At 42.8% G+C, this 144179-nt stretch overlaps 1 protein-coding gene and 2 long non-coding RNA genes across 3 annotated transcripts in view; 2 read left to right on the forward strand and 1 right to left on the reverse strand.

The window, feature by feature from the left end:
- The first annotated feature begins 30749 nt into the window (after nucleotides 1-30749).
- Nucleotides 30750-120968, forward strand: LOC137547014 (uncharacterized). Its single transcript, XR_011026437.1, has 3 exons — nucleotides 30750-30834; nucleotides 117329-117449; nucleotides 120891-120968. It is a non-coding gene; the product is annotated as an uncharacterized lncRNA (long non-coding RNA).
- On the reverse strand, nucleotides 88152-94385 carry LOC137544812 (uncharacterized). Its single transcript, XR_011025927.1, has 4 exons — nucleotides 94303-94385; nucleotides 94039-94135; nucleotides 92746-92886; nucleotides 88152-88235 (listed from the first exon to the last, which is right to left on the reverse strand). It is a non-coding gene; the product is annotated as an uncharacterized lncRNA (long non-coding RNA).
- A 15938-nt stretch (nucleotides 120969-136906) lies between the features above and the next one.
- SEZ6 (seizure related 6 homolog) overlaps nucleotides 136907-144179 on the forward strand; it is a 759189-nt gene continuing 751916 nt past the window's right edge. The window contains exon 1 of the mRNA XM_068270134.1: nucleotides 136907-137343. Coding sequence (XP_068126235.1) covers nucleotides 137292-137343 — 52 coding nt within the window. The 5' untranslated portion in view covers nucleotides 136907-137291. The remainder of the gene's footprint in view (nucleotides 137344-144179) is intronic.

Raw genomic sequence — 144179 nt, forward strand, 5'->3', positions numbered from 1 at the left:
ACTAATTACCCATCAATCACCCATCAATCACCCCCTATCACCACCTGTCACTGTTACCTATCAGATCAGACCCTAATCTGCCCCTTGCGGGCACCCAATCACCCGCCCACACGCTCAGATTGCCCTCAGACCCCCCCCCCCCCTTATCAATTCGCCAGTGCATTAATTACATCTGTCCTTCCCTGTAATAACCCACTGATCACCTGTCAATCACCTGCCAATCACCTATCACCCATCAATCACCCCCTGTCACTGCCACCCAACAATCAGCCCCTAACCTGCCCCTTGCGGGCAATCTGATCACCCACCCACACCAATAGATCGCCCGCAGATCCGACATCAGATCACCACCCAAGCGCAGCGTTTACATCTATTCTCTCCTCTAAACACCCACTAATTACCCATCAATCACCCCCTATCACCACCTATCACCACCTGTCACTGTTACCCATCAGATCAGACCCTAATCTGCCCCTTGCGGGCACCCAATTGCCCGCCTACACGCTCAGATTGCCCTCAGACCCCCCCTTATCAATTCGCCAGTGCAATATTTACATCTGTTCTCCCCTGCAATAACCCACTGATTACCTGTCAATCACCTATCAATCACCCATCAATCACCCCCTGTCACTGCCACCCATCAATCACCCCCTGTCACTGCCACCCATCAATCACCCGCTGTCACTGCCACCCATCAATCAGCCCCTAACCTGCCCCTTGCGGGCAAACTGATCACCCACCCACACCAATAGATCGCCCGCAGATCCGACATCAGATCACCACCCAAGCGCAGTGTTTCCATCTATTCTCTACCCTAAACACCCACTAATTACCCAGCAATCACCCCCTGTCACTGCTACCTATCAGATTAGACCCCTATCTGCCCCTAGGGCACTCAATCACCCGCCCACACCCTCAGAATGCCCTCAGACCCCAGCCCTGATCACCTCGCCAGTGCATTGCTTGCATCTATTCCCCCCTCTAATCACACCTTGAGACACCCATCAATCACCTCCTGTCACCCCCTAGCACACCTACCCATCAGATCAGGCCCTAATTTGCCCCGTGTGGGCTCCTGATCACTCGGCCAAACCCTCAGACCCCCTTCCGATCACCTCCCCAGTGCATTGATTGCATCTATTTTCCCCTCTAACCACCCCCTGAGACACCCATCAATCACCTCCTGTCACCCCCCTAGCACTCCTATCCATCAGATCAGGCCCAATACAACCTGTCATCTAAAAGGCCACCCTGCTTATGACCGGTTCCACAAAATTCGCCCCCTCATAGACCACCTGTCATCAAAATTTGCAGATGCTTATACCCCTGAACAGTCATTTTGAGACATTTGGTTTCCAGACTACTCACGGTTTTGGGCCTGTAAAATGCCAGGGCGGTATAGGAACCCCACAAGTGACCCCATTTTAGAAAAAAAGACACCCCAAGGTATTCTGTTAGGTGTATGACGAGTTCATAGAAGATTTTATTTTTTGTCAAAAGTTAGCGGAAATTAATTTTTATTGTTTTTTTTTCACAAAGTGTCATTTTTCACTAACTTGTGACAAAAAATAAAATCTTCTATGAACTCGCCATACACCTAACGGAATACCTTGGGGTGTCTTCTTTCTAAAATGGGGTCACTTGTGGGGTTCCTATACTGCCCTGGCATTTTAGGGGCCCTAAACCGCGAGGAGTAGTCTAGAAAACAAATGCTTCAAAATGACCTGTGAATAGGACGTTGGGCCCCTTAGCGCACCTAGGCTGCAAAAAATTGTCACACATGTGGTACCGCCGTACTCAGGAAAAGTAGTATAATGTGTTTTGGGGTGTATTTTTACACATACCCATGCTGGATGGGAGAAATTTCTATGTAAATGGACAATTGTGTGTAAAAAAATCAAACAATTGTCATTTACAGAGATATTTCTCCCACTTAGCATGGGTATGTGTAAAAATACACCCCAAAACGCATTATACTACTTCTCCTGAGTACGGTGGTACCACATGTGTGGCACTTTTTTACACCCTAAGTACGCTAAGGGGCCCAAAGTCCAATGAGTACCTTTAGGATTTCACAGGTCATTTTGCGACATTTGGTTTCAAGACTACTCCTCACGGTTTAGGGCCCCTAAAATGCCAGGGCAGTATAGGAACCCCACAAATGACCCCATTCTAGAAAGAAGACACCCAAAGGTATTCCGTACGGAGTATGGTGAGTTCATAGAAGATTTTATTTTTTGTCACAAGTTAGCGGAAAATGACACTTTGTGAAAAAAAACTATTAAAATCAATTTCAGCTAACTTGTGACAAAAAAATAAAAACTTCTATGAACTCACCATACTCCTAACGGAATACCTTGGGGTGTCTTCTTTCTAAAATGGGGTCATTAGTGGGGTTCCTATACTGCCCTGGCATTTTAGGGGCCCTAAACCGTGAGGAGTAGTCTTGAAACAAAAATGACCTGTGAAATCCTAAAGGTACTCATTGGACTTTGGGCCCCTTAGTGCAGTTAGGGTGCAAAAAAGTGCCACACATGTGGTATCGCCGTACTCGAGAGAAGTAGTATAATGTGTTTTGGGGTGTATTTTTACACATACCCATGCTGGGTGGGAGAAATACCTCTGTAAATGACAATCTTTTGATTTTTTTACACACAATTGTCCATTTACAGAGGTATTTCTCCCACCCAGCATGGGTATGTGTAAAAATACACCCCAAAACACATTGTACTACTTCTCCCGAGTATGGCGATACCACATGTGTGGCACTTTTTTGCACCTTAACTGCGCTAAAGGGCCCAAAGTCCAATGAGTACCTTTAGAATTTCACAGGTCATTTTGAGAAATTTCGTTTCAAGACTACTCCTCACGGTTTAGGGCCCCTAAAATGCCAGGGCAGTATAGGAACCCCACAAATGACCCCATTTTAGAAAGAAGACACCCCAAGGTATTCCGTTAGGAGTATGGTGAGTTCATAGAAGATTTTATTTTTTGTCACAAGCACTGAGAGGGCAGCCGGTTTTAATCAATCATTGCCGGTTTGCCTGTAGTGAAGTTTGATTTTGATATTGATCACCTAGCTATTGATTACCTGCAGAGCTTCACCTTCATTAACCAGGACAGTATAAATGGTGAGAGAAACATGCAACACTGGGGATCCCTGCTGTTCTGTTTCTGCACCAGCCTCCCATGGTGTGAAGTGTGTAGCAATATGACAGCTGACCTGTGTCTCCGTTGTGGCTACAATGAAGAAGGGTGGAGAGAGAAGCATGCTGTGCAGCACTGGGGTCCCCATTGTGCCCTGTGTTTGTGCCCACCCCACCCCCTTTCGCGCAACATGATGTGGTGCATACAGCAATAGGACAAGTGACCTCTGTCCCGGTTGAGGCAGGATCAGAGTGGAGATATAAGCACGCTGTGTAGCACTGGGGATCCCTGTTGTGTTTGGTGTCTGTGCTCGCCCACCCCCATAATGATGTGAAGTGTGCGGCAATAGGATGACTGACCTGTGTCCCATTGTGATGGCTGCAGTGGAGTGGAGCGAGCAATAGCGTCTCATGCAGTGTCGGGGATCCTTCTTTAGCGTCTCCGTGTGTCTCTGTTTCTGTGCCTCAAGACGCCACTAGATGGCGTCATAGATATGAGCTACAGCCAGAACATCAGAGAAGCATCTGAATCCCTGGCGATGCACGTGATGCTGTCGCTCTCTGCTCCACTCCTGCCACAATGGGACACAGGTCACTGGTCTTATTGCCGCATGCCCAACACCATGTTATGGGATGGGCAGACACCGAACACAGCGGTGATCTCCACTGCTACATGCAAGCTTCTATCTCCGCTCCTTTCGCAACATGGACACTGGTTATCTATCCTATTGCCACATGCAGGGGCGCTTCTAGCCATTTTGTCCCTCCAGGCGAGAAAACCTGTGGTGCAAAGGTGACATATGGAGGCACAGGGGACAGAAGGAGGCACAGAAGGAGGCAGAGGTGGCACAGGGGGACTGAAGGAGGCACATGGAGACAGGAGGCACAAAGGGAGATAGGAAAAACAGGGGGTCAGACATGGCACAAGAGACTGAAGATACAAGGAGACAGAGGGAGGCACAAAAGGGACAGAAGGAGGCACAAAGGGGGAAAGAAGGATGCATAAGGCACAGAGGTGGCAGCTGCCTGCAACTTACACTAAGTACATGTAGCAGAAGCAAGTAATAGAACACACACAGGGCAGGGCTTTATCAGGGGTGGAGCTTAATTTGGGGGGTGGGACTTAATCCAGCAACATGGCGCCCCCCAGGACCAATGGCACTCTAGGCAATGGCCTGTACTGCCTATGCCTAGAGGCTCCCCTGGCCACATGCCCTACACCGTGTTACGGAGGGGTGAGCAGGCACATGCACTGAACACAGTGGTGATCCCCAGTGCTACACACAAGCCTCTATCTCCACTCGCTTTACAATAGCAACAACGGGACCGCAAGTCAGATGTCCTATTACCGCACACACCGTCTGCAGGCATGGAAACAGCTGGGAGGTGGAAGCTCAGTAAATGGCTCGCATATAAGCCGAGGGGGTAACTTTTCAGCACATTTTTTGTGCAGAAAAAATTGGCTTATATGTAAGTATATATGGTACTGTTTAAGACAAAGCTTGTTGTTTTTGTTAATACCTGAATGCGCTAATAGCTGTAGTTGCATTATCTCCTGAAGTCTTATCAGCCTTTCCAGGCTCTTCTCTGTATCGGGGCAAGAAAGAAAGAGAGAAGAGAGGCAAGAGATGGAAAGCTGTACAGTAGCTGAGGATCAGTCCAAAAATAACAGAGTTGTACTTACAGTTTGAACTGGATATTACATTATTGTGTCAGGAGACATAGTACTAGCTAAATTTCTTTTTTTTTTTTTTAATCCCCAGTGATCTTTAATGCCAGGAAGTAGTTCTGCTCTGAGGTAGTTCTTTAAATTTTTTGTTTATAAGAAGCATCCCATCTCCCCAAAAAGGACTACTTTGTAACCCTGAAGCTAGAAACTTGATCATGGAAATGTCTTCTCAAATAAATATGCCCTCAGGATCCTACAAACATATATATTTCATTGCAATGTGCAGGCCAACATACCTACAGATAGAAATGCTACAGATGTCAGAACCAGCAGCAGATAGCCATGTTTTATGGATCATAGTTTGATGATGCCTGAAATGACTTGGAAAGAAGATGCTGTGCATACTTACAGCTAATATACTAGAGAATCTAGAGTTATCGTTCAAGATATCATACATTTTTCATCACCAAATAAGATGGAAATTCCTTGACTATATTCATCATTTTAGTATACGCTCAAATGTAAACAATTACATAAGATGGGAATATTTTTATCCGAAGACTGCCTTTTAGTAACTAATAGATAATGTGAATGCACAATATTGTTTTGCATGTGCCAGAGATGATCCACGAGCAAGCATCACTTCCTGTTTGGATCCTGGCCAGAAGGGGATTACCATACACTAATGCAGTAATCTCCCAGGGCCGCAATGCAACGCTGACGCCAATACACAGTCTGAAGCCGGTCTAAAGGTTATGGTGTAGCAATTTTGCTGTGGGGACCAACTAGTTGTAGTTGCACTCCTAAAGAAAACCTGAACTGAAAATTAAAACTCAAAATAAGCATACACAAGTCATACTTACCTTCCATGTAGTCTACTCCTCATTGTCTTTCTCCTGTCCAGCATCCTGTTTGTTCACTGTGATCAAGGGAATTTTCCGTCCTCCATTTTGAAAATGGCCATTACCCATAACAGCTTTCTGGTCAGCACACAGTTAAACTGTAACATCGCCCACTTGAGCCATAGGGAAACATGGACGTTACCTGGTACATCAGTTTTCCTCTCAGCCATAACTGACAGCAACTGATATTTTAATGACAGCAACTGATATATTTCAGATCTGACAAAATGTTGTCAGAACTGGAAGGGATTATTGTCAGAAGAAAATGGTGAGCTTCTGAGAAGAACTGATGGCAAGGTAACTATGTAATGTTCATTTGAAGTTACCTCATGTGTTTATTTTAAATATTTTTACTCAGTACAGGTTCTCTTAAAGAACTATTTTGAGCAATGGAAATCTAGCGTCTGTATCTAGCATAGGATGAGCAGAGAAGGGTATTTGAAGAAAAAATATAACTTGGTGTCGGTTGGCTGTAAGAACATAAAAACAATGGAATTGTTTGTTACGGAACTATTGCATGTAGTCAGGCACCGTTATTTTCAGATCTCATATTCCTAAACGGGCAATGTAAAATTCACTCCCAGTGGCAATCCCACAGTACAAGTCAACAGCCCCGTATGGCCATCCCTCTTTCCCAATCTCACTTCTCAAATACTCAAAAAGCCTAACTAATTCAATGTGGAGGCTCTCATGGTTTGTAGGTCCAAGGGCATATACACATGACAATTTGAAATCAGGTACTCTATCTAGATGACACCCAAATTAACATGGGCAGGTGTTCACTAGGTTTTTACCTCAAAAGGCCATCACCTTGAAGATACAAGCTCATGTTTTCTACGGGTTGTTAATCAATTGTTTTAAGATGGCAATGACTGGTGCCTTCTCAGTTGCTCGGGAGCTAGAGACTCTTCAAAGAGATCTCAACCCTGGCAGCCAACTGTAGGTCAATTTTTCAAACCCGGCAGCCAGGACAGAAAAAATAGCTTGCAATTGCTAGAATTCTGCAACACCCTCTTGGGCCAGCTCTATTCTTCAGTTGCTGTGGTCCAGCAACTGAATAATGTGGTCCAGCAACTGATTAGAAATCCAGTTGCTGGACCACAGCAACTGCATAGAAATCCAGCCAATCAGTGTGGATATCTGTCACAAACTGGGAACTGCAGCCAAATAAAAACTAAGGACAATAATAATAATGACTAGAGATTCTTTCTATATGCAGACGTAAGACTGATAAGGGAATGGCCTACCCTATATTGTTTTTTGTTGTTCTGCTACAGCAGTATATGTTCAGTATATGTTCAACGCAAGATGGGATTTGGCCTTAACCTCCCTGGCGGTAAGCCCGAGCTGAGCTCGGGCTATGCTGTGCAGGAGGATTTCTCCGCATCTATTGGGGCGATTCGCCCCATTCAAAGTGCTGTGCGCGCAGCCAGCACTTTGCTAGCCGCGCGCACAGCTTGATCGCCGCCGCTCTGCGGCGATCGGCCGCACGCAGCGGCGAAAGAGGCCCCTCCCCCGCCAGAGCCCTGCGCTGCCCGGACCAATGAGTTCCGGGCAGCGCTATGGGCCGGATCGGATGCGCCTGACGTCAGGACGTCGGCTGACGTCCATGACGTCATCCCGATCGTCGCCATGGCGACAGGAGAAGCCAAACAGGAGAACGTGTTATATACGCGCTCCCCTGTTTGCTATTAGTGCCGGCGACGATCGCACTAGAGGGACACATGCGCCCTCTAGTGGTGTTTCATGTAGCTACCACTCTGGTAGCTTTACATGAAACAAAAAAAACATTAAAAAAAAAGGATTTTCGCCCATGTGGCAAAAAAAAATTAACCGCCAGGGAGGTTAAATAGTTACTGGAAGACACATATTGGCCTCTTTGTTAGTGAGCCTTTTTTATATATTTGTTTGTTCATTTATATTTGCCACTATTTCTTCTCTTTTTTTTTCTCTTTGTTTTGTGCTCTCTGGCTACACACATCCAGTGTTACATCTTTTGGACGTTTTTAATTGCACTATAGATTTTTACCTATTCATTTACATATTTTTGCATCGTTGCGTAATATGTTGGTGCTTTATATATACAATAAATAAATATTTGTTTGTACAGTATTGGCTGCATGCGAGGTCCAAAGTCTGGGACTGCTTGCAATTGTCTTGATCCATCCCCCTCCCTCTTTGTGGGTTGTTTGATGGGTGGTGCCCAGAACTCTGGTCCTATATATGGGGTTATAGTGCCATTTGAAACTGGCTATGATTAAAGAGAACCTGAGGCATGCGGCAGGGGAGCAGATGGGACACAGAGGAATGTGCAATGCCTCATGACATGCCTCTGTGTCCCCCCACTGCCGCTCTCTGCCCCCCACCTCCGCGCTATAGCCCCCCGAAATTACCCACAATATTTGTTGCTATCTCGGAGGGTAATGGGAGGAGAGGGATTCCCTGCTCAAAACACCCACAGACTTTCCAGAGCTGCCATTGGGCAGCTCTCTCTCCCTGGCCACACCCCCTGCCACTCCCCCACCTCCCTGCGCTCTGTGAGAGAGAGAGAGATCTCTCTCCTTCCAGCTTTGTGACCCAGGGATCATGAAGTGAAAGTGGGGCAATGCGGGGGCCTCAGGAGCGGCGGAGAGCGGTGGGGATGGTGGCTTCCTGATCTGCCCAGCCCCCTGGATCAATTAGTCTAGATTTTTTTCAATTATATGAGTCCACCTCGGGCTCTCTTTAAGGGCTAGTCCGAAACATGTCAGCTGTGTTATCTATGTGGAATTTGAATTTTGGATACGTTCAGCAATAAAGAAGTTTGATGGACAAGTGAGGACCATTCCTCTTTTTTTGTTGCTGAATGGATCTTGCTAACCAACTCAATTTTTATTATTTTTTTACAGTGCCGCATAAGATAAAGGCAATCCTAACCAATCATTAAAACATAAATAGCAAATGCGGTTGTTTTTTTTCCAACCCAACTTATTTTTTCAATTCTGATGGAAAACTCTTCCACATTTTCAAAGCACTTACAATAGAGAACCCCTTTCACAGTTTCAGTCTGAACAACTTTTCCTCCAATCTCAAAAGATGCCCTTAAGACTTTTGCAGTGACCTTAAGATAAGAAATTTCACTGAATTTTTATTTGCAAGGTTCGTCTTGTGAATGCAACAAAAAAGACAAGTATCTCAGACTGTATAGTAAGGATTAAAAACTATTTATCTAAATGATGTTTAAGTTATGAGATCATTCCAGCTTGACATCAACTCACCAAGGAGATTTTATAATCTAAAAGAAATCTAATTAGATTTCTTAACTTTTTTTATAGCATTACGTACAACAGCAGATGTACTATATTTATGAACCTTGGGAGTTATTTCAGACATTTAAAAAATGAGATATTGAATTTTATCAACAACAGTAGAAATTCACCTCAAACTTTTCTACTTCAGGAGCTGTGTTTAAAGAAAACAAGTTCTTCTGAATCTTTGAGAAAAGGTTTGTGAGAAATGTTGTATTTTATGATGTAAAGCAAAAAGGTACAACAGCTGCTGTAGCACAATCTTCACCAATTGAAACAATCCTACAAGCAGTTACTACAATTAAAGGGAATCTGAAGTAAAAATAAACTTATGCTATGATGATTTGTATGTGTAGTACAGCTAAGAAATAAACAATTAGGAACAGAGACATGAGTCTTATATTGTTTCCAGTAAATGAAAAGTTAAGAAACTCCAGTTGTTATCGATGCAAAAGAGCCAGACTTTCAAAGAGACCTTCAAAGTCTGTCTTCTGATGCTTGCTATCTCAACTGTCAGTCATTGTATTTTTTTCTCTGCAGAGGACAGTTCAAAAGTTCACTGCTCTGTAAAATCATTTAGAATGCTGAGTAGTGTGTAAACTGCAAATATTAGAGAATGATGCAATGTTATAAAAAAACACTATATAACAGAAAATAAAAATATGAGAATATTTTATTTGCTACTAATGTTCTAGTAATTATCCGTACTACACAACCAATTCATTATATCATAATTTTTTCCGCTTCAGTGTCCCTTTAAATAACAATTACATACAGATTAGGTATGATCTTACAGTTTATGGAAGTTCCACCACATCCCCTGCCCTTATTACTGTATGTACACCAGTGTGAGTGCCAGGTGTCTTTGAGAATAATTAACCACAATATGGCTTTAATGGGGGATGCTGGTTAGATTATGTTGTTTTGGGGACATGCTTCTAAATGATGTTGTTTGGGGGTATAGTTATACAAAGAAATATCTTCTATATATGATGTTCAAAATATGAAATAGACAGTCGTCATCTGAAAGCATTAAATGGATATGAAATTGTGCAAGTGAACATGTTTGATGTAAACAGACTAACAGATGTTTTTGAGTGAATGTATATGTAAAAGTTATGCAAGTCTAGATTAGTACAGATGGTATTGATAGTAACATAAATAAAGAGGAGAAATTTGATAAATATTAATACGTGCAATATAGAAATATTTGATGTTATCAAACATTTCAATTGATTTGTACAGATCGTGTTTGAAAAGGAGGTCAGAGAAATTGTCTAATGCAGTGTATAGTGAATAGTTGGTGTATGTGTCTTAAAAAGATAAGCGATAGCAAAAGTGCACAACAGCTTCAACAATGGAAACTGATAACAGTAAGCTGTGCATTGTTGGAATGGAATAGCAAGTAGGTGTAGAGTGCTGTATTTATATACAGTTGGAGCCTAGATATCTGGAAGTAGAGATAAGTAGAATACAATATGTGAGAGGTTGAAAAAGTGTAATTGAAGTATTGCTGAGAAATTAATGATTATTTAATATTGTACTGTTAAAAGAAAACAATTATGTGATGACTTGTAGTGTCATAAAGGTAAACAGAAATGTTTATTTAGAAAGATAAGCTAGTGTAAACAGCAGCGATGATGTTAAATTATTGCTAGATTAAGTATAAAAGTGATGTTGACGTAGATAGACTGAACAGATTTTAACATGGACTACGAAATTGTATTAAAGAGTAACTGTCAGGCTGCAGAAGCTAATTTAAACCTCTATTCTCCTGTGTTTAACAGTTTAGAAGGAAGCCCAAAAGCAATTAGTGAAGATAAAAATCTCAGTTACCTTTGATGTGTGCTTATCAGCAAGTCTGTTATTCTTAAGAAGACGCAAGCCGCATACCATACTGCAAAGCATTCTGGGGCTCTCCCCTCGGCTGCTAATGAGACCTTACAGCAGCTTGTAATCGCGTAGCACTGATAAATCTCGGGCAGAGTACACTGCAGGAGTCAGCTATTGTTCCTAGCCACATGGCTCATTAATATTCACTGCACACTGTGTTATTACGTACCAGCTTATCTGTGATCAGGAAGCAGGCAGGACATGACGACACATTTGACAGAAAAACATGGAGCCTGCCATGAGCTGTCAGGAGCATCTATCTCTGCATATACTATATACAAATTCTGTGAAATCCAAACGTGGACAGTGAAATGCATATGTAATGTAAGTACAGCCAATCTTTAGCTACTGATATATGTGTTTATTTTCTCTGAGACCTTATACCTAACAGCTCCTCTTTAATAAAATAGACATAAAAATGGTCTGACAGAATGCAACACCAGTATATGAATACACTATAAGTATGATTCCTGTTGCAAAAAAGCACTTTTTTGTAAACATTGATGTACTGTTAAGTTATGGATAACAAAATGTATGCGATACAGAGTAAACTTAAAGGACTACTGTAGGGGGGTAGGGGAAAAAAGAGTTGAACTTACCTGGGGCTTCTAATGGTCCTCCGCAGACATCCTGTGCCACTCACCCATGCTCCCGTACCCGCCGCCGGTTCACTTCTGGAATTTCCGACTTTAAAGTAAAAAAAACCACTGCGCGCTCCCGCTGATGTCACCAGGAATGTTTTGCGCAGGCCCAGTACGGTACACTCCTGGTGACATCAGCGAGAGTGAGGACATGGCCGAGCAGGCGCAGCGGTTTCCTGACAGTGAGTGGCTGCGCAGGCACAGGATGTCTGTGGGGGACCACTAGAAGCCCCGGGTAAGTTCAACTCTTTTTCCCCCACCGCTCTACAGTAGTCCTTTAAAGGGAACCTGAAGCATGTAAAATGATTTAAAATAAACACATGAATGTTAGGTGAGGTGTATTTTTACACGTACCCATCCTGGGTGGGAGAAATATCTCTGTAAATGACAATTTTTTGGTTTTGTTTCACACAATTGTCGATTTACAAAGAGATTTCTCCCACCCAGCATGGGTATGTGTAAAAATACACCCCAAAACACATTATACTACTTATCCTGAGTACGGCGATACAACATGTGTAACACTTTTTTTGCAGCCTAGATGCGCTAAGGGGCCCAAAGTCCTATGAGTACCTTTAGGATTTCACAGGTCATTTTGAGGCATTTGATTTCCAGACTACTCCTCACGGTTTAGGGCCCCTAAAATGCCAGGGCAGTATAGGAACCCCACAAGTGACCCCATTTTAGAAAGAAGACACCCCAAGGTATTCCGTTAGGAGTATGGTGAGTTCATAGAAGATTTTATTTTTTGTCACAAGTTAGCGGAAATTGATTTTTATTGTTTTTTTTTTCACAAAGTGTCATTTTCCGCTAACTTGCGACAAAAAATAAAATCTTCTATGAACTCATCATAACGGAATACCTTGGGGTGTCTTCTTCCTAAAATGGCATCACTTGTTTGGTTCCTATACTGCCCTGGCATTTTAGGGGCCCTAAACCATGAGGAGTAGTCTGGAAACCAAATGCCTCAAAATGACTGTTCAGGGGTATAAGCATCTGCAAATTTTGATGAAAGGTGGTATATGAGGGGCCGAATTTTGTGGAACCGGTCATAAGCAGGGTGGCCTCTTAGATGACTGGTTGTATTGGCACTGAAGTGCAGGAAGCGCAGGATGTTCTCAGCAGAGAACATGGGCATGTGATGTATTGGGTGCGTAGACCAATAAGACCGCAATACATTCTTTTTGACTAGACCCATGTTAAGGAGAAGGTCCAAAAAATGTTAAGTTTGGAAACTTGGAGTGGTTTCCACTGAAAAGGCTGGGCATGGTAGCTTCTCGGATTGGTGGTTGCGTATTGTGTAGCATAACGGTTGGTCTCAGCCACAATTAAGTTGTAGAGATCCACGGTGCAGAACAGATGAAAAAGTCTGGGGTCAATCCTAGATTATCTGTCTCCACCTGGACTCCAGACTGGGTGGTGAAAGGGGGCAGTATGGGTGCGGCGGAACCAGAGGATTGCCAATTGGGATTTGCCAGCACATCTGGGAGACTATGGGTAGTACGGGCCCATTTTGCTGGTGGCTGCGACTCGGGTCTTAATACACGTGCCACCGAACCAGTTTCTACTACCATGCTGGTGCTCGCCACTTCACCAGGGTCTACGGTAGTACTGGTGCTAGGTCCAGGAGATGCTACGGTGCTGGTGCATGCCTCAGCAAGAAAACTGAGATCAGCGCTAGCACCACTCTGCTGCCCTTGAGCCTGATCCTGTGGTCCAGTGACATGGGGTGTGGTACGCCTGGCTCTAGCCGGGACCTCAACCTCGTCATTGCTATTGGTCAGTCAGAGAGCCACTGCTGTTTACCGGTTCGTATTCTGACCCGGATGATTCATCGGATGAGGCTTCCCAATCGCACTCACCCCTCTGGGCCAGAATCTCGTCGGCCTCTTCAGTGGAATACCCCTTTTTTGTCATGGTGGACTGCTAAATTTAGGGAGTATTCCTCTGAGACTACCCAGGAAAAAGAGCACCTACCTAGCAAAAGGGAGTACTTGTGAAGTAGAAAGCTGTGGTCACTGAGTTTTGATCAAAGTGAATGGGAACCGCATTTAAAAAAAATTAGACAGATACTTACCCAAGGAGAGGGAAGGCTCTGGGTCCTATAGAGCCTTTCCGGCTCCTCTCCTGGTCCCCTCAATCCAGTGCTGGCTCGCCCGGTAGCAGTATTTGACTAATTTAGTCAAATACTGCTTTACCCAGCCAAAGGAGGCTTCAGAAGTCTCCAGGGAGCCTGAGTGCTCCTGAAGAAGGGTGGCCCTGTACTGCACTTGCGCAAACACGCTCTCTTGCACGCTCACGCCTGTGCAGTATGGAGCCGCACGCCTTCGGGAAGACCCGTCTCCCAAAGACTTCAAAATACCCTTTCAGTGGGGGATTGAAACGGCGGGAAGCCAGCACAGGATAGAGAGCACCGAGAGAGGAGACGGAAGGCTCTAGATGACCCAGAGCCTTCCCTCTCCTTAGGTAAGTATTTGCTTCATTTTTTTTTAAAGCGGTTCTCATTCACTTTAAAAAAAAAATAAAAAAATAAAAACTGATGTTTACAGCGCCACAGTAATTGTACAGTGTTTTTTGCAGTGATCAGAAAAAAAAAATTCTGTCACTGCGGTGGGGCGGGTGAGGGTTTGGCTGGGTGATCAGAAGCCCGCAGGGGGAAGATTAGGGCCTGATCTGATGGGTACGAATGCTAGGGGGTGACAGGAGGTGATTGATGGGTGTCTCAGGGGGTGATTAGAGGGGAGAATAGATGCAATCAATGCACTGGGGAGGTGATCGGAAGGGGGTCTAAAGGGGGATCTGAGGGTTTGGCCGAGTGATCAGGAGCCCACACGGGGCAAATTAGGGCCTGATCTGATGGGTAGGTGTGCTAGGGGGTGACAGGTGGTGACAGGAGGTTATTGATGGGTGTCTCAGGGTGTGATTAGAGGGTGGAATAGATGCAATCAATGCACTGGGGAGGTGATTGGGGGGGGGGGGGGGGGTTTCTGAGGGCGATCTGAGGGTGTGGGCGGGTGACTGGGTGCCCGCAAGGGGCAGATGAGGGTCTGATATGATGGGTATGATGGGTAGCAGTGACAGGTGGTGACAGGGGGTGACTGGGTGATTGATAGGTGATCAGAGTGTGATTAGAGGGCAGAATAGATGCAAGCAATGCACTGGCGAGGTGATCGGGGGGGGGGGGGTGAAGTCTGAGGGCGATCTGAGGGTGTGGGTGGGTGATTGGGTGCCCGCAAGGGGCAGATGAGGGTCTAATCTTTTTTTTTTTTTTAACTTCAAATTTTTATTAATTTTTCTGAAGCATATAAAATGTTACATTCCAAGACAGTGTAGATTAGTACATAGAAAGGCAGTTAACATCACACGTATGTAAACATGAAATGAGATCATCATTTAAAAGTCGTTACATTCTATAGCATTCTATAACAGTAACAGTAACAGTAAAAATGTTGTCCTTTACATCAAAACTTCAAGAAATGGCTAATTGTAATACTAAGGCCAAGTACGTTTATTTGGGCAATAGATATGTTGTATGAGTTTGACCTCGTAGTCTGTGCTCCATATCAAGATTAAGGTTAAAGGTGCGCATAATTGAATCTATTGTGGGTGGGGAATGCTCTTTCCAATTTGCGCTAATGGTTTGTCTAGTTGCACAGAGGATGTGTGTCGCATTTAGGCGAGATTCCTTTGGAATATCCGTGAGGCCTATATGTAGTAGTGCTAGCAGAGGATTTGGGGGTATTGTTATATTTGTGAATTGGGAGATCTGTTCAAAAACGTATACCCATACTGGTTGAATTTGTGGACAAAACCAAAGTATGTGAGCTAATGTGCCTGTCTCTCCACAATCTCTCCAGCATTTGCTTGTGCAGCTTTTATCATATTTGGACGATTTTAATGGGGTAATGTAAGATGAGGGTCTAATCTGATGGGTATGATGGGTAGCAGTGACACGTGGAGACAGGGGGTGATTGATGGGTGATCAGTGGGTGATTAGAGGGGAGAACAGACGTAAGTAATGCACTGGGGAGGTGATTGGGGGGGGGGTCTGAGGGTGATCTGAAGGTGTGGGCGGGTGTTTGGGTGCCCGCAATGGGCAGATGAGGGTCTGATCTGATGGCTATGATGGGTACCAGTGACAGGAGGTGATTGATGGGTGATTGATGGGTGATCAGTGGGTGACTAGCGGGGAGAACAGTTGTAAATAATGCACTGGGGAGGTGATAAGGGGGGGGGGGGGGTCTGAGGGTGTAGGTGGGTGTTTGGGTGGGTCTGATCTGATGGGTAGCAGTGACAGGTGGTGACAGGGGGTGACAGGGTGATTGATAGGTGATCAGGGTGTGATTAGAGGGGAGAATAGATGCAAGCAATGCACTGGCGAGGTGATCGGGGGGGTCTGAGGGTGATCTAAGGGTGTGGGTGGGTGATTGGGTGCCCACAAGGGGCAGATGAGGGTCTAATCTTTTTTTTTTAAACTTCAAATTTTTATAAATTTTACTGAAGCATATAAAATGTTACATACCAAGGCAGTGTAGATTAGTACATAAAAAGGTAGTTAACATCACACATATGTAAACATGAAATGAGATCATCATTTATAAGCCGTAACATTCTATAGCATTCTATAAGGGCCGATTGCTGAATCGCAATTACCCGCGATTCCCCGACGTTTGCGGCTGCGATTTTGCTATGCTATGCACTGCATAGCAAAATCGCGGCAAATATCGCTCCGCCGCGCGTTCGTGTTCCCGTAAAAAATGAATCGCGGTAGTGGAAATGACCTACCGCAATTCCTATGTTAAAAAGCAAACCGTAGCGATTGTAAAATCGCTAGCGGTTTGCGTCTTTGCGATTCAGCCAGCGCTGGTGGAAAAGGGCCCTAACAGTAACAGTAACAGTAAAAACTTTGTTCTTTACATCAAAACTTCAAGAAATGGCTAATTGTAATACTAAGGCCAAGTACGGTTATTTGGGCAATAGATATGTTGTATGAGTTTGACCTCGTAGTCTGTGCTCCATATCAAGATTAAGGTTAAAGGTGCGCATAATTGAATCTATTGTGGGTGGGGAATGCTCTTTCCAATTTGCGCTAATGGCTTGTCTAGTTGCACAGAGGATGTGTGTCACATTTAGGCGAGATTCCTTTGGAAAATTCGTGAGGCCTATATGTAGTAGTGCTAGTAGAGGATTTGGGGGTATTGTTATATTTGTGAATTGGGAGATCTGTTCAAAAATGTATACCCATACTGGTTGAATTTTTGGACAAAATCAAAGTATGTGAGCTAATGTGCCTGTCTCTCCACAGTCTCTCCAGCATTTGCTTGTGCAGCTTTTATCATATTTAGACAATTTTAATGAGGTAATGTAAGATGAGGGTCTAATCTGATGGGTGTGATGGGTAGCAGTGACAGGGGGTGATTGATGGGTGATCAGTGGGTGATTAGAGGGGAGAACAGATGCAAGTAATGCACTGGGGAGGTGATCGGGGGTGTGGGGGGGGGTGTGAGGGCGATTTGAGGGTGTGGGCGGGTGTTTGGGTGCCCGCAAGGGGCAGATTAGGGTTTGATCTGATGGGTAGCAGAGACAGGAGGTGACGGTGTGATTGATAGGTGATCAGGGTGTGATTAGAGGGGAGGATAGATGCAAGCAATGCACTGGCGAGGTGATCAGGGGGGGGGGTGGTCTGAGGGCAATCTGAGGGTGTGGGCGGGTGATTGGGTGCCTGCAATGGGCAGATGAGGGTCTGATCTGATGGGTGTGATGTGTAACAGTGACAGGAGGTGATTGATGGGTGATTGATGGGTGGTCAGTGGGTGACTAGAGGGGAGAACAGATGTAAATAATGCACTGGGGAGGTGATAAGGGGGGTCTGAGGGCAATCTGAGGGTGTAGGCGGGTGTTTGGGTGCCCGCAAGGGGCAGATTAGGGTCTGATCTGATGGGTAGCAGTGACAGGTGGTGACAGAGGGTGACTGGGTGATTGATAGGTGATCAGGGTGTGATTAGAGGGGAGAATAGATGCAAGCAATGCACTGGTGAGGTGATCAGGGGAGTCTGAGGGCAATATGAGGGTGTGTGCGAGTAATTGGGTGCCCGCAAGGGGCAGATTAGGGTCTGATCTGATGGGTAGCAGTGACAGGTGGTAACAGGGGGTGATTGATGGGTGATTGATGGGTGATCAGTGGGTGATTAGAGGGGAGAACAGATGTAAACAATGCACTTTGGAGGTGATCTGAGGACGATCTGAGGGTGTGGGCGGGTGATCAGGTGCCCGCAAGGGGCAGGTTAGAGTCTGATATGATGGGTGGCAGTGACAGTGGGTGATTACAAGAGAGAATAGATGTATACAGTACACAGGGTGGGTCTGGGGAGGATCTGAGGGTGCGGGGGGTGATCAGGAGACCCCACGGGGCAGTTTAGGACCTAATCTAAAATATAGCATTGACAGTTAGTGACAGAGAGTGATTGATTTGTGATTAGGGGGGTGATTGGGTGCAAACAGTGGTCTGAGGGGGTGATCAGGGGGCGTCTGAGGGGTGCTGTGGGCGATCAGGGGCAGGGGGGCAGGATCAGTGTGCTTCTGTGTTTACATGCACAGCTGCCTCCTCCCCCTGATGGTCCCTCGATCACTAGGACCACCAGGGGAGGAGGCAGCCTGTAAAATATACTTTGTATACATTACAAAGTGTATTATACACTTTGTATGCGGCAGATCCGGGTTAACAACCCGCCGGGGGCGGAGCCTAATGCCGGCGGATGCGCGCGCATGTATGCGCACGATCCCCGGCTAATTAGTCCCCCCGGTGCTGCCGCTGATGGGCGTTGCGTGGTCCTGGGGGTGCCACTTTGCCAACACCTATTCGTAGTGGGCGGTCGGCAAGTGGTTAAAAAGGAGAGTTAGTGTAGGCCTCCTTCCAATGAAGACACAAAATATGTTTGAATATTTATTCAATAAAGCACTTCAGTGAATACATCTTTGAACATATTTTGTGTCCTTATTGGAGATAGGCCAAGACTTACTTCCTTTTTTAAACTATTTTGTATTATTATATGCTTTTTCCCTGTTTGCCCCTCCTGTTTCTCAGTTAACCACCTCTGTTGGGAGGGTTTTATGTTTGGTTTTTAACATATTTGTTTTTTGTAGTGCGACCATTCAAGATCCACAGGACCTAAAAGGTTGATCTGGAATGGATTTTTCCCATATGCAAGATTGGTGTTTTCTCATTCTAGCAACCTAGGTTTGTATTGCATTAATTGAATATCTGTGCTACTCAGTACATCATACTGATCTTGATATACTTTTTTGGGCTCCTGTAGTCCCTGTGGTTTTTTTTTTCTATGACCCATTTTTTGTTTCCTTTATCTTTTGGCAGAGATACTCATTTGGCACCACTGGCATGTGCGTGAAGCCTTATACTGGACTTTGAACAAGAACTATACTGAAAATACAGTAATAAGGAACTGTACTAAAAATAATGTAATTAATAAATTGCTTCGTTTTTTTACAAAATTACTTTTTAAATTATTTAGTCAGGGTTTGACCAAAATCTTTCCTCGCCTTTTCTTCAACCTGATTTACATTCTGAGTTTTATCAAAGATGGCGACATATTGGTGACATATTTATTAATAGGAGGTACATCTTTGAGGATTGTTTATTTACTGAGAATTCTAAAGTCAGTAGAAATAGTACTTGGTCCCCCAGAATGCTCTGGGAGGAGAATTCTGCATAGCTAACCAGCCTAAGGTGTGACATCACTGGGAGGGCTGGGCTACATACCAATACACAGCAATATATGAATATAGGAAGTGTTTCTGATGCTGAACCCAGGATAATTAACATAAACGTGGATATCCCAAATAATTTACTACATTCTACTATATGTCGCTGCGGTGCCACTTTAACTATTTATGTACCTAGAGTTCACCTTTAACTGACTTGTAGAAAAGATGTACCATACCCAGAACGCAGATATGCTGAAAATGCAAACACTAAAGAGTAATATTAGAATATGAGATTGTTATTAAGCCATACTTTATAAGTACTTAGTAAAATATTTAAGGAAACTCCCCTGGCAGTGAGCATTAGTTACAATAATGAAAACTTGTAAGCAGTAGTTTTCCATAATCAGTAATTAGTAGTCACAACACATCTAACTGGCCTCTGGGGTGTGCTGAGGAGTTAATCAAGTCCCCACAATAGCATCCCTAGCAGTAAAAGCTATGTCTCCCCAGTGCAACTTCTGTGATGTATGAAGGTTAACAAAGAGGACCAGCCTCAAATATGTATTTGTAGTCTGGATTATGAAACTGTTCTAAATGTGAAGGTTTTTTTTTCCTACTCCTCTCAAACTGATATTTTTCTTGTTAGAGTAATTTTTCTTCCAATCTTCACTAACTGACAGACTAGAAGCACCTCAGTAAGGCTATTTGCTCCATTCTAAAGGTCTGTTCTTTATCCATGGCGTGATTTTCACGACAATTTTTTTTGCATCGTACGATCATTTCCACTATATCCTGTAACATTGTTGAAAAAAAATTAAGTAAATGAATCTGATGTTTAAAGACGTGCGACCTCTTGCGACGATTCTTCGTACGGAATGGCCGTCATGTAGGATCACTGAACGAGTGATCATTCAGATCACCATAGACTCTTGATGCTGTTTTCGAATTCCCAAAAACATTCATTTACACAATGCAATGCTTGCAGACTAGGCCCGTTGGATCGGCTAATGATCATTCTTCGGCAGAGATCCCAGATGCATCTGGCCGTGGGTACTTAGCTACTCAGAACAGCTAAATAAATATTCCCCATTGATTACCTTCTACTAATTAAGAAGGCCAATGCTGTGTTTTGTGTGTAAAACTGACAAGCACATGTGAAATATTTTATAGGTGTAAAAATCTCTGGAAGCTGGCAGGGGCATGGACTTCTGTAGGGGGGAAAGGGGTAAAAAGAGTTGAACTTACCCGGGGCTTCTAATGGTTCCCTACAGACGTCCTGTACCCGCACAGCCACTCACTGATGCTCCGGCCCCGCCTCCAGTTCACTTCTGGAATTCCCAACTTTAAAGTTGGAAAACCACTGTGCCTGTGTGGCCGTGTCCTCGCTCCCTCTGACGTCACCAGGGGGCGTACTGCACAGGTGCAATACACTCCTGGTGACTTCAGTGGGAGCAAGGACATGTAGGCACAGTGGTTTTCTGACTTTAAAGTTGTAAATTCCAGAAGTTAACCAGAGGCGGGGATTGGAGCATCAGTGAGTGGCTGAGCAGGCACAGGACGTCTGCAGGGACCATTAGAAGCCCCGAGTATGTTCAACTCTTTTTTCCCCTACCCCCTACAGTTCTCCTTTAATGGTGTCCCTCTTCTTTATCTCAAAAAATTGGAAGGTGTAGTTCCTAATAACATACTCATTACTATATATATATATATATATATATATATATATATATATATATATATATATGTATATACATATATATATATATATAAAAGTTTCAACTGATTTTGCTGGGTTTATTATTCTCTTTGGGGTATATGCTCAAATGTATAGTAAAGTTCGTTTGTGCAAAGTAAGGGTAGTGCGTGTTGCACAATTAGCATGGTGTGCATTACTTAGGCAATGCTGACATTAGGGTAACACATGTGCGTTACACTAACAACACTCATGTTACCTAGGTAACCCAGGTTGTGCTAATTGAACAACATACTCTACCTTGTCTGCATAGTTAACAGTATAATTGCCCTGCACTTTCTGTGCATGGCAACTTAACTGCACTTTTGTGCATATGCCCCTATGTAACTAGACAGTGCTTAGCATCTGTTCTGCAGAACCCAATAGCGCCTGCATGGTTTATATCTGAGGGTTCGATGTTAGTGCGCCACTGAACTCTCTATAATGCTGGCATCTCAAAAGACACGAACAGAAAGCAAAAATGTGCTATCATAAAAAGAACCTGGAAATTGCTCCTCTGTTATTTCACCTCTGCTATAATTGAGTGTAACCAGACGTAGCTTCTATTGGTTAACTTTTATCGGTAACCCTGGTGTGATTTAAGCATCGCAATACCAGAAATCTGGATTTTAAGTCCTTGAAGTCAGGTCATCTTTATGAGTTTTATAAAAACGTTTCATCAGTTTAAAAATCCTCCATTTTTCAAATTGGCAGAGATACTCTGAAAAAGCAAGGTGAAACATATCAAAAATGACTTTAATGTTCAACTGTGTACAAACTCCCACAGTTCCACAGCAAAGGTAGAGTTTGAAGTTTTCCTGTGATTTTAATTGTTTTATATTTGAATTTAAGTCCTCGCTGTGTTTAGTTACTAGTAAATCAATGGGAATCTTGCTTTGAAAAGCTTTTTTTAATATTTAAAAGGACTATATTATATTATTGATTTGTAAATAACCTCATTTAACCTTCATTTAATGTACAGGTTTGTTTTTCAGTTTTTTTTTCTTTAGATAGACATTAGTGTCCCTGGGGGCTTTCATGTGTCCCCCCCCAAGAAAAAAAAAATCAAGCAATGTGTTGGCAGCTCTAAAATCTCATTTATGCTAGTTCAATTTACATCACGTCAACATCACCTCAAACGACACACATACAAGAAATATAAATCAATAACATAGAGGAACATCAGAAATTACACTTTTGAAGCGACAGTGCATAAAGCAAACACTACGTTCATACTCCAGACAGTGACTTGCTATCACTCCACGTATTCCAATATTATTGCATTTTTATAATGTAAGGCCAAATGGAATCTCGAGTCTATCATTGACTACTGGAGATATGTTTTTTTTATACTGCATATTTACATAGCTATTTTGGCTAAACACATCTGACCATTGAGATTAAACAGAAACACACAACGGGGTTTAGTTACTAAAAGCAGATACATTTGCAGTGTGCAGACAGTGCACATCAAGTTGACTGGTACTTTCACCATTTGAATAGCACGTGTTGCACAATCAGCAGAACCTGTGGTAGTTGTATAATGTGCATGTTTCTATGGTTACACCCATTATTCTATTTGTGTAATATGCACTACCATAGCAACGCACGCACGATGACACAAATTATTGTCTAAATTGTACAACATGTGATACTCAAATGGCGTAAGTACTGGTGCACTTGCCTTATGCTGTCGGCGTACTGCAAGTTTATCGGCTTTTAGTGAACCAACCCCAATGGAACTTATGCAATTACTGTAGCTAATAGATATGCTCTATCACATAGAAGATAATGGCTGATTTTATTATTAGTTTGAGGTGATTTTAAGTATGGCATGTTACAAGGGAGCTTTGGGCCTACCGTATTTTTTTATGGAATACTAGATGCTTTGGCACATTAGACACCCCTAGTTTTAGAGGGCAAAAATCAGGAAAAAAAATAAACTAAACCTAGGTGTGTCTATAGTGCAGGGGCGTCTTATGGACCTTTCCACTCTAAACGGTCTCTATCCAAGCTACACTGGGCAGCTACACTAACCCTTGCTACACTATACTCCACTAACCCCTGCAGCACCCACCAACTGCCCTGCATTACACTTCACTAATCTCTGCTGCCACCACCAACTACACTACACTGCAAGGCTTCAGTCTACATGCGGAGACTGCAGCAAAGAGGAGTGTGGCGGCTGGGACCCAGAAGAGCTTCATCCTGAATGATGGGGTGCTCTTGGATTACCACAGGGAGATGGGGAAGAAGAGGAGCGTAGCAGCTGGATCTGGTAAGTATATTCCCGGGGTCCAAAATACTGTACCTTTGGAATATAAGACGCACCCCCCCCCCCCCCCCAGTTTTGGGGAAGAAAGAGTGCACCTTATATTCTAAAATAAACGGCATTCAATTCCAAACCTGCCAATGTTAAATAATAGCTATTGTTAAAATTATGTCATTTTCAAATTGTGTGATTAAATGAACACTGCGCCGCTGGATGAATATTAGCTTGCCTGGGTTTGCGAAGGAAGAACTCCTCCTGACTTATTTTCACTTGATTTAATTAAGGAGGTAAATGCTGGGACTGGGAGGTGTTGTTTTAGTAAAAAATGAGGGTGCATGAGTGCTAAGCCTATCACCTACTTCAGTAATAAGGTATTAAAACCTATTACTCATCTCAGAGTGGTGCTTTTACATCATTTTTTAGATTGTTTTTAGAAGAAAACAGCATAGCCCCTCCCTTAAATATTTTATTTTAACCTTTAAAGGCACTTTGAGCAAATTGTTTTGTAACACCACGTTTGACTGTGACATCCTGGATGTTGTTTCATTGCAATGTGATTGTGTTACAACAGGATCTCAACAGCATAGGTATATGAGCAGACAGATGGAAGATAAAACTTGATGTACATAGAGGTATGGCCATGTACATTAGACCTGCCAATGGTAGAGCACCATATAAGATTATATGAGGTAATATATATATATATATATATATATATATATATATATATATATATATATATATACATATATATATATACATATATATATATATATACGACTTACAGCTCGAAACATCAGACTTGGAGACAAACTTGAGAATACTGGATGAACAAGTTAAACACCCATACTCAATGCCAAGCAGCAGCAGCTAAAGTATAAATAGTTCTGGGATGCATAAAACAGGAAATAAAATCACGAGATGCTATTATTCTATTCCTTCTGTATAAACCACTTGTGAGGCCACATCTGGAGTATGGGATACAATTTTTGGTAGCACACTATAGAAATGATTCTAACTTACTAGTATAGGTACAAAGACGGGCAGCTAAATTATCAGAGGAATGAAAAGTCTTGTTAACCAAGAAAGGTTGGATAAACTGGATTTATTTAGCTTTGAAAAAGGACAGCTATGGAGTGGCCTTATTAACATGTATAAATACATCAGGGCAGTACAAAAGCTTGGCAGATCAGCTTTGTGTCCCTAGGCTTGTACAAAGGACAAGGGGACATGATCTGCGTATGGAGGAAAAAATGTTTTGCCATCTACTTTGGAAGGAATTATTTACTGTAAAAGAGTTGTTTAACTGTGGACTTTTTGTGAGAATCCGCTCAGCTGCCTGCGCAAGCAGGCAGCCTTTTGACCATTGTTTAGGTTTGCTTGCTGCAGGACTCTGGAAAGTAGACCTTCTGTCAGTTGTGCAGCTTGTGTTGCTGAGGGATTTGCATACATTAGTCATGCAAATCCGTTACCTGCCTTCTTTTGATGACTGGCACTATAAAAGCATTCTGCTCCCAGAATGCTTTGCTGGACATTTCCCTTCCATGGTCTGTTCCTGATGGACACTGCTGGAGTGTCAGCCATTGCTATGTAGTATACACTCCTAGTGAGTGTCAGTCATGCTACTTCTCGTTGAAGATTAGTTTAGAGTTATTCGTGGGACTGCGCTAGGCAGATTCCCTAGTCTAGTTAGGATTGTATTATTTGTATTGCTTGTTCTGTCTGTCTGTGGGGTGCTAACCAGAGCAGCGGTTGCTACTGGTAGGCCCTTCTGTTCTGTTATTATCTTCTCTGGATCGCACTTGTCTCTTTGCGCTAGTGCTGTGGATCCTTCTGTTCTGTCTTCTGGGATCGCGCTAGCCACTTTTTGCTAGCGCTGGGGATCCTTCTGTTCTGTCTCCTGGGATCGCACTAGCTACTTTTTGCTAGCGCTGGGGATCCTTCTGTTCTGTCTTCTGGGATCGCACTAGCCACTTTTCGCTAGCGCTGGGGATCCTTCTGTTCTGCTACTCTGTACCTGGATCGCGCTAGCCACTTTTCGCTAGTGCTGTGGATCCTTCTGATCTGTCTTCCTGTATCGCACTAACCGCTAGCGGTATCGGCTGTGGATCGTTCTGATCTGTGTTTCTGCTTGGATCACACTTGCTCTGACGGAAGAGCGGTGGATCCTTTCTGCCTAGTTCCTGTTTCCCGTTTGTCTGTCTTGTCTGATTCGAAACGCTTGCTGTAGGCTCGGTGAGGTAACCGTTAAGCAAGCACTCGCGTTCTCTGTTTCGTGTTTGTCTATCTTTGGTTAGTTAGGCGTGCTTGTCTCTGTTGTGCGTAACACGCGGAGACCGCGCACGAACGCGTGCACTGTTGCGAATGAGTGCGGTGTTTGCGTTCAGCTAGCATTTGTTATTTTCTTTATCTTTCTCTTTGTATGATTTGCTGTGCCTTTGCTACCCTTGTGCTCTGTCCTGCTCAGTCTTGTGTCGCTATTGGCAATCGCCATTCTTGCGATTGCGTTTCCTACTTCGTTTCTGCCGTTGTGTGTTCGCCGTCGCTGGGTGGCGACTAATTTGGTGGGCACACATTGGTTCTGTCCCTTTGCTCTGTTCCCTGTGGGCTATCCAGCCCTGCCTGATTGTACCTTGTCCCGGATCTGTACAATTCCCATTTGGCATCTGTGGCTGTGCAGCGGCTGTGTTCGCCTGCACTCCACAGCGCCATCTGCCGGTGGGAATTGCCCTCTGCGGGTGCATAGCACCTAGCCTGGGTGTCCGCAATAATACGCTTGTGGAGGAAATCCGCCGCATCAGCGCACGTCTGGTGCGCTGACCACGGAGACGATTCCACAATCGTTACAGAATGTCCAGCCCAACCAAAATTCCCAGGGCAGAGGGAACCTTCGGTTTGTTTCAGATGTCATTGCCTGAGGCAAAGGCATATGTGGATCCTATTATAGGTAGGATCGCACACTACATTAAAGCAGTTAAAAAGTCTGTCCTCGTTCCTGACCCCAACCCATATGGAGATTACCTAGATACTGGGTTGTTTGAACCGCCATTTGCCTCATGGGAGATTGGGGCCTTGTTGGAAGAGTTTGATTTCGATTGGAAAGCCTTTTGCGATTTTTATATCGCAAAGAGCGCGGATGACCTGAATGATTGTCTCGACTCTATGTACCTTTTGATCGATTCTGATGAATGTGATGAGTGTGATGTGGATCTGGTGATTTATGTGTGGCAGACTATTTTGGACGAATTGCACACACACCAACCAATTATTTCCAATAAAGAGACACCATTGTCACATGATTATTCCTGTCTTTCTGGGGTAAAGCAAGTGAGTTTGAACACTGTGCGACCTGAAATGAATGGGTGTGCCTCGACTGTGGACACCTGCGTGAATTCTGATGGAGTTTCTCCCGTTTGTTTAGAGGTTAAATCTGTGCGATCTGATGCCTGTTTCTCAGATGTTCCTGCCGATTGTGATCGGCGTGAGTGTGTTAGCTTTGTCAATGATTTGTGCGATCCCTTGTCATGTAAAAACAGATCTTCTCTCAGTACTACTTTAAGATCCTCCATCTATGATCTCGCTATGGGGAAAATTCCCAAACGATGCAGTTTCAAGAGTAAAATTAATATGATTCCTCATGTTGTTGTCACAACTTCCCCTAACATGCTTCAGTATGAATGCCCAGACCTAGTCAGGTGTGAATGGGAGCCCCCGTTCCAGAAAAAACAGCTCGAAGCGTTGGTGTATGAATTGGAGAACGATTCAGAGTCGTTTTGTGAGTACTACATTGCCAGAAGTGAATCTGTCTTGAGAGCATGTATAAGTTATGCTTCCGCCTTAAGAGAAAAAAAGGGGTGTGAATTTGACTTTGTGAGTCCGCTGATTTGTATGTGGAAAATGATTCTGAATGAATTACGTGTACGTCATTCAGGTGACGTTTGTAAAGATACATTGTCAGCTGGCGTTTCTGAGATCCAGCAATCCAGCCTGGAGACCTCAGAATCCCTGTCTTTGGAGTGTTCGGTTTCGCAACCTAAAGCGATTGTGGATTCGCAAATTTTCGTTCTGTCTCCTCGAATTCGACATCGTTAGCCGAGTCTAAGAGTGAGACAGCACTTTGGTTTTGTGAACCTGATACTGAAGCACCTTTGCTCTGTCCAGAGAAGATGTCTCTGAGCCTGCCCTGTATCATGAATAAAGACATTATGTCCACTCGCATTGACATTTGCGAGTCTGATTCTGAAGTAAGTACTGACTCTCCACCCAGTAATCTGGATGAGTCAATATTACCTTGTTTAAAATCTCCTGCAGTGTCCCTAGAGGCTCGTCTAGGTATTGCAACCATTGTTACCTGTTTCTCTGCTATTTTGGAATTGCAGTCTGGTTTGACTGCTATGGAGGAATTTCCCTGCAGTGAAAGGAAACTCAGAAGGCCAGAGTTAGTTTCACTAGATATTTCTGTGTATCCCTGTCCTGATGATGAAATTCAGTCTCAGTTTATGGTGGAACCTTCCCTGGGACATCTGCCCGGTTCACAAAATAAAGTTCAAGCTTTGCCCTGTAACATGGATAGTTCAGAATCCTTCTTAGGAAACTTGAAAAAGGATGTTCCTGAGGTCCTGTCTGACCTCCTGGAGATCTCCGAGTTCCTCCCAAGGGGTGCAGAACTTGTAGGAGACGTCTCCTGCCCCCCAAGTCCTTCTGAGGTGTTGCCCACTTCAGTAGGCATTGCTGCCTTGCTGGCTACCTTTTCAGCTCTGATGGCGCTTCACGCCTGTGTAGTCAATGATGATATTGCAGTCACAGAAATTTCTGAATTTGAGTCCGAGTCTTCTTTTGAAAGTCCAGTGCCTGTGACCTCCACTCATGATGTTTCTCTGCCCGGTACTGGTTTTGGTCTTGTCGTGCCGGACTCTGAGGTTGGCAGTTCCCCAACATGTCCTGAGGTTTCTCCTGTGCTGGTGTACCCCAGTGTGCTCTGTGACCCAGAAAGCCCAAGTGTGCCTCGGTTACCAGCGTACTCAGATGCTTCCTCGGTGGAGACATGCTCTGATATGGCCTGCCTGCTTGCATGTCCAGAGGTGGTCCCTGAAAGTCTTGATCTTGATGGGTGTCCTCGTAATTCTGAATCCAGAATTGTCATTGGTTCCATGGGGGTTCTTGGTAATTCTCCATGTGAGCCTGGTGATTGTTCTGCCCTCTTGGGATCTCTGTGGAGCTTCAAAAGGTTCTGGGAGATTCCGGGAGAAATTTTGCTTGGTACCCTGGATAAGATCAACGGTGGCTTTTGTGTTGTAAGGGACACTTCGAACAGGTATTGTGGCAGGTTTGGTATTTTCGGACGCTATTTGGAAGGTGGTGGGTATTGTCTGGAGGGTGTCGATGGCTTCTTCTCTGGCGTTCACAGTCCTGATGGGTGTTATACTGAGACTGGTAGTACTGATGGGCATGTTTCGGTGGCTTCTGTTTCCGATGAGGTCGGTTTCGTGTGGACTGACTCTGGAATTGGACCTTGTCGGGCTGCCCCGACCTTCATGAGTCTTCTGTTACAGTGGTTTGGAGATATCAGTTTTGAGGGTCGTCTGGAATTCGACCCTAGGAGGGGGGGGGGGGTACTGTTAGAATCCGCTCAGCTGCCTGCGCAAGCAGGCAGCCTTTTGACCATTGTTTAGGTTTGCTTGCTGCATGACTCTGGAAAGTAGACCTTCTGTCAGTTGTGCAGTTTGTGTTGCTGAGGGATTTGCATACATTAGTCATGCAAATCCGTTACCTGCCTTCTTTTGATGACTGGCACTATAAAAGCATTCTGCTCCCAGAATGCTTTGCTGGACATTTCCCTTCCATGGTCTGTTCCTGATGGACACTGCTGGAGTGTCAGCCATTGCTATGTAGTATACACTCCTAGTGAGTGTCAGTCATGCTACTTCTCGTTGAAGATTAGTTTAGAGTTATTCGTGGGACTGCGCTAGGCAGATTCCCTAGTCTAGTTAGGATTGTATTATTTGTATTGCTTGTTCTGTCTGTCTGTGGGGTGCTAACCAGAGCAGCGGTTGCTACTGGTAGGCCCTTCTGTTCTGTTATTATCTTCTCTGGATCGCACTTGTCTCTTTGCGCTAGTGCTGTGGATCCTTCTGTTCTGTCTTCTGGGATCGCGCTAGCCACTTTTTGCTAGCGCTGGGGATCCTTCTGTTCTGTCTCCTGGGATCGCACTAGCCACTTTTCGCTAGTGCTGTGGATCGTTCTGATCTGTCTTCCTGTATCGCACTAACCGCTAGCGGTAGCGGCTGTGGATCGTTCTGATCTGTGTTTCTGCTTGGATCACACTTGCTCTGACGGAAGAGCGGTGGATCCTTTCTGCCTAGTTCCTGTTTCACGTTTGTCTGTCTTGTCTGATTCGAAACGCTTGCTGTAGGCTCGGTGAGGTAACCGTTAAGCAAGCGCTCGCGTTCGTCTGTCTTTGGTTAGTTAGGCGTGCTTGTCTCTGTTGTGCGTAACACGCGGAGACCGCGCACGAACGCGTGCACTGTTGCGAATGAGTGCGGTGTTTGCGTTCAGCTAGCATTTGTTATTTTCTTTATCTTTCTCTTTGTATGATTTGCTGTGCCTTTGCTACCCTTGTGCTCTGTCCTGCTCAGTCTTGTGTCGCTATTGGCAATCGCCATTCTTGCGATTGCGTTTCCTACTTCGTTTCTGCCGTTGTGTGTTCGCCGTCGCTGGGTGGCGACTAATTTGGTGGGCACACATTGGTTCTGTCCCTTTGCTCTGTTCCCTGTGGGCTATCCAGCCCTGCCTGATTGTACCTTGTCCCGGATCTGTACAATTCCCATTTGGCATCTGTGGCTGTGCAGCGGCTGTGTTCGCCTGCACTCCACAGCGCCATCTGCCGGTGGGAATTGCCCTCTGCGGGTGCATAGCACCTAGCCTGGGTGTCCGCAATAATACGCTTGTGGAGGAAATCCGCCGCGTCAGCGCACGTCTGGTGCGCTGACCACGGAGACGATTCCACAATCGTTACACTTTTCCTTTTACCTCAGGAAGTAGTTATGACTGAGTGACAAATTCTCAATCTGCATATAAAAGAGGTTTTGATGCTTTCCTTTCTTTGAAAGACATCCACGGCTATTATTACTAGTTAATTCCTAGCAGAGTTGATCCAGAGGATCTTATCTGACTGCCGCTTAGAGTTGGGAAGGAATATTTCCCCCCTTAAAGGTGAATTGGCCTAAGCCTTGTAATGGGTTTTTTTTGTCCTTCCCTGAATTAACTGGGATAAGTGAGGATGCATGAGAGAAATGTACTTAATGTTTACTTATTATTTATTTATTTTATTTTATTTTTGTTTGTATCTAGTTGGACTTGATGGACAAATGTCTTTTTTTCATTTTGAATGCTATTTTGTAATTTCGACAAAATACAATACAACTATTAATAAGTGTGGTATGTGGAAAATAGCACAGTTCTCCATTTTTTTTATTGCAGAGGAAGTGTAAACAATGGAAACATGAATAAATGAATGAAAAATAATTTCTGAACTGCAAGCAGCCCACTGACTTCTGTTAGATGTGCAGAGGTGAGCATTTCATGCTATGTGCTACCTAAGTGTGCTACTTAGTATCAATGAAATATCATGAATAAGAAATAACATTTTTTGAAAAACAAAACAAAATTAAACTGGTTTATCCCCAACTCAATGCTGGAGGAGGGGGCGATCTATGATTTGTGAAGCTGAACTAATGGGATTCATTATTTCTCAGCAATGGTAGGATTTCACTTAAAATGTGCACAAAAGTAAAAAATACACCAACTACCTATGACTGAAAAGTAGGTTAATCTGCTTTTAGTTAATCCTACTTATTTTTCTATATAATGAAAAGTACTTTTATTTAGGGAATAAGTTGTATTCAACTTTCTGTATCTTGCTAATGAGCACGGAGGAGAAGAACTTACTGAGAGAGTTGTACCGGAATGACCTGAACTAGGAAAAAGCTAAAAAGTCAGGAAGTTGGAGCTGCACATGGGGCATTATCATTGAAAGGAATAATTATCAAATATTTCAGGTTACTGATACTTAACCACTTCAGGACCACAAGCTTACACCCACCTAGTGACCAGGCCATTTTTCAGAACACAGGGCTGTGCAGCTTTGTCAGGTTGCTGCACAGCCCTACAACTAATCACACAAATGAATCTTACCTCCTTTTCTTGTCCATAACAGGACATTCTTCTGGAAGTGTCTGATCGCTCCTTTTTTTCAGGCTTTCAGTGCCTGAGTTTCCCTCCCTCCTCCCTCCCTCTCCTTCCCACCCCCCTGCCCCGTCCTGATTTGCTTAGGACGGCGATCCATCCTCTTCTCCGCCTCTCATAGGCTTCAGCCTATGAGAGGGCTTTGATGCCCTTCCACTCTGAGGGACAGCCGAGTGTCCTTTGTACAGCGCTGCACTAGATAGCAGCGCAGTACGGATATAAACAAAGGGGATTTCTTTCCCCTTTCTTTTACTAACAGCCTGCAACTCGCGATTGCAGTTAGCAGCTCCGTGAACCAGCAGGGAATGACGATCGAGCATGCGCACACAAGTTCCCTGCTAAACTGCAACTCCAGAACTTGATGCCAATCGGTATTAGGCGGTCCTGGGGCTTTTTGTTAGGTAGTTAAAGGTAATCTCTCAGAAGAACTGGGAGATGCTTATGTAAAAAGTCATCCCCTTACCCAAGCCTTGATTTGGTCACTCTGTAAAAGATAAGAGGGATATGCCATTACCTGAAAAGAGTGCAAGCAGCAGTGGCTATGATGGTCATAGGCACCAATGAAAAATAACTTTAAAAGTTTGAGAGAAAGCATATATCTATAGTCAAAGCTTTTTCTAGAAAAAGCTGGTTGCTTTCAGCCATATGCAATTCACTTTTTCTCTTGAGTTTTCTCCTCTGTTTAAAATATCTTTTTAGCACTTTACAATGGAAAATGTACCAAAAAGTAGGTAAAAAAAATTCTGTAAAACTTATTTTGAGTATTTGTTTTCTTGCTGGTGGTTTAAAAGGCATTTTATTAACAATTTGTGAAAATATCACCTAGGAGAAAAGTCATGTGAAATAGTGAATTGTACATGGCCCACAATGATTTAAAAAAGGTCTGGCAGTCATACTCACCGCCCTTCTCATCAGTGAACTATTACAGCATGTGCGCGTAGGCCAGGTTACAGTTTATTCAATTGTGCAATGCCCTATGGTGTTACATCTTATGTGCATGTGCAAAATTACTAGTACATAGCTTCTTTGCCTATCAAAGATTACCTCTCTTTGCACCCAGTTTTTTCAGCTTGGAATAGCCTTTTAAGTATTTGTACTTCGCACTCTTGATCCTGCTTGTCTAACTGTTATTGACCTTGGCTAGTTAATCTGTTTACAATTGTACTCTGCCTTCCCGGCAACAAAATTCAGGGCATATTTATCAAAAACAGTGTAAGGAAAATTGGAGCAAAACTGGTTCAGAAGTGGGGCAGCTGCTCAGAGCAGCCAATCAGAATGCTTGATGTAGCCATCTGCTTAATTCATTACTGTTTTCTCTCCAGTTATGCTCCTCCTGGTTTTGATAAATCTGTGTCAATTAGTGATCATAAATATATGTCAAAGTACTTTATTGTGCCTGTAAAGCTGCACTGTTGTTTGATTTATGTTTTTCTGCAGACAGATTCACATAATTAAATTACATTTCAATTGAATGCATGGATAGGGAAATCAAGAGATTGCCTGCCAATCAGTGTGTTGTTTCTTGTGCTCCCGGGTGCAGTATATGATGATTGCCGAAAGGTTGGTGAAGTAGTATTTATGCTATTGCAGTTGCCTGTGCACACACAGCAAAAACATCTTCAATAAATCCGGGACAGGTTGCGTTCAATAAATCTGTGCGTATTACAGTTTGTTGATCATTCATCAGCCTGGCTATGTTCTGGTATGACCCAGTTGAAGATTGAAAGCATTATTCACCTAATAGAAGGTACTTTTTACAAAAAGTTATCAAAGGTTTGGACGAAACCTCTGGGATTTTATGTATTCTGCTCTGTTCTCCAGGTTTGTGGCTGTTTACATTGAATGTGCTGTATCAGCAAATCTGTTGCTGGGCAAATTTTTTATGGCTATGGCAATGCATCCGCTGTGCACTAAAGATGCATGCACAGCAGTGCTTGGTGCACTGCAATGGATGTGTTCAGTGGCGTCGCTTGGGGGTTTGATCCAGGGCACCACCCCCGAACCTGTTGCTGTGGTGCCCGGATCCAATGTCCAGACCTCAGATCGCGGCGACTCCGTCCGCCACTTTCTCCCTCCCCCCATCCACCGCTCGTCCCGTCCTCCCATACATCTACAAGCAGCAGCTTACCTATGCCTCAATTCCAGCGTGGAGTGCACAGCCACAGATATCTCTCTCACTCCTGTTGTTCCCCTAGTGACCAGCTTCTGCTAAAGATGATAATCACATTATTGGGAAAACAGCCAGGAGGGAGAGAGAGGTCTGTGCGCTCCATGCTGGAATTGAGGCATAGGTAAGCCGCTGCTTGTAGATGCCCCTATAGCTACCTACCTATAATAAAAACCCCATACCTACCTACCTATACTCAAGGCCTCATACCTACCTACCTATACTGAAGGCCCCATGCCTACCTACCTACCTATACTGAGGTCCCCATACCCATCTACCTATACTGAAGGCCCCTATTTCTACCTACCTATACTGGAAACCCCCATACCTACCTACCTATACTGAAGGCACCATACCTACCTATACTGAAGGCACCATACCTACCTATACTGAAAGCCCCATACCTACCTACCTATACTGAAAGCCCCATACTTACCTACCTATACTGAAGGCTCCTATACCTACTACCCATAATGAACCTACCTATACCTAGCTACCTATAATGAACTAAAGGCCCTTATACCTACCTACCTACCTATACTGAAGGCCCCTTATACCTACCTACCTATACTGAAGACCTCTATACCTAGCTATCTATACTGAAAGCCCCTGGGCCCCAGACAAGCAAAGTAAAGCCCCCAGCCCAGCCTGGCAAAGCCCCAGCAAAGCAGAGCCCCGGGGGCCCAGAAACGCAAAGCCCCCGGTGCCAGTAAAACAAAGCCCTCGGGCCTCAGCCCAGCAAATTAAAGCCCCAGGGCGCTAGCCCAGCAAAGCAAAGCCCCCAAAGCAGCAAACCAAAGCCCCGGGGCCCCAGCCCAGCAAAGCAAAGCCCCGGGGCCCCAGCCCAGCAAAGCACAGCCCCCAGCAAAGCAAACCACTCAGCCTAGCAAAGCCCCCAGCAAAGCAATGCCCCCAGGCCCCAGCCCAGTAAAGCATACAGCCAAGCAAAGCTCCCAGCTCAGCAAAGCCTAGTGAAGCTCCCAGCCCAGCAAAGCACCCAAAAATGCCCTCACCCCAGTGAAGCCCCCAGCAAATCACCCAGCAAAGCCCCAGAACCCAGCAAAGCCAGGCCAGCACAGCATCACCACCATCCAGGCAGCCCAGCATCACCACCTGCAAGCCCAGCATAACTGCCAGCCGAATACAGCACACAGGCCAGCACACCGAAAACAAGACAGAAGCCAGGTGAGGGGCTTATTTATGTGAAGTACTGCCTATTGAATATATTTAAGTTACACCACTGCTATGTTCATGTACATTTGGCCCCACCTATGACCAAGCCCTCTTCCCTCAGCATGACCACGTCCATTATTCGTGCCACACAATCTTTCCCTCTTGGTGCCCAGGGGTGCCCTGGATCTCCCAGGAACCTAGAAACGCCCCTGGATGTGTTGCCATTACATTGTAACGGCACTCCATCTGGGTGGCAGCTGATGCAAAGCATTCACTGTAAACTGGTCATGCTAAATCTAGGGTTTAAGCAGGGATTAGTAGCTGCTATTTACAATATGATAATGTGAAACTCACTACCTAGTCCAATTGGCCAGTTTTAAGATATTGTGAAACTTGCTACTAAGGGTGCATACGCACATTCAATACATGTAATTTTGATTGGCTAATGATCAGAGCAAGATCAACCACAAGGCAACCTAGGCAGGTGCCTGGGGCCCAGTGGGTGTCAATGAGCCCACCTGCCACTGTCTCTGACCGCAATTCTGATGTGGCCAAAATTGCCAATCATCTTTCTTGTAGTAAGCCCCAAAAGAAGTTGGCATAGCTCAGACTGCCAGGTTCCTTAGGAATGCCAGGCGGAAACTGGCAGTCCAAGCAGAAGAGGAGATCTCCGTAGTCATCACATAACAACCATTTGTAGATAAAAAATAAGGTATTTGCAGGATTTTGTGGGGAAAAAAGTTGTTTGGTAGTTTTGGTTGGGGATAAGGCAATTGTACATTTCATGAACTTCCACTTAAAATTCTGAAACAGTTTGTCAATCACTTACATGTATTATGTGGTTTCTCTTTTTTCATTTAACGAAAGTGGATATACATTGTAAGATTAGGATGAAGAAGATCTTGCTTTTACTAAGCCAACTTAGATAATGTAAAGAATATTTTTTATTTTCTGAAGGGCTGCAAGCATGGCTTGTCCAATCCCTGAATATGCAATTTATCCAGTGGCCACGGTAATACATAAAACATTTCCGCATCTTTATTTTCAGGATTAAGACTTTATGCCTACAGACTGAAAAAATTTAGCCTCTACGTGGATTTCTAGACCAGTGGTTTTACTAGTGGACGGCTACTTAGAAAGTTTTACCATTTAGGTGTTTAATTATCCATTTCATGATATCATCTGGGCATTTTCATCAGAAAGAAAAAGACAATTATGTTCACTTATGGTGAGCTCTCTTATGAGGCCATTTTATTTATAATACTTCCAATTAACAGCTAATTCATGAGTGAAACTAGTATTGAAATGAATATTGAGTAAATACTTGTTTATTCCCATGTGTGTCAATATAAATTCCACTTATAATAAGTGGGAAAAAATTGTTTTCTAGTTTGAGCTTGCATGGAAAAAAAATCTAAAAATAACACAGTTCTAATAATGCCAGGGAGTATGCAGCTTTTATGGTGTTTTTTCATGCCAGGTTTTGCAGCTACACATTAGTGCACTGATATCTGTTATGGTAAATATTTATTGAACAGAGCATTTGCACAACACATTAGTATAAAGGACATGCATTTCTTTTCTTCTTTGTTTTGTTACTAACCTGTTTTGAACACCTTTATTTTGAACTGTTTATTTTGCCTTATGGATGATTCTCTATTGTACCTACATTACTGTACAACATGCACCTGTGAAATATCCTGTGACTTGTAATTTTTATCTTGCAATAAACACAGTAAAAGGAAATATCAGTAAAGTTTCTGTGTGCAGAGAGTGCACAGAAATTGTACTGTTATTAATAATAATAATAATACTGTTTCTTATGATGAGAAGGTAGCATGCATTGCGTAATTAATGTGACCTGTATTACCTATGTAATGCAAGCATTGTTAGGATAACATGCAGAATGCTACTTGCTTAGCTTGCGTTGCTCTAACATCACTTGCATTACCTAGGTAATGGGTTGCACTAATTGTGCAATGTATGCTACCTTGTCAGTGTAATTAATGGCAAAATGTACTGACATTTTGGGAATAGGCTCTGTAGTATGTTATGTTCTCTAGAATCTCTACATGCATTTGTGTTTTCACATTCAGCTTCTTACTAGAGGTTTAACATTTTTGAAATACATTTTTATGAATATTTCTATAATTCAATGTTGTTGTTATAATTTACAGTTACAGTAAATTCCTAAGCATAACTTTTATATCAGACAGCACAGTGGCGTAGTGGTTAGTGCTCTCGCCTTGCAGCACCGGGTCCCTGGTTTGAATCCCAGCTAGGTCAACATCTGCAAGGAGTTTGTATGTTCTCCCAGTGCCTGTGTGGGTTTCCTCCAGGCACTCTGGTTTCCTCCCACATCACAAAAAAACATACAGATAGGTTAATTGGATCCCCCCCAAATTGGCCCTAGACTGAAACACATACACTACACAATACATACATAGACATAGGACTATGGTAGGGAATTAGATTGTGAGCTCTTTTGAGGGAAAGTTAGTGACAAGACGATATACTCTGTACAGCGCTGCGGAAGATGTTGGCGCTTGTAACGATTGTGGAATTCTCTCCGTGATCAGCGCACAAGACGTGCGCTGACACTGCGGAAATCCTCCACAAGCGTATAATTTGAGGGAACCCAGCAAAAGGTGCAATGCACCTGTAGAGGGAAACTCCTGTCGACAGATGGAGCTGTGGAGTGCAGAGGAACAGCTACTCTGCCCTGCCACAGACGCCAGACAGGAATTGTACGAAGGGAAGAAACGCAGGGCAAGATAGCCCTGAAAGAGAGAGATCAAAGCGACAGAGGGTATGTGTGTCCACCAATCTAGTCACCACCCTGCGATGATGAACACACAACCAGGAAGATAAAGTGAGAAGGCAATCGCCAGAGATGGCGATTGCTAACAGCGACACAAGACCGAATAAGCACAGATGAGGAACGTATGTATGTCCACCAATCTAGCCGCCAACCTGCGACGGTGGACACACAACAGAAGAAATCAAGTGAGAACGCAATCGCAAGAGAAGCGTTTGCGGAAGAGAATGAGCACATGGACAGAATGTATGTATGTGCCCCAATCTAGTCGCCAACCCGCAACGGTGCACATACAACAGCAGATATGAAGTAGGAACGCAATTGCGAGAGAGGCGATTGCCAGAGGTGACACAAGGCTACAGCAAGGCAGAGCACGAGAGTAGCAAAGGCACAGCAAATCATACAATGAGAAGATAAGAAAAATAACAAACTCTAACTAAACGCGAACACTGCACTCATTCGCAACAGTGCACGCGTTTATGCGCGGTCTCCGCGTGTTAAGCACAACAGAGACAAGCACGCCTAACTAACCACCGACAGACAAACATGAAACAGAGGACGCGAGCGCTTGCTTAATGGTTACCTCACCGAGCCTCCAGCAAACATTCGTAGCAGACAAGACAGATACACGAAAACAGGAATAAGTGAGAGATACGATCCACTGCTCTTTCCGCCAGAGCGAGTGCGATCCAAGTATAGAAACGGAGCGAGATGGATCCACTGCTCTTTCCGCCAGAGCAAGTGCGATCCACGTACAGCAAGAGAGATGGATATCAGACGGATGCACAGCACTAGCACAAGGCGAGTGCGATCCAGGCAAGACAGATCAGATGAGATAGCTGGTAGCAACCACTGCTCCAGCTATACTCCAAGAACAAAGATCAGAACGACTTCCTGTCGACCACCGCTGGGACAGGACAATCGCAACAGACAAACAAAACAGATATGCAATCCTAACTGTACTAGGGAACCTGCCTAGTGCAGTCCCAGGAATTACTCTAAGCTAATCTTTAAACAAAGAGCAAGGCTGACACTCCAGGAGTGTTTCACAGGACTAACCCTTATGACCAGCCCAGGTCTGTGATATCACATGGTATATATAGAGCAAGCCTACAAAGGATGTGGCTAGGCAATCTGCATGACAAACGTATGCAAATTCCTCAGCAGCAAGCTGCAAAACTGACAAAAGGTCTCTCTTCCAGAGACCTGCAGAATGCAGACCTGAACAGTGGTCAAAAAGCTGCCTGCCTGCGCAGGTAGCCGAGCGGATCCTCACAGCGCTATATAAGTACTAAATAATAATAATATCAGGGCCACGGAATATGTTTTGCGCTTTATAAATCAATGATAATAATAATAATAATACTACAACTACTAATAATAATCATCATCATCAATTCCTCTAATATTTAGTCAGAAAAAAAGAATATATAGTCATCATTTACTGTTAGTTTGTTTGATTAAATGATTAAGTTCTAAAAAAAAACAATTTTCTAAGTATATTTTTATTTTTTGTTTAAATCAGGAGATTTCAATGGTTAAATAAAAGTAACTAACTTTATTATTATCTATTGAATGTACAGGATCTTCTCAAAAAATTAGCATACCGTGATAAAGTTCATTATTTTCTGTAATGTACTGATAAACTTTAGACTTTCATATATTTTAGATTCATTACACACAACTGAAGTAGTTCAAAGCCTTTTATTGTTTTAATATTGATGATTTTGGCATACAGCTCATGAAAACCCAAAATTCCTATCTCAAAAAATTTGCATATCATGAAAAGGTTCTCTAAACGAGCTATTAATCTAATCATCTGAATCAACTAATTTACTCTAAACACCTGCAAAAGATTCCTGAGGCTTTTAAAAACTCCCAGCCTGGTTCATTACTCAAAACCGCAATCATGGGTAAGACTGCCGACCTGACTGCTGTCCAGAAGGCCATCATTGACACCCTCAAGCAAGAGGGTAAGACACAGAAAGAAATTTCTGAACGAATAGGCTGTTCCCAGAATGCTGTATCAAGGCACCACAGTGGGAAGTCTGTGGGAAGGAAAAAGTGTGGCAGAAAACGCTGCACAACGAGAAGAGGTAACCGGACCCTGAGGAAGATTGGAGAGATGGACCGATTCCATCCCTTGGGGGACCTGTGGAAGCAGTGGACTGAGTCTGGAGTAGAAACATCCAGAGCCACCGTGTACAGGCATGTACAGGAAATGGGCTGCAGGTGCCGCATTCCCCAGGTAAAGCCACTTTTGAACCAGAAACAGCGGCAGAAGCGCCTGACCTGTACTTGACACCGGACTTCAGGCATTTTGGCATTTCCCTCTCCCCAGTCTTCCTCCAGACTCTGGCATCTTGATTACCGAATGATGTGCAAATGTTGCTTTCATCCGCAAAAAGTACTTTGGACCACTGAGCAACAGTCCAGTGCTGCTTCTCTGTAGCCCAGGTCAGGCGCTTCTGCCGCTGTTTCTGGTTCAAAAGTGGCTTGATCTGGGGAATGTGGCATCTGTAGCCCATTTCCTGCACACACCTGTACACGGTGGCTCTGGATGTTTCTACTCCAGACTCAGTCCACTGCTTTCGCAGGTCCCCCAAGGTCTGGAATCGGTCCTTCTCCCCAATCTTCCTCAGGGTCCGGTCACCTCTTCTCGTTGTGCAGCGTTTTCTGCCACACTTTTTCCTTCCCACAGACTTCCCACTGAAGTGCCTTGATACAGCACTCTGGGAACAGCCTATTCGTTCAGAAATTTCTTTCTGTGTCTTACCCTCTTGCTTGAGAGTGTCAATGATGGCCTTCTGGACAGCAGTCAGGTCGGCAGTCTTACTTATGATTGCGGTTTTGAGTAATGAACCAGGCTGGGAGTTTTAAAAGCCTCAGGAATCTTTTGCAGGTGTTTAGAGTTAATTAGTTGATTCAGATGATTAGGTTAATAGCTCGTTTAGAGAACCTTTTCGTGATATGCTAATTTTTTGAGATAGGAATTTTGGGTTTTCATGAGCTGTATGCCAAAATCATCAATATTATACCAATAAAAGGCTTTGAACCACTTCAGTTGTGTGTAATGAATCTAAAATATATGAAAGTCTAATGTTTATCAGTACATTACAGAAAATAATGAACTTTATCACAATATGCTAATTTTTTGAGAAGATCCTGTATATAGCCCCAATATATTACAATAAATAATGTCACAGATGATGATAATCGGGTGACAAACAACACAATACAGGTAATAAGCAGTAAGACACAAATGCCAGATCATAAACTGGAGTTGTAGTCCAAGTTCATGTTATCCTATGAGCAGGATGCATGATCAGGTAGGAAACACAAGGAGGGAGGGCCCTGCCACTGGCTTACAATCTAAGGCTTAAAGAAAATCTGTAACGAAAAAACCTCCCCTAGGGGGTACTCACCTCGGGTGGGGGAAGCCTCCGGAACCTATTGAGGCTTTCCTCCTTCCTGCTCGGTCCCACGGTGGCGGTGAAAATTCTCCCGGAGCGCCGGCGACATAAGTATTTACCTTTTGGCTCCAGCGCAGGCGCAGTATCCACTCTCTGCACGGAGATAGGCGGAAATAGCCGATCTCCGTCGGGCCGCTCTACTGCACAGGCTCAAGTCTCCTGCGCCTGCGCAGTAGGGCGGACCTGACGGAGATCGGCTATTTCCGCCTATCACCGTCAGAAGAGCTACAACAGCGCCCCCGCTAGAGCCTGGAAAGGTAAATATTGAACAGGCTGTCGGGTCTGTCGGGCCGCTGTTCAGAGGGCTGCAGCGAAACCCCCGTGGGACAGAGGAGGATGGGGGAAGCCTCATTGGGATCCGGAGGCTTCCCCCTCCCGAGGTGAGTACCCCCCAGGGGAGGTTTTTCTTTTTACAGTGTCTCTTTAAACTCCTTGTTTTTGCAACAGATGAGGCCGGCACCATCCGTATTGTAAATGCTCTTTTATTGAAGTATTTCCATATCAGGCTGTCGCATAAGGTGCAACGTTTCGAAGATAAGTTCTTTATCAAGCATGCGACAATCTCAGAATAAACACATGAAGACAAATATTTATACACCCCCACCCTCAAATCAACCAATCCTAGGCAAGCATACTATGTACCTATAACAGATCTCGTACTTACTAGTGAACCTGATGGGGAACTGTGTATCGTATGAGTGGTCCAATGGGATGCGGGGCGCTCTCCTACAGCCGCCTCTTACCTCCCCAGCACGAACACCCGGCTCGGAGGCATCTGCGTCCATCTGCGGCCTGGCCACGCCCACACAAAGCAGGAGAGGCCACCGCATTGGAGCGCAGAGTACGCCGAGGCCACGTGACCCCCGGAGAACCCGATTGGTCACTAGCAGGGGGCGCGCATCGCAAAGGTCGCATGCAATGTGAATGTTAATGCGTGCCATGCGTACTCTTATGCGTGCACGCCACTCCTGCCGGCATCTGCGTCTATGCGCTACCATGGAAACAGAGCTCCGTAGCAGGGTGGCGGCCAGCTAAGAGGCGGCCGAGATGAGGGCTAGATGGAGTGGCCACCTAAAACATTAAAAGTTCTGTGAAAAATGACACAAAAATATAAAATGTTGTAAACAAATATGAATAAGATGAGAAAAGTTGCTGTACATGGGCACCAGTCACAGCAGCGGTGCCAGATCATATTCTTTATTTAAACCCCTCGGATGAAGACAATCTAGTGTCCTGATCCAGAAGGCCTCTCTATACAGTAATTTCTTAAGTCTATTGCCACCTCTATGTAAGGGTGGAACCCATTCTATGATCTGACACCGCAGCTGATTAACATGGTGACCATGCGCAACAAAATGAGCAGGGACAGCCTGTTCAATCGATTTGTTACGAATAGCTGATTTATGAGATGATAACCATATTTTAAATTTAGATGTTATTTGACCCACATAAATAAGCCCGCAGGGGCATTTAAGCAAATAAATTACATATTTTGAATCACAATTATAGCACCCCTTGATATAACCGGTTCAGCACCGCAGTCCGAAAATCTCATGCATCCGAGCAACGTTCACCTCCCATTCATTCGCCTATAACTTTATTGCTACTTATCACAATGAATTGATCTATATCTTGTTTTTTCCGCCACTAATTAGGCTTTCTTTGGGTAGTACATTTTGCTAAGAATTATTTTTTTCTAAATCTATTTTAACAGGAAGATTAAGAAAGAAATGAAAAAAATTCATTATTTCTCAGTTTTTGGCCATTATAGTTTGAAATTAATATATGCTACCGTAATTAAAACTCATGTATTTTATTTGCCCATCTGTCCCGGTTATTACACCGTTTAAACAATGTCCCTATCACAATTTATGGTGCCGATATTTCATTTAGAAATAAAGGTGCATTTTTTCAATTTGCGTCCATCACTATTTATAAGCTTATAATTTTAAATAATATAATAACATATTCTCTTGACATGCATATTTAAAAAGTTCAGACCCTTGGGTAACTATTTATGTTGTTTTTGTTTCTTTTTTAATTGTATTTTTGATTTTTTTTTAATAAAAACAGTGTATGTGGGTAATTTCTGGTGTGGGAGGGAAACTGCTAATTTTAAATGTAAAATAATATTTTTTTAATTAAAAATGTATGTTGGTGCAGTTTACTATTTGGCCACAAGATAGCCACAGTGAAAAAAGTCCTGGATGCGAACGATCTCGCATCCAGGAACTAAAATGCTGGGGAGACGTTTCCTGGGGGCGGAAATACCGCGCTCTCTGGAGAGAAAGCATCGGTATTTCTGCGGGGAAGTTAGATCGGTGAATGGGAATTATATTCCCATTCACTGATCGAGGGGCTAGCGGCGGGCAGCGGGAGCGCGCGCGGGAGCGTGCCCGATCGCGCGCACCAGCCGGCAGCAGCAGCAGTGCCTATCTGGACGAGGAAGCTCGTCCAGATAGGCTGAACTGGCTATTATCTTTTCCTTGTGTGTGGATGGACAAAATACAGGGATCTGATGACTGAGTGGCAGTGCACACAATTGAGGCAGGGGAATGTCCCCTGGCGAGACGTAGACTCAGGAGGTCTGACTAAGGTCCTCATTTCTGCGTGTACAAGCCTGTCACGCAGAGTAGGTGCCCGTTTATATGAAAAAAATGAGGGCTGCTGGAATTCACCAATATTAGGAAAGGAGCGCGACAATGTGGGCCAATACTTCTTCAAAATTTGTGAAATGGATTTACTCCAAGTATTAAATTGTGAAACAATTGGCACACGATTAACAGCACTCCTCCTGCTTCTGGTGCTTCCCAGCATTTCACCTGCCTCCCTGCGCGCACCTCGCACCAAATCAACAGGACATTTACGAGCAAGAAATTTCTGTGTCATTTCATCAAGTCTGCATTGGCGTTTATCACTATCACCCACTATGCGGCCAATCCGCAAAAACTGGCTTTTAGGTATTGATCGTCTTGTAGCAATGGGATGAAAGCTATCATAGGATAGGATCGCATTGCGATCAGTCGGTTTGACATAGAGGTCGGTATGTAATTGACCCGCCTCCATGTAAACTATTGTGTCGAGAAAATTGACACGCTGCTGGTCACTGTGTATCGTTAAACGAATAGCTTCACATTGAGTGTGAAGAGATGTCACAAATTCGTCAAGGGTCGTACGTGGCCCCGCCCACATGCAAAACACATCATCAATGTATCGAAGCCAAATCTTGGCATATTTTTGAAAAATGGTGTTCGTGTAAACAAAACTCTCCTCATAAACATTCATATATATATTTGCGTAGGACGGAGCCACATTCGACCCCATAGCTGTGCCTTCTACCTGTAAGAAAAATTGGTCATTAAATGTGAAATAGTTACAAATCAAAACTATACGTAAAAGTTCAACCAAAAAATTAATCTGAGGATCAGAAAAATCTGACGCAATGAATAGAGTATGTCGAACCGCCTCTACACCCCCATCGTGAGGGATGGAGGTGTAGAGGCTCTCGACATCCATGGTAACAAGGAGACTATTCTCTGGAATGTCTTCTAATGAAGAGATTATATCGAGAAACATAGCTGTGTCCCTGAGGTAGGATTTTTGTGCTAAAACATATGGGCATAAGATGTAGTCCAAATATTTTGCTAGCGGAGATAGTACCGAGTCAATACCCGACACAATCGGTCGGCCAGGTGGGTGTAATAAAGATTTGTGTATCTTGGGACAAAGGTAAAGAACAGGAGTCCTAGGATGTTCCATCTGTAAAAATTTAGCAAGACGATCATCAATAAGGTGATCTCTGAGGGCCTGTTCTAAAACTTGTGTGATACGTTTTTTGATGTCAGATAGGGGGTCGCAGGGTAGTCGTTGGTAAGTATTTATATCATTAAGTTGTCGAAATGCTTCACGTAAATATTCTGAAGAGTCCATGACTACCCCCTGACTACTGCTCCCCCCTTGTCTGCTGGCTTGATAACAATGAATGAGTTAAGGTCCAATTCTTTAATTGCTGATCGCTCCTCAGGGTTTAGGTTATGTCTCACAGAGATCGCTGAAATGCCAGTTCTGAACAAAGAATCAATGTCCTTGGTGACATCTCTGATATAGTTGTCGATGACTTGACAGGATGGTGGATTAAAAGTACTTTTGGCTCGTAATGTAGTTTCTCCTAATGTCAACATAGTAGAATCATCATCATTATTCTCTCTATTCGGTAAAAATCGTGGTTGACTGAAAACATTTTTCAGTTTCAGACGTCTGAAAAATTGTTGTAATTCTATATCCAGTTGTAAGCGGCCAGGCCATTGGGTGGGAGCAAATGAAAGACCTTTGTTGAGAATATGGTGTTGTGACTCTGTCAGTACAGTAGAATTGATATTGACTACAATGTTATTGGTGGTCACTTCTTGGGCTTCTGTCGCTGACGCAGCCTTTCTTTTATATTGTCTGCGACATCCACCACGCCGTTTTCGTCTTGGCTGGATGGGTCGGTTGAGTCGTCCGGTGTACTGATGGGCAAAAAATCTGATGATCCATTGCCAGATGGTTGGCCCATAGGTTTAGGTACTTGTGGAGTTCCCTTTGGGACTTTTGGTGGCTGTCTCAGCTTAATTGAACGTGGTTGTTGCCATACGTACACATAGCCAGTCGAGTAGTCGATTGCATCACGTTGGAATTTGCTGCGTTTAGTTGCTTCGATTTGACTGGTGACAGTTTTGCGAAACTCTTCTAATTCGGTTTGAATCTTATTATAATCCTCTTCTTTGGTTAAGTCTTTGAGTTTTTGTGTCATCTCATCAAGATGTCTAACCAGTTTTGGGATCTCAGCCTGGATACAGTTGATGGTGAGTACCATCGAATCGAAAGCAGCTTTATTCCATATGAGAGACCATGTGTGGCAAAAGTTAGGGTCGTAGGGAACACAATAGGGCTAACATGTGCTCTGATGCCTCTCGGGATTCTCCCGACTCTTAAGTATTCTCCTAGTGTTGCAGCATGTAGTTCCAAGGAGATGCGCGTTTTTTCAGTGCGCTCGATTTGTTTGCGTAGAGTACGCATGTCGGTTGCTCCAAGAAAGGCAACTTCAGTATAAACAAAGGACACCATTCTAGCCGTCTCATCAGGTGTAAAAGAAAAGGTAAGCGCTCCAATATCCACCGGTTCCATGGTGGGTGTTGATGATAGGATGGGTGCTCTCTACGTGGTAAATACAATAAAGCAGAAGAGGAGGCACTCCTTCCAAGATAAGGTGGGATGTGCCAAGCCGTCCAGTAACCATCAGAATCCAATACTTGCAACAGATGAGGCCGGCACCATCCGTACTGTAAATGCTCTTTTATTGAAGTATTTCCATATCTCTATACAGAGAGGCCTTCTGGATCAGGACACTAGATTGTCTTCATCCGAGGGGTTTAAATAAAGAATATGATCGGGCACCGCTGCTGTGACTGGTGCCCATGTGCAGCAACTTTTCTCATCTTATTCATATTTGTTTTCATCATTTTATATTTTTGTGTCATTTTTCACAGAACTTTTAATGTTTTAGGTGGCCACTCCATCTAGCCCTCATCTCGGCCGCCTCTTAGCTTGCTGGCCGCCACCCCGCTACGGAGCTCTGTTTCCATGGTAGTGCATAGACGCAGATGCCGGCACGCATAAGAGTACGCATGGCACGCATTAACATCCGCGTTGCATGCGACCTTTGCGATGCACGCCCCCTGCTAATGACCAATCGGGTTCTCCGGGGGTCACGTGACCTTGGCGTACTCTGCGCTCCAATGCAGTGGCCTCTCCTGCTTTGTGGGGGCGTGGCCAGACCGCAGATGGACGCAGATGCCTCCGAGCCGGGTGTTCGTGCTGGGGAGGTGGGAGGCGGCTGTAGGAGAGCGCTCCGCATCCCATTGGACCACTCATACGATACACAGTTCCCCATCAGGTCCACTATTAAGTACGAGATCTGTTATAGGTACATAGTATGCTGTCCTAGGATTGGTTGATTTGAGGGTGGGGGTGTATAAATATTTGTCTACATGTGTTTATTCTGAGATTGTCGCATGCTTGATAAAGAACTTTTCTTCAAAACGTTGCACCTTATGCGACAGCCTGATATGGAAATACTTCAATAAAAGAGCATTTACAATACGGATGGTGCCGGCCTCATCTGTTGCAAGTATTGGATCCGGATGGTTACCGGACGGTCTGGCACATCCCACCTTATCTTGGAAGGAGTGCCTCCTCTTCTGCTTTATTTTAAACTCCTTGTTATAATTATGGAAATTAGCCTTAAAAGACTGGTTCCCCTTATATTATGCCTTAAAAGATTGCTGAAAACAACATTTCTGCTGTTGAGATTGTATAATCCTGATAAAAGTACTTTTTTACACATTATTAACCTAATAGCAGACCCAAGCCCATTTAAAAATGGGTTTTAGGTCTACTTTGCTGCCTGGTAGCCACAGGTCACGACACTCGGGATTGCCCCACCGGAGACTAGAGAGAACAGCTGACGCTGTGTTGTGGAGAGCATGGATAACAAGGTACAGAATCGGCAGGCAGAAGAGTAGTCAGACAATCCGGGTTCAGGGCAGGCAGAGTTCAGTCATTAACAATAAATCATGCAAAGGTCGAGGCAGGTGGAGTACAATCAGGAGCGAGGTAACAGGCAATAGGTCTGGGCAGGCGGCAATCAAGCAGAAACAGGAACAAGCTGAGGTCGGCAACAGAAAGACAATCAGAGTAAGTGCTGACGCTGGGTACACTGCTAGCAAGCTGTACGAACAGACAGCACTAACATGCAGGGCAGACAGGTTTAAATAGAGCCTTTGGCACCAATTTTAATCGCTGTGCATGCGAACGAACGTCCGCATTAACCCCCTGCGCATGCATATTTTTGTCAGCATCCACCTGCTGCGCATGCGTACATGCGTACAAGCGGCCACGCACACCTGCACATGCATGTTGTCTCCTGGACACAGAATAGGAAGTAGACCTCACACCAAAAGGTGTGATGCCATGTGGCAAACAAACAAAATGCCGGCTACCCACACGCACATGTGCGAAACAGATGTCGGGACAAGCGACCAGGAAGGGCAGGCTGGTGAGTATAACATGTTTATACAGCTTGGATGGTGGCATAGGAAAGATGCAAATCCTTCGACTTCCAGCTTAGTGATGTTGCACAAGGTATCACATACTAATGATTATATAAACTTGTTCAGTGTATTTTACAGTATCACAACAATAATTGGGGTAGGAAAAAGACACTGATAGCTGGCTGTACACCCAATAAATGGGTGGGGAACAACAAGACCCATCCTATAGGTGAACTCAAATCTGAGTTGGGTCCAGTAGCATGGGTAGCAGATATCACAGTAATAATAATAAATAAGAACCGTGATTTACAGGCAGAAGTGAACCACTAAGAATTTCATTCATACTATATGTAAAAAAAATGCAGATAATTTATAGTATATAGCAAAGACAGAAATCAATCAAGGGGCATAAGTACATAATAAATCAGTACCAGTAATCAATGGAGACAGTTTGTCAAAGAGATAAGTGACTCTGACAAGTTATCAAGGCAGAGAACTGCAACAAGGGGGAGAAGGTGGGCTACAGCGTTTCTGAGGGTTCAAGAAGCCCCACATGCTGACTAAGTTTTTAGAATGATCACCTCATCATGTATAGTGTGGTATAAATGCAGAAGAATACGCCCCTCCCCCCACCCCACCCCACAGCACAAACAAAGCAATGGACTGTACAGGTGTCTATACATTATGCATTTTTCCCGTTTCTTAGATTTTTAACTTAACCAATTTTTGATTGTGTGCAAGGGGCCTCAGTTTTTCTATATTATCAATTATTTTTTGTAGAAAGAAAATGGAAAAATTGAACATTTTGTTTAAATCGTGTACACAGCTATATGCTTGCCTGCCTCACAGATGGTGTTGGGTAGCATTTAATTTGAAAACTGTCAAAAACTCAAAATGAATAACTGCAATATTCACAGGAAACTTCAACAGGCAGCTGGTAAAACACTGGGCCTCTGCAGCAGCCAATCAGCAGCTGGTAAAATGGGCATGCAATTACAGGTGATAACACTTTATCTATTTAAATGGTAAAGGATAGGCACCTGAAAGTCTCCTCATTAAAGGGGGCTCCCACAATAAGTATCCCCACATGCGTGGTGGTAGTTAGTTATCCCCACCTCTAATGCACAGAGATGGGAATGAAGCCCTAGTCCATGATATGGACAGGGCTTTATAGGAGAAGGGGAGATATTGCAACCCCAGTCTTACAGAGGCCCCCCATATCATGTACCATATGGGCTAGTTTTGGTTAGTTGAAGCTGCATTACATTTGCATGCCCCTTGAAAAAATGAATATCTCACTGATAATCTGATCGTTAGTAAGTGCGCAGGGGTATAACTATAGAGTAGTAAACCCTGTGACTACAGGGGGGCCAGAGCTGTGAGGAAAATACCAACCCGCTGTTTCTCAAACCTGTCCTCGTGACTCCCCTAATGATGCATATTTTGTAGGCAACCTCAGCTATGCACAGGTGGGGTAATTAGTGTCTCTGCCAGGTGGATTCCATGTAGCTGAGACACTAATTACCCCAACCTGCGCATGATTAGGTTGCCTGCAAAACATGCAGCATTAGGGAGTCACGTGGACAGGTTTGAGAAACACTTTACTAACCTTCCCTCCCTATGATAAAGGGGTCTATCCTCCAAATCAGGTGTGTTTGTAGCTATACTTTGTTATGGGTAAGAAGATGATGATAGCCACGCTTGTTTTATGACCCTTGTGAGATTGACCCCCAGGTTGTGATGGTCACCAAGGAGAGGAAATAGTAGGCATGTGAACATTTGGGGACTTCATCAAAGTTTTGTTGGAGGGCCCCATGACTTGTTGTTTTGGCCATGCAGTAGCAGCCCAGTTTCAGAAATGAAAACTGCCAGGATATTTCCAAACTCTTAATGCAGTCCAGTTCCAATTTATCTATGCTTTATTGGCATGTAGTAAATAAATGACTCTACTTTCTGAGCAGCAAACTCTTTGCAGTCCAATCACCATGAGCTGCTGACATTGTTTATGTGCTCTTTCTGTCTCAAATATATACCAGGCTTTTAGTAAAAACTATTTTGTCATGTTGTAGTAATTATTGCATCTACTGTAAATGAAAAGTAAAACAAAAATAAAAACATGTACCTCTTATGTTCAAATGTGTATAACCTGTGTCGACCTACAGTAATAGAGTCTGAAATAAATGTATTATATATCCCCATTGGGGTACAGTGTTGTACAGACACATCCCTAGCCTTGAGCCTAGCAAATGTTTTGTTGCTATGGAGGGGGTTTGGAGGGAGGGATGACAATCATCGCACAGGGGAATGGAAGTATTTGAAAATAACATTGTGGTTGGTTGTGCTCGGGCATCGGGAGACCCTTAAAATGTACCTGAGCCGAAACTCGGGTGCAAAATGAGATACTTGCCTGAAGAGAGGAAAGCCTCAGGATCCTATTGAGGCTTCCCTCGGTGCTCTGGTGTCTCCCATCACTGAGCGTGGCCCCAAGAAGATTAGCCACAAGGCATTTTGGCTATTCATATCGGGCCGTGCAGCTCCTCTTCCTTCAGCTTGGCTGCATAGTAGCCATTTCCGAGCATGTCTGCACATGCGCAGTAAGCCAGAGCTTAGGGCTCCGTGCCACTGCACATGTGCAGCTGTGCTTGCGTGGCTGCTGCGTGGCCGTGCTTGTAACAGAGGAGGAGCGTGGCCCGGATGTGGAGGGGGGCAGCGCTCAGTGACAGAGGACATTGGCGTAGAGAGGGAAGTCTCAATCAGATCCTGAGGCTTCTCTCTCTTCAGGTTATTATCTTATTTTGAACCCGAGCTTTAACTCTGGAACACTTTAATGACTCTGGGCACCCACACAGGATCGATCGGCTGCCACTGTCCACACAGAACAAATTGTTGTCTGAACCGATCATTATCAATCGTTTGAGTTAACAGTTATCGCATGTGTGTACCTTTACTCCTTTTTTTTTAAGTTATCCAATAAATGGTAACATCCTGATTCAAAACTTTAATAAAAACTGTTACACTGCTATGAACAGCAAAAGTAATGTTTATAAAATAAGTGACATCAGCAACTAAAATTCTATTCAAGAAACTAATTGACAATGAATGTATTATCCCCACTAACTTTCCTGTAGTGGATTAGATTCCTTTTGTATGAGGCAGTTAACCGGACTATTTTTTTCTTTTTGCTCAGCAGAAATCAGCCCACTGTTCAATACTTCATGGCTCGCATTTTAATTGCCAGCCACTGGTCTGGCATCAATAATTGCAGCGACAACTCTTTCCATCGAGTCTTCTTTCATCATCTTTGATGGGACGGCTGTCAATGGGAATGTTTAAATTGTATTAAATCGCTAAATTATAGCTATTTAGCGGCAGCGAAAATAAATAGCTATGATTTGCTGCTATTCATTATTGGAAATGCTAAGGCATGCATTTTGCATTAAATGAAATATACCAGACCACCAAACCCTAAATGTGAAGTTAAATGGAGAGGGCAATCCAGAAAGTTCACATGTTAAGTTGTATTCAGCACTAATGAGAGACCTACAGCTGCAGCAAAAAAAAAAAAAAAAATACAGCACATCCAATTATCATTTCTTGCACAGCGAAATTTACAGCTAACGTCTGGATAGTTTCACTCGGTGCTGAAAACTAAACATGCTGCTGAATATGGTAGTTTTATGAATGCTGATGGATTGAGGCACCCCCAGATGTGAAATGATGAACTGCCCAGTCCAGCTTATTACAAGAAGACTACTGAGGATTCACAGATGCACCAGCCCCAATGAATACAGTCAACAAAAGCCCCTTCTTAAAGGAAACCTGAGATCCTAATACTGTATTTATTTATACTTACCTGGGGCTGCCTCCAAACCCATGAGGTGCATCTTCTCCGTTCTGCCACTATGCCCCCTGGTAGCCCGGCTGCACTCCTCTGCGTATGGGCAGCTCGGCCATGTGCATTACCCGTCGCACTCCTGCAGCCAGGAGCCTTCTGCGCCTGCGCAGTAGTACTGCATAGACACAGAATTCTCCCATGCACGGGAGCATGGGGAAGGCACGTGCCTCGGCCAAGTAACGCATGCGCAAAAGTGCACAACTGGCTGCAACTGGTCAGATTCCTGGAAGGCAAAGCATAATAATTGAAGGGCCAGAGAGGACAGTGAGGGAGCCCACAGTCCTCATGAGGCTGGAGGAATCCCCAGGTAAGTATAAATAAGGCACAGTGTACCATCTCAGGTACACTCTAAATATGAAGATTGTATTCCCCATGAGACATTAAACATTCCTTATGTTTTTAGGTTTTTCACAAGACAAGACACATCATGCGTTACTACTCCCTTAAAGGACCACTATCGCAAACAATTGTTAAACTTAAAATGCATGTACTGTGCAGGGTCGGACTGGGCCACAGTAGTACAGTTTTTTCCCTCGGTGGGCCCCGCCTCCAGGTCTCTGGTGGGCCCCCTCCTTGTCTGACAGAGCTCCAATTGCTGCCTGCAGCACAAAAATTCTCTTCTCAGTGCTGTAATCCCTCATGCTGAGAGCAGTGGCGTAGCTAAGGAGCTGTAGGCCTCAATGCAAATTTGACATTGGGGTCCCCCAAGAACTCTATACATAACAATTGATACGACGCACCAAAACCTGCCAATGGCAACTACAGTGTCAGAGGTGAAAGAAAGGGATGGGAAATAGCTTGTTAATGATTACCACTGTTCAAAGTATCTATAGAAGTGATTATTATGAGCACAGGACCAATAGAGAGGTAATACTGTAGTTGAAGGAGGGCCCTTCGGGGCCCCTTTGTCCCAAGGGCCCCGATGCGGTCGCAACCTCTGCGGTCGCAACCTCTGCAAAGTAGGACATTACTTTATATTGAAGGAGGGGACTCTATGCAAAGTTTTGCTGGGCAGTAGTGTCTCTGAATTACAATGCTGCTAAGATCATGTACATTTGGCCCTGTCCATAATACATCATGACCACGCCCACCTTCCGGTGCATGGTCACGCCCTTTTTTCACCGCAATCATGGGATGTGTGGGCCCCAGGTTGAAATTTCTTTGGTGGGCCCCCAGTGTCCCAGTCTGACCCTGTGTATATGTATATGTATATGTATAAAATGTACATTTGTTCCTGAGTAAAATGAACTATAAATTCATTTTTTCGTATGTTGCTGTCACTTACAATAGATGGTAACATTCTGATAGAACTGACAGCTTTTGGACTAGTCCATCCACTTATAGGGGATTCTCAAGGTTTTCTTTATTTTTAAAAGCACTTTCTGAACAGCAGTTGCCTAGTCCAACTGACAAAATAGTGTGCAAGCAAGAAAGGAAGCTGTCTGGCATCTTTGTATAGATCTTTTCCAAGGAGGACTTTTGTAAAGATTAAGACCAGGTTCACATTGGTTAGCTGCATAATGCATGTAACGATTGGTGTCGGCGCGCAGAGAGAATCTGATTATTGGTGATCTGCAGTATCACCAAGAATGCAGATATATACCTGATTATTGATGATCTGCAGAATCACCGATAATACAGATATATTGCTGACCTCTGGACACCTATAGGTATGTAAGTGTTTGGTGTAACAGTAGTACTTTGAGTAATGCACCTGCTGGGCAGGTGATATTAGGCAGTAAAGGAACACTGCTCTGAGAGTACAGGAACCTTCCAGCAGCCTGAGACTCTCCAAGGGGTGGAGTCAGGCTGGAGACAGGAAGGGCCAGAGAGTGAGTGACACCTAAAGGTGGATGTCACTATCTGGTCTGGAGACTATCTCTTAAGAGGAGAGATAGCTCTCGAGGTCGGACACGCCTGGTCGGTAACACACGGACAGATAAAGTACAAAGACAGAAGGCTGATTCGGTATCCAAGGCAAGCAGGGTCTGGCAACGGAATATCAGATATGCGAGGTACCGAATCAGAGGACAGAAGAGTAGTCAAGAAGGCAATAAGTCATAACAGATATCAAACAATGCCTAGTCTGGGTGTGAGGTCCGTGGTCTCCCCACCCTGGAACTAGTCTGATGTATAACAGGATGATCGCACACGTTCCCTAGTCTTGGGTGTGAGGTCTGTGGTCTCAGCACCCTGGAACTAGTCTGGAGTATAACACAAATGATAATACAGTTCCCTAGTCTGAGTGCGAGGTCCGTGGTCTCAGCACCCTGGAACTAGTCTGGAGTATAACACAAATGATAATACAGTTCCCTAGTCTGGGTGTGAGGTCCTTGGTCTCTACACCCTGGAATTAGCTTAAGCATAAACAGAATAACAGTTCAAGTAATCTGGCTCAGTGTGAATTCCCAGGTCCACCTGGTTCAAACACACTGTTGGGCATACAATACATCCATCTGTACCCCAAACCCCACTTATGTCTCATTTAATATTGACAAACTGCTTTCTATACATATTACTTCGATACATATCTATCTCTCTACCTACTTGGCCCTTTAAAAGAGAGACTGACCTTGAAGTAAACGACAAAATGTCTGACGCTACAAACACAAACCAAAGTCAGCTAACTTGGAAATTCCTATCTCTTAACGTTAATGGATTGAATACTCCACACAAAAGGACGTTGATTTTTGACTTTCTTAAAGAGAATCTCTACTCTAATATTCTTACAATAAAAAGCATACCATTCTATTCATTATTTTCTCCTGTGCCCCTCTGTGCTGTTTCTGCCACTCTCTGCTGCAATCCTGGCTTGTAATTAACAGTTTTAGGCAGTGTTTACAAACAAACTAACCAGCTTCTAATAGGCTCAGCTAAGCATAGTGTGTGAGTCATTCAGAGTATGCAGGGGGCCTGCAGAGGGTGTGTATCGCTTCTACCAATCACAAGCAGCCCTGCACATTCCACACAATCAAGCTTTAGCCCGACAAACAGGACAGAGGAAAGATACATTGATTTATTACAGAGACAGTGCAGTTAGGAAAGACTGCAGTAAGCCAGAGCAGATTAGAACGGGCATAGGAACTTATAGGATAGAAGAACTAAGGCTGAAAAATTTGTTACAGAGTCTCTTTAAAAAAGAAAAAACTCAATTTGCATTTCTGCAAGAGACCCATTTTAGAGAGTCCCATACACCTGTCACGGTCAGTTACCTGTCCAGGTGAGGCGGCTGGCACATGCGGATGCTGGCAGTCGTTCTGGGGGGTCTCGGCGGGCCTCCCGGCAGGGTGTTGTGTCGGGGCTCTCCAGCGTGCGTGGCGTTGTACGGCGAAAGTGTTGGCGCCGCAAGGTGTGGGCATGATTGCTGTGCACGCGCGCGCGCAAAGACGGCTGTTTTATGCATCTTCTTCTTGTTGTGCGTGTGTGCGCGTGCGCGGGCGTGCGCGTGTGTATCGCGCATGTGCGTGTTCACGTTTGCGCATGCGCGCGTGACGCGCTGCTCCGTGTGCGCGTGACGCACTACGTTTTGTGTGCGCGTCGCACGGTGCGCGCCAAACGGCCTATTTAAGCCTGGAGAGCCCAGACCTCTGTGCTGTGGTATTGCAGCAAGTTTGCTCCCGTGACGTGACACTTTGTCTGCCTGATCCCTGACCTACTCCATGCTGAACCTTGCCTGTCTGATAACCTGCTCTGTTGCCGAACCCTTCTCTGTACGACTACCCGCTCTGCTGCCGAACCTTGCCTGTCTGATAACCCGCTCTGTTGCCGAACCCTGCTCTGTACGACTACCCGCTCTGCTGCCGAACCCTGCCTGTCTGATAACCCGCTCTGTTGCCAAACCCTGCCAGTCTGACTACCTGCTCTGCTACCGACCCCGGACCGCTCAAGGATCTGCTGTTCTACCAGCCTGTTACAGAACCTGCGTGGCAACATCATCTCTGGTGTACGGGTCATTGCAGTACCAGACCCGGGTAATCTTCTTTGCAGGAAGCAATACCGGAACAGTATCGTACTTTTCTTGATGTCTTTGACAAAAAGAAAGCGGATGCATTGCCTCCTCACTGGCCATATGATTGTCCCATTGATTTACTGCCTGGATCAGCAATCCCTTTTAGTCGAATGTTCCCCCTGTCAGAACCTGAGCAAGAAGTATTACGTGAATACATTGAAGAGAACGTGAGGAAGGGATTCATCCGACCTTCCAAGTCCTCTGCTGGCGCAGGAATTTTCTTTGTCCAAAAGAAAGATGGAACCCTCAGGCCTTGTATTGACTACAGGGAATTGAACAAGGTTACAATCAAAAACAGGTACCCTTTACCACTTATGCTGGAACTATTCCAGAAATTAAGAGATGCCAAGATCTTTACAAAATTGGATCTGAGAGGTGCCTATAACCTAGTGAGGATAAGAGAAGGGGACGAGTGGAAGACTGCCTTTAGGTCACGATACGGTCATTTTGAGTACCTAGTTATGCCATTTGGACTTTGCAATGCACCAGCCACCTTTCAGCATTTCATTAATGATGTTCTCAGGGAGTTTATTGATCATTTTCTAGTAGTATATCTGGATGACATCCTGATTTTTTCAACATCCTTGGAGGAACACAGGAAACAAGTTTGTCAGGTATTGGAGCGATTAAGACGTCACAACCTCTATGCTAAAGCTGAAAAGTGTGAATTTGAGCAACATACATTTCAGTTCCTGGGGCTTATTATCTCGGCAGAAGGATTTACCATGGACCCCCAGAAAGTTCAAGCTATCCATGAATGGCCAGCACCAATCAACAGAAAAGCAGTACAAAGATTTGTAGGATTTGCAAATTTCTATAGGAAATTTATTAGGAACTTTTCCGCCATTATTTTACCCATCACGAGGCTGACCCGGCAACATATTCAGTTTAAATGGACAGCGGAAGCTCAATGCGCCTTTGAGAAGCTAAAGAAACCGTTCACGTCTGCATCCATTCTCAAGCACCCTGACCCGGCCATGCCATATATCCTGGAGGTGGACGCTTCAGACTCAGCAGTGGGTGCAGTGTTATCACAGAGATCGGGTGAAAAAGCAATTCTCTACCCCATAGCCTTCTTTTCCAGGAAATTGTCGGATGCGGAAAGGAATTATGACGTGGGAGACAGGGAGTTGTTAGCTATTAAATATGCTTTGGAAGAATGGCGATACTTACTGGAAGGGGCTTCTCAGGATATCCTAATCTACACAGATCATAGAAACTTAGAGTATCTGAAGAAAGCAAAGAGACTTAACCCAAGACAAGCCAGATGGGCACTTTTCTTTTCAAGATTCTCTTTCCATATCACATACCGCCCTGGTTCAAAGAATATCAAACCGGACGCGTTGTCGCGCATGTTCCCTGAAGAAGAGATGCCAACGGTAATGGATACTATCCTTTCCAATCAGAATTTTTTATTAATACAACCGGAGTTAATAGAACGGCTCCGTCAAGATTCGGCAGACCCACCGGACAAGATGAAGACACAGTTGGTAGCCAAAGACGGGTTGTGGCTTTTCAAAGATAGGGTTTTTGTTCCAGAAAAACATCAGTTGGAAGTATTCAAACTGTGCCATGACCATCAGCTGACCGGTCACTTTGGAGTAGCAAAAACACAGGAATTAGTCCAACATTTTTTTTGGTGGCCTGCGTTGCAGAAAGATTGCGAAAACTATGTCAAGTCATGCCAAGTATGCAGCCGGAGCAAGGGGTTGAATCTCAAACCATGGGGATTGTTGAATCCACTACCTGTTCCTCCTAGACCATGGTATTCAATATCAATGGACTGTATTGTAGAATTACCAAATGCAGATGGGGCTAACACGATCTTTGTAGTGGTAGATCGATTGACGAAGATGGCACATTTTATTCCCATGATGAACTTACCTTCTGCAAGAATTACTGCTATGACCTTCATCAAGGAGATTGTAAGGTTGCATGGGGTTCCTAATGACATTGTATCAGACAGGGGAACTCAGTTCACTTCACAGTTTTGGAAAGCACTCTGTCAAATACTCAATATCCGGTTACATTTTTCATCAGCATATCATCCACAATCCAACGGACAAACTGAACGCACTGGAACAATATCTCAGATGCTTCATTTCAGGGTCACAGGATAATTGGGCTCAATTATTGCCATCAGCGGAATTTGCTTACAACAATTCAGTTCATACGTCCACTAAGCAATCTCCATTCTTTGCCAACTATGGGTATAATCCTTCATTCTTACCTGGTATAGTGAAAGAATCTCCAGTTCCTGCAGCAGAAGAATTGGCCAAGTGGTTGGTTCAGAATAATCAACTCCTTCAGCGATCAATGACTCAGGCTCAGGAGGACTTTAAAAAAAAAGGCTGATTGTCACAGGAGGGGAGATGTGAACTTGGAAGTGGGGGACCAGGTATACCTATCAACCAAGAACTTGAGACTTACATGCCCATCGAAGAAGCTAGGTCCTAAATTTATTGGGCCCTTTAAAATTAGAAGAAGGATTGGACAATCAGCTTATGAACTTGAATTACCTAGCAACCTCAGAATTCATCCTGTCTTTCACGTTTCTCTGTTAAAGCCAGTACATCCGGACCTCTTTCCTGGACAGAATTCAGGACCACCTCCACCAGACATAGTGAATGGAGAAGAGGAATATGAAGTGGAAGATATTCTGGATTCCAGATGTAGGGGTAGTCGGGTACAATATCTCATTAAATGGAAGAACTATGGAGCAGAGGACAACACCTGGGAACCAGCCTCTTTTGTTCATGCACCTGCTTTGGTGAGACGGTTCCATCAGAGGTGTCCAGATAAACCAAGACCAGGAGGCATCCGGAGGCTGCCCGTAAAGGGGGGGGCATTGTCATGGTCAGTTACCTGTCCAGGTGAGGCGGCTGGCACATGCGGATGCTGGCAGTCGTTCTGGGGGGTCTCGGCGGGCCTCCCGGCAGGGTGTTCTGTCGGGGCTCTCCAGCGCGCGTGGCGTTGTACGGCGAAAGTGTTGGCGCCGCAAGGTGTGGGCATGATTGCTGTGCACGCGCGCGCGCAAAGACGGCTGTTTTATGCATCTTCTTCTTATTGTGCGTGTGTGCGCGTGCGCATCGCGCATGTGCGTGTTCGCGTTTGCGCATGCGCGCGTGACGCGCCGCTCCGTGTGCGCGTGACGCACTACGTTGTGTGCGCGTCGCGCGGTGCACACCAAACGGCCTATTTAAGCCTGGAGAGCCCAGACCTCTGTGCTGTGGTATTGCAGCAAGTTTGCTCCCGTGACGTGACACTTTGTCTGCCTGATCCCTGACCTACTCCATGCTGAACCTTGCCTGTCTGATAACCCGCTCTGTTGCCGAACCCTGCTCTGTACGACTACCCGCTCTGCTGCCGAACCTTGCCTGTCTGATAACCCGCTCTGTTGCCAAACCCTGCTCTGTACGACTACCCGCTCTGCTGCCGAACCCTGCCTGTCTGATAACCCTCTCTGTTGCCAAACCCTGCCAGTCTGACTACCTGCTCTGCTACCGACCCCGGACCGCTCAAGGATCTGCTGTTCTACCAGCCTGTTACAGAACCTGCGTGGCAACATCATCTCTGGTGTACGGGTCATTGCAGTACCAGACCCGTCCTGCGGGAGTCTCCAGTTCCTGCTCACTCCAACGACAGGATCTGCGAGCACTCCTGCCCCGTGTTAACCCAAGGCACCTGTTCCCAGTTCAGGGCTTGGGGTTGATAAGCCGCAGGGGTTGCTGTCCTCAGCACATCGGTCTCCTTACCTCCAGGTACGTGACAACACCGAAATACTTTGGTAAGGATTACCCGACTGCATATCATACTACCGCACCCTCCTCCAAAACAAAAGGTGTTTCCATATTCATCCACAGAACCATCTCTTTTGAGGCAGAAGAAACTCTCAGTGACCCTGAAGGGAGATTCTTGTTTGTAAGGGGGAAAGCCAACAATAGACTCTTCACACTAGCCTCCATCTATGCCCCAAACAGACAGCAGCCTTCATTCATCGCCACCACCTTACACAAACTATCACTCTTCTCCTCGGGTATACTCATTCTGGGAGGGGATTTCAACATCCCACTTTACCCCTTAACAGACTGTTCCAATGGAACTCCCACACTATCCTCTAGAGCCTTGAAATCTATTAAAACCAGTCTACAAAAACTGACACTCATGGATCCCTGGCGGATACAACATCCGAAAGAGAAGGATATTACCTTTTTCTCGCCCCTACACCAGAAATACTCACGCATAGATTACTTTTTCATAGCGCAAAGGGACTTGGCACTGGTCTCCAATACAACGATAGGAAACAAGACCATTTCAGATCACTCTCCCATCTCCCTAACATTGACATTTCCAGAAAGAATAACCAAAACATGGTGTTGGAGACTAAATCCATATTTACTTGCAGACAAATCTAGACTGGCTAAAATTTCGTCAAATCTTGAAACCTTTTTCACTGATCAAACTAACTCTGACACTTCTAAACTGACAATTTGGGAAGCACACAAACCTGTCATTAGAGGTCAATTAATACAATTGGGAGCTAAGTTAAAAAGAGAGAAAGAGGAGGGTATCATTAAACTATCCAACGAGATTAATAAACTGGAAAAAATACACAAACGCACGCTTGCCTCCCAAACTCTAGTAGAACGTACTAACTGCAGATCCAATCTAGCTAAACTCCTATATGTTGAAGCTAAAAGAAAAATAATGGCTAGCAAGAAGATATTTTACGAAATGGGAAACAAGAGTGGGAAATACCTAGCGAGGTCCTTGAGACAAAAAACGCTTCAATCCCACATATCCTCCATTATTGACACTAAAAAGCAACCCCTCTATAAATCGGAGGATATAGTAGAGGAATTCCCCACTTTTTACCACTCCTTATATAACCTCCAAAACATCCACCCAGATAAAAGATCTCATCTCAAAAGATCAGCCAAAATAACAGACTATCTTACAACACACTCCACACCACTTCCCTTATCTAAAGATGATTTTAAAGAGCTGGAAACTCCTATCACCACAGATGAATTTCTCACTGCAGTTAGATCATTAAAACCAGGTAAGGCACCTGGGCCAGACGGGTTCACTGCCCAATACTACAAGGTCTTTGCCCCCATTTTGGCACCTGCCTTCACAGAAGCCTTCAACTCACTGGCTCCTTCGACTACTCCCTCCCCCCAATTCCTCGAGGCACACATTACTGTGATCCCTAAGCCTGGGAGGGACGCCAAGTCTTGCTCAAATTACAGACCGATTTCCTTGCTGAATGTTGACGCCAAACTGCTGGCAAAAATTTTGTCGCTTAGATTGCTACCTTTCATTGCAGACTATATTAAACCAGACCAAACAGGCTTTGTTCCTGGGCGAGAAGCTAAGGATAACGTGATGAGGGCAGTGGGAGTGATAGCCCTAGCTAGAAAGCGTGCTATCAAAACTTTTATCCTTTAAACAGACGCTGAAAAGGCGTTTGACAGGGTGGCCTGGGACTTTTCCAGAGCCGCCCTGTCTCGCCTGGGACTAGGCCCTAAAATCAGGAACTGGATAGACTTATTATACTTGAATCCCTCAGCAAGAGTAAAAGCTAACGGCCTACTCTCATCCCCATTCACCATTTCCAATGGCACCAGGCAGGGATGCCCCCTGTCGCCCTTGATATATATCATCACCCTGGAACCCTTTTTAAATGCAATAAGAGCTGACCCCTCTATTAAAGGTATACAGACAGGCCACACAAACCATGTAGTTGCAGCATTTGCTGACGACCTACTCTTCTTCCTGCAAAACCCCATTGTCTCCCTCCCTAACCTGATGAAACAATTCGAGGAATTTGGTTACCTCTCCAACCTTAAAATCAACTTCCACAAATCTAGAGCACTTAATATATCCTTAGACCCCAAAATGGTAGAACATTGTCAAGCCCAATTTGCTTTCTCCTGGTCTAAAACATCTCTCAAATACCTAGGTGTTGAGATTTCCCAGAATCTGCAGGAGATTTTCAACATTAACTACATTCCATTGGGGGCAAGCATAACAGCGGAACATAACACCTGGGGTCTTAAGAAACACCTTCTTTGGTTTGGAAGAATAGCCTCAGTCAAAATGACTCTGCTCCCTAGATTTCTATACTTGAGCCAATGTCTACCAATTGCGCTCCCTAAACCGTTTGTCAAGAAGATGCAATCTGAAATCACCAAATTTATCTGGGGACACAAACCACCTCGTATTAAACATACAACCCTTATCCTCCCCAAAGAACTGGGTGGAATGGGCTTACCAGATCTACAAACATACCATTTGGCATCACAACTCTGCAGAGTTATTGAATGGTCTAATCCAAATACTACTAAACTATGGGTACATCTAAAACAAGATCTCTTAGGAACTCCATCTGCAACTTTGGGATGGGCAGATACCCAACCCAAAACAGAGAAACAAATCGATCATCCTTTAATAGAGGTGTCCATTCTAGCAATGAGAAGAGCACTCCCACAGAGGGGCTTGGCGTCCTTCCCCGGAAAACTTACCCCACTCACGAACAATCCTAACTTCATACCATCTCAAAACATACCATTTCTACATAACTGGCCTGACACTAACTGTCCTAGAACTCTTGAATTTTTTTCTGGAGGAACAATTAAAACCAGAGAGGAAACTAATTGCATGAGACCTGATATTCACTTATCCCACTGGCAATATCTACAAATTCGCCATTTCCTCCAATCCTTGAGTAGCAAAATAGATTGGTACAAACAGTTATCCCACTTTGAACGGCTGGTGCTCACTAAAGGCCCTCACCGTCACATGGTCTCCCAACTATACCAACTACTGCTTACGGAACCTCAGCCTCAGAGATGTAAGTTTAGGGAGGAATGGGAGAGGGATCTAGGAGGCGAATTCACTGAAGAGCAATGGCAGAAAATCCTTGCTATAAATCATAAGGGATCCATGAGTGCCAACACCCAAGAAACAGGGTACAAACTGGTAACCAGATGGTATACAACCCCCAAAAGACTACATAAAATGTTTCCTAACACCTCACCCTGTTGCTGGAGATGTGGATCTCCTGATGGTTCAATTCTACACATCTTTTGGTCATGCCATATGATCCAGAATTTCTGGGTACAGGTTAATAACCTTATTTGCAAAATTACCACTGCTAAACTACCCATGACTCCTGGAACCTTTCTTCTGCATGACACCACAGACTCGATCAAAACATATAAAAAATCCTTATCTCTACACCTGATTAACGCAGCCAGATCTCTGATTCCGGCTTTCTGGAAAAAAACTGAAGTCCCTTCCATTAGGGACTGGATCAGGAAAGTTGAGTCGGTGGAGTCATTGGAGGAACTGGTCGCTATTTCACATGACAAAATGGAACGGCACATGTTCGTGTGGTCTCTTTGGGTGGAATTTCAGTGCTCTGATGCATACAAGGCTATAATGATTTAATATCTGTTCAGAAAGCCACTGAGACACCTCCATTACATGGGAATTCCGGAAATAGATGAAAAGCTCTTCTAAGACATATTTCTCCCTAAGTGGGCCCTGGGTGGTGTGCTCCCTCGGGGTGATAGAATCCACAAGCATAGCTACACTTATTTTGTGAACTCCAGACTTTCAACTTTCTACTAAAACCTAATGTTGTCTCCTACACCATATTCTAAATTCAAGCTCAACAAATCCATATTGATCAAAGCCTTCGGATTTTTCATGTGACAACATTGTTCTGATGTTAAGGTTAATATAATCATTGTTATATGTATTCTGCAAATAGATGTATGTGATATGCAACAGATGTAACTCCTGTCTTTACCTATATCTTATGTAACCATATTTGATACGCATTTTCTTGTTACATTACTTGAAATTTAATAAAAACTTAATAGTGAAAAAAAAAACACACTGTTGGATCTGACTAAGGTCTGAGTGCTTCCACGTAGTGCTCGCAACGGCAGACAACTTGCAACTGGCCAGCAGTAACTATATATGGAGTAATGCTCTCCAGCACCACCCCTAATTGATCAACCAATAGTATCCTGCTCTGGAGTCAGCTGATCGGCATGATCAGCTGACTCTCTCTGCCCAGTATAAGAATTCTGCCTCTCAGCGCGCACGCGCGTATTCCTAAGCCTGTGTGCACTAACAGACTCAGCCACACCAGACACACGCTGCCATGTGCAAACCACCGCGCTGGACGCGAAACCAGCCGCCTTACTGTTGTTGCATGCGGCGGGTTTTCCGCGTTCTGCCCTGCTACCAGACACACGCTTCCGCGTGCAAACCACCGCATTGGACGCGGAATCAGCAGCCTCCTCAGTAGCACACGCGGCGGCCTTTCCGCGTTCTCTCACAATGCACAGGTTATAATGGGCGTCAACTGCAATGGATACTGAACAGAGACTTTAACACAAAGCCTGCATGCAGGGAGTTAGAATAACGTGATCGGTTACAACGCAGTACTTTGAACAGAACCCATAGAATTGTATGGACCATTAGTTGACATGCAGAACTACTCTGCAACACAACTGAGCACTGTGAACTGGCCCTTAAAGAAAAGCTGAGAACACCTCACCAGGAGATGGACTAGTCCAACATCTCTCGGATCTGTCAGATTTTATATCTTTACTGTAAGCGACAGCAACATAGGAGAAAAGTAATTAATAGTGTGATTTACTCTGGGAGAACTGTACATCTTATGAAAGTATATTTATGTAAATTTTAAATTTTCCTAATAGTGGTCCTTTAAGAGGAGTAAATGGGATAGGGAAGAGGAGGAAACTTCGCACCGTGAAGTTCGCACATTGCACCGATCCTGCCTGTTGAAAATGTGACTTTAGCCAAAAGTCAGTTTTTTCAAGTTGTGATTACAGAGACCAGGGAAACCAAGGAGAGGAATGGGCAATGCAAAGAGATATGTGGATCCAGCATGAACATAATTCTGTACTTATCTTATGCTAGGAACACATCATACAATTTTATGTTAGATTTACCTGCCAGATAGATAATTTCCATGTTGGAAATTATCTATAACTGTCTATCTGCCAAGCAATTAGCCATTGTTATACTCAGCAGGAGATAACCACAAGACAATGCACCAGAGATAATGACCAGTCTCTACAGAAAATAATCTAACAGAAAATCTAACAGAAAATTGTATGGTGAAATCTAACAGAAAATTGTATGGTGTGTACTAGGCATAAGGTAGCTTTCTCTCAGGTCAGGTACACTGTGATGGTGGGAAGTTAGTAACATGGTGACAAAATGTGGAAGTTGCTCATGAATGTACTAACTTTTTCAGTTTTTTCTTCAGCCAGCAATAATTTTACAGACTTCTAAAAACATTCACTTTATGCATTGGCAAGAGCCCCCAATTTAATGGACAGAACAGTCCCAAATTTTAATTTTCAGCCCTGTTTTTGAATCTCTGCAGAAACCGCAAGGTTCTTCTGCAATGTCCCCTTTACCAACTTGGTGAATGCACCATTACTTGCTAGTCCAGGCATTGAGACAACCCCCATGCATTTTTTTCTTAAATTTAGTTTCTATTTGTGATTCTGGGTGCCTGTGTAGTAGTTGTCCCAGCATGCAATGTAATCCTCTTAAGGCAGGATGCCCTGGAAGGAGAGGATTCAGCCAGGAGATCATATCAAAATTCAGGAGTTCATATCATAATTTAATGTTAATTTTTGTGCATGGCACAAGCAACTTTTGATATGGTTCCAATTTAAAATCAACGTGTCTCTATTTACAGAGTGAGTGGTAAATTGTGACTCCTGCTTCCTCCCCCAGTAAGCTGCTCCCATTGTCCAACTGTCACTAGACCAGTGCCCACAAATGCCTTCACTGATACCATGTGACTAGGGATTCTGACAACTGGCAAATGTGAGCAGCCTAGAGAAGTTATATGGGGCAGAAACAATTCATAGGGCTGAGGGCTAAAGCCTTCTACCCCTGCTAGATGAAACTTTGCCAAGGCAGCTGGTAACGACAACCTCTGCCAAGAATCCGGCATGTGTAAATTAGCCCCGCCCCCCTCGACAGCTTGGTCAGCAATCCTCTTGGTGGATCACTTCGGCTGAGCGACAGCAAGAGCGTTGTTCTCCTCACTTAACCTGCCCTCCGTGTGTCATCGCTCTCACGCTGATCGGTTGGCCCTCTCCTCCCCCAACACAGGAGGTGAGCACCTTGTTAGCCTGCAGGCTAGCGACGGGTCTGTACAGCATCAGCCCTGCAATGTTGCCTGAGACATCGGGACGTAATCCCCGGGTGGACGTCATGTCTTGTACTTGTGTGAGAGGCCTTAGTTTCAGTTCATAAACAGTTGGAATTGCCTTCCTCCAAAATGGGCCCTAGATTGTAACATAATCTAGATTGTGAGCCCCTCTAAGGCACAATGACTGATGTTATTGGGCCAATGTTCTCTGTAAGGCTCTGCAGAAACTTTGCTATGTAAATAAAAAATATGACTGTTAGAAATGTTAATCTAATTCAGGACAAAAATAAGAAATTATTAAGTCTGTTTTGCTAATAATAAAATGACAACATATTATAATATTCTTTGCCCATATTTATGTGCAGAGTTGTTTTGATGTCATCTTCTAGCAGTCTGTGGCATTATTTATTTTTAAATGGTAGAAATAATTAGCAGCACATTTCATGATTCATTTGATTTTATGCCACAGAAAGTGTGATGTTTCTGTTAGCAACTAATAAAAACTGATGCTGTCAGCTCCTATTAACTGTTCACACACTAACAAGCACCGCACGCTTAGCATGTTGATTCATCTGGAAGTTATCATAACAACAATCACAGCTAGCTAGCTTGATGAGTTGTTACATTTCCAAGTCACTGTCATGTGAGAGGATTCCAGCAGAATGCTGTCTCAGTATGGACAAAACAAAAGCATTTATAGTGTAGTTTATCACACCAACTTAAACCTTTCAGGACCAGCCGCCTAACCCCCCTTAAGGACCAGGAACTTTTGCATTGGAGGGGGGGGGATGCGTTTGGGGGGTCAGGCAGCCGGATCCTGTTAGGGCTTGTTGGTGTGTGGCCAGATGTCCCCCCCCCCCCTTTTCAGCAGCAGCCATCACTCACCTTCCAGGGTCCAGCGATGAGCCGCTGCGGACACCACCGTTCTCTCCGACATCCCCACTCGTTCTGACGCTAAGTCCCGCGTCGTGACTTGATGACGTCATCAAGCCGCGGCCGGGGACTTACTTCACAACGAGCAGAGATGCCAGGAAGAGCAGTGGGGAGCTCCGATCGTCGCGGGAACGGCAGGGAGGTGAGTGGATCCTGTTCTTTCCCCCCTGCCGCCACAGCTGTCAAAGTAATCACTACTATCCGCCGGCGATCGTAGTGATCACTCAGGGGAGATGTCAGCTGTCATATGACAGCTTAATCTCCCCCTCCGGGTGCGCACGATCGCGTCAGGAGCGGAAACGGCGGGCCGGCATAGATTCTACGCCGCATCAGGCTAGAACAGCCACAAGTGCGGCGTAGAATCTAATGCACACGGCCCTCAAAAGGTTAAAGAGTATAGTTGAGTAGTATGGAGGCAGCCAATGTAAATATTTAGATATGAAGTATACCAGTTAAACTGGAAAAATATGTTTTCAAAAACACAATTTAGACCATGCATTTCATGGGTCATGGCCCGCTTCCTCAGGTCAATACAAAATGCCTGGTAGGGCTTTCCTAGAAAATCCTTGCATCAGCACTTCTAAAAAAACCCTCTTAGAAGTGGTGATACAAGGATTTTTCAAGAAAGCCCTACCAGGCATCTTGTATGGTAAGCAATTACATCTCTTTATATTTTATTCTAAACCCCATATATATATTTACCTTGAGCGCCTCCATCCTACCCAAGTACTAGTCAGATCTCCTTTGGAAATAATAGCTTTTCAGTTATTTGGAAAGTTTATTGAACTACAGGAGAGTGACCATCCAGTTCTCGGCAGGACCTGGAGTACCGAGTGGGGACTGTCAACTCCCCGCAGGCCTATACAGTGGTTTCTATATCTGCAACCCACCTTTGTGAGTATATAATTGCATATACTTTTATCCTATTCCTATACCTAAGGATACTGCACCATTGTGCTCCAGGTCTCTCTCTACATCTCTGAAATATGAGTGAAAAGAGGCACTACCTGATAAACACACACAGAACTGCAAAGCAGGAGCTACCATAATATTACTCAATTGTAGTCACAAATACAGAAAAATGCAGTGTTCAACTCCGTGTGAATTAAAAAGAAAATGTATTAGTCAATCACAGCATAACTATATATTCCCACAGAGCAGGGGATACCCCACTCTAAAAGTAAGTATCGGGGGACCCCGTGACTAATGACTAAGCCCTACAATGGGGATCGGTCTCAGACACACACACCACACAGCCACACAAGCTGGCAATGCATATGGTGTGTTCAGCCCAGCGCTAGGTAGATTTGAGATGCCAGTAAACTTTGTGAGCACTGCAGTGCGGATAACATACGGATCCCACCGCTCTTCAGCAACCACTGTCTGCAGTACAGTAGAGATGTTGTGAACATAGAATTTTGTATTTGTGAACAGCTTCGCAAAGTTTCTGAAAAAATGTGCGAACCGGCTACTCGCAGCGAGCTCCATAGACTAGTATGGCAGCCGAACAGCCGCCGACTTTAACAGTTAATAGCAAAACCCCCTTACATGCTAGAAACACCAAATTTGGAGGGGATGTGGACATGGACAGTGGGTACAAGGAAAAAAGGTACAAGGAAAAAAAACTTTTTCATAAAGCCCTTATAGTTTTTGAGAAAATCGATTTTAAAGTTTCAAAGGAAAAAAGTATACATTTAAATGCGGTAAATGACAGATAATGTAGCAAACCTAACGGTAGTGTAAATTTACATGTATCAGAAGAAAGAGCAGTGAATTTCCTGCCGGAGATTACAGGGGGGTCTGTGCGGACTCCTTGGAAACCCCTCTGGAGCCGCAATGCTTTGGCCAGTGATTGCTATACAGCTGCAATATGGCTGCATAAAGATCCCAAGCATATTTTCTGATTTTTTAACTTTTTTTTTAATGTTCAGAGGGAGGGAAATAAAAAAAAACGATGTGAGGTCCCCCCTACTGAGCCTTTTTAACCCCTTGTTCCCCATGCAGGCTGGGATAGCCAGAATGCGGAGCCCCAACTGAGTGGAGCTTCGCACCCTGAGCTATATCAGCCCACATGGCCCATCCCCAAGCCTTCCCCTCCCCCCGAAGCCCTTGTCCAATCCATGGACAAGGGGCTCTTCCCCATCTCCAGTGTTCCAGGAGGAGGTGGGGGTCGCTTACTTCCTGGAGGGGTTCATGGTGGCATCTGGGAGTCCCCTTTAATAAGGAGACCCCCAGATGTCCGCCCCCTCCCAGGAGAAATGAGTATAGAGGTACAAAGTACCCCTTACCCATTTCCATAAAGGGGTAAATGAAATAAAAACACAACAATGAGAAAAGTCCTTTATTGTTCTTAATTAACCAGAAATACTAACCTGCAGCTTTTAAAAAAAGTTCCCATGCCAATATCTTTGGAAAAAGTCCCTGTCCACATCCCCTCCAAATTTGGTATTTTTAGCATGTAAATGGGCTTTGCTATTAACCGTTAAAGTTGGCACCGGCGGCCACTCGCCTTTCGTTAAAGTCTATGGGAAAAATGCGAACGCAAACTTTTTCACCAAAAAATTGTGTTCTACATGAACGGCGAACAGGCCTTTTTTCGCAGAATGCCGCTCGCCAGCTAACTGTTCGGGCCATCGCTATAGAGTGTGTATCCACAAGCCAGGTGACAGTGACTCCAGAGGGCAGCTCACATGCCAGCTGCAAACACAGAGCTCTATGTTTCAACCATGTGGGTTGCGAGGTGCAGTCAGTTCTACCTCCTCCCTGCCTGCATGTTTTAACCAATCACCTGGTCTTTGTCAAGGCAACAGGAAGTAGGCATACCCACAGGGGAGGGGACATTTCAATACTGGCATTCCTGATGTCAGCAAATCAAACACTATGAATGAACTGAGCTCATGCAAATTAGCTGTTCACTTTATGCTAAACTTTGCATAAAGCATATTTGCAACAATTTTTAGGCAGGTACACACGGCAGCCATTTTATAGCTGTTTGTTTGGAAAATCTTGTAACTGCATGTGATTTTTGGCATTTAAAGTGGATCCGAGATGAACTTTTACTCCTTGCATAATTGGTGATCCTTACATATAGTTTATAGGGCATTCCTCAAGCCAAATACTTGTTTTGTTTTGTTTTAATACCCTAATTTCCTATAAACTAAACAGACCACACCCACAGCTTCTCCAGAGTGCCTTGGCACTTGCAAGGGATTGTGGGATTTCAGTCTGGGCAGGTGAAAAAGGTGTTACTAGCTATAGATTTCAGAGGCAGAGTTTTCACAATCTGAGAGCTGCAGTGCAGATACAGATCAGTTGTCTGTGTAATGGAGGAGATAAGAGTGGAGTTTTCACAGAATATGCAGATTAGCATGCCTAGATACAGATAAGCTTGCCTGTGTGTGTAATTGAGTATAGTGACAAGCAGAAAACATGTCTGCTCCCATTGTATCACAGGAAAAAATATTAATATACTGTTGAAGCTGTTTGAAGATAGATTTGCTGTGTAAACTATCTAAACTTTAGATAAGATATATAGACAAGTCACTTGTTATATTTAGTTTTTCATCTCGGATCCGCTTTAAGCAATAAAAAAAAAACTCTGCGTAAAATACATATTTCATCTTGCCCCTTGATCCCCTCCACCATGCCACTGTCCAGGTTTTTGTACAGTTTGTACACCTCTTTTAAAGAAACTCTGCAGAGATGCCCCGAAAGTTTTTGATGTTTGCGCTGCCATATAAAGTCAATGGGGCTTGCCATGAATTTCCATTTCCTAAATTCTTGCGGTAAAATTCGCAAATGCATTTGCGAATGTAAATCGCAATGTTTGGCCATCACTAGAGATAACTCCGGAGACAAAGTAAATTGAATTAGACCCAAGGAGAGAGAATTCATTAGATACATTCTGGGAATTAATCCTTAAATGTGGCAATGTCAGTCAGTTTACAAGTCACATCCCTAATCTAATCCTTTTCCTGCTTAGAATCTTCCTGTAATGTGACAGGCATTAAATGGTCAACAAATTAAACTTGATGAGCTTCATGTCCTGATAGCTGCACCATTACATATGCTGTACAGTAGGCTCCCAGTTTTCAACAGAAAATATCCTACCAATCTCTTTTTTTCATGTCTCAATAAAATAAGATCTGTCTGAGTTTTACATTTTTTTCATCCTTTCTATATAATTTAGCTAAAAGAGATCAAGGGAATAGATCTCCCATGATAAAGTTTTCCACTTCTGTTAATGGGCAGAGGGAATTTGTTGGGGACTGATTAAGTGGAGAGACAACATGTTGTATCCAATTTGCTCTCTGTATACAGCATGCATCATCTGTCCATTCTACATTTATTTCACTTAGGTTATACTTTTTATTTCTACTTCACTGACAACGTGAATCAATCTTACTTCCCCTCTAACTGCCCAATCTTTATAGCCAGAGTCTAATTTGCTTGGGGGAAATGCAGAATTATTGATTGTTGATATTAAAATGGATTTAACTTAGGAGATAATACCTCTATTGACTAGATGCTTATAAACTTTTGATGTGGTTATAATACATGGTTGTGGTGTATTGGGGTTTTATTTTATATTAATAGCAACTAAGGCAAAACAACAGCACTAACCTGCTATAAATGACAGGGAATGATGGTACTGGACTGAAAACAGTTGTTTTGCATTCTCAATATCGCTTGGTAACAGCTAAAACGGTATAACACGAGGTGTGGAAAACTCAGAATATAAATGTTTCCTAGAACTGGTTAACCTCATCACCCTGTCCCTGACCCCTGACACGCTCCGTACTATATATATATATATATATATATATATATATATATACAGGTCCTTCTGAAAAAATTTGCATATGTGATAAAGTTCATTTTTTTCTGTAATGTGCTGATAAACATTAGAATGTCATATATTTTAGATTCATTACACACAACTGAAGTAGTTCAAGCCTTTTATTGTTTTAATATTGATGATTTTCAAGATCCCAGACTGGTTCATTACTCAAAGCCGCAATCATGGGTAAGACTGCCGACCTGACTGCTGTCCAGAAGGCCATCATTGACATCCTCAAGCAAGAGGGTAAGACACAGAAATACATTTCTGAACGAATAGGCTGTTCCCAGAGTGCTGTATCAAGGCACCTCAGTGGGAAGTCTGTGGGAAGGAAAAGGTGTGGCAGAAAATGCTGCACAACGAGAAGAGGTGACCGGACCCTGAGGAAGATTGTGGAGAAGGACCGATTCCAGACTTTGGGAAACCTGCGGAAGCAGTGGACTGAGTCTGGAGTAGAAACATCCAGAGCTACCGTGTACAGGCGTGTGCAAGAAATGGGCTACAGGTGTTGCATTCCCCAGGTCAAGCCACTTTTGAAACCGAAACAGCGGCAGAAGCGCCTGACCTAGGCTACAGAGAAGAAGCAGCACTGGACTGTTGCTCAGTAGTCCAAAGTACTTTTTTCGGATGAAAGCAACTTTTGCATGTCATTCGGAAATCAAGGTGCCAGAGTCTGGAGGAAGACTGGGGAGAGGGAAATGCCAAAATGCCTGAAGTCCAGTGTCAAATACCCACAGTCAGTGATGGTCTGGGGTGCCATGTCAGCTGCTGGTGTTGGTCCACTGTGTTTTATCAAGGGCAGGGTCAATGCAGCTAGCTATCAGGAGATTTTGGAGCACTTCATGCTTCCATCTGCTGAAAAGCTTTATGGAGATGAAGATTTCATTTTTCAGCACGACCTGGCACCTGCTCACAGTGCCAAAACCACTGGTAAATGGTTTACTGACCATGGTATTACTGTGCTCAATTGGCCTGCCAACTCTCCTGACCTGAACCCCATAGAGAATATGTGGGATATTGTGATATTGTGATTATATATATATAACCCTAACACACAATTACTCAGTTTAAACCTATTCATTTTTTTTTGTCCTTGTAGCACAGAATTAATGATATACCTTGTCACATGTTTTTTAAATCAGGTGTAAAACTCATCATCATTTTTTTTTTATTGCTAATCCTTATTGTAAGAAACAGTGTTGACATTAAAGTTACTGGACAAGACAAGCTGCCATTTAGACTTGATGCCAGCACTGCCTGCAATATACTTTATGCAGTTCTTTCTAAGTGATGATAAATTACATTTTCAATAGAAATGTCCTGTTACATTAGTCAAAATTGTAATTACATAGAATATATAAGAAAAGATAAAATATGAAATATTTTGCTCTAGACTTTATACATTTAAGTGATTTTGCAGTATATAGCCCTTTTTTTTAATCATATGGTAATGAAACAATTACAAAATTAAGCACTCGTCTCATATTATCCAATAAGTTTTCAATTTATATAAAAGATCTCTATTGGTAAAATTAATATCAGGGATAAAAGGTAATGTTGCCAAAGGCCATTGAATGTTTCCAGAAATAATTTTCTGCTTATCAGTAATTAGGAAATAATGAATTTTGATTAAACCTACTAAACCTATTTTTAAGGGCACTAATTTTATCTGTTCCACTCTATGTTCTAAAGGGAATATACTAGATAATAATATTCTGAAAATACATTTTGGTTGATTTAAACTTTAAATCAGCTTAACATGAAAGGTATTACTTGTGTACAATTAAGAATATATATATATATATATATATATATATATATATATATATATATATATATATATATATATATACACCAATGGGTGAGCTGCACAAACTAAATTTTATGCAATTCTATGCAAAGCATGCACACAGCACTGGTCGTCCCCAGACTCCATAAGAAATATATAAATACAGAGGGGCTGCAGCACACAACAGGAAAACAGTGACAGGGGCTCTTGGTTACGCTTTAATGCGCTTAAGCTCACCAACTGCGCCAAAGTGTCCCCAATCTGGTGAGTCCTACCCAAGAGTCAACTAAATTGGAAAACGGAATTTGGTAGCTAGTGAAAGGTGAGGTGTTTTTAATTTCCTTTTTCCCATTTAGTCGACTCTTGGGTTTTTGGATTAGTTCCCACTAGACTGCTTATAAAAACTGGCATTTTGCATGGTAGAGTAGGACTCACCAGATTGGGGACACTTTGGCACAGTTGGTGAGCTTAAGCACGTTAAAGCGTAACCAAGAGCCCCTGTCACTGTTTTCCTGTTGTCTGCTACAGCCCCTCTGTATTTATATATTTCTTATGGAGTCTGGGGACTTCCAGTGCTGTGTGCATGCTTTTCATAGAATAATGCATAATATTGCTTAATATTAATATAAGAATGCATAAAATTTGGTTTGTGCTGCTCACCCATTGGTATTTATTTATAATTTTCCCCTGTGAGTCTGCATAACCACGCCCACCTCTAGCACAGTTAAGCAAATAAATGAGTGGATTGCACATGTTCAGAGAGTTTATTTGGTAGCTAGTGAAAGGTGAGGTGTTTTTAATTTCCTTTTTCCCATTTAGTTGACTCTTGGGTTTTTGGATTAGTTCCCACTAGACTGCTTATAAAAACGGGCATTTTGCATGGTAGAGTAGGACTCACCAGATTGGGGACACTTTGGCGCAGTTGGTGAGCTTAAATGCGTTAAAGCGTAACCAAGAGCCCCTGTTACTGTTTTCCTGTTGTGTGCTGCAGCCCCTCATTATTGTGGAAAAAAAATTCTCAGCTTTTATTTACATTTGAGCAAAAAGTGTCCAGTCCAAAATTATTCATAGCCTTCACAAACTGTCACAGTTTGGTTTGGGGGAAAATCCAAAGTCTTATACCATTCCAAATAGTCCAAGCTGTTCTAAAGCATCCTAATTACCTTGATTAATTGGGAACAGCTGTTTTAATCAACTCAACAGGTGGAATACAGCAGCTCTCTGCAGTTGGTTTGTGGACAGTCATGGCTAAGGGCCTATTTCCACTACACGCGGTTTCTGGATGCAGAAAACTGACTCCAATGAATGCCTATGGGAAATCTGCATCCGAAAAATTGTGGAAACAGGCACACAGGTATTCATTGGAAGAAGACTTTTGGTCTTCTGTGTTATGGTCAGATGAAAAAAAAATTGGATTGCTTGCTCACAATGCTGTCTCCTTCATTTGGAGTAAAAAAAAGGAGAAGCCTTCAACCCAAAGAAAACCCTCCCCACTGTCAAATATGGTGGTGGTAACCTAATGCTTTGGGGTTGTTTTTCAGCCAATGGACCAGGGAACCTAATCACAGTAAACCGCACCATGAAAAAAGAGCAATACATGAGGATTCTCAAAGACAACATCAGGCAGTCTGCAGAGAAACTTGGCCTTGGGCACCAGTGGACATTTCAGCATGACAATGACCAAAACACACAGCAAAAGTGGTGAAGAAATGGTTAGCAGACAACAACATTAATGTTTTGGAGTGGCCCAGCCAGAGTCCTGACTTGAATACAATTAGGAATCTGTGCAGGCCGGGAGCCAAAGATCAGGATGATGGCAAAATGACCCTCCAACCTGAAAGATTTGGAGCTCATTGCTAAAGGCGAATGGGCAAAAATACATTTGGAGACATGTAAAAAGCTGGTCTTGCAATAATAGAAAGCATTTTATTGCTGTAACAGCCAATAAAGGCTTATCTATTGATTATTGAGAAGGGTATGAATAATTTTGGACTAGACTCTTTTTGCCCAAATGTAAATAAAAGCGGAGAATTTTTTTCCACAATAATGCCTCTTGTACGCTGTCTTACTATCTTTTGGGAGACACCTATGTCATTTCCTGTCAAAAAATTACTCGCTGGTTGAATAAAAGAAAGTCAAAATTTGCCAGGGGTATGAATAATAATGGGCAACACTGTGCCTCTGCCTAAAATACAGGAACTTACATTTTTTTTGTTCAAAAACAGTGATTCTTAGTATTAGCTAAGTAGTTGCCTCTGTTTAAAACATACACTTTCTATATACATTAGTTAAAAAATATTTATTTTTGCTAGCATTTACTGTAGTAACCACATAAGCTAATGCTCTGTCAAGTTGATCCCTTATTCGGTTGATCCTAAGCTGCATAAGAATATGCCTATCTGCCTGTACAATATACTACACTCAAAGGGGATAGCTTATTACAGTATGGGCATGGGCAAGCCAATTGGTTGGAGCTGCAAGCTTAGGTCTAATCACGCAACCTTTAAAACACAAACTAAAAACAAAAAAGCTTGCGCTCACAAATTCAACAATGAGATACCTGGTGGGTGGTGCTAGGAGCGACATGACCATGTTTTGTTTCAGCAAGCATTCAAAATTAACTTTCTGTTTTTTCAAAGGCAGCTGTTTAGCTAATACTGATAGTCCCTGTTTTTGTAAAAAGCACTTAGACGGTTTCTGTTCTTCAGTCCTTGTTCTTATGGTTTTCTAAAACACAGTAGTGTGGAGGGTTACGGGTGCCATACATGGTCTATAAAGCCAACAGATATATTCCTGACTGGAGAGGGAACTATCTGATCAAATCCCTCCATACACTGTACACAAAATCTTTTAAAAATCTGTGTGCACTGCCTGCCAGATCTCCCCATCAATGTCCTCCCCCGCTCCCATTCCACAAGCCATGCAGTGTAGGTAAAAAATACAGTCACCTGTCCACCGGTGCTTCCTTTCATGTCTTCTTAATCTTGCTGCCGGCATTCCTCCCTGTCTCTTCTTTCCCAGAATACCTGTATCCCCTGTCTAAACGCTAGAGGCAAAGCACTAGAGACCATGTGGCATGTACCATTTGTGACCTCTAAAGGCTGGTAGTGTTTGACCTCTAGTGTTTACTCATGAAGCACAGGTGCTCCAGGAGAAAAGAGACAGAGAGGAAGTGCCAGCAGACAGGTGAGTGTAAGCTTTACTGCCTACACTGCAAGTCAGTCTTCCTGAAACCAAATGCCGCTAGCGATTTTCTCCTGACCTGCCACCATTCGAGCAGTATCTGCCATCCGGTGTGATCACTGATCGACCGAATCGAATAATTTCAAGCACAAAACGACTTATCCGGAATCCTTTGCAGCATACATTTCTTGTAGAGTCAATCAAAATATTAAATCGGTGAAATATTGTTGAAAAATAATCAAACAGTGTATGGTCACCTTAAACTTGATATGCTTGTAGTAGCAGTACTAATAGCTACATTAATGACATGTTGACAGAAGTTTGGATTATCACCGGGCTTACCTGATCATTTGAAAGTTTACAGAGATCTGTCTAATTATATTCTATATTCCACTTTTAATGTAAATATTCATTTGAATGCAAAATTGATGGTGTTTCTGTAGGTTTTCACACATTAGTAGAGTTGAGCCGAAATTTTCGTAATTTCGCATTACTATAATTACGCATGCGAAATTTGCGATTACGATGCGAAATTACGGTAGCGTAATTGCCATTAAAATCGTAATTGAAAATACCGTAAGCGTAATTTTCAACGCGTAATTTCGCGTTTCGTTCATACCGTAATTTCGCATTAAACCATAACGCTCCCATATAAAAAACGCCGCCAACTTTAAGGGTTAATAGCAAAGCCCCCTTAAATGCTAAGAGCCTCAAATTTGGAGAATATATTAAGGAGATCAGAAGGAATAAGAGGAAAACATTTTTTTTCAAAAAGACCTTATAGTTTTTCAGAAAATCGATGTTAAAGTTTCAAAAGAAAAATGTATACATTTAAAAACCCGCCGACTTTAACGGTTAATAGCAAAGCCTGCTTAAAGTTTAGGAACACCAAATTCCCAGGGTATATTAAGGGGATCAGTGGGAATAAGAGGAAATTTTTTTTTTTTCAAAAAGACCTTAGAGTTTTTGAGAAAATCGATTTTTAAGTTTCAAGGGGGAAAATGTCTTTCAAATGCGGAAAATGTCAGGTTTTTTTGCACAGGTAACAATAGTGTATTATTTTCATAGATTCCCCCAAGTGGGAAGAGTTTTACTTACTTCATTCTGAGTGTGGGAAATATAAAAAAAAAAACGACGTGGGGTCCCCCCTCCCAGACCTCTTTAAGCCCTTGTCCCCCATGCAGGCTGGGATAGCCAGAATGCGGAGCACCGTCCGCGTGGGGCTCTGCACCCTGACTATACCAGCCCGCATGGTCCATGGATTGGGGGGTCTCGGAAGGGGAGGGGCAGCCAAGCTTTCCCCTCCCCCTCCGAGCCCTTGTCCAATCCAATGACAAGGGGCTCTTTTCCACCTCCGATGGGCGGTGGAGGTGGAGGCCGCGATTTCCTGGGGGGGGGGGGGGTTCATGGTGGCATCTGGGAGTCCCCCTTTAAAAAGGGGTCCCCCAGATGCCCACCCCCCCTCCCAGGAGAAATGAGTATAGAGGTACTTGTACCCCTTACCCATTTCCTTTAAGAGTTAAAAGTAAATAAACACACAAACACTTAGAAAAAGTATTTTAATTGAACAAAAACCATAACCACGAAAAAGTCCTTTAATATTCTTAATTAACCATTAATACTTACCTGTCCCTTTAAATAAATGATCCCTCGCAATAGCCTTGGAAATGTTCTATCAGTTACAATGTAACAAAGTTACACCCGACGTCACTCGCCGCTCAGCCGCCGCATACACTTACGCGTCCGTGCAGGACGCTAAGTCCCCGCCGGCTCCCGCCGTCCACCCTGCCCACATCTGTCACCCACATGTCACCCACATGTGGGTGACATGTGGGTGACATGTGGGAGAGGCGGGGAGGGCAGCGGGAGTTGGCGGAACTTAGCGTCCTGCAGGGACCCGACAGAGCTCTGAGCTATATAGCTCAGAGCTCTCTAAGCATCTTTGTATTTGGGCTCCAAGGAGCCCCATTGGTCCTTAGCAGACCAATGGGGTTCCTTTAAATCAGAAGGAACCCCATTGGTCTGCTAAGGACCAATGGGGCTCCTTGGAGCCCAAATACAAAGATGCTTAGAGAGCTCTGAGCTATATAGCTCAGAGCTCTGTCGGGTCCGTGCAGGACGCTAAGTTCCGCCGGTTCCCGCTGCCCTCCCCGCCTCTCCCACATGTCACCCACATGTCACCCACATGTGGGTGACATGTGGGTGACAGATGTGGGTGGGGTGGACGGCGGGAGCCGGCGGGGACTTAGCGTCCTGCACGGACGCGTAAGTGTATGCGGCGGCTGAGTGGCAAGTGACTTCGGGTGCAGCGTAGTTACAATGTAACAAAGTTTTTACATTGTAATAACTTTGTTACATTGTAACTGATAGAACATTTCTGAGGCTATTGTGAGGGATCATTTATTTAAAGGGACAGGTAAGTATTAATGGTTAATTAAGAATATTAAAGGACTTTTTTTGTGGTTATGTTTTTTGTTCAGTTAAAATACTTTTTCTAAGTGTTTGTGTGTTTATTTACTTTTAACTCTTAAAGGAAATGGGTAAGGGGTACAAGTACCTCTATACTCATTTCTCCTGGGAGGGGGGGTGGGCATCTGGGGGACCCCTCTTTAAAGGGGACTCCCAGATGCCACCATGACCCCCCCAGGAAATCGCGGCCTCCACCTCCACCGCCCATCGGAGGTGGAGAAGAGCCCCTTGTCCTTGGATTGGACAAGGGCTCGGAGGGGGAGGGGAAAGCTTGGCTGCCCCTCCCCTTCCGAGACCCCCCAATCCATGGACCATGCGGGCTGGTATAGTCAGGGTGCGGAGCCCCACGCGGCCGGTGCTCCGCATTCTGGCTATCCCAGCCTGCATGGGGGACAAGGGGTTAAAGAGGTCTGGGAGGGGGGACCCCACGTCGTTTTTTTTTATATTTCCCACACTCAGAACGAAGTAAGTAAAACTCTTCCCACTTGGGGGAATCTATGAAAATAATACACTATTGTTACCTGTGCAAAAAAAACTGACATTTTCCGCATTTGAAAGACATTTCCCCCCTTGAAACTTAAAAATCGATTTTCTCAAAAACTATAAGGTCTTTTTGAAAAAAAAAATTTCCTCTTATTCCCACTGATCCCCTTAATATACCCTAGGAATTTGGTGTTCCTAAACTTTAAGCAGGCTTTGCTATTAATCGTTAAAGTCGGCGGGTTTTTAAATGTATACATTTTTCCTTTGAAACTTTAACATCGATTTTCTGAAAAACTATAAGGTCTTTTTGAAAAACATTTTTTAATCTTATTCCTTCTGATCTCCTTAATATATTCTCCAAATTTGAGGCTCTTAGCATTTAAGGGGGCTTTGCTATTAACCCTTAAAGTCGGCGGCTACCTAACATTGATCCATGCGTCAACTTTTCCGCTTGGGAGCATGGCCATACGCATTAATTTCGTAATACCCACTGTAATGCGAAAATTACGCTTACGCGAAATTTCGCGAAATCCTTCTTCATTACGATTATGTACTTACGGCCATAATCGTAATTACACTAATTACGCGAAATTTCGCGAAATCGTAAATACGTCATTACGCTCATCTCTACACATTAGAAATCAAAGTTTATGCCAAAGAGGATTAGTTAATAAGAATATAACAATATTGGAAGTTTCAATTTGGTCTAAAAATGCTCCTTTTCACAGCACTTTTAAAACCTCCTGGAATTAAACATTTATGGGTTCATGAGATGTTAGATGAAAATTTAACAATGATGGAACCTAATATGTAAAGCAGAAACATTTTTATTTTATAATGCATGAAGTGAGCTGCAGAGGCTTTTTATTCACTACCATAGTTAGGTACAGTTTACCTAAAAATCCAGCTGTTCACCCAGAATGCTACATTACTTACTGTCAAACCAAATAGGTCATTTCATTCTTTGCCCTTTGAAATATCTGAAAACTTTGAGTAAGTTTCAGACTAAGTAAAGCAACAATCCATTTTCCTGAGATACATGGAAAAAAATGAGATGTGTGCCCATGTCAGAAATGCTTCGCTCAGTGGCTAAGTGGCAGCCACTCTTGCCTTCTGGCATTAAAGTACACCTGATCAGAGCTACCTAAGGTAAGAATAGAGGTATGTCCATGCTGCATCCACATACCGCTGTGTGTTTTCCGTTTCTCTCCTCATTCTCCCCGGTCCCCGTTAGTGAGGAGCAAAAATTTCACATAATCGTAGCTTTGCATCGTAATTTGCAATTCCGATGCAAAATGGTAATGCAACCATTTCAAGAAAAAATGTAATTGATTTCCTAAACCGTAATAAGGAACCATAGTTTTGCAATTACGGGTAATTTCGCGTAATCTCGTGCCAATTTTAGGGGTTAATAGCAAAGCTCCCATATGTAAAAGTATCAATTGCGCTCCCCTTCTATCCCTCTCCCCTCTATTGTCTAGGCCTGCTGCAACTCAAATTGATGCTACATGCACATCCTTATAGAGTCAAAATTTTGCAAAAAAGAGTGCGCTACCCCTTTAAAAATATAAAAATAAGTCCCAAAACCGTTCCTACTGTAAAAAGTCCTTAAAATAGGTCAATCAGGATCCAAATCTCCAGGTACTCCAAAGGCTTGATTAATCAATGTAGGACTCCGCACATGCCAAAGAAGAAAACATAAAGAACCATAGTGCGATCTGTTTATAAAATTATTGTACAGGGACCATCACCCTATGGGACCCAATCCGTGCAATTTCTACCGGGGGGGCACCTCTATCACCACAGGTGGTAGCCAACAAATGGCACGCTCACCTTTATTAAGAGGCTGCCCAGCCCCACAGACAGCAACCACGTTTATGTAATTATCCGGCTCCTCTCCTCTCCCATACATGCTAATGTCACCAAAATTGCTACGTATGTTAAGGAGAATAGTGGTAAATTCAAAGAAAAATGTTTTTTAAACTCTGTAAAATCACATTTAGTTGAGTTTAAAAATAATTTTTTCTTTGAATTTTTAAAATGGATTTAAAAAATAAACTACGAGGTCTTTTTACAAACATTTTTTTACTTGTTTCCCCTATTCCGTTTAACATACGTAGCAATTTTGGTGATAATAGCATGTATGGGGGCTTTGGTATTAACCCCTAAAATAGGCACAAAATTATGCGTAATTTTTCCAAACTGTAATTACGTGTGGCTTAAGTCAAATTTTCAGTCAGGAAGGGGCAGGCTTGCTGCAATGTTCACTCCTATGACCCTCTTACTCCCTCCTCTACCTCACCCCATTCACTCCACTTAAAAGGAGGAAATAGGAGGGTGATAGGAGGGAACATCACAGCAAGTCTGCTTCTTCCTGTTCGAAAATTTGTCTTTAGGCAAAAGTAATATTTTTTTTCAAGGAGTGATTAACTGGGCGGGGGTTGGGGGGGGGGGTGGAAAGGAACTGACAACACACAGGGTTATGTGTGTCCACCATGAACAGCCTGGCAAAGCATAGGTAGCTTTGCCTAGGGTTGGGTATCTTTTTCAAAGTTCCTGGTAAAAATGTTGGCTGGGGCTAATCACAGGATCTAATAACAGTACAGTGCTTGGGATAATTAGCTCACTTGGTAACAGAAAAATAAGCTTAATGCTCATACACACCTACCAACAATCTGTCCAACATCTACCAGACTTGTCTGTAGGAAGATAAGTTGGGTGTGTGTACAGCTGACAAACAACCAGATGACCAACTGATAACAGGTTATTTGCCACCAGATCCAACCGGTGGATCAATCTGACCAATTATCAGGCAGGTTGGACTGTGTGTAAAAGTCTTTTGAACAACTTGATTGTTTTTGAATGCGGGCATTTTGTGAAGTTTGTCATTTAGCTTGCACGCAGAGTATTTAAGTGAGTAGGTTGTTTAGTTGGTTGGTGTGCGTGTGTGTATGTAAATGTTAGGTAAACAACTTGTTGTGGTGTTGGTCATGTTGTGCAGTTGGTTGTGCATTAAGATGGACGTGTGTATGAGCCTTTACTTGGAAAACTTTTTATTATTCTGTTCTTTTTTCTTTCTAATTCAATTATTGAATTTAGATATAGAAGGCATCATTAAACAAAAAAAAAATGTAAGCAGATGAGTGCTGCACTTTCGCCTGCTCTATCCCATACGAAAAGACCTATCACTAAACTCAGGTCGAGACTTTTTTGTACTAGATTTTTATTGTTTATAATAATTGTTTATTATTGTTTATTTTCTTAAACACATTCTAAAAAATCTTTTTCCCCCTAATCTTGTGTCCCCCTGGTATTGCCGGAATGAAGTTGTGTATAGCCTGAACAATACCAGTCTGCATGGTACAAAGGGGTTCTGTATGAGGAACACAGCTTTCTATCTCAAGGAACAAGTATACTTATTTCAGGTTGGTAATTACCCCAGAGATGTAGAGATAGAACCTAAAGGAGGTGGAGTAGTGACTTGTGTTGGAATCAAAAAGCTTCCTTTAATATGATGGGCTTTCAGATATAGACAAAGATACATCAGTACCCTTTATATATTCCTGAAAAGAGTTACAAGAGAAAAACACCAACACAGAAAGGCATTCTCGTAGTATCCCACACCATATTACTTCCTGGCTTCAGGCAGAGTAGGCCTCAACTCTAAACTGTTGCTGTGCCCTGCCTATCACTATCACATTGAACCAATAGACAGCGGTCTGGGAGAAAATCATTCATTTGATTGGCCTCTGCATGTATGATGATGTTATTGGATAGGGTACACAGTATCCAATAACAATAGTATTATTATTATTATTATTATTATTATTATTATTATTATTATTATTATGTAGCGCTGACACCTTCCACATAACTATACAAAAGTATATTGCCTTGTCACTTAAGTGGCCCTCAGAGGACTCACCAATGTATCCCTACCATAGTCATATGGCTATGTATCATAGTCTAGAGCCAATTTAGGGGAAGCCAATTAACTTAACTGCATATTTTAGGGTGTGAGAGAAAGCTAATGTGCCTGGATGACTGTGTGAAAGGCATGTGTGTCCTTAGACATTAATATCTGTTGTATGCCAGGTAGTTTACTTCTTAAGGATTGTCACCATAAAAATCAAATTTCAACAGCAACTGGTCTGAGTGTATTAAGTGATAAAGATGCTAATCTTGCATTCAAAACTTGCAAAACTTTTTCTACTGTTATGGTTTGGAGTTATCACATACCTTAGGAGCACTGGCCCTTTAATAGTCAGTGCCAAACAGTTGAATGCTGGGGGTTCTTTTTATCTATAAAATATTTCTGCTCTTCCATTTATTTCCCTGCCTAGCTGCTTATCTGAAGCACAATCCTGCTCACTTGTGTTTACAAGCAAGGCTGAGGTGACTCAGCGATTGGAGGAGAAAATAAAAAAAAAGAGTGCAGTTCCTAGTATACACCTCAGTGGGAGTGTCTGAAGACTCTAGGAGGAGGGCAGCTAATGAATACACAATGAGCAAGAGAAGGGAGGGGGGGAAACAAGAGTCAGGGAGGATATGATGTCAGCATTAGCTTGGCAAGATGGCCACTGCCTAGAATAGGATTTTCTGCTTTTCCTTTATAAAATTCACACGAATCATTACGTGGATAGCACAACACATCTGTTATGTAAGTAGAACTAGTATTTTTCTACTTATATAATGTGTTTTTACTTCTAGGTTAGCATGGGTGTCACTTGTTCTTTAAGGCCGGTTTTACACCTGGCTCATGCACTTGCAATGTGATGCTGCACCTTCATTGCATCACACCACAATACTCAAAATGCCTAACATAACACCCTGCATCAGAGTGCACCAACAGGGTCATGTGCACACTAGCGCTGATCCCCCCCACACCCCTTGCTGCCCCTTGCCCAACGACGTACTACTTGCTGGACAGGAAGTACATCAATGGGATTCCCATGTTTCCTATTCCTGTTGTTCCGTGCTTGCACGCCGCACTGTCATTGGCAGCATGTTTAAAAATATTGCATCGCCCATTGACTTACGTAACTCACCACGGAAGTCCGACCCCAACCCACTGTTGACTTTGCGGCAGCTCAACGGCAGCAAGACAGGGTAACACAATGCAAATTTCTAATGCAAGTATAAAAGGGGCCTCAAAATTAACTGTAAAAGGTCGTATAAACTATAATTAGGTCTGTGAAGCATGTCAGCTAAGGCTAGAGCTTCATGGGGGATCTTTATGACTCAAGATCAAGAGATTTAAAGGAACTCAATATTTTTAACTGCCTCATTTAAAATCTTTAAAGATAAATTTGAGTTTTGTTGAGAAAAACAAAATGCTTTTAGTTTAGTTGTATTCAAGGCTTCAAGGGAAATACCATCTAAGCTTACTTGATTTGTTTTTATTTTGCATATACAGTATGAACTGGCAGAGATAAGTATCAACGTTTGTTGCCAGTCAATGGATTAGTTCAGGTGTTTAAAGTGAGTAAGAAAGCCTTCTGCTCTGTGCCACTATATACTCCTGCAACAAGTTGTCTTGTGGTAACAGTACTCCAAACAGAGCACTGTCAACACGGTTTCATACATGGGGTTACTACCTGTTGTTGAAATTCTTAGCTGGCTACAAATTATAATTAAAAGATAAGTTTTAATTACAAGAAACAACAAACAGTTTAAGGAAGTACTGATCTATATTCATGGCAATCTTTAATGAAGGTGGAGTTTCTCTTTAGTTGCGAATAAAGTGAATGCTGACCAAGATTTAAATCTCTTGATATCCAGCAGGCAGTCTCACTGCGTAGTCCAAACCTTAGAGGCTGAAAAAAATCTCAGAGATAAAATCATTTCTTGGTGCAGCTGCAGAAGATTTTTGGGAGATTGGAGGAAATTAGTCTCATGGGCTTCATGAGCGGGATTAATTGCTTGAGATCAAGAGATTTGACTAATCTTAGGCATTTGTTTTGTTTGCAATATGCTGATTTTAAATGAGGCAGTTGAAAATAAAAGTTAAGTTAAATCTCTTGATCTTGAGTGATTAGATTGGCATGCTTAGCGTAGGTCTACGATGGGGAATTCTAATCACGCAAAGCTCAACTAAACCCAAACTTAAACAAGACAAATTCAAATAGCAATCATGTTGATAAATATAAACAGTGTACAGACGCAAAGTAGTGGATGAAATATCTTTTCAATAAGTTCTCGTCTGTGCATTACAGTTTACGTATTTGCCTCTGTAGATTTAGCTGGTGGATGGGTCAGTCAGGACTGACTGATTATGCTGTGCATTGGTCTAGGGAAGATGCAGCTGGACAGCTTGTAAAAGACTCAAGAATTTTTTCTAAGATGAGTACTGATTGTAATAAGCTCTCTCAAAGACTATAATTATTTTATTTTTGCCCATTTTCATTTATGTCTGGTATGGTTTTCCCTTAACCTTTGCTATATGTGCTTTTCTAGAAAGCACAGCAACATAATTAAGTGTGCATAAATCATGAAAATTGTACATAATTTAACTTTTTCTGCTGTTATGGTTTGGAGTTATCCCTAGTGCCAAACAGTGCCAAAAAGTTGAATGCTGGGAGTTCTTCTGAATGCTCGGAGTTCTTTTTATCTATAATATATTCCTCCTCTTCCATTTATTTCCCTGCCTAACTGATCACTTGTGTTTACAAGCAAGGCTGAGGTGACTCAGTGATTGGATGTGTAAATAAAAAAAAAGACTCTGGGAGGAGGGCAGCTAATGAATACACAATGGGCAAGAGAAGGGAGGGGGGGAAACAAGAGTCAGGGGGGATATGATGTCAGCATTAGCTTGGCAAGATGGCCACTGCCTAGAATAGGATTTTCTGCTTTTACTTTGTAAAATTCACAGGAATCATTACGTGGATAGCACAATACATCTGTTATGTAAGTAAAAGTAGTATTTATCTACTTATACATGTGTTTTTTATTTCTAGGTTAACATGGGTGTCGCTTGTTCTTTAAAGATCATCGATAAGTTTTCTTTGGCATTCCAAGGTCCTGACTTCCTTTTCCCTTAGGGACACTAATTGCATGATCTCCCTGTAACTGCGTGGGTTTCCTTCGAGTGCCCTGTAATTTCTCACAAAATGTAATGGTAGATTAATTGGCTTCTTCCCAAAATTGTCCCCGGAGTATGGTAAGGACATTATTATAAGTCCCTTTGAAGGACAATGAGTTATGTGACTGGCTCAGTGTTCTGTGAAAAGGTGTCAGCACTATATAGATGTATAAAATAAATCTAATACATTCTGTGTTTGTACATTATTGCAGATAAAATGTGCGCACAGCATTGCATACCATGGTGGAAAGACCATAATGGATGAACTGATCCATCATATTAGCTCAGTAACAACCCATTTTAATTAGGATGATAGATCATGGGAAGAGTTGTTACCAGCTCCCTATCATGTTCTCTGGTACATAATACACTATGGCTATAGTCCATTATAATACATTATTGTGATTGCCTTTGGAAGATTACTTAATAATTTAAAATCACATATTGATTTCCTTTATTAAAACCAGTTCCATGATTAATAAGAACCCCTTTCATACAGTAAGATCGCAGCAGAAATCATTTTATAAGGAGTCAATCACTCTTAATTTTGATTAATAGGAAATAATAATAAGCTAATAATAATAACACGCAAAAGGCCAGCTAACTGTCAAAAAAAATTGAAGTGGACCTGAACTCCGAACTTCCTCTCTGCTCTAAAAGATAAGCAAAAGTACAATAACATTTAAAGAAAAGCATTCCTTTGTAACAGCTGATAGAAATCCTGGAACAAATCTGCAGCGTCTACTTCCGGCTTTCATGGAAGCAGACATAGGGTTAACATCCTGTGTTTACAAATTAGCTGCTCTGCAGATGCTGCTGAGATCCATGAGCTGACCCAGCAGAAAGATCAAATTACACTTGTGATTAGTCACAGATGAGGGGGAACTAGACAGGCTTAACTCTCTAAATACATAAAGGGTGGATTTCTCTCTGTTTTCCTCTTGTTCTGTAAAAAAGTTCAAGGCCATTTTAAAACCTTTTTTATTTAATTAGGCAGTAAGAATTAGGTATAATGAAAAACAACATCATTCATTTTTTTCATTGAACACAGCTTTCTCCTAGAAGTCAATTTTCCTCTTCTGTTTGAAATACCTTTTCAGTACTCTGCAATAGAAAAAGGTACCAAAAAGTACTGTCAAAATTATTTATTTCGTATTTAGTATTTCTTGCTAGTATATCTTGCTAGCTGGAGGCTTAAAAAGCATTTTATTGATAAGATGTGAAAAAAATACAAGAAAATTTAGGAGAAAAAGTGAATTGAATAAGAGCCATAGGCTGTCAAAATGAAAGTAGTAGAGCTGTTTAAATTGATAAAATTGATCAAATATACCAGCTATACCCTTAAAGGACCAGCAGGAATAGGTCAGAGGTAGAAAGGGAGGCCCCATTTTTTTAAAGACTTAATTTACATATTATGTCAGTTCTTGCATTTGATGTTATTAAGGTAACCCCTAGCTATGCACATTTATTACAGTATATGTTGATTCAATAAGCTCAGTCAGTGACAGTTTCTTTTTAAATATTTAAAAAAATATATTATAGAAAGTAAATATTTTTTATTAAGATAGAGAACAAGGACTTTACAACTGTGCACTTGTTCTCATAGCTTCTCCCTGACTTGAGCTATACTCATCTCAAATGAATGATCCCTTGTGATTTTCCTAACCCTACCTACTGCTTGAGGGCTACTTTATTCCGTGGTAAAACATTCACGATAATCTGCATCTTCCAGCCACCAGAGGGCGCAAAGTAGGGATAGACGTCTTCGCCATTTGCTTTAATCAAAATATTTATTTTCATACTCAATGTAGCTCCCTGTGGTCATTTTTCAGGACAGAGTGAGGACAGACTGTGCCAATTTTACTGGGCACTGCTAGAAATCTTATGCTACTGGAGATGTCTAATATGAGCCAGCAAACTCGGTGGGTGGGTGGAGCTGAGCTCCGCCTTCAGTCTCGGGAGACTGTTAGATGGCGTAATCGCCGTCTAATTACCCGTACAGCGCTGCGATCAGCAGCAGCGCTGTACTGGGGACAGCCATGTGACATGGCTGTCACCTCCTAAACCACAGAGGTGATCGGCTGTCGTAGGCTGAAGCCTATGACAGCTGATTACCGGGATTGGCCAGCGGGGGGAGGGAGGGGGGTATACAAGGGGGAAAAAAAACACACTTTTTATTTAAAAAACAAACTATCACATACAAATAAACAAACAAACACTGGGGGGGGGGCGATCAGACCCCACCAACAGAGAGCTCTGTTGGTGGGGAGAAAAGGGGGGAGGAATCACTTGTGTGCTGTCTCGTGTGGCCCTGCAGCTTGGCCTTAAAGCTGCAGTGGCCAATTTAATGAAAATGTGCCTGGTCTTTAGGGGGGTTCAACACTGCAGTCCTCAAGAGGTTAAAGTCAAATTCATTACAAATATTTATCATTAATTTTGAAAAAGTCAAAACTAAATAGCAGGGGTATTAAAATGTAGCAAGCATTCTTGGGCTTTTTTTTGTGGTTTTGTGGTCCATGTGAATATATAGGATATAATGTAATTTTGGGCCTTTGGACATACTCTCTTTAATTATCCCAGCCACATAACTTTTAACATTTGGGGGACTTCCTTGCACATTTTTGTGTGCTTCAAAAGGGTGGTGGAGCTAATATTAAAAAAGATAGGGGTGGGAATCAGAAATTCCTATGAATCATATTATTTTCCTTCTCTTTTTGGATTTGTGAATAATATTAGGGCCCACTCCCAGCATTAAAAGGATACATTAGTATCCTTTGTCCGCTGCCACAATAGGTTAAAATAAAACAAAACAAAACATAAATCCTTGAAGAAATCCTTTATAAAAAAAAAACGAGTCAGAAATACAATATTATGTTTTCCCATCGTAATTATTGAGAAACTATTTTACAGGTTTAAAAGTAGACTCAGGACAAAGTTGTCCATGGGCCACAGAACGTAAATAACCTCTGCTTAAAGCGGGATTGTCAGCCACAAAATCAAATTCCTTTTAAACACTGCAATGTGTTTGCAATGCTGACACGAATCTCACCCTGCAGTGCAATTTCTCCAATCAATTCAGAACTGTCTCTGCAATCATTAGCTTTTCTCAGTCACCCAGCCTGTATTCTATGTCATCGCTGGGAGAAAGCTTGTCATCTCGCCTCCCACATTCCTGCTTCTCACTGATTGGTCTGAGCACACTTCAGTGTGACGGGCTGAGCTGTGCTCACAGGTGTTTACAAGCAAGCCAGAGATGGCACAGCAGATTGGAGGAGAACATAAGTAAACTTAAAGGAAGAAATGACATCAGGATTTAGTTTCACACTATGGAGAAAAGACATGGCCCCTGCCAGGAACAGAATTCTCTTCATTTACCATATACAATTCACTGTAATCAAAACGTGGCCAGTATAATCATCTGTTTTGTAAGTAGATCAAGTATTTATCTACTTATATATGTGTTTTTATTCCTGTCATAGTATGTCCAGGATCCTCCTGCTTTAAATCTGCCTCCATAATAAAACAGAAAAGGCCTGATTCACTAAACTAGAGGACTACCTGTAATAATTAATTAGCTTATATTGAACTGTACCTCAGCAATGTGGAGAGAACTGCAGGCGACTGTGGTTATCACCACAATATATTTAGATATACTGATCAGAAAAATGATTGAAAATCAGATCGGACCTGTTATAAATAATCGTTTCAACCTGCCTATTTGATGGGAAATGCATGGTGTGTGCCAGGAATTAAGCCCCACACACACGCTCAACAAAAGTGCACAATTATCAAACAACTTTTGTTGTGCAGCAAGTTGAAACAACCCAAAAAAGTTGTTTGTTATCGTTCACACAACTGATAAGACGCAGCTCAAGTCAATCCAACTGTTTGATTGATTTGAACTGTGTCTTATCAGTTGTTTGAACAATAGCGAACAACTTTTTTGGGTTGTTTCAACTTGTTTCAACAAAATAAGTTGTTTGATAATTGTGCATTTAAAAGAATTGTGCTGAGCATGTGCATGGGGCTTTGGTCTGAAGAAAAGATGCCTTAAGCCGCATACCGATGCTCATCAGTTGGATAGACGTCTTATCAGTCTTATCAGCGTTATCAGTTGTTTGAACAATAGCAAACAACTTTTTTGGGTTGTTTCATCTTGTTTCAAAACAAAAGTTGTTTGATAGTTGTGCTGCATAAAAGACTGCTGTTGAGCGTGTGTATGGGGCTGTAGAGGAGATTTAATTTGCATGTATAAATACATAACAGGGCAATTTAAAAGCTTGACAGATGAGCTTTTGCTCTCTAGGCTTGTGGAAAGGATTACATGACATAGTCTGTGCATAGAGGAACAATTTTTTGTCACTTATTTAGAAGATCTTTACAGTAAGAGTGATTAAAATGGGCCATGTATTTCCATAGGAAGTATCTATGGTAAATTCTATATCTGTGTTTCAACAGGGCTTAGATGATTCCCTTGCATTGATGGGCATCCATTACTCTAATTACTAGGTAATTCCCAGTGGTGTTGATCCAGGAATTTTATCTGATTGTCATTAGTAGCCAAGAAGGATGTTTTTCCTTTTAGGGCTCATTGGTCCAAGCCTTGTAAGGGTTTTTTTTGTTTTCCTCTAGTTCAACTGATATGTGAGGATGCAGGCTATTATTATTTAGTATTTATATTGTGCTGACATCTTCCACATTTCTGTACATAGTATATTGTCTTGTCTATTAACTGTCTCTCACAGTCTAATCCCTAACATAGTAATATGCATATGTATGTTATAGTGTAGTGTATGTATTGTATAGTGTCTATGGCCAATTCAGGGGGAAGCCAATGAACTTATCTGTGTGTTTTTGGGATGTGGGAGGGAACCGGAGTGCCCAGAGGAAACCCACGCAGTACACAAGGAAAACATACAAACTCTATGCACATGGCGTCCTAGCGGGTATTCTAACCAGGGACCCAGTGCTGCAAGGCAAGGGTGCTAACCACTATGCCACCTTGCCACTCTGCCCCTATGCTAGAGCTGTACCTTATTTTCTGGTTAAACTCGACGTACGTATATCTTTTTTCAACCCAAATAAGCATGTCCTATGTAACATAGCAGTTGTTTAACCTGTTTAATCCTTACAAATGAGAAAGGAGAGCCATTGTATAGACGGTTGCAAAAACTATTAATGTATATGGATGTTGTGGAAGGAATTGCTTTTTTCAGCTGCACGATGTTTAGCTTTTGAGCAATGTTTTTCAATGAGTTTAGAAATGCACAATGCATACAATGGCAGCTTTCTCTATTCCTCTAAAGGATTGCTAAAACATGATCAAACTAAAGAGGTCAATTAAATGCAGGTCACAGTGTGGTCACTACAGACAAATGCAGGCCTACTGTAATTGCCCTTCTCTTTCTGTCTATGCGTCCATTCATTGTACATGTATCTGCATGTAACGTGAATTCAGCTAACGCAATGTACAGGTATCCCACTGCTTACGTGACGCCTATAGAAAGCCCTTTCCTTTCCCTCTATTGACTGCAGGGCTGACATTACTCTGGCGTGATTCTATTTTAATGTAAATGGACTTAGGCTGTTCCACATATAATTTATAGAACCTTACTTTGATTGGTCATTGTTCCGTTCTTGTGAACTGTGTGACACTGCAGAAAATTCCTCTTTCTTCTGTTTCAATACAGAGGAGAGTTAAGGCATATTCTCTGCTTACAATTTCCACTGCGCTTTCTTCCCCATAGAAGAGATCCTATTATATAAAAATGCTGCACATAAATACTACACACAGAATAAAGGAAAATCACCTCCGCCGATATTACTGCCGCCAAAGTCCCCACCTAGCTCCCGATTAAATCCATAATTTAACATAATAATGTAAGAAAATAAACAAGATAGCCAATTCTCCTTAGATCTCCAGCATGTCCATTCAGCAAGCCTCTAGATTATCGAGAGCCAGTAGCCTATCTACCGCCAACGTATTTTGTGCCGTTAGAAATGTATCCCTTGTAAGCAAGATTATGAGTATTACAAGAGCTATTTGCGATCCATCCTGCATTTTTGCACCAGCATGCCCAGGTCTCTTTTGTCCCCTTTGCTGGGATTCTATTATAAAATATTTTGTTTTCCCCGCCATAAGGAAGCTGATGTAGAAGTGCCAGTGTTGCCAACCATTCACATAATTTTTTACTGACAAAGTTCCCCAAATTTACTGACAACGGATATTTTTTACTGACACAAAGAACGGCAACAAATGAGCGTGTCCATGGGTGTGGCTAAATATACATGATATTTCACAGGAGAAAAAATTGGGCAGGCACTCAAGGATAAAACTGTTGTCATTTATTGCCATTCCATGCACGTAGCAAAAAGCTGCAAAACATCAACCATCAAAGTCACTTCTATGCATTGAGCAAACGTGACCAAAACTGTCCATAAGGCATTAGAAAGCTAGCACAGAGCCAAGCCAAGAAACATGCGAGGAGCAAGAGATGAGCAGTGCAGGCAATACTTGCGTTATTGTAGACGTGCAGTAGCAGGCATGAGTGTAGACAGAAGCATGGGTGCGCTCAGGGATGCTCCAGGTTTGCTGCCCTTACAGCCGTTTGACCCTTACTTGCTTAGGACCTCATCAGATCAAATATACATGATGTTAACAGTGGTGTAAGTGGGCTTGCCGGGGAAGTTTGAGCACCGCCATAGTGTTTCTCCCAAAATACACCTAATCTGACAGCATTTCACCCAAAATACACCTAATCTGACAGCATTTCACCTAAAATACACCTAATCTGGCAGTGTTTCACCCAAAATACTTGTACTCTGGCAGCATTTCCCCTCCAAAATACATGTAATCTGGCAGCACCTGCAAGTGATGGGCTCAGTGCACAATTAGTTATCATTTTACCTTATGTGACAGACAGTGAGTGTGTGGCTGTCTGAGTGAGCTGCGGCTTCCAATCCCCCATGATTCCTGCCTGTGTCAGCAGCATCTGCAAGCAGACCTAAAAGAGACAAGTGAATGCCAGGCTCAGGCTGGATGGAATCAGTTCCCCTGATAGCAGCACCTGGGATCAGAGTTTCAGGAAGGAGCTGGGGGAAGGTACACACAACTAAGCAGCCACTACAGACAACGGGAGGAGAGGAGTCCTCTCCTGAGATCAGCCCAAACCTTTGTGTGCTGGGATATGTACTGATGGGCTCGGCTGGCTGCTATGGCTGCCACTTCCTGCAGCATTCCTGTCAGCTCTTCACTGCTCCTCCTAAGTTCATACCTCTCTCCTGCTAGAGAGAGGGGGTGGAGCCTGGCAGACAGGAAGAAAGGGGAGGCTGGGAGGGACAAAAGCTGGACTTCTGTTGGATGGCTGAGCCTAGGGGTGGGACTGGAGTCTCTCTGCCTCTCGGCCAGCTCTGTCTCTGTCAGATGTGCGGCAATGATGCTGCGGCTCGCGGCTCCGCCCCCGCCTGAATATATTTTTATGGATGCCACCCTGACTCTTACGGATTTCACGGGCATGCAAAATTACCTCTATATTTACGGGCAATCCGTAAATTAACGGACGGTTGGCAACACTGAGAAGTACCTATATGTCGTATCTGGAGCAAGAACTTGCAAGATGGTGATTTTCTTTGCAATTTGTATTGCTGGAATGAATTATTTCACAGAATTTAAAACTTGGGCTCTGAATGAAGGAGTCCAGCAAGTCTATCAGGGGAAGGGTTTTTATTATTTCTAGGCACACCATGCCAGAATGACAGCGTATCCATATATTATTAGAGATATGCTGTACCACTCCAGAAGTCCATAGCAAATGTCATGTGAGCCAGCTTATGCCACTTTCCAAAAGGATCATGCAGGTCTGATTTTGGCATTTCAGAAACTGAAACCGACAAACCCATCCAAGATGAAGATGGACATGTGTGAACGGGCTCATAGGAACACATGGGTCTATTCTGCATGTCTAATGTTTACTGTTGGAAGCAATCCAGTAGTGGACCTAGTGTAAATTGATTGAACCTGGGGCAAAAAATATTACCATTGATTTTCCATTAGCCATAGTAGTTTCATACTGACAGACATCACTTTTGGAGGCTCCTGCCTACAGGAACAAATAAAACTTGTTTCTTTAAGGTCGGTCTTGTCAATAATTACTTCAGTACAGTCGCTATAAAAACTATATTAATATGGTCAAAAGTAAAATGGTCTTTCTTTTAAAGTGACTGATAGGAGATATTAGATAAAAGGTGTTTACTGGAACCCAAGGTGGGAGACATATGGAGGCTGCCATATTTATTTACTTTTAAACAATGCCAGTTGCCTTGCAGTCCTGCTGATCTTTCTGGTCAAGAGTGCCTGAATCACACACCTGAAACAGGCATGCAGCTCTGATTTACATGTTTATTCAGGATTTATGACTTAAAGTATTAGAGTCAGTGGATCAGCAGGTCAGCCAGGCAATGTGCATAGTTTAAAAGGAAATGAATATGCCAGCCTCCTTATGCCTCTCACCTCAGGTTCCCTTTAAAAACATGCATTATTTTTGTTTGGTGTACTCTTAAAGGACCACTATCGCGAAAATCGTAAAATGTAAAATACATGTAAACACATTTAAATAAGAAGTACATTTTTTCCAGAGTAAAATGAGCCATAAATTACTTTTCTCCTATGTTGCTGTCACTTACAGTAAGTAGTGGAAATCTGACAGAACCGACAGGTTTTGAAGTAGCCCATCTCCTCATGGGGGGTTCTCAGGTTTTTTTATTTTCAAAAGCACTTAGTGAATGGCAGTTGCTCTGCCCAGCTGCCAAAAAAGTGTGAAGCGAGCAGGGAGGCTGTCCAGCATCTCTGTTTAAATCCTTTTCAGGGAATGTCTTTATGAAGAATAAGGGCCATGCTGAGAGTCCCCCATAAAGAGATAGACTAGCCCAAAACCTGTTGGTTCTGTCAGATTTCTATTACCTGCTGTAAATGACAGCAACATAGGAGAAGAGTAATTTATGACTCTTTTTACTCTGGAAGAAACGTACTTCTTATTTGTAAGTGTTTACATGTATTTAAAATGTTACGATTCTCCCAATAGTGGTCCTTTAAAACATCTTTCTTTTTAATGCTGACATAAAGTACTGATGTTACAAACTTCTAAACAGCCTTCACAGCTCAGAGGATAGATGAGCCAACAGCGAACTAATTTTACTCCTCTTCAAGTTCCTGTTCACTGACTGTTTTATGTATTAAACAGTGGCACAAATGCACATTCCGTGTAATCTGATTAAAAACAAACATTTATGCTAATGCTGTTCTTAATTCACTCCTGTCTGCTGCAAATGCACGCTCCACAATCCCCATCACATTTTCTACCTAAATGGGTCATTTTAGAACAGCACATACATACAATGCAATATATTGTTCTTCTGTAGCAGTAATAGACTGCAGGGAAAGCCTAGTATCATGAATACTCTTGGAGGGCTGCCCACTCTCCTTACCCACAGTAGTGTACAGAGACAAACGTGTGCTACATGTAAAATGATACATAACTGTAGTAGGAAGTAGGAACAATGATCAGCACTCACAGTGGCTTTTTGAGGGTCGGGGGGGGGGGGGGGGGGGGGGTGGTCAGCTTCTACAGCCATTCTCAGGCAGAGAAACTAATGGTGCCCATACATGGTACAATTTTTTTCATCCAATAGTACCATTTCTATGTAGTATAAGGGTAAATTAAGTAAATATACTCAAATGAATTTAGGCAGTTCCCTTATAATACATAGAAATGGTAAGTTTGGATGAGAAAAAATTGTACCATATATGGGCACCATTAGGGCTGGTTCAAATGAATAGCTGGCGGGATGGCTGGGAGTAGCTTGTTTAGCTGAAGCTAAACACTTTTCTGCAATCACACAGGAAAGCGCATGGCATCGGTTCACATTGGTTCCCATTGTTCTGTCATCACGTTGCGTTTTGAGCCCCTAGGGGGACACAGGATCGCAAACACAGCAGGTGCTAGAAACTACACGTAGCATCCACAGCAGTACAGTTGCACTGCATTATTTCCCCTTGCACGTTACCTTGCAGTGGTAGGGTAATATGTATAGCTCTGCCCCCCCCCCCCCCCTGAACAGTGACATATGTCCTGCTGGACAGGAAGTATGTCACTGATTTCTGGCCAATCAGCTCTAAATAGATTGTTGTGGCGCCATACACTTCAATGTGAATGCCTGCTGCGCTGCACCACTCAGCAATGCAGTGTAGAGTATGCGTCGCCTCTGCATCGTCGGAAGCACTTCCGCCACATCTCGTCGCACCATAGTGTGGCCAGTTTCATAGAGACTAATGGCCACTGCGACGGGGGATGGCGAAATGCCATAGAGTGAAAGGGGCATAAAGGGTACACTGAAGAAGTATAGTTCCCATGGTTGGAACAAGAAAATATTGGAAGTGTTTCTGGGCAGATTTCAGACATTCAAAGCTGGCTGAAAATTAAAATGGGAAAACATTTTTAAGTAATATTAAATAAAAAAAATGGTTTGTGCAGCGTTGACACATCGTGACAATCTTTTCCAGCAAAAGTGTGATTTCGCTGTTCTAGTTTATAAGAAAAGTAAACTATAATTCTACTAATTACATCTCCAGCACAATCAACATACCTGGATAGCAAAAACAGACGGCTTATTTATCCTAATTGCTGCTAAAATACATTAGTGTACATGAGAGTACAGGTTTATTTTCTTCTAGGTCACTCGCACATAAAAAGAAATGATTGGGCTGAGAAATCTACACTGTCAAACACAATGACGAGTAACACACCAGAATAAACAAAAATAATGAATAGTTTCTAAAAGTAAAACTAAGCAAAACAGTTTCCATGGTGAGTTTAATGGTTGACATGTCCCAATATGATCCTTTTATAAATAAATAACAATATCACAAGTACACAATAAAAAATGGCTGCAAATAAATGGTATTCTTCTGCAAGTTTAAATAAGCGCTGGCAAGAATTTCAGATGTGACTTTCCAGGCGGAGCTTATTTGAATTTAACATACATGATTCCCATTGGCATATTCATTTGGACCAATGGGAAGCCTAAATGGGAAATTCAGATACGCTGCCATTATATGCTGGGAAAGCAAAAGATAAATACTGTACTTCTAAACTAATGTAGTGAATAGGTAAGGGGTCATAAAATGAGAAGCAGTTAACTGGCACCGCAGCATGCCTGTTAATGTGGGTGCTGCCATAGCCAGGGCCAGAGCTACCATAGGAAAAAAAGGGCAATTGTCCCAGGGCCCCAGAGCCTGTAGGGGCCCCCAAGTTGTCCCTCCCTATCTTAACTGTTGCTCCCCAGGGACTCTGCAGAGTCTGTTAAGTTGGGAGGTGATTGGGGGAGGGTCAACAGCCAGCTCAGGGGCCCAGGAGGGACATTAGGCTGCAACAAAGGGCCTCTAATGACGCTTTTTGGTTCGGGGTGTGTCTGTTGGGGGGGCCCCCAGGCTAATTTTGCCCTAGGGCCCAATTGTTACTTGAACCGGCCCTAGCCATAGCTCACAATTTAATTAGTAGCTATGGCAGTGCCAGGACCCCGATATAATGTACAGCTGTTGTGGGTCTCTGTATCGTCCCTCCAGCTGTCACCCGATATCATTCCCTGTGTCCTGCTTCCAGCTCTATGGGCGCAGCTTCTTCTGCAACACAGTCAGGGCAGAGGGGAGCTGGATTGTGCTGCAGCAGGAATGCAAAGTTGTAGCTGCTTAAGCAAGCGTGAGAGGGGAGCCACAGTGTGTTGCAGCTGGAGCACAAAACTGCAGCTGCTTATGCAAGGGGAAGAGGAGAGCCTAAGGGCCTATTTCCAATACACATGGATTCTGGATGCAGAAAACTGACTCCAATGAATGCCTATTGGAAATCTGCATCAGAAAAATTGCGGTTAGTGGAAACAGGCCCATAGGCATTCATTGGAGTCAGTTTTCTGCATCCAGAATTTGCGTGTAGTGGAAACAGGCCCTGAGTGTGCTGCAGCCGGAGCGCAAAGCTGCAGCTGCTTGTGCAAAGGGGTGAGGATAGAGTGTGCATCTGGGAGTTAGATCGGAGTGGTGGTGGTGATGCAGTAGAATATTGGAACAATTACCAATATTCTACTTTTGGGAATTAAATATACAGGGAGTGCAGAATTATTAGGCAAGTTGTATTTTTTTGGGAATAATTTTATTATTAAACAACAACCATGTTCTCAATGAACCCAAAAAACTCTTTAACCCCCCTGGCGGTTTGCAAAAAATCCGCCAGGGGGCAGCAAATCTTTTTTTTTAATTTTTTTTTTTTTTCATGTAGCGAGACAAAGTCTCGCTACATGATAGCCGCTGCTCAGCGGCATCCCCCCAGCCCCTCCGATCGCCTCCGGCGATCGGAGATCAGGAGATCCCGTTCAAAGAACGGGATCTCCTGGAGGGCTTCCCCCGTCGCCATGGCGACGGGCGGGATGACGTCACCGACGTCATCGACGTCGTGACGTCAGAGGGGACTCCGATCTGCCCCATAGCGCTGCCTGGCACTGATTGGCCAGGCAGCGCACGGGGTCTGGGGGGGGGGGGGCGGCCGCGGCGAGAGGAATTGCGGCGGATCGGCGGGTAGCGGCGGCGATCAGATGCTACACGCAGCTAGCAAAGTGCTAGCTGCGTGTAGCAAAAAAAAAATTATGCAAATCGGCCCAGCGGGGCCTGAGCGGTGCCTCCCGGCGGCATAGCCCGAGCTCAGCTCGGGCTTACCGCCAGGGAGGTTAATATCAAAGCTGAATATTTTTGAAAGTAGTTTTTAGTTTGTTTTTAGTTTTAGCTATTTTAGGGGGATATCTGTGTGTGCAGGTGACTATTACTGTGCATAATTATTAGGCAACTTAACAAAAAACAAATATATACCCATTTCAATTATTTATTTTTACCAGTGAAATCAATATAACATCTCAACATTCACAAATATACATTTCTGACATTCAAAAACAAATCAGTGACCAATATAACCACCTTTCTTTGCAAGGACACTCAAAAGCCTGCCATCCATGGATTCTGTCAGTGTTTTGATCTGTTCACCATCAACATTGCGTGCAGCAGCAACCACAGCCTCCCAGACACTGTTCAGAGAGGTGTACTGTTTTCCCTCCTTGTAAATCTCACATTTTATGATGGACCACAGGTTCTCAATGGGGTTCAGATCAGGTGAACAAGGAGGCCATGTCATTAGTTTTTCTTCTTTTATACCCTTTCTTGCCAGCCACGCTGTGAAGTACTTGGACGCGTGTGTGATAGAGCATTGCCCTGCATGAAAATCATGTTTTTCTTGAAGGATGCAGACTTCTTCCTGTACCACTGCTTGAAGAAGGTGTCTTCCAGAAACTGGCAGTAGGACTGGGAGTTGAGCTTGACTCCATCCTCAACCCGAAAAGGCCCCACAAGCTCATCTTTGACGATACCAGCCCAAACCAGTACTCCACCTCCACCTTGCTGGCGTCTGAGTCGGACTGGAGCTCTCTGCCCTTTACCAATCCAGCCACGGGCTCATCCATCTGGCCCATCAAGACTCACTTCTCATTTCATCAGTCCATAAAACCTTAGAAAAATCAGTCTTGAGATATTTCTTGGCCCAGTCTTGACGTTTCAGCTTTTGTGTCTTGTTCAGTGGTGGTCGTCTTTCATTCTTTCTTACCTTGGCCATGTCTCTGAGTATTGCACACCTTGTGCTTTTGGGCACTCCCGTGATGTTGCAGCTCTGAAATATGTCCAAACTGGTGGCAAGTGGCATCTTGGCAGCTGCACGCTTGACTTTTCTCAGTTCATGGGCAGTTATTTTCCGCCTTGGTTTTTCCACACGCTTCTTGCGACCCTGTTGATTATTTTGAATGAAACGCTTGATTGTTCGATGATCACGCTTCAGAAGCTTTGCAATTTTAAGAGTGCTGCATCCCTCTGCAAGATATCTCACTATTTTTTACTTTTCTGAGCCTGTCAAGTCCTTCTTTTGACCCACTTTGCCAAAGGAAAGGAAGTTGCCTAATAATTCTGCACACCTGATATAGGGTGTTGATGTCATTAGACCACACCCCTTCTCATTACAGAGATGCACATCACCTAATATGCTTAATTGGTGGTAGGCTTTCGAGCCTATACAGCTTGAAATACGACAACATGCATGAAGAGGATGATGTGGTCAAAATACTAATTTGCCTAATAATTCTGCACTCCCTGTACTAGAAAATTGGTAAAATTACCAATATTCTACTATTGGAATTTTGTATTGTTATATAGTAAATGAAGAGAATTCTATTCCTGGTGGGAACCATGTCTTGCCCACAGTTTAGGCTAAATCCTGATGTCATTTCTGCCCTTTACTTTTTTTTCTTTTCTCCTGTAATTGCTGAGTCACCTCAGCCTTGCTTGTAAACACAAGTGAGCAGGGGATGTGTTTCAGATAAGCAGCTAGGCAGGGAAGTAAATGGAAGAGGAGGAATATATTATAGATAAAAAGAACTCCCAGCATGCAACTGTTTGGCACTGACTACTATAGGCCCAGTGCTCCTAAAGTATGTGATAACTCCAAATCATAACAGCAGAAAAAGTTTTGAATTCAGGAATTAGCATCATCTTTATCACTTAATATACTCAGACCAGTTGCTGTTGAAATTAGATTTTTATGGTGACAATCCCGCTTTGAGGCTTACCAGCCGTATACGAACCACATTATAAGGTTGTGTATAAAGCTTCAGACATATCTAGGTGTTTTTTGAGTCCTATGGGAGAAAATCGCTTTACAAATGTTATTGTATTGTATTGTATCTGTTCTGATATAATTTTAGAAATAAAGCAGTCTACACTTAGTACTTCTGCTTATTTTTATGTTCGCACCTCTTCACTGTATTGATACCAATTGGAGAAGGGCACCATAACCTTGGAGGACCTACGCGATAACCCTGTGTACTAAAGCTTTCCATTCAACCTCATAACATTGGTTGTATGTGGCTGGTGAGCCATTCCTTTGACTGGTGTTAGGATGCAAATATTACTGTGGAAATCTGGATAGTTAAGCATGGTGAAAGCCTAATCCTGGAGTTGACTTGCACTGATTTGTTTACATATACTGCTTCAAACTTTGGACATTGTTCTCTATTGTTATCCATTGGTGCTGATTTTTTGTTTCTGGGGTGTACACTAGGGAAGGCCCTGATTAGGAGAACTCATGGAGAAGCATGTGATCAGTTTGATCAGCTGATAGATTTGTAAGGCTCTGATTTGCTGTGATGACTTCCTGGTTTAACACATGATCAGGACCAGCAAATCAGAACCTTACAAATCTATCAAACTGATCACATGCTTCTCCCTGAGTTCTCCTAATCAGGACCATCCCTAGTTTACACCCCATGGCTATAAATTATGGGAATGACCTGCAGCCATGTCAGTGTGATAAAAACAGGGGCGTCCAGTGTATGTGGAACTATCACAAATTAGCATAAAAAAGGAGAGGCCTTACCTCTTCTGAAGAAACTAGGCCAGTCTAGCTGGAAAAGTTTTTATACAAGCACACGTAAGGACAATGTGTTTCGCGGATGCTTGTCTGCTTCTCCAGGTCAATAAAAAACAAGTGCCTTAAAGGACACCCGAGGTGAAAATAAACTAATGAAATAAACGATAGTATCTATCTTCCTTCTCCTAAAAATGACTTTTTAAGATATTCCAGTTTTATTTTATGTTTAAATCTACTTTTTAAGTTTTAACTGTTTTATTGTTTTTGCTTAACGACACATTCATTAAAGTATGCCAGCGCTAAAATTTATGAACTATTTACCCTGTTTGAAATTTCTTATCAGTGAGGGTCACGCTATAGTCACTTCCTGTCTGAGTCAGGACTGAGTCAGCCATTTACATACCTGATATTTAACTTTTTCAGACAGAGAAAGAAAAAAGGAACACAGCATAGTTATGTGTGTGCTAGGCATTGTACATACCCATGTCTATCTCATCATGTCACATGTCACCTCGGGTATCCTTTAATGCCCTGGCTGTAACTAGCATGAGCACCTTTATGCCTCGGCCTACACTGCCTCTCCTTTTTATGCTAATTTTTGATAATTCCATATACACTGGGCTTGGTTGGAAATGCCCATTTCCTATTTTCTGTTTTTCCGATTTTTGAGGAGTATTTTATTAGTAATTTTTTTGCATCAGATAATGCAAAGAATGAAAAAAAAAAAACTGAAGTCGGAAAAACAGAAAATTTGTCTTGAGATTGGTCTCAGAATAAAATTTGGCAGAAAAATGCTGAGTTCTCTGATTGGTCCAATGCGTCTGAGTTCTGTAATTGGGCTACAATTACTGTGCTGCAGTAAATCGGATTGCCACGAAATTCAGTTTTCCAATTTCCATTTTCCGATTTCCTTTTTTTGATTTTTGATTGGAAGTGCGGATTTTCGATCATAAATGTGAAAATTTCAATTCCACGGAATCGGAATTAGAATCACTACTGGGGGCCTCCACCCCTGATTTTACACTTTAGAACTCTGTTGGAAGGTATTAGTTTTTTAGCATATTTCAAATGAAACCTGGGAGTGAAACCAACCAGTTCCTGTTCCACAGACCTTGAAAATTGAGCGGGGCGAGTGTTTTACTTGCAGGATTCCTGTGTTCTTTTGTCTCTTAGATGACCCTGGGTTTATTTTAACCACAGGGTCCATCACAACCAACATCAGCGTAATGCCTGCCAATAAATACAAAAACAATTCAGTGTTTCTCGCAAATTTTTGTCAGTCATTTTCGCATAAAAATGGCATTTTCGATTTCAAGAAAATGTTCGGGAATTGCTAAAAATTACCGAAAAAGCAAAAAATCTTAATTTTTATCACGAAGATGCAAAAATGTTTATTTTAGTGTGAAAATGCAAAAATATCAAGTATTTTAGCATTAAAATTGACAAAAAAAAAATCACAAACTTATTAATGAATTATTTTCAATGGCATTTTTTCTCAAAAGTCGAATTTAACATTATTTTAGCAAAAATGAATTCAAAAAGAACATCGGCATTCTTGCTCATCTTTGAAACAATTCCCTATTTATTTAAATGCTAGCTTATTATGTGCATAGAGAAGCTGTGGGAATCAAGATCACTGCATTGTACTAAGGCAAAGGATCGCAATTCTGTCCAGGCCTGGATTTACCTCATATGAGCCTATAGGCACAGATGTCCTGGCACCCTAGACTTCACCCTCCATGAACCTACAAATCCCCACCACACTGCAACCAGCTGTCACTTCTCCCTTACTTCCCTTGCCCATCATATGTAGCTCCAGGTGCACATTAATATTAGGTATCCAGAAGTACCCTCAATTTAAGATAGCTGGAGGTGCACCAAATATTAAGTAGCTAGAGTAACCTCAGTGTTAAGTAGCTAGAGGTTCCCACAAGTATAAGGTAGCTAGGGGAACCTCAGTATTAAGTAGCTAGAGGTGCCCCCATGTATTAGATAACTAGAGGAACCTCAATATTAAGGAGCTAGAGGTGCCCCCAAGTATAAAGCAGCTAGGGGACCTCAGTATTAAGTAGCTAGGGGTGCCCCCAAGTGTTAGATAACTAAAGGAACCTTAATATTAAGTAGCTGGAGGTGCCCCTGACTGAAGGGAGATGTCATCAGTGGAATGCCGAGGGCAATTTGAGTTGAGTAACCTCACATTTACACTCTGCTCCGGACTCTGCATAGGGAAGGATGAAGGGAGGCACTTGGGGAAAAGAGTGAGCCGCCTTTCCATCATCAGACGCCTGTAGGCATGTGCCTATAGTGCCTTATAGTAAATCCGACCCTGATTCTGTGATTGTGCTGCTTAGTAAGTCGGGGCTCAGGCTGTCACAAAGTAGTCTGAAAATGCTGAAACTCTTTGTAAATGCAGCTGCATTTACAAAAAAAGAAAGCATGCTATACTCTTCTTCAGCAATGATTACATAAAATATTGCAGACTTGGTGTAGACCGTGTGCAATCTGAGTAACTGAAATGTCAGCAACCTCGCAGCTAAAAGTTAAAGCTGGCAATAAACACACCTTTCAGAAAGAAAATACAATAAACTGGGGACAAACTCTGCTCAGAGGAGTCAGCAGACAGAGGAGAATCTATTAGACTTCTGACTGAGCAATGGGGTTTTCCATAGCTAATATGCCGCTCCACTCAATATCCCAATCAGTCACACCAAGAGGGGACATAGTAAAAAATATATGAAAGAGGATTGACATTTATTCTGTGCGCGCCAGAAATAAAACTGCTCACCTTCAGTTGTGGTTGCAAAACACATCTGTGAAGCACAGTAAACTTGCTTGATAACCACACACAAGTGGAGAAAGGTCCATAGGCTGCCTGTATAGCAAAAAGAGACATAACGCATCCTACATTTCATGTTTCCAGGAGAAGACAGGGGAAAGACACTTTCAGGTGCTTTTCAAAGGATTTATGTTTTGTGACCGAAGGGCAATAACCCTCTGAACCATGTAGAGGGATTATTCCATTTTTAATTAAATTTTTAGTTATTCAGGTAGCCTTTAACCCTTTAGCGGCCAAAAAAAGTAAAACTTTATTTGGCGGCAGGGACAAATTTTTCCTGTTGCTATGGTAGTGTGCCTTCCCTGAGCCTGGCAGGCTTGGAGGGGTATGTGGCGGCAGGGTAGGGGTGGCGGCACAAAGCGGGGGTGGCGGCACAAAGCTCTCACCCATACCTGTCCGCAGTGGCGTAGCTACAAACCTCTGGGCCCCGATGCGGAATCTGGATGTGGCCCCCCCCCGGCAACAACAGCCCCCCTCCCCCGGCAACACCCGGCGGACGCACACACATATCAAAATCCCTATAGCCAGCTATAGGTCCCCCCAGTATAAGTAGCCAGGCATAGGTAAGCCAGTATAGTTGCCCCCGGTATAGGTGAGATAGGCAGGTGCCGCCGGTATAAGTTAGATAGATAGGTGCCCCCAGTACAGGTTAGCTAGGTGGGTGCCTCTAATATAGGTAGCCAGAATAGTTGCCCCCAGCGTAGGTTAGATAGGTAGGTGCCCCCAGTATAGGTTAGTTAGGTAGGTGCCTCCAATATAGGTAGCCAGTTTAGTTGCCACCTGTATAGGCTAGCTAGGTGCCCCCAATACAGGTTAGATAAGTAAGTGCCCCCAGTATAGGTTAGATAGGTAGGTGCGCCCCAGTATAAATTAGATTAGGTCGGTGCCCCCCAGTATAGGTTAGATTAGGTAGGTGCACCCCAGTATAGGTTAGATTAGGTAGCTTCCCCCCAGGATAGATTAGGTAGCTGCCCCCAGGATAGATTAGGTAGGTGCCCCCCAGTATAGGTTAGATTAGGTAGCTGCCCCCCAGGATAGATTAGGTAGCTGCCCCCCAGGATAGATTAGGTAGCTGCCCCCCAGTATAGGTTAGATTAGGTAGGTGCCCCCCAGTATAGGTTAGATTAGGTAGCTGCCCCCCAGGATAGATTAGGTAGCTGCCCCCCAGGATTAGGTAGCTGTCCCCCAGGATAGATTAGATTAGGTAGCTGCCCCCCAGTATAGGTTAGGTAGCTGCCCCCCAGGATAGATTAGGTAGCTGCCCCCAGGAATAGATTAGGTAGCTGCCCCCCAGGAATAGGTTAGATTAGGTAGCTGCCCCCCAGGATAGATTAGGTAGCTGCCCCCCAGGATAGATTAGGTAGCTGCCCCCCAGGATAGGGCAGGTAGGTAGGTGCCCCGATCCCATAATGGAGGGGTGGGCCGCAGCAGCGGGGAGGGCAGCCTGACCTCTCCCTCCCTTCCTCTCCCCGGGGCCCGCCCCCTCAGATGCAGAGTGAGCGGCTCACGGAAGCACTGTAGGCAGAACTCACCTCCGTCTCTCGTTCCAATCGCCGCTGGTCTCCTCCCGCTCTGCATAGATGCTGTTACACACGCAGCTTCCTGTTTAGCCGGAAGCTGCGTGTGTAACAGCATCTATGCAGAGCCAGCCAGAGAGGGGATCAGCGGCGAGTGGAACGCAGGGAGGTGAGTTCTGCCTACAGCGCTTCCGTGAGCCGCTCACTCTGCATCTGAGGGGGGGGGGGGGCCGGGGAGAGGAAGGGAGGGAGAGGTCGGGCTGCCCTCCCCGCGGCTGCGGCTCCCCCCTACCAGCGCGCACGGGCCGCATGGCCCTCCAAACGGAGATGGGCCCCCCGGGCCCCTCCCCCGCCTCCTCAGGAGCCGGGCCCGGTCGCCAAGGCGACCGCTGCGACCACGGGCCCTACGCCCTTGCCTGTCCGGACAGCTTGATCGGCTTCTTCGTCCACCACAGCAAGAATGTACTCCAGTCCCCACAGGTCTTTTCGGTTCCAATCAAGATATGACATGTGATCGGCATCCAGGAGACCGTGTCAACGTTACAGCACCACACAGTGGTGTAAGACAAGTGATGGAGATACTCTTCCAGGGTGGCGTTGTAACATTGACACGGTCTCCTGGATCCTGATCACATGTCATATCATGTGATTGGATGTAATCGGGACCTAGAAGACCTCCCGAAAGTTCAGAGCCGCTGGTGGAGGAAAAGAAGAAGCCACTCAGAGCAGGTAAATATAACTTCTTACTGCCACCCACTCGTTTGGCTGCACTAGGCAGCGAAACGAGCTATGCCGACAGAGGCTGCACCAGCAACATCACATGAAGCATTTTGTTTGAAGTTGTCATTGGGTTAATCTGTTGCATCTCCTTTAGTATGACCACTGCACCCTTTCCACTAGCGGTGAGTTTTCTATGGTTTATATATGTTTCATAGTCATAGTTGAAGGCGAGCAGGCTCATTTCTTGCTATGGTACATGTATTACAGGAAAATAGTGATTTGATAATGGGAAAGGGGATTTCGGCAGCATGGTGCTGAATCACCACAGCTGTGCATGGCTCGGCTTGGTTATGCAGCAGGGGAAATAATGGGCAAAAAGAAGAGGTTTATTGCAACCGTCAGTCAGGAGTGCCTCGGTTGATTTTAATTAATTCATTGAGGTGGTTGTGTCTAACTGTCCCTAGACTTTTTGGCACATTTTGGGCTTGTTATTTGACTTGAAGAGCTGCTGGAAGTTCAGAGCCGCTGGGGGAAGAAGAAAAAGCAGCTTTGAACTTCTGACAGGCCACCCCACTACCTGTTTGCACACTATCCCAGTTGGGCGGAGCAACAGCTGTTCAGTAAGTGCTTTTAAAAATAAAGAATACCCTGAGAATCCCCAATAAAGAGATGGGATAGTCCAAAACATGTCAGTTCTGTCAGGTTTATACTACCTACAGTACTGTAAGTGACAGCAACATAAGAAAAAAAGTAATGTATAGCACATGTTACTCTGTGAGAAATTTACAGGTACTTTTTAACCACTTCCCTACCCTGGGTTATTTCCCCTTAAAACCAAAGCAATTTTCTGCATTTCACACTCCTCCTGTTCATTAGCCAATAACTTTATCAATACTTATCACACATAAATGATCTATACCTTTTTTTTTGCCACCAATTAGGCTTTCTTTGGGTGGTACTTTTTGCTAATAATTTTATTTTGTATGCATTTTAAAGGGCATAAGGGGGAAAATGAAATAAAAAAGTAATTATTTCTCAGTTTTCAGTCATTATAGTTTAAAAATAATAAGCGCTACTGTAGATTAAACCCACACATTTGATTTTCATATTTGTCCTGGTTATTACAACATTTAAATTACGATCCTAGTACAATGCATGGTGACAATATATTATTTGGAAATAAAGGTGCATTTTTTAATTTTTTTCCTTGCTTCTCCTTATGTGGCTCTTTTGTTTATCCCCCCCCCCCCCCCCCAGTTAGCCAGATGTGCTCCTTTATATTCCCCCACCCCCCAGATTTTGCCAGGTGTGCCTTTATATCCCTACCCAGCCCCAGTTAGTCAGATGTGCCTCTGTACCCCCCACCTCAGTTAGCCAGACATGCCTGTTTATCCCCTCCACAGTTGGCCAGGTCCGTTTTTTTTATTTTCCCCCCTCCACCATGGCTAGCCAGGTGTGCCCCTTCATTTCTTCCCCTCCCTTCATGGAAAGCCAATTGTGTGCCCTTTAATACCCCCATGGATAGCCAGGTGTGAGCCCCTTTAAGACACCCCAACCCCCAAATGCCAGGTGTCGCCCCCCCCCCCCCTGCAGAGATGGGCACAGGGAGGGAGGGGGCAAGCATTAATCTCTCACCTGACCTTGTTCCATCGGCAATCATGATCCCCTCTCTGCAGTACTGCTGTCAACCTCACTATACTGAATGGATCGGGTCCCGGCTTGATGACATCCACAGGCCATGACCTGATCCAATCAGCGTAGTGAGGCTGACAGTGGAACTTCAGGAAGGGGATAACGATCATCACAGGAACAATGCAAGTAAGAGATTGTCACATTGTAATCCTCCATGCTGCCCAATCGCAGCATGGAGGAGAAGGGTTAATACAGGGGATCAAGCGGGGGGTGGGAAGATCGTAACCCCAGGAAGGGATCAATGTTTAGTGTAGTTAGGGGGAGGGAGGTTAATGAGCCCAGGGTTGTGCTAGCTCGCGTGCTGTGCTCATTAAATGAAAGTAACTTATATACATCATGATGTGTGGCTTTCAGAAGCCACTTGCAACGACGTGAATATACTGTAGTTAGGATGTAAAGTGGTTATTTATGTGTTTGAGTATTTTAAATTTTACAATTTTTCGCAATAGTGGTCCTTTAAACGTACAAATCCCCCAAGTAAGATATGACAGTTCCTTGTTTTTCTTGCTATGGGTACTCTCATATTTACGTGTCATTTAAAGTGAATGGGAAACGCATTTAAAAAAATGAGACAGATGCTTACCCAAGGAGAGGGAAGGCTCTGGGTCCTATAGAGCCTTCCCGCTCCTCTCCTGGCCCCGTCGTTCCAGTGCTGACTCGCCCGGTAGCAGTATTTGACTAAACTAGTCAAATACTGCTTTACCCAGCCAAATGAGGCTTCAGAAGTCTTCAGGGAGCCCGAGTGCTCCTGAAGAAGGGTGGTCCTGTACTGCGCCTGCGCAAGCATGCTCTCTTGCATGCTCACGCCTGTGCAGTATGGAGCTGCACGTCTTTGGGAGCACACGGCTCCCGAAGACTTCCGAATACCCTTTCAGCGGGGGATTGAATTGGGGGGGGGGGGGGGGAGAGCCAGCACAGGATAGAGAGCACCGAGAGAGGAGACAGAAGGCTCTATACAACCTAGAGCCTTCCCTCTCCTTAGGTATTTGCTTCATTTTAAAAAAAAATGCGGTTCCCATTCACTTTAAAGCCATAAGAAAGCTCCTATATGTCCCATTGGCGCTAGCTATCTATTTTCCACAAGTAAAGAAGCAAAATAAATAGTCTGCGTTACTGAACACACATTTCAGCCCTATACATGAGAGACCTGATTCTGCAGATACACAGCGAATGCAGCTTACTAGCTCTAATATCAAAGGATCAGTCTTGTATGATGGATAAAGAAAGCTTACGCATAAATCTCTACCAAATTGCCTATGGGACGAAGCTGGGTATATCAGCTAACTGTATAATTTAAAAGAAAAATATGTATATTTACATTCCAAAATTCTTATCCAAAGGGGAAAGAATGTGATCATGAGAACATACAAATGATGTGACAGTAAAAATGCTAGGCTATGACTAGTACAATCATTTAACACAGCACAATGCTATTATTAGAGTGGCAAAGAATTGTGAACTTCATTAATTAAATAAAGGAAACTTGGACTTAAAGAGGAACTCCAGTGTAAATAATGTAATAAAAAAGTGCTTCATTTTTACAATAATTATGTATAAATGATTTAGCCAGTGTTTGCCCATTGTAAAATATTTTAAATACTTGATTTACATTCTGACATTTATTACATGGGGACATTTTTACTGTTGGCAGGTGATGTTACTGTTGTGGCAGGTGATTTTACTGTTGGCAGGTGAATAGCTGTTTACAGCTGTTTCCAACTGCCAAAAAAGCATGCAGCATCCTTTTTTGGCAGTTGGAAACAGCTGTAAACAGCTATTTCCCACAATGCAGCAAGGTTCACAGACAGGAAACTGCTAAGAGTACATACTCAGAGTTTCTTGTGTGAGGGGTTTCACACCAATATCAGCCATACAGCACCCCCTGATGGTCTGTTTGTGAAAAGGAATAGATTTCTCATGTAAAAGGGGGTATCAGCTACTGATTGGGATAAAGTTCAATTCTTGGTCGGAGTTTCTCTTTAAAGCATGCTTCAGATTAATGTAACACTGCATCATGGAGTTACAGTTATGCTTAGCACAGTATATTTCCACTGCCATTCCTTTCCCATAGATGATGCCATCATGGTAGCTGCCATCTTGCTTGAAGTGTCAGTTCTTTGTGCAGCAGCCTGAAAAAACCCCTATGAAATATTGCAAAGTTAACTCATCTTGTCACATGAAGCAGATGTCAGTCATAGAGAAGTCTTTTTTATCATTTATTTATATAGAGGAAGTCTGGGAAAAAGCTAAAACGGTTGTAACAGAATTTGAGTGCATATACTGAGAACTGCCTCTTTTTAACCAGCGCATACTTTGTATGAAGTTTTTGTTTTTTTACTTTCAGAAGTTTTTTTCCCCCCCCTTAGTCTATAGTTGAGATGTTCATATGCAAATTTCTTTCATAACACAAGATATAGAAGCAATATTTTTTGTTTATCAAGAGATAATAGGGTATATTCACTAAATAATGGTAAAATCACACAAGGTGATGCTGGTTTCGGAACTTTTGGTCTGGTGCCTGGATTCTTTCCACCTCTAATGCTCTATTGATTGCTACTAGGGATGATCAATGAGATGCAAATACATCTGAGTTAATGCAAATGTATGAAAACTTTTATGCAAATATATGCAGTTTGAAAATGGACCTATCAATTTAAACCCAGGTTGCCACAACCAGCCTCTGTGCCCTACTAACTTTATTAAATCCCACCTCGAGTTCTCTTTAAGGCGTAAGTGGTAATCAGTACCTTTACCACTAAATTCATTTGTTCGGCAAACTTTAGAACCATTGGAGCAGATTTATCAAAGTCAGTGAAGGTGAACTGGAGAAAGTCTGTACCGAAGTGGAGCAGATGTTCAAAGCCGCCAATCAGAATCCCTGATCTGGACATGTGCTCCATTTTTACACCAATTCTGCTTCAGGTTTCCTTGCTCTGGTTTTGATAAGTCCGTCCCTATACCTTCTCCTACATAGCAACACATGCATCTCATATTTGTGTTAGAAAAGCACAACACAACTGAGCAATACTCTTTTCTTAGGCTTGAAATGCATTAACCTTTATATTCGTAACACGATCAGAGAAAGCTTTTACTTATAAATAGCTGCTAAAGACTCAAAATGTTACACTCCTGAACTGATCTATAAGAGCGTGCACAGAAAGTTTAAGAACGGCCGCCAATTCTTTTGGTCATTTAATAGGGAGGTTTTGCTTTGATCTCTTTGATATTCTTCACTTCCCATTCAGCGCGGTCTGCAAGCAGGAAGCCAAAGACATGAAGCCTTTGCATTCTATTCATATTTTTGCAAAAATGGTGATGGTTCTATTTTAATAAAAGTGACAGTTAACTATTGCAGTAAGGATAACAAAGACAACCGCTGCGGCCCAAAGAGAAGCTTTTATCGCATTATGTTGAGAATATGTAATATGGCCAGTGTCACAAGAAATAAAATTAATGGCACCTAGGGCCTTTTAACAAGAAGTTATTGCTACAGTTGTCATTCTAATGTACGGAATCCCACGGTGAGCATTTGATGGAAATGACTGAAAACTCCAGATGCATAAACACAAGCAAAATGCGGTTATTTGAATGGTCTCTGTGACATCTAAAGGCTCAGATCACAGAAACCAGAAAAGTTCTACGTCTAGCTTGTATTATACAGTAAAAATATCTTATCTCCTGGCTTTCCTTTTAATCCTTTTGGAGGCTTGATGAGTGCGAAATTATTCATTTAAATACCACTGCCACCAGCTTTTAACTATAATATAATGATAATTAAGCTTTTTTTTCTAAGCACGGTTTGGTGCTGATGCAGCTGCCTGAAGCCTTGACATTTATTGAGTGCAAAGTAGTCATTTATTGTCCTTAGTGTACTCAAAAGTCATCTTCATTATCCAGTGAATCTGAAATACAGAACAAATATATCAACCACTGAGACTCTATACAGTCTCGGATATGAGAGTGCCTTAATTAAACGCACTTTCTGAATGCAAGGAGATGGAGATATGTTTCCCTTTGGCATTCTTACTCTTATATTGACTGTGTTCGCTTTTATATTAATTCCTTTATTGTCAATTCATCGACTGACAACCAACGTACAAAGCTGTCTCTGTCGTTACTGGATATTCCTGTTGATGTTGCTTGTCATATCAATTAACACGATGCAGTTATTTTAATTAAACTAAGTAGCCTTGGAAATCCCATGAGCCTTTGGGGGAGGAAGAGAAAGAACTCATACCAGGAAACCTTGAAGCTCATAAAAGGTTTGTAAAAGGTCTGATGAGTGTTTCTATAGAGAATAAAAAATCAGCTTGGCTCAAAATGAAACAAATATACATGAACACATATTAGATAAGGTTTCACATACCTCTCATAAAGTGTTTGTATTTATAGAGGAATAGGATTAGTCAGATAGATATAGAAGGCAACGCAGGGAAGTATCAAATATTTAGTACTAAACATTTCGTCTTGTGCGCTTATTTTCACCAGCATATATTGTGTATGTCTGAACATTCGCTGCCCTCAAGTTAATCTTCAAAGACCTCTGCAAGGATTTATAGAAGTCCATTATTACTGCAGAAGTCTTTTCAGGCCCTTCTTTTCCCATAAACTGGCCACATAATGAGGACAACCCTGACTTGACGACCAGGAATAAAAATCAAAGATGTGGATGATATAAAGCCTTGTACTTCAGCAAGGATTTCCTTGAAACATGACCTGTTATTTGTTCCTGCTCAGGTACCTTGAAATCCAATAAACGACAAAGATATAAGAAATCAAGCAACTCGTAAATGTCTAATACATGAAATACTTTATGTCAAGAGATTAGTAATGCTGTTTGTAAATGTGAATGTACAAGTACATTCAGTAAAGGGCAGCTTTACATTAACTGATGGCCAGCATAGTACAATACTCTATAGGGATAATGTCTTCAATATGCAGATGCAGTCATTGGATAAGAATGGATCACATACTTTTTCAAAAATAAGTCAGTATACATGTACACAAAGCACGTACATTATGAAAACCAAAAGAAACGGGCATATTTCCCTTCAACAACTTATGGTGCTCTATGCAATAATTGTCCTGTGCCTTAGTTGCACAATAGTCTCATAAAATGTCCATCTAAGAAGATTTATCCAGGGGAAACAAACCACAAACTAAACACTAGGATGAACTATCACAAGTTTAACTTGAACCATCACAAGTTTAACATCAGTGAGCATCATAGGGATGTCCCAATGTGACAGCAATTCTCCAAATCCAGCAACAGCATGCAGCATATGAAAGTTCTTCTGCTCAAAGGAATTTCAGATCTGGATGATCAAGGAAAATTTCAAAATACAAATTTATGAAAACATTTAATATGCTGAAAGAGGGCACGGATCTTGAAGTTGGCATCCTTGTAGAATAATTTAGTTTGAATTTACTGACTTTATCTATCTGGACTCCTGATGTTCTAGGAGATACTTCTGTAACCATAACCAACATATTTCCAGCTCATTTACACTTTCTGTAATTAGAGTGGGCATATGCATACAAGAGAGGCAGGGGCGTAGCAATAGGGGTAGCAGCGGTAGCGACCGCATCGGGGCCCTTGGACCAGAGGGGCCCCAAAGGGCCCTCCCTCAATTGCAGTATTAGCGCTCTATTGGTCCTGTGCTGGTAATAATCACTTCTATAGACACTTTGAATAGTGGTAATCATTAACAAACTGTTCCCCATCCCCTTCTTGCACCTCTGACACTGTAGTTGCCATTGGCAGGTTTTGGTGCGCCATATCAATTGTTATGTATAGAGTGCTTGGGGGGCCCCATTGTAAAACTTGCATCGGGGCCCACAGCTCCAAAGCTACGCCACTGAAGAGAGGAAAAAGTTCCTTGAAAACAGAACCAGTCTGGTATGAAAATAAGCAGTACATTTGTATTAAATTATTTAATCACATATAAAAACAATAAAAATCGCCGTTGATGAGGGTCAAGGATGGCTATAATTATGTATAAATATCAATAATATAGGTGAATGTCATAAAACCAACTCCCGAACAGCATGTCTATACAGTATGACCAATAATGGACCAACAGTAATAAACCACTACACAATTCCACATAATAAAGTGCATAACAGCCAATGGAAAAGATAAAATGCAATTGTAAAAATGTTATGCAATGTTACATGCTGGCAAATTCCATATAAACCAATTCATAGTGCAATATCTGTAATAAACAGAAAAAATGCCAGCCTGCAAATACATGAAAGCATGGACCTCCAAGCAATAAATAATGAGGAGCTGAATGAACCCGGTGAAGTAGTAAGTACTGAAAAAAGTGCATATTTGAAGGAGGCCGAAGAGAAGAAAAAGCCACCCAGAGCCTTGATGCACGTTGCGGAACACCCTCCACTTTTTAGAGAGGTTCTCTATGGTGAAATGCAATCCAGCCACGCACGGCTTCAAAACAGTAGCACAAAAAAGTCTGCTCCACCAAGCTTTTTACAAATCCTGTGTACCCTATTGGTCCCTTGTGCTGGGTAGACCTTTATTGGAAAACCACAGCAGGCCAGAGACAGGTTTCTCTTGGCAACTTTAGTTATTTTTAACTTTTCTGTTTAGTACATCATGGCAGTCTGAGCTGACAAACACACACACAATTTGGCCCCCTATCGACACCCCTGTCTGGACGTGTTGTCCAAGGATTTTGGGAACCACCCCACCCTGCTATTGAGAATTCCCACTAGAACCAGCCCCAGTCATTTTTTTCTAAACTTGCAAAAAATTCCTGAGGAGAGCTTGAGGGTAATAACGTGAACTGTCACCCTTAAAGGGGAGCCTACTCTGCAACTTCTCCAATTTTTTAAGGGGGGATAAGGGAATCATATGTGGTTGTTGGATAGGTGTAGACCTTTATGCGGTGTGGCTGGATAGTGAACTGGTTAAGGGCTCTGCCTCTGACATGGGAGACCAGGGTTCGAATCTTGGCTCTGCCTGTTCAGTAAGCTAGCACCTATTCAGCAAGAACCTTAGGCAAGTCTCCCTAACACTGCTACTGCCTATAGAGCGCGTCCTAGTGGCTGCAGCTCTGGCGCTTTGAGTCCGCCAGGAGAAAAGCGCAATATAAGTGTTTGTCTTTGTCTTTTTTTGTCTTTTTGTTTATATGGAATTTTTGAATTAAGAGAGAACTGTTAAGTAGACTACCTTGGCTTTTTAGTTTTTGTATTTTTTTCCAAACAACAAGTAAAGATTTCAGCCTCGTTCACATTAGGCAACGCATATGAGCGTGCGTTTAGGACACAACAAGCCCAATTGCACTGCCATCTGCGTTGCTGTGCCTTGCGCTGCTGATCCCATTCATTACAGTGAATGGGAATAACGTTGCACTTTGCCAAAAATACGTACTGCTGCACAGCATGCATAGTCTGAACGCCAAAAGTGCTGTCTCTGGTGTTCTTGCTGATCACACACAATACGCGCTGCCGAAATGCACTTGGCAGCGCGTATAGTGTGGCAGAGGAGGCAGGAAAACAAAGGAAGACCGGCACTGCTGAAAGCTGTATTTAATGAAGATTCGTTGATTGTAGTGCATATATACACATGCAGTAAAACAGGCAACTTGCACTGCAGGTAGAAAAAAAAAGTATAAAATAACAGGTGGGATACCTTATGGTGCGGTGGGTGCTGGGTGGTTTAAGCCTGAGGGCCGTTTCGTGCATGTCTGCGCATCTACGGAGGCTGCGTATAGTGTGAATAAGGCATTAGGTTTCTTTACCATAATGACAGTGATCTAGCTTGACCTTAAAGAGGAACTATACTGAATATAACTTAATAAATAAAGTTGCTTATTGTTAATAATATTTATGTATAACATATTCTCTTTTCTTTCTCTAATTTCTCTTTTCTCTTTATTTCTTCCTTTCTTTTTCCCTTTCTCATAGCCATCAAATGAGTGTTAAAACATACATGATAAATGACATTAAAACATGACGGAGAAGATATGCTGTTTGTGAGAGCTTCTTTGATAACTACGCTAATGGCCAATACTTCCTGTAACTACAGGTAACAGCTCTAACCTTACTGATATTACAACTACGTGTATGATATTAATAACGCTGCCTTTTTATTGCCGTGTATGCTGTGTGGCGCCAGTTGTGATCTGTATATTTTTCTTCTTGTTTTGTTTTTTTGTCTTAAAAAAACAAACAAATATGTCAGTAAAATTGATCTGTTAAAAAAATGTGTCCCAGGTGGCGATATCTTTACTGCTGACAAGATGCATAACTGCGGAATGTCTATTTTATGTGTATTCTGAAGTGAGCAGAAACAACACCTGGGCCCATATGCAATTAACATTTTCCCGAGTTTTCTGCTAGGAGATAATTTTTCCTCTTCTATTTAACAGTGGTTGCCTAACAGTGGTTGCTTAAGATCAATCAATGTGTATAAGAAGTTGTTGGGTCTAATTTCCCCATAATTGAAAATACTACATCATATTGGCACTCCTGTTTTTTTTTTCTGTCTCCCTTTTCTTCCCGGTCACTGAAGTTCAATATTGAATCTCGGCACACCGGCCACCTCACACCAGGCAGTATATTTAAAGTTAACTGAAACGCTGTGAGGAAGGGGGAGCTATGCACCCTAAGAAGAAAACACAGAGACAACAGGAGCCCAAATGGTGCAGTACATCACAAAGTGTCTAAAAATGAAAATTAGGTGAAATGAACACTTACAAATGGTGTTTGCAAAGGGAGCACCCAAACACTGGAAGTAGGTGGAGATGCACAAACTCGACTCCACTTGGGTGACCAGAGAGGGTGGTGATGGTCACACTCTTAAAAAACAGCAGTAAGGTCCTGATACGTGGCACCAGCCATGTCACTCATGACCAGACTTAACCCTCACAAGGAAGGAAACAAGCACAAAATGGAGTAAGAGGCACCCAGGAGTCTATAAAACTGAGTTAAAAACAAAGGAGAAAAAGAGAAGGTGGCTCACCTCAATAATATATATATATATATATATATATATATATATATATATATATATATATATATATATATATATATATTTAATTAGCACATGCGACATGTTTTGTGAGTCGCTGCCCACTTCCTCTGGCCAATCAATAAGAGTGCTGAAGGGTTTCAAAAGTCAATTGCAGAGTACACCTCCAGGCGCTCTGCACCTGGCTTTTGAAACCCTTTGGCACTTTATTTAGCCTTAAGAAGTGGGCAGAGACCCACAAAACGCATTGCCTGTGCTTATGAAAAAAAAAAAAAATAAAAAAAAAAAAAATATATATATATATATATATATATATATATATATATATATATATATATATAGTGTGTTGCAAAAGTATTCGGCCCCCTTAACGTTTTCCACATTTGTCATATTACTGCCACAAACATGAATCAATTTTATTGGAATTCCACATGAAAGACCAATACAAAGTGGTGTACACGTGAGAAGTACAACGAAAATAATACATGGTTCCAAACATTTTTTACAAATACATAACTGCAAAGTGGTGTGTGCATAATTATTCAGCCCCCTTTGATCTGAGTGCAGTCAGTTGCCTATAGACATTGCCTGATGAGTGCTAATGACTAAATAGAGTGCACCTGTGTGTAATCTAATGTCAGTACAAGTACAGCTACTCTGTGAGGGCCTCAGAGGTTGTCTAAGAGAATATTGGGAGCAACAACACCGTGAAGTCCAAAGAACACACAAGACAGGTCCAAGACAGGTCAGGGATCAAGTTATTGAGAATTTTAAAGCAGGCTTAGGCTACAAAAAGATTTCCGAAGCCTTGAACATCCCAAGGAGCACTGTTCAAGCGATCATTCAGAAATGGAAGGAGTATGGCACAATTGTAAACCTACCAAGACAAGGCCATCCACCTAAACTCACAGGCCGAACAAGGAAAGCGCTGATCAGAAATGCAGTCAAGAGGCCCATGGTGACTCTGGACGAGCTGCAGAGATCTACAGCTCAGGTGGGAGACTCTGTCTATAGGACAACTATTAGTCATGCACTGTACAAAGTTGCCCTTTATGGAAGAGTGGCAAGAAGAAAGGCATTGTTAACAGAAAGCATAAGAAGTCCCATTTGCAGTGTGCCACAAGCCATGTGGGGGACACAGCAATCATGTGGAAGCAGGTGCTCTGGTCAGATGAGACCAAAATGGAACTTATTGGCCAAAATGCAAAACGCTATGTGTGGCAGAAAACTAACACTGCACATCACTCTGAACACACCATCCCCACTGTCAAATATGGTGGTGGCAGCATCATGCTCGGGGGTGCATCTCTTCAGCAGGGACAGGGAAGCTGGTCAGAGTTGATGGGAAGATGGATGGAGCCAAATACAGGGCAAACTTGGAAGAAAATCTCTTGGAGACTGCAAAAGACTTGAGACTAGGGCGGAGGTATACCTTCCAGCAGGACAATGACCCTAAACATAAAGCCAGGGCAACAATGGAATGGTTTAAAACAAAACATACCTATATGTTAGAATGGCCCAGTCAAAGTCCAGATCTAAATCCAATCGAGAATCTGTGGCAAGATCTGAAAACTGCTGTTCACAAACGCTGTCCATCTAATCTGACTGAGCTGGAGCTGTTTTGCAAAGAAGAATGGGCAAGGATTTCAGTCTCTAGATGGGCAAAGCTGGTAGAGACATACCCTAAAAGACTGGCAGCTGTAATTGCAGCAAAAGGTGGTTCTACAAAGTATTGACTCAGGGGGCCGAATAATTACGCACACCCCACTTTGCAGTTATTTATTTGTAAAAAATGTTTGGATTGATGTATGATTTTCGTTCCACTTCTCATGTGTACACCACTTTGTATTGGTCTTTCATGTGGAATTCCAATAAAATTGATGCATGTTTGTGGCAGTAATGTGACAAAATGTGGAAAACTTCAAGGGGGCTGAATACTTTTGCAACCCACTGTATATATATATATATATATATATATATATATATATATATATATATATATATATATATATATATATATATATGAATTTGCCATTATTGAGGTAAGTCACCTCCCCTTTATTCTCTTTTATATTTTTTACTCAGTTTCATACACTCCTGGATGCCTCTTGCTCCCTTTGTGAACTGAAATGCTGCACAGCAGGATCTATCTTCATTTGTCTATCTTCTCTCCTGTCCTGCAAGGTCCTATAATGACAGCTTGATCAAAAGGTGTCACATAATGCATATGACTAGGTGGCCTATGCCTAGATGCGTCCCTGAGTTTTGATACAAATAGATAAAGGTAGTGCAGCGACAGACATACACTAACACAAAACTCTGTTTTGGGCTTCTGAATATAATGAACTTTGAATATTAGAATAACATAGACTCTCTCAACTGCAGCCTACTGATTTCAAGCATAATGTTTGCATTATGAAACTTATTTTAGTTCTCTATTTATCATTTTACAATATTCTTTAGTTTTTTTTCTACTCACATTTTCATCTTGGCTAGCTCAGCACAGAAGCTCTTTTCTTTGGTGCTGATGGCAGGTGATCAAAGCTCACAAAGAGAAGCAACATTTGTTACTGGAATGAGTAAGTAAAGTTATTATGATCAAGGCATACGCTTATTTAGAAATCAGAGAGCTGTAATTGTAGTTACTCTCTAAATGAAGGTCACAAATATTTTCAGTCAATTTACATTATTATTAGTATTATTATCATCTTTAATATTTACAGACTTTGAAGAGGAACTGTAATGACATCTAGTAGAATGCCGTAAAGTATTCAGGATGCCCACTTTTATGTTAATTGGCCTGAATTCAGCTTCAGAAACGCTTCCTATATCTATATATTGCTGTATATTGTTGTGTAGCCCCGCCCTCCAAGTCCTGTCAAGCTTAGCCTCATTAGCTATGCACCATTTCCCTCCATTAACCCATAAACCCCCACCAAAATCACACCTTAAGTATGCTAGCTTGCAAAGCTGTCACTTCCCCTACTCAGCGGAGTTAGCCACAAGTGTCCCTTAACGTCCTTGGCGGTAACCTTGGCCGCGCAGGAGGTTTTCTCCGGCCCTGCTGGGCCAATTTGTTTAATTTTTTTTTTGCTGCACGCAGCTAGCACTTTGCTAGCTGCGTCAGCACACCGATCGACGCCACCCCGCGCTCCATCGCCGTTATCCGTCATGCCGCACGGCCCCCCCCAGACCCCGTGCGCTGCCTGGCCAATCAGTGCCAGGCAGCGCTGAGGGGTGGTTCGGGACTCCCAATCACGTCCCAACGTCGTCGCCCTGGGCTCGCTACATGATATAATAAAAAAAAGAAGAAAAAAACTGCTGCGCTGCCTCCTGGCGGAATTTTTTATACCGCCAGGGGGGTTAATATTGAAGGCACTTCTGGCACCCTATTACTAAGTAGCTAGAGGTGCCCCCAAATGTTAGGTAGCTAAAGATGCCCCTGACTGAAGGGAGATCTTGTCAGTGAAATTGTCGAGAGCTGGGCGAGTAACCTCTCATTTAAACTCAGCTCAGGACTCTGCATAGGGAAGGAGGGAGAGAGGCGCCCGGGGAGGGGAGTGAGCAGCCTTTCCATCATCAGGCACGTGTAGGCATTAGCCTACAGTGCCTTATGGTAAATCCGGACCTGTTGCCAGCACTAAAGATGTCACCACCTGTGATAAATTTCAGAATGTAAATCAGAGTAAGAAAAGATTTTATGATGGGCAAACACTGAATAAATAATTTTGTAAATTAAAAAAAAAGCAATTTTATTCTTTACATTATTTTCACTATAGATTTCCTTTAAAGAGACACTGAAGCGAAAAAATTATGATACAATGAATTGGTTGTGTAGTACAGATAATTACTAGAACATTAGAAGCAAAGAAAATATTTTCATATTTTTATTTTCAGTTATATATTGTTTTTTATAACATTGCATCATTCTCTAATATATGCAGTTTACACACTACTCAGCTTTCTAAATGATTTTACAGAGCAGCCCAGCAAACTTTTGACCTGTCCCCTGGCAGAGAAAAAGAAAATAGAGTGACTGACAGTTTAGATAATAAGCTTCAGAAGAGGAGCTCTCTGCGACTTTGAAAGTGGTGGAGCTCAATGGCTGTTTTGCATAGATAACAACTGGAGTTTCTCTTAACTCTTCCTGTACTGGAAACAAATATTAGACTTATGTCTCTGCTCCTAATGTTTTATTTCTTAGCTGTACTACACAACCAATTCATTATATCATATTTTCTTTTCCGCTTTAGTGTCTCTTTAAGGCAGACCTGAACTCAGAACTTCCTCTCTGCTCTAAAAGACAAGCAACAGCATAATAACCTTTGTAACGGCTGATAAAAAATCCTGCAAAACAATATGCAGTTTGTCTACTTCCTGCTTTCATGGAAGCAGACATATTGTTAATATCCTGTGTTTACAAATGATATCTCTGCCGTGGCAGGAAGCTGACACAGCTGAGGGATCAAATCACAATTTGTGCTTTGTCACAGATAAGGGGGAATTAGACAGGCTAAACTCTTTAAATACATACAGGGTGCATTTCTATATGTTTTCCTTCAGTCCTGTGCAAGAGTTCAGGTCCACTTTAATGTTTATGTTACTTTTCTGATTACTTTAGTTAAAATTTTATTTTGCAAATACTGAATATATCTAGTGCAACCATGTTATGCAGCTAGAAAACTCTTTTGAATCACAACACAAAGCCCAGCATCTCCATTCCTAGAGTCAGATCTCGTCTATAGCAGGTTCAGTGGAACGGAATTTTCTATACTAACCTAAAGAATCAGTACACATTACCTGTAACTTAACTTTGAATGTGCTAGCCTGTGTTTTTTTTTTTTTTTTTTAACAAAAACTCGACTTTCTTTCTTTTTTTCTTCTTCCATCATTTATCTGTCTCTCATCTGTAATTCTTCTGTTTTTCATCTGTAGTTCTTCATTATTTCATGTTTTAGCCAGGGGACACCAAAGCAATCCTTGGAAATCTCTTTAAATCATAGTGTTTGTTTTGACGCTTGGGATACCTACCCAAAAATCACTTTATTTGGAATTGACATGACATTTTTTACTAACTCCTGTGTAATAGGCAAACATCGTAAGCTTACTCTCTATGTGTTCTTTGGGTCCAAGGTCTTAATAGTTTCTTCATAAACTGCACTGATGAACAGGATTGTTCCAATCTAACTGCCCAATCAGATTTGCACAATTCCTTACTCTAGAGAAAATGGAGATGTTCACCTTGGAAAAGGAGATCCTCATTTCATTTCAAGAACATATAGCATCCATCACTATATGGCTGTTGAAAATATTTGTTACACCATAGCTGCCCCTTATAGTGTACATAAAAATAAAGTGGCATAGTCGCTGCAAAGGCACAACAATCATATTGACTACTGTTTAAAAGGAAACGATATTGCGCAGTAAGGCTACATATAGTCTCTAGTAAGTATATTTACACTTACTCAGCAGCACTGACTGCTATCACTGCTGGGGCTGTACTGAACCTTAGGGACCAGGCAGTGATGCAGAGGCAGTGATGCAGAGGCGTAGCTATGGGTGGGCAAGGGGGGGCACATGTCCCCGGGTGCAGCACTGTAAGGGAACGTGGAGCATGGCCACCGCACCCCCAAGTGAATGAGAGGCAGCTCTCTGGCTGCCCAAAGTGCTGCAGCTTATCTCCCTCCCTCTGCAGAGAAGTGCAGAAGTGTTAACAGCAGCAGAACAAGGGGGACACTCCTGGCTAACTATAGGGGGTAAATCTGGCTATCTAAAAGAGGGTAAGGGATGCACATCTGGCTATCTAAACAGCATTTGTGCATTTGGCTCCACCCATGACCACATCCACATTCTGATGTGTGGCCATGCTCAATTTGTCCAGAGGGGGGGGGGCACAAAAACTGTCTTTGTCCCCGGGCGCTGAAAAGCCTAGCTACGCCTCTGCAGTGATGTCACAACATCAGGAGGATACATGTCCAGTGCAGGAGGGGCATGGAGAGGTTGGGTTGATATCTGGCAAGAAAGAGGCAAGGAATGCAAAAGTGAGTGTATCTGAGTCTTTGAACCAGGATGTCTACCCAAGAATTGGGACTCACTGAACCTCAGCAGAGTCTTGTAAGTGTGAGAGGCCTGTACTGCTGAGGTGGCAAGGCTGCATACTGTACAGCCAGGGATGATTTACACAGCCTATAAACGCAAAGGACATATAAGCACAAGAGACCTGATACTTTAAATTTCTCCCCTTAACAGATGACTTGTTCTAGGCCATGACCCTTTATTCTAATGCAGACACGCAATGTATGCTAAGATATATTAACTTTAAATAAGGAAAGGTAACAGTGCCATACAGCAGCGATTACATGTGTTATATGTTACATGTGAAGTTATAGGACCAAGTAATTGGGCATAAACGAGTGTTCTTCCAAGCAAGCCCTCTGAATGTAGAAGTGAGACAGCAGGCAGATAGTAGGAGGCAGTGGAAGAGGAGTGGAGCTAGTCATATTCAGCCACCACTTTAGCTAACAGCTCTCTTTTGGCACATGCCTATTATGCCCTTTGGTAAATTCAACCCCGTGTAGAGCCTTAGCACAGGTTTGTGGTCATGCATCTCTGGGCCTGCTACAAGTGAAGTTCTACAGGTTCCACCTAGACTAACTGCTACAGAAAACCACTAGATGAGAAAAGTTTGTAGTAGAGCAAGTTGGTGTGGTGAAACGAAGATACTGAGATGCAGCCAGCATTATCCCAGCGTGCAGCACTGACGTGACCGACAGTCGGTGAGTGGCAGTGTACATGATCTTGTAAAGATCCATGTTGACTCAGGGAGGCAGAACTAGCAGCAACAGCTGGAATCTGAGTACACAGTTTGTGACACACTGTACACTGCGTGGTGCTGTCCAGCTGCTGCTGCAGTTACAGCATACTGAAATCAGGTGATGACCTATGAAAATGGTGGGAGTGGTATAATTATTATTATTTTTTTATAATTGTCAATATGAATTAAATAAAATAATCAGACTCCGACTAGTTGCAGCCTGCCCTGACCCTTGCTTGTCTGATTGTATCTTGCCTGCACTTAATTTAATTAATGAACTTGCAGTTGCCCCTAGCAACCTCCTTGCCAGTTTACAGCATTAGCCTGTCCTGACTAAAGCTAAACTGTTTGACTTGCCTTAAAACCTGTTTGGATTTAATCTAGTTAATAAACTTGCAGTTGCTTCTATCAACTAATTTCCCAATGTATTGGAGTAATACACCAGCCTTCGAAATCGGCAGGAAAAAAGAAGCCTGCACATCTAGTTCCAGACTATCACCAATAGGGCCTGGTTTCCAGTGACAAAAGCACAGGCGCTGCAATAGGCTTTCAAAGCTTAAACTTCATAGATCAAACACATAAACTGCCAATTACAAGATTTTTATTGTCTGGGTAACAGGAAAAAGACAAGGTGTTCTTAGATGTTGCAAGGCCTGTAAAGTATATTGGTATAAAACACATTTTAGTTCTTTTAGCTTCTGTGCTCTTTGCCCTACTAGCTGTCCTCACATCATAAGCTCTAGATGTATCAGTTCACAAGAGCAGCAGCAGATAGGGGAGGATACAGATATGACTTTGTGTCTCTCACACCTACTCTACACTTATCCCAGATTTCAGCGTAGAACCCAGTGGCAGCTTCAGATTGTGTGGGTGGCACAACAACTAGCTGGTGGGGCCCACTGTGGCACATGACAAGAAACATATATACCCAGCAATAAAATATTCAAGTATGTAAAGTATATTCAACAGATATTACATGCCATGCACCATGCAGCCTTGTACACTTTTAATGGTGGTGGGAGGGAACTACACATTGGGAACCCACTGCCCTGCAAGGCAGCAATTAAAGGGCTGGGAAGAATCAGCGCAAGAGCATTATTTTTCTTCCCCTTGCCTGCAGTCAGAACCAGATTAACACAGGGCCCCATGAAGAGCAATGAATTTCCAGCCTCCCAGGTTGAAAGGGTGCTCAAGCAAGTTGGAAGATCTCAGTCAGTCCGATGGGCGACTGGAGACTGCAATTTATTATATTGTCATGGAGGGAGCTTGTCTTTTATCTACAGGCCACACCAATGTGTTTGTGATCACCAGATACCAGAATAAAGCATCTGGGTTCCCCATACACCAGAATTAAATAGTCACTTTGCCCCCCAGATATTTTAATCTATTATTCACATGCCTGCAGGCACTAGGCTATAGGGAGCCAGATGTGCCCCTAGAATTAGGGAGCCCTCCTCCCAAGTAAACAGTATGTATGTAGCCAGATGTGCCACCCCCCCTTCCCAAATATTAAGTAGACCCCTCCCAAACATAGATAGCCATACGTGCACCCAATAGTAGGTCTCCCTCTCCCCAGTATAGGAACCCATGTGTGCCCAAGTGATTAGATTCCCCCTGCTCAGTGTAGGTAGTGAGATGTGTCCCCAATATAAAGTAGCCTCCTCACTAGCATAGCTAGCCATATGTTCCCCCAGGGAAGGGTATTAAGTAAGTAACCCCTCCCCAGTGTAGTAAGGGGGTGTCCGGTATGACAAGGTCAGCGGAGAAAAAAAGACAGAGAATCAGACCAGGGTAGTATTTACAGAAAAAGGAAAATCCTGTAAATATACAATAGTACTGTAAGCGCCGCCGGCGCACCTCAGATGCGGAATGCCGAGACCCGAGCTAACCTGGGGCATTCTGAGCAGACACAGAAGTACTGCGCCTGCACCGAACACTCAAGGCTACAGGAGAGTGACTATGAACAGCGCAGCCGTGCACTTGAGCAGGCGCAGAAGACCTCTGCAATGGTGAGGACACTGGGCCACTGGCTGGGAGCAGAGCTGTGGTGAGTGACAGGCTGCCAGGGGCTGGAGGAAGCCCCAGGTAAGTAGAGCTTGTTTTTTTTTTGTTTTTTTTTTTTTACCCCAGATGTGTCCTTTAACCACTTCAGGTTGTGGGGTATTTCCCCCTTAACCACTTGAGGACCACAGTCTTTCTACCCCTTAAGGACCAGGCACTTTTTTTCCATTCAGACCACTGCAGCTTTCACGGTTTATTGCTCGCTCATACAACCTACCACCTAAATGAATTTTGGCTCCTTTTCTTGTCACTAATAAAGCTTTCTTTTGGTGCTATTTGATTGCTCCTGCGATTTTTACTTTTTATTATATTCAGCAAAAAAGACATGAATTTTGGCAAAAAAATGATTTTTTTAACTTTCTGTGCTGACATTTTTCAAATAAAGTAAAATTTCTGTATACATGCAGCACGAAAAATGTGGACAAACATGTTTTTGATAAAAAAAAAAACCCATTCAGTGTATATTTATTGGTTTGGGTAAAAGTTATAGCGTTTACAAACTATGGTGCAAAAAGTGAATTTTCCCATTTTCAAGCATCTATGACTTTTCTGACCCCCTGTCATGTTTCATGAGGGGCTAGAATTCCAGGATAGTATAAATACCCCCCAAATGACCCCATTTTGGAAAGAAGACATCCCAAAGTATTCACTGAGAGGCATAGTGAGTTCATAGAAGATATTATTTTTTGTCACAAGTAAGCGGAAAATGACACTTTGTGACAAAAAAAAAAAAAAAAAAAGTTTCCATTTCTGCTAACTTGCGACAAAAAAAAAATGAAATCTGCCACGGACTCACCATGCCCCTCTCTGAATACCTTGAAGTGTCTACTTTCCAAAATGGGGTCATTTGTGGGGTGTGTTCACTGTCCTGGCATTTTGGGGGGTGCTAAATTGTAAGCACTCCTGTAAAGCCTAAAGGTGCTCATTGGACTTTGGACCCCTTAGCGCAGTTAGGCTGCAAAAAGTGCCACACATGTGGTATTGCCATACTCAGTAGAAGTACTATAATGTGTTTTGGGGTGTATTTTTACACATACCCATGCTGGGTGGGAGAAATATCTCCGTGAATGACAATGTTTTCCTTTTTTTTACACACAATTGTCCATTTACAGAGTTATTTCTCCCACCCAGCATGGGTATGTGTAAAAATACACCACAAAACACATTATACTACTTCTCCTGAGTACGGCGATACCACATGTGTGGCACTTTTTTGCACCCTAACTGCGCTAAAGGGCCCAAAGTCCAATGAGTACCTTTAGGATTTCACAGGTCATTTTGCGACATTTGGTTTCAAGACTACTCCTCATGGTTTAGGGCCCCTAAAATGCCAGGGCAGTATAGGAACCCCACAAATGACCCCATTTTAGAAAGAAGACACCCCAAGGTATTCCGTTAGGAGTATGGTGAGTTCATAGAAGATTTTATTTTTTGTCACAAGTTAGCGGAACATGACACTTTGTGAAAAAAAAACAATTAAAATCAATTTCCGCTAACTTGTGACAAAAAAATAAAAACTTCTATGAACTCACCATACTCCTAACGGAATACCTTTGGGTGTCTTCTTTCTAAAATGGGGTCATTTGTGGGGTTCCTATACAGCCCTGGCATTTTAGGGGCCCTAAACCATGAGGAGTAGTCTGGAAATCAAATTCCGCAAAATGACCTGTGAAATCCTAAAGGTACTCATTGGACTTTGGGCCCTTTAGCGCAGTTAGGGTGCAAAAAAGTGCCACACATGTGGTATCGCCGTACTCTGGAGAAGTAGTACAATGTGTTTTGGGGTGTATTTTTACACATACCCATGCTGGGTGGGAGAAATAACTCTGTAAATGGACAATTGTGTGTAAAAAAATCAAAAGATTGTCATTTACAGAAGTATTTCTCCCACCCAGCATGGGTATGTGTAAAAATACACCCCAAAACACATTATACTACTTCTCCCGAGTACGGCAATACCACATGTGTGGCACTTTTTTGCACCCTAACTGCGCTAAAGGGCCCAAAGTCCAATGAGTACCTTTAGGATTTCACAGGTCATTTTTGTTTCAAGACTACTCCTCACGGTTTAGGGCCCCTAAAATGCCAGGGCAGTATAGGAACCCCACTAATGACCCCATTTTACAAAGAAGACACCCAAAGGTATTCCGTTAGGAGTATGGTGAGTTCATAGAAGATTTTATTTTTTGCCACAAGTTAGCGGAAATTGATTTGAATTGTTTTTCTTCACAAAGTGTCATATTCCGCTAACTTGTGACAAAAAATAAAATCTTCTATGACCTCGCCATACACCTAATGGAATACCTTTGGTTGTCTCCTTTCTAGAATGGGGTCATTTGTGGGGTTCCTATACTGCCCTGGCATTTTAGGGGCCCTGAACCGTGAGGAGTAGTATTGAAACCAAATGTCGCAAAATGACCTGTGAAATCCTAAAGGTACTCATTGGACTTTGGGCCCCTTAGCGCACTTAGGGTGTAAAAAAGTGCCACACATGTGGTACCGCCGTACTCAGGAGAAGAAGTATAATGTGTTTTGGGGTGTATTTTTACACATACCCATGCTGGGTGGTAGAAATATCTCTGTACATGACAATTGTTTGATTTTTTTTACACACAATTGTCCATTTACAGAGAGATTTCTCCCACCCAGCATGGGTATGTGTAAAAATACACCCCAAAACACATTATACTACTTCTCCTGAGTACGGCGATACCACGTGTGACACTTTTTTTGCAGCCTAGGTGCGCTAAGGGGCCCAACGTCCTATTCACAGGTCATTTTGAGGCATTTGTTTTCTAGACTACTCCTCACGGTTTAGGGCCCCTAAAATGCCAGGGCAGTATAGGAACCCCACAAGTGACCCCATTTTAGAAAGAAGACACCCCAAGGTATTCCATTAGGTGTATGGCGAGGTCATAGAAGATTTTACTTTTAGTCACAAGTTAGTGAAAAATGACACTTTGTGAAAAAAAAACCAATAAAAATCAATTTCCGCTAACTTTTGACAAAAAATAAAATATTCTATGAACTCGTCATACACCTAACAGAATACCTTGGGGTGTCTTTTTTCTAAAATGGGGTCACTTGTGGGGTTCCTATACCGCCCTGGCATTTTACGGGCCCAAAACCGTGAGGAGTCTGGAAACCAAATGTCTCAAAATGACTGTTCAGGGGTATAAGCATCTGCAAATTTTGATGACAGGTGGTCTATGAGGGGCCGAATTTTGTGGAACCGGTCATAAGCAGGGTGGCCTTTTAGATGACAGGTTGTATTGGGCCTGATCTGATGGATAGAAGTGCTAGGGGGGTGACAGGAGGTGATTGATGGGTGTCTCAGGGGGTGGTTAGAGGGGAAAATAGATGCACTCAATGCACTGGGGAGGTGATCGGAAGGGGGTCTGAGGGGGATCTGAGGGTTTGGCCGAGTGATCAGGAGCCCACACGGGGCAAATTAGGGCCTGATCTGATGGGTAGGTGTGCTAGAGGGTGACAGGTAGTGACAGGAGGTGATTGATGGGTGTCTCAAGGTGTGATTAGTGGGGGGAATAGATGCAAGTAATGCAATGGCGAGGTGATCAGGGCTGGGGTCTGAGGGTGTGGGCGGGTGATTGGGTGCCCTAGGGGCAGATGGGGGTCTAATCTGATGGGTAGCAGTGACAGGGGGTGATTGATGGGTAATTAGTGCTTGTTTAGAGGAGAGAACAGATGCAATGCACTTGGGAGGTGATCTGACTGCGGGTCTGCAGGCGATCGGATGGTGTGGGTGGGTGATCAGATTGCCCGCAAGGGGCAGGTTAGGGACTGATTGATGGGTGGCAGTGACAGGGGGTGATTGATGGGTGGCAATGACAGGGGCTGATTGATGGGTGGCAGTGACAGGGGGTGATTGATGGGTGATAGGTGATTGGCAGGTGATTGACAGGTGATCAGTGGGTTATTACAGGGGAGAACAGATGTAATTAATGCACTGGTGAATTGATAAGGGGGGGTCAGAGGGCAATCTGAGCGTGTTGGCGGGTGATTGGGTGCCCGCAAGGGGCAGATTAGGGTCTGATCTGATAGGTAAAAGTGACAGGTGGTGATAGGGGGTGATTGATGGGTAATTAGTGGGTGTTTAGAGGAGAGAATAGATGTAAACAATGGATTTGGGAGGTGATCTGATGTCGGATCTGCGGGCGATCTATTGGTGTGGGTGAGTGATCAGATTGCCCGCAAGGGGCAGGTTAGGGGCTGATTGATGGGTGGCAGTGACAGGGGGTGACAGGGGGTGATTGATGGGTGATAGGTGATTGACAGGTGATCAGTGGGTTATTACAGGGAAGAACAGATGTAATTAATGCACTGGCGAATTGATAAGGGGGGGTCTGAGGGCAATCTGAGCGTGTGGGCGGGTGATTGGGTGCCCGCAAGGGGCAGATTAGGGTCTGATCTGATAGGTAACAGTGACAGGTGGTGATAGGGGGTGATTGATGGGTGATTAGTGGGTGTTTAGAGGAGAGAATAGATGTAAACAATGGATTTGGGAGGTGATCTGATGTCGGATCTGCGGGCGATCTATTGGTGTGGGTGGGTGATCAGATTGCCCGCAAGGGGCAGGTTAGGGGCTGATTGATGGGTGGCAGTGACAGGGGGTGACAGGGGGTGATTGATGGGTGATAGGTGATTGACAGGTGATCAGTGGGTTATTACAGGGAAGAACAGATGTAATTAATGCACTGGCGAATTGATAAGGGGGGGTCAGAGGGCAATCTGAGCGTGTTGGCGGGTGATTGGGTGCCCGCAAGGGGCAGATTAGGGTCTGATCTGATAGGTAAAAGTGGCAGGTGGTGATAGGGGGTGATTGATGGGTGATTGATGGGTAATTAGTGGGTGTTTAGAGGAGAGAATAGATGTAAACAATGGATTTGGGAGGTGATCTGATATCGGATCTGCGGGCGATCTATTGGTGTGGGTGGGTGATCAGATTGCCCGCAAGGGGCAGGTTAGGGGCTGATTGTTGGGTGGCAGTGACAGGGGGTGATTGATGGGTGATTGATGGGTGATTGATGGGTGATTGACAGGTGATTGACAGGTTATCAGGGGGGATAGATGCATACAGTACACAGGGGGGGGGTCTGGGGGGGGGTCCTGGGGAGAATCTGAGGGGTGGGGGGTGATCAGGAGGGGGCAGGGGGCAGGGGGGGGGATAAAAAAAAATAGCGTTGACAGATAGTGACAGGGAGTGATTGATGGGTTATTAGGGGGGTGATTGGGTGCAAACAGGGGTCTGGGGGGTGGGCAGGGGGGGGTCTGAGGGGTGCTGTAGGCGATCAGTGGGCGGGGGGGCAGATCAGTGTGTTTGGGTGCAGACTAGGGTGGCTGCAGCCTGCCCTGGTGGTCCCTCGGACACTGGGACCACCAGGGCAGGAGGCAGCCTGTATAATACACTTTGTATACATTACAAAGTGTATTATACACTTTGTAGCGGCGATCGCGGGGTTAACATCCCGCCGGCGCTTCCGTATGGCCGGCGGGATGTTACGGCGGGTGGGCGGAGCCAGTTGCCGGGGGAAGCGCGCGTCATCAATGACGTGATCGCTCCCCCGGCATAGGAAAAGGACGCAACGCCCTAAGGCGTATTGCGGTCCTTAAGGCATCCACTTTGCCGCCGCCCATGGGCTGTGGGCGGTCGGCAAGTGGTTAAAGTGAACCTCCAGACTAAAAATCTACTCAGCAGCACTGAAAAGGCTTGTTGTTTTCCCTAGCAGTTTCACAACATCAGAACTTTGTTTTTCTTAGCCAAGCCTTATTTTTAGCTGCACAGAAGAAAACTGCCCTGGCATTTTCCCCTGATGCTGTGCAATGCATGATTGGATTTCTGATGTTGTTCTGATTCTGCTGTTTTGGTGCTGTTTGAGATTCGAAGCCTAGCGTGCACAGCAGGGAGGCATGATCAGGACAGTTGGAACTGTGTCTCCTGCTCCCTGTCACCTCCTTTCAACCAAAAAGATGGCTGTCCTCGTGAAAAAGATGGCTACCCCCATGAAATCACAAACATTTGCCTGTTCTTTTAAAACAGGGTGGGTAAGAGATTATATTACCTATCTATTGTAATTAACATAAACAATGTAACTTAAGTACTTGGCGACTGCTCCACGCCAATTGACGTGAGCAGTGTGGCAGCCCCAGGACCGATTGGCGTGAACGGCTGTCTATGGGGCTAGCAAGCTGCGCGCACATCTCCTGCTTGGGGTGTGGAGCTCCATCCCGCCTTCAGTCTCTGAGCGACTGTTAGACGGCGGTTTCGCCATCTAATTACTTTGTACAGCGCTGTGATCTGCAGCGGCGCTGTACTGAGGACAGCCGTGTGACACAGCTGTCCCCCTAGCCCACAGGAGAGTGATCGGCTCTCATAGGCTGAAGCCTATGACAGCCGATCGCTTGATTGGCTGGCTGGGGGGAGGAAGGGAGGGACGGGAATGGTAAAATAAAAAAAAAAACTGTAAAATTCAATTAAAAAGAAATAAAAAATATTTACAAAAATAAATAAATGTGGGGGCGATCAGACCCCACCACCAACAGAGGAGGTTGGAATCACTTGTGTGCTGTGTTGTGCGGCCCTGCAGCTTTGTCTTAAAGCTGCAGTGGCCCAATTAAGTAAAAATAGCCGGGTCACTAGGGGGGTTTAACGCCGCGGTCCTCAAGTGGTTATTGACAGTATGTTTGTTTAGGCTGAAGTTCCCCTTTAAGATTCCTGACAAATTGGCATATCAGCTGTGTTTCTATTAGTACAGCAATAACTTTTTTCTTATCTTTGCCATCAAAGTGATACATCAATTGTTTGTTTGTTTATTTAGGACTATCTAGGCTTTGTTTGGGTAATATTTTTTCAAGTATTATTTAATTACAAAGGCAATTTATTGAGCAACATGACAAGTGCCATAGTTTTAAACCACCTCAAAATACATTATTTGGCTCGTCCTGGCTAAAATGATACCATATATACCATATTTCATAACTAGTTGGTCATGCGGTCATGTAGCATACCATTAGCGACAACCTATAATCTGTAAAAATTGCATGGTATTTCTAGGGCACACAGTTTGGGGACCCAAGTAACATATGGATGCATTGCTAGGCAACTACATGAATGATGGGGGCACGTTTGTGCATGCGCACAATCACTGCGGCAGCATTTAGTGCTTGAAGTAAGTCTTACGTCCAGGTACCTTTAGTGTAGCTAATTTGGACATGAGACTTACATCCAAGAACCAGAAGTGGTTAACCTCCATATTGAGGTAAGACTGTTCCTTTTAAACTCCCAAATTGGTAGTTTACTCTCACACTGGGGTGCCTCCTCCCACCCTGTAAAGTCCCCTCCCCAGTATAGGTAGCCATATGTGCCTACAGTTTTAGGCCCTGCCCTTCTCAGCATAGATAGTGAGGTGTGCCCACAGTATTAGTTTCCCCCCCAGCCAGATGTGCCCTAAGTATTAAGTACCCCTCTGTAACCGGGCGCACAGTACTCCTGTTAATTTGAACGCCACCATAGACTACATTGTAGTTACCAGCTATGGCGGTGCTAGGTGGGTAATTTGGGCGCTGGGTATCAGATATCTGCTCCGCCTCACGCAGTGGCATCCACTGTGGTTCTCCTTCCAAGACTACTTTTACAAAGCATCCGCTGCATTCTGCAGATATCCTGTGTTGGCACTTGGCAATTGGCATAGACATGAAGATTGGGGTTATAATCAGTTTTGGAAATCCATGGGTCGCTGTGAACTAAAATGATAAAAAAAAATAATAAAGTTACAAAAAAGATTTGCACAGCATGGTTACAGAAAGTGAATCTTTACTTTAACACACAGAAGAACCCTTCACCCCCAGCAACTATTACATTACCTTGGAAGTGGAGTCTCTTTAGGGCCTCTTAATAAACAGGTGAAAATTTGCTAAGAGATTGCCACAGGTTCTCTTAATTTAAAAGAAATCAGATTGCCACTTTTATAAAAGAGAGAGCTGGTATTTGTGTGGTGGAGATCTGTGCTTTAATCCTGTGCAATAATTTTCCTACATTTCCTAATCACAAATTCCAAATGGTCCATTTCACCAAAACAAAAATTGTCATCTGCTTCCTGTGGAACTGAATGGAGTTTGCTGATCATCACTTTTCAAAGAGACACATGACTGCAAAGTAGCAAACAGGAGTTTGAAGCAAACACAGTTCCTACAATGGCATTCTCTTAAGTTTGATTGACATACTATTATTTTATTATTATTGATTTATAAAGTGCCAACATATTCCGTGACGCTGTACAAAGTAAGAAACAAACATGGGGTACATAATAATACAGACAACGGTATACCAATACAGTGGCTTAGCTAAGGCGTTATGGGCCGCGGGGCAAGATTTACATCGGGAAAGCACTCTATACACAAAAATTGATACGGCGCACCAAAACCTGCCAAGGACAACCAGAGTGTCAGATATGCAAGAAGGGGATGGGGAACAGTTTGTTAATAATAATAATTAATATTGTTTGGTATTTATATAGCGCTGACATCTTCCGTGGCGCTGTATAGAGTATATCGTCTTGTCACTTAACTGTCCCTCTGATGGGCTCACAATCGAATCCCTACCATAGTCATAGGTCTATGTATGTATTGTGTAGTGTATGTATCATAGTCTAGGTCCAATTTCTGGGGAAGCCAATTAACTTATCTGTATGTTTTTGGATGTGGGAGGAAACTGGAGTAACCGGAGGAAACCCACACAGACACGGGGAGAACATACAAACTCCCTGCAGATGTTGACCTGGCTGGGATTCGAACCGGGGACCCATCATTGCAAGGCAAGAGGACTAACCACTATGCCACCGTGCTGCCCGATCAATTAAAGCATCTATAGAACTGATTATTACCAGCACAGGACCAATGAAAAGCTAATACTGCAATTGAGGGAGGGCCACTGGGTCCCCTCTGGCCCAAGGGCCCTGGTGTGATCACAACCTCTGCACTCCCTATTGCTACGCCACTGCACCAATATACGAAGTACAGAGTTGGTACAAAATACAGAATTGATTATTGCAGTGACCAAATTAATCTGAATAAATGTGTAACAAATTCCAAGACACAAGGGTGAGAGAGTCCTGCTCTTGTGAGCTTACAATCTAAAGGTGTGTCCCAGTATTAAGGAGACATATGTGAATCAGGACTGCTCAAGTTCGCCTGGAATCCCACGGAAAGTTCAAACACGCGCACACCCGCACGAAAACACACGCACGCATACACACTTACTTCACTTATTCTAAATAGTTTCTGACACAGAGGAAAATTCTAAATGCTTATGAAGAAGAATAATATCAATAAACATTACTGATACTTTAGAGATCAAAAAGAAAATATCATCTGTGTGCAGCAAGGGAAGACTGAGCAGTGCCTGAAAACAGAGCAAGGAGTTTAATAACTGTACCAGTTCTCGCCACTCTTGTCTCCCAGTTCTAATTACCCGTGTTTACCAGCTGATGAGTGATCCAGACAGCTGGTGCTGCTGCCTCCTCATTTGCTGGGAAGGCAGAAGATGTCCATTCCAGCCCCTCGCTAGTTAAAGCAATTCCTGCTGTAGACGCTAGGCGCTGTCCGCGGTGCTGAAGGCTTCTGGAGGTGCTGAGAAATCTAGTGGCAAGCAAGGCATCGTCTCCTAGCAAGCAGTGAAATGTAAGCCTTTCCTCACTACAGCTGATTGCAATTACACCAACAAACAACTGCCGGGCTCTCTCAAAGGAGCCACAACAAGCTATTTCTTCCCGTCCTTTTTATTTGAGTAATTGCTTTTTCCCCATCCTCTCCTCGCCAAGCACTTCCAACAACCGGTGCTTCTTTCAATGTAGCTCGATCTCCACACCGTGATCAGTGCACGTTTCTGCTTCCAAAGTGTTAAGGCAAAAAAAATCTCTCAAACAGAAGAAGGTCGCTGACAGAGAGAAAGAGAACAGGCTGTTTAAAGGGACTGCTCGGAGTAATAAGGAGATTACCCTAAGAACATGTATGCGGTGTGCTTTATGTTAACAGCTGTGGTGCAAATCCATTGTCAAGGTAAGGACCCTCTCGGTTGTTTTTATACATTGCTGCTGAATTATGCCTGTCAAGTAGCCTTTCAATTTGTCATTGTTGAGAACCACGCTTCTTTTGTTTAATAGAGGTCAGTTCATTCCTGATTCGCTATCAGAGAATTCACACTCTTTCCTTAAATAATTCACCATACAGCTGGCTTCATTCACTGTAGGGCTTGCTGCAGTCAACTCAAGTTTTTCTTGTTTATTTGTGGACGTCTCAATGATTGCCTTAGTGCCATTAATATGCCTGACTAATGGCTTTCAGAGGCTCACCCTGAGATTAAACTGAAAAAAATAGGATTCCACTAGATGTCTGTGTCCTTGACAGATATTTCTATTCTAAAAGTAAAGTGCCTGGGGTATCTCATAATTACTTCTTTTCGATAATCTCATTTTGTGGGAAATGAAATGCCACTTAATCATTTGCCTTGAAATAATAGAATTTTTATGCTGCAATTCGCTTCAACAATGAACTCTGCTCTCACTCCAGTGCACAATTAATTAAGTTATTGGCAAATCATTTACCTCATTTGTGAAATATTACATCCTGTTTTCTAATCTATTTTTATGGGATTTCCCAAGAGAACATCTGGTGGTGGATAGAGAAAATTAGGGAAGGAAAATAATTACCAGCACAGCCCAACAGTTTAGTTTACAAACTTTGAGAGGAACCTCTTAGACTGAGGATAAAACTTCTTGTATATCTCTGAGATTATGGGAAGGCTGTGACACCTATTGGCTGACTTGACACAGAAGGTGACATGGATATCATGTTAAACCTCAGGTAGCTTTTATAGCTATTCAGCCAACTTTTCAACCTGTTCGTAGCAACCAGACATGTGAAGTTATCTTTTATGCTTGAATGTCTGCTCCGAACTGTATGAACGTGGAGTGTGACACCCATTAGTTGACTTAACACCCCAAAGAGGGACATATATGTGATCTACTGTGGGGTCTCAATCTGTGGTATGTGAGCCTGAGAAGGTACTTTACTTGGTCTTAGAGGGTACTTGTTGCAGTGAGTTCATCATAGCAAGTTTGAGAGTTATAAAAAAAATGATATAAATCGTATATAAACAAGCCTGATCATGTATTTTAGATCATTAAAAGCACAAGGGATTGATTAGAAAGCATTCATACACAAGCATAGCCTATTCCTAACACAACTGTGTCATGGGGTGCATGAGATAATGTTATTCACAGTAGGGGTACTCCGCAAACCATCTTTTATAAAGATGTATTTGCTGTAATAATGTTTAAAAAAAAAAAAAACACTTGAATGCATCCAGGTACATTTATATGATAATGTGTATTAGGCTCAAACGTTTCAGCTTGTTCATAGCAGACAACCACCTTATTTTATTTTTATGCTAAAACTTACTCATAAAACTTTATAATCCATGATTTGGGGGGAGGGGTGCAGTACTGTACAGTTGACTTAACTCAGTGGATGACACAAATGTCACCAAAGGAGGGCATTTATATATGTTCAAACTTTTTCTGTATCTTAATGGCAACAATGCATCATATTTATCCTTTGGTTTATGCTGGCCACATAAAATTAAAGTTATTTCTGACTTTGACTGGTTATGTAGATTATATTGCATTCGCCTGCAGATCATGGGCAAAATCATGCCAAATTTCAATACTGATGAAACGCCAGTCAGTAAACACTTATTATGTTGCCATGCGATCATAGGTAATGACGAGTGGAAATATTCTAAAAAAATAAAGTGTGAACATAGTTCTTAGTACATACTATATGCAATAATAGAGTTATTTTTTTTCTATAAAAATGGTTACCTCAAGTTCCAGATGTACAGATGCAAAAGACCACTTATAAAAATACTAGGCTGTGTGGCAAAGAACAAGGCATTATCATACACGTGTTATTGATTTTTTTTTCTGCCAAGCCTTGACTAGCAAGTGGTGGTAGACGGATCTGCTAGGTGCTTTTTCCATCTCTTACTAACTGAATATATGAGTTGATTGAGCAGCACTGAAAACTTTAGCTGTGACCGAGAGAAGATTTGGTTTGATGTATCTCAGCTGCACCAGGCCAGATTAAGAATTGCAGTTTGCTTAGAAAATAACTGTCTCTGAAGTGTATTTGTTTTTAGCCCTAAATGTTAATAGGTAGAAATGCTTTCTATTTCTTCTTTTTTTCTTTTTTTAAGTTAAGTGTGCTTTTCTTGCTTGTTTTTTTCCCCATCTACTGCAACTCATTTAAAATAAAACATCCTTCAAAGCAGATATGAAGTTAGTGTCCTTCTGAAAATGTAATAACCCAAGAAAACAGTTGTCAGTCAGAATATCAGTTGTTTGTAATTTATTAGAGTCTCTGCCAGCTGAGCTTGGAAAGCTGATTATGAACACAGAGCAAAACAATTTTCTGAAAAGAAAAGCCGGGCATATTTGTTAAACCAATAAACAGGAAGCCGGTGTAATAGAATTCCCCCAAACATGATTACATTTTAGAGTCACTTGTGAAAGTGTGTATATAAATCTGGTTGGCTGTGGTTGTCCTGTTGCTAAAAGCACTTGGCAGAGCTTCCAGAGGAAGCACCGTTTATATTGTACCTTAAAATGCCTATGGCTGCAGAGCAGGGTGTAAAGTATGCTAATGTATATAGAAGCATGGCATTTATGATATGGTTTAATGTGGGAACTGTAGGCATAGGTTTTAAGAATCGGTCTTTGTCAAAGCCACGAGGACTTGCTTGACAGGTCGCTAATGTTATGTATAAAGGCTTGTTTCCCTATACGTCTTTAATGTAAATGCTGATTTCATGCCTTCTTGTCTTTTATAGCGGCCATCATCTCTAGGTTAGATTTAAAGATATCATTATTTGTGTACTTCTTGCTGTAATAAGCAACCTTTATATTGAGTGATCAAGCAAGCTGTTTAAATCAAGGCATAATAGTTAAAACTATATTGAAACTTTTGAGTTTTTGAGTTAACATTTTCTGAACCCAAAACTGGCGAGAATCTGTAAGAGCAGTATTTTGTCATATTTGATGCATTCCAGTCTTCTTTTAAGTCATCACATACATCATGATGTAATTTTAAATAACTTAATTGTATCTTCAGCACCTTCCTTATTAGAAATGTAATCACAATATGTTATGATAAGAAATAACGAGTGGCCCAGTTAATTAATGGAATCAACCTGACTGCCATTGACAGGGTAAAAATAGTCTTTCAGATTCCCTAATTGACAGTTATTGTGTAGCTGCTTCAGTGGGGCTTAATGCTTTTCTTCTTCCCAAGCAACAACATCAGAACTTATAATTACAGTTTTAAATTCTGTTATTTTGTTGTTTTTTTTAACCTTCCTAATTTTACCACTGGGGTTTAAGAAATGTAGGAAAGCTGAACACTTGTGATGTCTTTACAATAGGCTTTGCTTTTTGGGGGGTAATAGAGATTTGGACAGAATTGATCCAGGATTGCCCCAGTTTGTACTTTTGCAGACTGTTAGCAGAGCAGATTTTCAAATGCTTGCTAACTGGTTTTGTGAATGCGTGTAGAAATGTAAGGATGCCCTTTTTTGAGATGTAAGGCTTAGGCAGATGAAGACTGACCAGATGGTGACCAGCTTTTGCCTCCTGTGCTCACTCCACTGAGGCACAGGCCTTCACAGTGACGTGCAACAGTGTTATCAAGACACACCAAGACAAAAGATTGGCCTCTCTTTAGGCCTGTTTGAAATTGTGTACATGCAGGCACTGTCTAACTCAGTGATCTGCAAACTTGGCTCCCCAGCGTTTAAGGAACTACAAGTCCCACAATGCATCGCAGGAGTCTGAGAGCCACTGTCATGATTCATGAAGGCAAAAGCAATGTGGGACTGGTAGTTCCTTAACAGCTGGAGTGCCAAGTTTGCAGATCACTGGTCTAACTAATAGTGTGGGCAACTAAATCTTAAATTCAAGGCTTTTTTATTTTAAAAGTTTTGATGATTTAAATGGCATGTTGAATTGGGTCTGTATGATTAATTTTAGTTGGATACAGAGTGAAAGCTGAAATTGTCTTTCTATATCACAACATCTTGAAATATCCACAATCAAGCTATTTATAGAGGCTGTAATTATTTAAAAGTTGTCTCAGTGTTTTGTTGTGAAACTTTCAAAAAGTTGGTTAGTCTATGTAACTTGTCTGTAAAATATTTTCAGTGTGACTTGCCTGTAAAATATTTATCTGTACTGTGCCATGGAACAGATTTGCTCTAAATAAAATTATCATAATTATAACAGTACGCTATATAAAATAAAATAAACAGAAATACTGTTCAGATCAGCCAATTATACTCTTTTGATGAACATGAGAAATAATCAATACCTTATTATTATCAATTTTGTATTTTTTTTTATTTTTTAAGGAAATATAAACTTTTGTTTGCAATAACAATTACATACAGCACAACAACCTATTTATCTTAAAATGGCAATTATTTCAGGAATATAAAAGAATTGTTTTACTTTTATTGTGGAGATAGACCTCTACTGTGTAAGCTAGCTGAGCTGATTGAGCGCCTGAATAGAAAGTGGTAACTGGGCATGTCTTTACATGAACCTGTAGAATGTTTGAGAATTAAATATGGGCGTGCTATTCACCAACAGTGTACTGCTGACATAGTTACAAGTAAGCATATTTTAAAGGGAACCTAAAACAAGAGGTATATAGAGGCTGCCATATTTATTTCCTTTTGAACAATACCAGTTGCCTGGCAGTCCTGGTGATCTCTTTAGCAGGCAGTAGTGTCAGACTTGCTGAGAGGCTAATCTTGTAGGATTTTTGTCAAGAACATCTGATCTGTATGCTTGTTCAGGTTCTGCGGCTAAAAGTATTAGACCCAGAGAATCAGCAGAACAGCCAGGCAACTAGTATTATTTAAAAAATAAATATGGCAGCCTCCATAACCCTCTCATTTTAGGTTCCCTTTAAATCATCTACCAAATTTGAAAGATTATAGATGGTTTCAGATTGACTTTTAAAGGACATTTTAATAAAGTTTTCAGGAAAAGTTTGGTCTTTCTTTAAAAGTACTTGTGTAAACCAAACTATACCTATTTGATTTCAACTCCAGTTGGTCTCAACTATGCTGTTTTGAAAACCTTTAAACACCAGGTCTATACATTAAAAAGAATGAGTCTCCAACATAAATATTAATTAATTTGCATAATATTGTATCTAATTGTACAGTGATAATCAACTTTTATCCTCTTGCTCTAACTATATTATTTTTGTTCACTCCATGTAAAGTAGGAAGGAGACCTAAAGAAGTGTCTGCTTGATTGCCTTTCTCAGTTGTTCTACTTACTCTTTTGCGGATAATTGTCACATATAATTTAAAAATGCATGTGTGTTTTTCTGACAGGCTACTTTACCAGGTAACAGCTTCAGGATTTTATGTAATCAATCATTAAAGACTCAAGGCAGCTGATAAGAGCCCTCTCAAGTGAAAACAGTCTGTGTTGAATGTTCTTTTTCAAGACAACATAAATTAAAATAAATGGTTGAGACAGCTGTGCCTAATTTATAAAACTATGGCAACATTTTTGGAGTGGGGATGCAGATATTTACAAATGCCCAGTTGTCACAGAGTCTGTGAAATCTGTAAAATAAAGTCAGATTTTAAAAAGTTTAATTCTTTGAATTGTCTTTGAAATTGTAGCCTAGACATCACCCTTGTCTTGGTGACCAGGAGAATTGATGTAACAATATGACGATGTTTGTATGTATACACTAAAGTACCATTAGCTAGTGCAAGAATAAAGACTATGACTGAATTGTACTCTAACAGAGATGTGTAGGATTCTTTACTAGAGTCCGCACGTTTGGCCCAGTATATTGCCTGGCTGAACATGTACTGTAGTGCATTTCATATTAGCATACTTTTGCTTATTAGCATTTTTTTTGCTCCTCTCAATTTTTAATAAGCAAAACTGCCACATAAGAACCTGATTATATACCGTAAGCCTGCTAGAAGGCATCTGACTGATTTAATTGGGCTGGTTTACATTTAAGGATGATTCTGTCATACGTACACTGCCAGAATTCCTCAGGTGTGTGTAGCAAATGCCTCCCTGTATGTCTCCAGTAGATTTTAAGAGTCATCTAAATACACCTGCATACAGGTTCAGATCCTAATCTCTAGGAGCAGTTCAAAAAGGAGGGCCTGCTATTTGTAGCTGCAGCCAGCTTGCAAAGTGAGCAGCACCCACAATTTTAGCAGGTGCCCTTATAAACAAGACATCAGGGGTTAAAGTTAGGTGAGGATGGAGTAATAAGGTTAGGTGTGGGGGTAAAAATACGTTGCCCACCCAAAAAGGGGGTAAAGGTTAAAGTGGTCTGAAAGCCAGCATTTCTACTTTGCTCTAAAAGATTCCTTACAGCTTGAAAGCTACTATCCCAGAATTGTTTTTTAGCAGAAAATCACTGAAATGGTTAAAAAAAAGCACTTTGCCCTGCTATTCAGCTTCAATCCGCATCCAAACTGTAGATAACAGTATCTTTGTTTGCATTCCAATGTTGTTACAATGTGTGTAAACACAGTCTGACAAGTGAACAAGTGAAAGGGAGCTCTCTGTGCTTCAGACACAAACAGTTCAGAAAAGCTCATTAGAAGATGTTAATATATAATAAAAAGCAGTTTGAATAAAATGCAGTGCCAGCTTTCAGGGTAGGATAAACTACACCTTGGAAACTTGTAATTTGTAAGCAGACAATATTACTTATGCACAAAAGCAAAATTGATAACTGTATGAGTAATAAAAAGTAGGAAAACACATTTTTATTGAATGCTATGTTGG

The sequence above is a fragment of the Hyperolius riggenbachi genome, chromosome 2 (assembly GCF_040937935.1).
Source record: "Hyperolius riggenbachi isolate aHypRig1 chromosome 2, aHypRig1.pri, whole genome shotgun sequence".
NCBI lineage: Eukaryota > Metazoa > Chordata > Amphibia > Anura > Hyperoliidae > Hyperolius > Hyperolius riggenbachi.